We start from the raw sequence: 144,179 nt of genomic DNA, 5'->3' as shown, positions 1-144,179 counted from the left end.
GCTTTTCCCTGCTAGAAACTCGCTCATATTTTTGTTATTTTTGTTTCTGCCACAATGCCTAAGAAAAGGAGAGAAAGGACTGGCCTTGAGACACTCCAACATTTAAGTATCAGAGAGAAGAGGAAGATCCAGTTGGGGAGAATGAGAAGGAGAAACCGTTAGGGAGGAGAGAAAGCAAGAAAAGGGATGCCAAGTGGAAAATAGCAGTTGTTCTCAGGGTTGTTGAAAAGTTAAGCCAGATGTAGACTGAAAATTGACCATTTGCTTTAGCCACACAGGTAACTGGTGACTAACGCCCATCTCAGTTGGAATTAACCAAACCAGTAGCCAGAGTATCTTTCCTTCTCAGAAAGTGGGAGAATGGGAATAATTACATGTATTTTAGTACTTTGTCCCCCTCTCATCCATTGGTCTGGTCCATTTGTAGAACCCCTGAAACCATGTCTGTATTTCACCTCACCACTTAGCATGAAGGTTAGCCCTCAGTAGTTTTAGTGATGGTAACAGTTTGTTCCATCCTTTCAATTCAGTGGGTTTGTTTTCCTATTATATCAAATGACTGCTCAGACCAGTATTTAAGGTGCAGAAATTATCAGGTTCCATTTCAAGATGGTTGGGAAAAGTGTATAGTTGGTTGCGCAGTTGGGTTCGAGCCCCGATTCTAAAATAGTTGTGTGATTCAGCAAAGGTTCTTAGTTGTAAAACTATCTGGGCAGATGACTTAAGAAAATGTAATCTCTCCAAAGAGTCTTTATGGTTTCCTCACATCCATAGAAGTCTATGCCTTACTGTTCTCAACTCTTCACGCATTTTTTTTTAATCAACTTATTCTTCCCAAATGTCTGAAGGGGTGGGATATCACTCATGCTTTAGAGAATAGAATAGAAAACAAAAGCTAAGAGAGCCTAGGTGCTTTACTGTGTTTTAAAGTTGATAAGAAAGAGGGCAATTTAGTATTGCAAGCCATGAAGTCAAGTGACCTCTGTTTGAATGTGCAGCAGTGTGACCTTGGACAGTAACTTAGAAGTCCCGAGACTCTGTTACTTTAACTGCAAAATGGGGCAAAGGCCGATACTTGAATTATGAACTGTGGGGAACATTACTTGTGATAATCCAGGTAAAGGGTATTGATATTCCTCAGCATCTAGTATGTTCTCAACAAGTGCTAAGTGATAATAAAATGCACTTCCTTTACCTTTAGCAGTGGGCTTGCCACTGCATCTGAGGCATATACCAGTTGCCTGTCTGGTCTTTAAAACCCCATTTTTATTTTAGAATTCTAGGTACTGGAAGAGATGACAAACTATAACTGTTTTGTTTTTTTTTTTTTCTTCTTTTAGGAACAAATTAGTATAAAAGTAAGAGGAATTTTATCATTTCCTATCAATTTCCAATATCAAAATTGACAAATCAAGGCAGGCCAAATTTGAAAATGTGCAGAGAGGAAGATCACCACTAAATCACCTCATTTATTTTCTCTTTCAAAAACATATTTTTTAAAACAGCAGGATAAAAAAAGGAAAATTGTATTAGAAAAAGGGCTCTTACCCTACCACATTTCCTCAGTGATTGATTGTATTTTCTCCCAGAAATTGAAGAAAAGGAGAAGAGAACATGAGGGTTGATTGCATCAAAAGTGTGACACGAATAAAAGAATCAAGAAATCACATATGTCTGCACAGAAGTCAACTAATAAATCAAAAGCATGTTCTTAGCTAAGTCAGATGTTTCTTTGAAACAGCATATGGCGCAATTCCAATATACTCTATATTCAGCTACCTAACAGGCTGTCTCCTTGCTTTCAACTAGTGAAAAGTCTAGGAGAGCAAATGTTTATAAGACTGGGAAAACATTTTAACTTTATTTTATGCCATGATTAGCTATTACTGGCCTGATGATTACATTGTAAAACCTAAAATCATAAATGGAGAAAATAACCTGTTGGCAGGAGTGAACACTAATTGTTACAACGTCCTATATTAAATGTGTTCATAGTTTCTTTTTAGCAGTTATTTTGATGTAAAATTTAATAAGTTTTCTTTCATCACATATCAAGTCTGTATTTTTAAAAAAAGTGTAGATTTAAATTTCTGCATCATTTTTAGTTGAGGGGCATAAAATTAACATGTCATAATAATTTTAACCAAATCAAGTTCCTAGTCAGTAAAGAATAAAGATAGGTTTTAAAAATGCTTTGGTGACTGCATCTTACTAGAAAGGATAAGTAAATCCCAATATATTTGAAGAAAACTAGTTCACATGGATTTCTAAACTTTCAAATACTGAAAACTCTATATCTATGCAAAGATTACTGTGGGTGGATATAACTTTGTAGCAAGGGAGAAACTTGTTAGACTAAAATTAATTGACAAGGGTAGGAGGAATTTGTTTCAGTAGATCATTATTCTCTCTATTTTTCAGAATTATGCTTAATTGCCATTATACTGCAATGTCAATGTTAGTCAGTGTCAAATCTGAAAACTATAGTCCACCCCCATACATCTCTTAACCAAAAAATGCAACCACTTGTATTTATTGGGCACTGATATCAAGTGACTACAGAATTCCAAAGGAAATTATTTAGTGTTATATTTTATCAGATCTAAAAGGGAGGGGGGGAAGTAGGGTTTTGATACAAAAATTTTGGAATTGAATAGTCATAAAGGAGACACTGGTATAATTTTCTAATCAGTTCTTTTACTCTCCTTATCTATATACATCAGCAAGTAATTCTGAATGAAAACCAGTGTTTCATTTCCAATAACCACACTCAGCAGCCATTGTGGAGTTCATGAGAAGTAACGGTGGGCTCCTTCCTGCATGTGGAGATCCTTAAATGTACTGACAGGGCCTGAAGCTACTTTGCCAGGATTCTTTTTTTTTTTTTTTAATTTTTTAATGTTTATTTATTTTTGGCAGAGAGAGAGGGAGAGAGAGCATGAGCAGGGGAGGGGCAGAGAGAGAGGAAGACACAGAATCTGAAGGAGGCTTCAGGCTCTGAGCTGTCAGCACAGAGCCCAACACAGGGCTCAAACCCACCAACTGCGAGATCATGACCTGAGCCAAAGTCAGATGCTTAACCCACTGAGCCACCCTGGCACCACTCTACTTTGCCAGGATTCTGAAATCCTGGCAAGATTCTCTTGCTTATTTCTTCCTTGCATTACCTCTGTTCACAGCACATACTATTTCATAAGAGCATAGTGCTATCAGTGGCAGTAAAACAAATAATAGAAGTGCTATGCTAAGAATCCCAGTGTTCAGATGGTGATGGGACTGAGGATACATTGCAGAGGTAGAGTGAGTATTTTAGTTGTGTGATTTTTCTGTTTCTGGCCCCAAAATAAAATAATTGAAAGAAAATTAAAAAGGAAACGGTGTTAGTGAAGTGTTTCTTTTCTGTTTGACACTTGGCATACACTATCTCAACCAATTTACTGCTGGTCCAGGCCCAAGACCAATTCAGTTCATAGTTGAGAAATATTAATGGGCCTTGGGACAATAACTTGCTGACTCAACATCAGGCCATCCCTTTGTAAGGGATGCCCCTTGCTTATGCCCCAGTTGCAGTAAGTGGTGTTGTCAAGCCTTTGACCAAAAATGTGACCTTTCCCTGTCTCCTACTTACTTTCTACATGACTTGCTCTCCTGAACCCTGAATCTTGCCCAATTTTACCGAACCCCAGGCTCCTCCATGCCTTTGCATCCTTTCCTGTTTGCTTGCTTATTCAGACTTCTTATTGCCTGTTGCTGTTCCCCATTGATGATTATGTTCCACCTTCAGGATCAGCTGCTCTATACAGGGATCTTCCAGATACTAGTTGTCTGCCTGACAGCTTAGATTTCTGTATTTGCTGCAATTCTCTAACATACCTACACGTGGATTCAGAATTACCCCCTTTTCCAGTTTTGGGGTCCATCCCCGCTGGCTTTCTCTTTTCATTCGGGTTGCCTAGTTTTACTGTCTGATCGTCCCTGTGTGTTCTGGTTCTTTGATTATGGGAAATAGGTAGAAAGTTGTAGGCAGCCATGAGAAATCTTAACTTTGGAGTTGTTTCTGTTTGAAGCTCTCCTGGGTAGATTCTTCCGCCTTCTGTTCTTTCCGAATTGTATGGAGAAGAGATTTGTCAAGTCTTGATTAATATGAAGTAGTGTGTATGTCAGCTCATAGGTAGTGATGTTAGTACCTATTTTGAGTTTATCCACATGTCAGTAGCTATAATTGCAAGCTTCTTTCTTGTTAATTCCTGGAGTTGTTTCTCTTCTTCCCCTGCTGTGAAATTTTGTCCCTCTCTAAAACAGAACACATTTTTTCTTTCCTGATGCACAAAGCATACTCATTAATTTCTCACTTAGTGATGATTCATTAATCATGGGAGGGCATGTGAGCTGCAGTAAAAGCAACTCCTTTAATTTAATTTAATTTACAAACATTTATTGAGTGTTTAATGTGCAGAGCAAAGCGCTAAGCATGAGACCCAAAGAGACCCAGTTTGGGTGATATGTAAAGTACTTTTTCATTTTTTCAAAGTGTCTAATAAACTTTTCTGAATAAAATCTGATTAGTATAGACTTTATTATGGTTTTAAGTTTAGATTATAAGTTCTAACATAAAATATTTAGTAATAAACAAACATATTTGGATTATTTCCATAGAGAATGAATAATTTTCATTTAAGTAACTTATCTACAATTCATATTGTAGATCATACAATTCATGAAAACAGTGCCAAATCAAAAATTAAACCCTGCAAAATACCGCTGGTTATACTTTCTTTTTGTACTCTCTTCTCTTTCAGTTCCACTATGTAGGACTAATACAGGGTAGGAATCAGAGAAATGGTTATAGAAGGAATGATATATGAGCAAAACTAGGATAGAGTGTGAAAGAGTCATTTTAATTTAATAGTATCTTTAGGTCATAGAATCATGGAAAATTAGAACAAAGACCAAGGGATTAAGTTCATATCAATCATTGAGTAAGGAGTCTCACACCCAGGGGGAAAAGAAATAAGCCACAATGTGATTTCCCCAAGATTGTCCAACTAGTTGGAATTAGAAACCAGCTTTTGATCTAAGTCTGTAGTGTCAGCCATGACCTTTTGAATACTAAGAAACAGAAAACAATTCAGGATTTCATGGCATTAATAAGTGGGTAGACTGCAATTAATGCTTGATCTGTGAATACCAATAGTTTTAGTTTCATTGAACTATCTTTCTTTCTCCATCTCCAGAATCAGCTTCTCTCTTTGGTGGCCTGTTTTCTTTCAATGGAAACTACCCTCATTCATGCTGCTGATAAAGATGTTCATAAGTAGCCACAGAGCCATGTGTTCCTGGCTTACCAACTTCATGAAAAACTTGAAAATAAAGCAATTTCTTGTTGTTTGTATACTATGTTATCAGTTAGCCAAAAAGTTTAGGAGATCATGATTGGCCAGGCATGGCTTACATGTCCAATCTCTTTAACCAGGAAAGCCTATCTGCTACCAGAATAAGGGCAATGTGGGGAAATTGTTCTACATAGACAAAAACAATGGCTTTGTAGTCCACTACATTAGATAAAAAACCTAAAAGGAATTTTTAAAAGACTCATGTAATTAAAAGAAAATAGATACAGTTGAAACCTGATTGTCTAACTTTGGAATGTTGCAAAAAATGAGATATTGATTGGACATTGTTTGCTGTATTAGATCTTGTTAAACATTGAATAATTTTTATCAGCACAATGTATTCCTCCTTTTCCATAACTCTTCTTCCATGATGTAGAAATATCCACTAACAATTAGCAGGCCCAACTTTCACATTCTCTCTTCATTCCACTTATTGTCAACCGTAATACTCCAGGTAAATAGTAGAGAAAATTCTTATGAAAAAAGCTCGGGGGTCCTTATTGTTCATATTGATTGATTCTTTGGTAATGTTAATGTTAATAATATTAAAATGAATAGTAATTAGTTATTGAAGTCATAGATGATCTACTTAGAACTTTGCTCTATACATATAAAGTGCTGGTTTTTTGAATAAAATATTTTTGAAAGTGTATATTTCTGAATATAATTATTTTTGTGCCTATGCATTATCAAATTCAGTTATTGTAGTTCAATGTACTACATACTCATTGAACACTTATGGAGTTTTTTCTGAATGGGCTGGGAAATAAATCACTACATAAAAACATAAATACATGCACACATTCATAAGCAAATCTTACTTCCAGGCAAAAGGAGTTAACAACGCAACCACTTTGAATCTCTACTTTTAATCTTTTATCTATCTCTATGAGGTAGATGTTATTCCTATTTAAATGATTAATTAATTAGCCCAGTGTAATACTGAGAATGGAGGCTTTGTCAGATAGTATAGATTTGAGTCACAGTTCTGCTTCTTACTGATTTATTTAAGCTTGCTAAGTCTTAGTTTCCTTACCAGAAAAACAGTGATAACAATTGGATCTAAACCCATTCCTGGAAAATAATGAACACTGCTGGTTGCAAATGCCACCCTTTTTTCTTCTATCCATACTTTGTATATCTCAAGCTGGAGCATGCCACCACACACACACACACACACACACACACGCATGCACTCATGCATACATACATGTATGTACACCCAAGGGGATGTGACAATTTGTCATAAATGATAAGTAAAAGGATAAATAAGGCACACCATCCTCCAGCACCATTGTTATGCAAAAATGCCTGGGACAGGGGTGGGGGAGGGGGGAGTTAAAGAATTTAAATAGTAAATAATTTGCAATATTTTAAAAGTCAGAAGAAGCATAGGTAGGTAGGTTATGGCTTCCTATTTCCCAGTTCCTATTTTATCCAGTTCCTACCATTAAATTGGGTATTTGAACCAGATCTTAGACTCTCAATTTCTTGAGCTCCTCATTTCCAGTTACCATCACTCCTATTTTATCAGGGTCATCCCACTCCGCAGAAATTCTCTGAGTCTGGAAGAATTTCGAATTTCTCTACTTCTGAAAGTCTACTTATACTATCACATTCTCACCACTGTCTCTGTTTCCTAACTCACTCATGGAGAACTCTGTCTAGAAATCTCTTCTTTCGCCCTATTAGCCTCCCTTCTTTACCGCCTATGGTTTAGGCTTATTTTCTCTCAGAGTAGACACTGTCAATATCCCCAATTCTCTTCTCCTATTATCCGTTACTCTCTGTGCGCCGTGACCTTCAATCTCTCTCCGTCTCCCCAAACTCTATACTCCAACAGAACTAAAAGTACTGGAAGTTCCCTGAATGTGCCCTGCTGTTATGGGTTTTTGTTCCTTTGCTTGTGACACTCTCTACTTGAAATGCCTGTCATACAAAGATACATTTAATTTTAAAATCTTTCTGGGAAAAGTCTCTGTGAAAACTTTTATGGTCACCCCCCTAGATTAAATATATTACTCACTCGTTTGGTGCCCCACAGTGTTCTACATCCATTACAGCAAGGCACACATTATACTTATTTTTACTTATTTGATTTTTATATCCACCTCCACAGCTGCTTAATTTCTGTATGCTCAGCTTCAGTGTAGTGCCTAACATGTAGTCGGCAATTGATCAATATTTATTGGATGAATTTATTAAATGAATTAAGCAGGAGAAAGTACTGTCTCTCTGGAAAAAGTAAAATTTTAATTTTTCCAATCGTAAGGCACACACAACTTTCATGCCTTCTCTCTGCCTTTTTCTTTGGCTATTGGGAAGGGCAGGGTCAAGTATGAGAACAAAAGTTTTTAGCTATACTTACCCTCATTGTTGGTGTATTCGAAGTATTTATCTTCCTGTATCTTGAGTTTACATTATTAACTTCAGATTATGTGATTTTTAAAACTAAATTGTGTGTGTGTGTGTGTGTGTGTGTGTGTGTATAGAAAGAGGTAGATAAATTATTTCAACAGGCACTATTTCAAAAATAACAATACCTTCCTTGACACTTTTTGATACTTACAGGCATATCAGATTACCAAAGTTTTCTAACATGGTGCAAAATAACTAATATTACCATTACATCTGTAAGAAAGTTTTTACACAAAAGAAAGATCATTATAGCACCGAGAGAACACATTTTATCCTTTTTGAAATTTGTAATTAAAATCAGTGTACAGAAATGTGAGTATCTTGAATAATTATAATATTTAATTCTGTAAACTTTAATTTTCTTGACAGAAACATCATCTATGGCTCCTATAAATATCTAATTAAACATCTAGATCAAATAATAAATCAAATGTGCTAAACTCTGAAGTCTAAGTTCTGTGAACTAGATCACTGGGAAACTTGGGAAAAATTGAGATGTGCAAATTCATTACCATAAGGAAAAAGAATAAATAAAAAACATGTGCCAAACCAGTCACATAAGTCCTAACGTTTGATAAATTTGGTTTTCACACCAAAGACAGCTAGCTATTTATGTTAAATATTAGAATCTGTTTCAAAGTTTTATAAATAATAATGAAACAAGTCTATAACATTATCTATCATAATTTCAATATGTATCAATTGTAGTAGAATTTGCAGTATGTTAAACTAATAAAATGTATGGTGTGCGCATGTAATTTTTTGAAACTCTTAGAATGAGTGAATTCATGGTTTATTGTATATTTCATATTTATCACAAACCGCATAATTCAGTTACTGATATTGACATTATTAATATGTTTTGGATAATTAACAGTACTATGCTGGTAAATGTTTCATAACCAACTTTCTGGGGAAAAAAGTTCTGATTTTAAAGTTTGTCAATTCTCATGATGTAAATGCTTCCCCATCCTACCACAATGTGGGATTACCAAATGCAGAGTTAGGAAGGATGTGCACAATGGACTCTTGAGAGCTATATAAGCCAGCTCTAGCACACCACTGCCAGACTCTTATGCTTCTGTAGATTTCCAGGAGAAGCTTACTTACTGTTTTGATTTAGATACTTTTAACAAAATGATAAAAGGAGTCATTATATGTGAGGCAGATTGCTTTAACTGTATATACTGTCTTCTTTTCTCTCTGTGAATTTCCTCAAGCAATTATAGGCAATGGAGTTCAAGATTGTTTGTTTATTGCTAATGAGGCCTGAGGTTGTAATAATTTTATAAAAATAATGTTAAAATTTCCAAATGCAAGAATGCTTTACCGATCCATTCTGTTTCTTGACTGCTTAAGTATAGCTCTTAAATTGGGGCCCATATTCTGTTTTCCTTGATAGGTCTCAGAAAAGGAGGAAGTATCAGTCTCTGAGCATGTGCTGGTTTGAACCTACATCTGTAATTGACAAGGTGTAGTCAGTCACACATTAGCGCTTACTTTTCTTTCTTCAGCTTTTTGAAAATTTTCCAGATGTCATTATAGGCTTGTTCCTAAAGATCAAGTCCCTGAAGAGTTACACAAAGGCTTTGCTTAGATAGAATAAGACATTGCCTCATCTGTAAGTTGGAGACAACATAACATTGTGGAAACAACCTTGATTTTATGGCCAATATCTATGATATGTAAAATACCCCCTGCTTAAATAAATATTTTAGTTAATATATATAAAAATTGTGCAGAATCCCTCATTACTTAAGCTAAGTTTATTTGAATATTTAAAAATATTCAAATAGTTGCAGCTTCATCTTTTACACAGTATTTATTTATTTTTTTTTTCAACGTTTATTTATTTTTGGGACAGAGAGAGACAGAGCATGAACGGGGGAGGGGCAGAGAGAGAGGGAGACACAGAATCGGAAACAGGCTCCAGGCTCTGAGCCATCAGCCCAGAGCCCGACGCGGGGCTCGAACTCACGGACCGCGAGATCGTGACCTGGCTGAAGTCGGACGCTTAACCGACTGCGCCACCCAGGCGCCCCATACACAGTATTTAATTTAAGGTCTTCAGAAATTCTCAGAGTGCTTTGCAAGCAAAGGTATGACCATGAAAAATGTTTGAGTCAAATAAAAACTAGAGTCTTTCTGAGCCATTGAAGTTTAGATATTTTTATTGTATTGTTATGTGTTTTCTATAAGGGATTGTATTCCAGAACATTCTAGTCTCATAGGTCCTGAAAATAGTTCTACAATAATAAAGTTGTTATTTGGATTTCTTTAGACTTCTTTCCCAAAGTGAGACCAGAGAACAGAAGTCTCATGAGATTCTCTTTGAAAGAAAATAGTGGGGGAGGGGGGAAGGTTACACAATTAAGTATGGGCAGTGTTGTATACATTATGCCCAATGCCTCGTTTAAAAAGAAAATGCTCATAATAATATTAAGGACTCTGAGAAGTCCTATAGAAAAGAAAATTTGTTTTAAAGCATTTCCCAGTTATATTGACCATGGATCCTCTTTTTATATTATTCTATTAACATCCTTGAAACATACTTTTAAGAATATCTCCTTTATAAAACCTTTTTGAAAAAATATTGAATTTCCACTTTTTTACACCAATATTACACAATATGTAGCCAACTTAAAAAGTCAGGAACACATTTCTAAATTTTCCAAAGAATAGCAAATAACCAAAATTGACTGAAAATATATAGATATACTAAACAAAACAATGATCATGGAAGGAATTAATTATGTTGTTAAATTAGGGCCTTGCATGCGAAAATATGAAAGAATTTCATGGATGTTTTCAAACCTTCAAAGAACAGGTAATTCCTATGCAATTTAAATTGTTTCAGGCATAGAAAATAGAGCCATCCAATTCTTAAAAAAATAAACCCAAACTAGTATGATATTAACTCCAAAATCTGACAAAGATATCACAAAATAGAAAATGATGAATCATCTCACTTATGAATATTAGTGCAAAACGGTAAATAAAATCCAGCGCTATACTACAATATGCCATGACCAAGTAGGGTTTATTTCAAGAAGGCAAAAATGTTTAATAATATGAAATCTCTTGTACAATTGAGTACAGGTCAAAGAAGAAAAATATGTTAAAAAATAGGAAGGGAATGATACTACTGTAAGAAAAATTATACATATTTCTTAAACCGGTTGCTAGCATCATTCTTGGCAATGAAACACTTCAAGCATCTCCAGTAAACTCAGGAGTAAGGCAGATGTGCCTAGTTTCCCCATTATTATTTAGTATTTGTTAGAAATGCTACAGATAATTAAATTAGACAAAGGAGTGAAATAATGATTATATACATTGGAAAAGAAGGGGCAATATTAACATTATTTATAGATGATGTGGTTGCGTAATTGAAAAACCCAAGAGAATCGATAGGAAAAAGTACTATTAGAAAGAATAGAAGATTCAGGCGTGACTGGTCCTGAAATATGTAAAGCAACTTTGATAAACCCATAAGCAAAAATGTGGCTTAGGGGAAAGTATTCCTATTGTCATTACAAATAATAAAAATATCATTGCAAATAATAAGCCAAATACCTCAGAATAAATGTAACAAGAAATATGCAGTTCCTAAATGCAGAATGTGATTTGAATAAGTGGGTATGTGTGCCTTATTCTGGATGACAATATCTAGTGTTACAACTGTAACGCTATATTCCAATTAACATATATATTAATTGCAATTCTAATTAAAATCCTAACAAAATGATTCTGAAGATCACCTAGAATAATAACCCATGAGAGAAAAGGCAATATATTTTTGTATTTTTAAAATTTCTACCATAAACAATATGATGGAAAGTAACATTAGCCAAGTAGCAGAACATCTCTAAGATCTCACTGGCTTAATATAATAGAAATTTTATATCTCATTTAAGTCATAGTCCAGTGAGGTGAACCTTGCTGGATGTGCCTGTTTGTGATCATTCAGGGCTCCCAGGCTCCACCTTCACTGACGTCCTCTGAGTTCAGTCCATTAGTGTTGCTTCCTAATGTGTTTGCCCATAACCATGCATCATCCTCAGGCCAGATCTCAGACACATATTCTCACTTCACTGTGGAGCTAGGAAATGAAATCTAGCTGTGTATACTAGAAGAACATTTAGTGTATTTTGACAAAAAAGAGCAATCTAGCAACAATGTTATAATTTGAAACAACCAGATTCTAAATATATAATGTGCACCCTGTCTTAAAGAAAAATTAACAATAGAATTAACTAGGGTGTATCAGTGGTTTTTAAAACATAGAGAGGTTTTTCCCTGGTAGATCTAATTGTTTTTAGCCTAATGTGTGGAAACGTGCCTTAGCATCTGCACATAGTTGGGCTAATTGGAGGAGCAAAGTGGGTGGATTTTTCTAGTAGTTGCCAGTGCTTTATCCTGTTTAGGAAACAAAACGTCACTGAAAGTTTATGTGAGGTCGGTGCTTCCTCCTACATCTGGAACATAGAATGAACAAGGCACATGGAACTCAATCTGGTGAGTGTATGGTACTGAAGACATCTTGAGAGCATGGGTGTCTTTCAGCAATTACAGTCTATGAACACTGATTTTCTCTTGTATGAACTATGAGCTGGAGAAAGTGTAGGAGGATGTTCCTGAAACATGTAGGCTAACTGCAGCCACTCATAGTACTTTTCTGAGAATTGCAACGATGTATGTAAAATGACTGCTTTGCATAAAATTTATACTTTGTATAAAACATTATGTAAAATTTGGCAGATCTTTATTTCTCCTTAAATATATATTGAGTACATACAGTACCTAGATACTTCTCAAGGCACTGTGGAGGGTGCATTGCTGAAAATGGACACACTCGCTGCTTTCAAAGAGCTTCTGGTTGGAGGTGGATGGCAGGCAGGGACAGAAAATAAACATGTAAACAAGTAGATAAGATAATTTCAGACATTTATAAGTGTTATGAAGGACATTAAACGGGATGATGAGCTAGAGACCGCAAGGGGGTAGGGCTGATGATGTTGGCTAGACAGGCATGGTACATTTGAAGAGCAACACTTGACATGACCCTGCATGATGAGAGGGGCAAGTTATGCAAAGAACATTCAATACGTGTTTACTGAATGGATGCATTTGCTCGCTTACTTATTTTTTGATTCATCTTTAAATTCATTTTACACCCTAACGTCAAAAGTAAAATATGCTCAGCAGCTTAAATCGCTCTAAATCTATATACAAAGGATTTTCATGATCCAGTCAAGTTATATGTTTGGGCATCAGGCAGAATGATAACTCAATCTGTCAGCTTTTTAAATGAACTAGACATTTGAAAAAGTAGAATTTCGTCATAAATAGAGCACTTAAAATTAGCCACAGATGTAAGTGCTGTGGCTTCTACTTCTGGCCACTCCTCCCCAGTCTGTCTGCTTTAGCCGCCTCCCTGTTCTCTTCCTTTCCAACACTATTAGTGTTATCATCCTCGCTGACCTCATCCGTGTAACTCACCCCTCCATATTCACAATTAAACATCTCTACTTATTCTTCATCTATAAATTTGGACAACTCCTTCCTATTCACTCAAAGCACCAATATACGAATCAATTGCCATGATTTATGTGAAAATGTTATATTATCACAAAGCATTATTTTATCTTTCTCTAGGTTTGTAGAAAATTTTAATGCACTGGTGCCATAGTTTATTAAATAGGTATGCTGGCATTCATTCTTCACTGTTTCCATTGCTAGTTAATTCAGTGCATATCTAACATTAAACAAAGAGCATTTGCTAGCATTCCTTTAAAATGCAGTTTGTGAGGGAATACAAGTAATAATTCTCAGATTTTTGTCTCCTTAGCTGATTGTCATCACTTTGGCTGGCTGTGTCTTCCATGGAAATGTTTTAGAAATTTTTGATGATTATCATCCACCTCATTTAAATGACTTCTTGGAGTTCAAAATATCACAGAGCAAATAAAAACAAGCCCCCTGCTCAAAAAGAAGCTTATTTTTGTATTAAAAATTCTCTGATAGGAGAGAATAAGCTGATCAGAGTGCCCTGAAATATTGTTCCATTGATAGGTTACATAACTTGATTTCAGAGATAAAACATTCCACAAGTTGAATGATAAGAATCTTGGCTACCCTCTAAAGTCTTTGTAAAGATCTTCTTGGCTAGTGTTTAATATACTGTACAGTGCATTTCAACCAGGTAATATGAAGTTACTCTTGGTAGTCTTTTTGGCAGAGTGAATGGCAACTTTGTTAGGCAAAAGTGAACTCCCCAACTCCACTCTCAATTATACCAGAAATCACTGTGCTTTTCCACCAAAAGCTATTGTTAAGAACCATTGGGGAAAGATTCTACCACAGATAGAGAACTCTTACCCAAAATTAAGATTCATTTCAAACATTAATATGGGCTTTTTTTTTTTTTTAAACTAGGATTCCTTGTTTCCTAAAACATGAGACTGTACTCTTTTGCATTCTTTCCAAGTGGGTGTCAATTTTGGACGTGTAAGCATAAATTCAGGCCAATACCTGGATGTGCTGTTGGTAAAGTACCTGTGTGTCAACAGCCTTCTGGAATAGTGGTTCAGTTTCCCCAGAAGAAGCATTCTTTTTAGGGAGAAAATTTATGTTGATGATTTTCAAATTATTGGAACTCCTCAGGCAATTTTCCAGCTGGCCAACCATGATACACTGACTTCAGAAGTGCCAATTTTGGATTTTTGGCAATTGCTAGCATGACCTGGTCAACTTCAAGAGGCAGCTCAGGGAGAGATTTCAGCATCTACATTTTAATACAATTACCGCTTTGCTTCTGGATGAAATCCAGCACTTTATTTTTAATATATGAGGCTCAATATCTCTTTAAAATCACTTTCTCTTTATGTTCTATTTGTAAGAAACTGAAGAGGCTCTAACTTAGGAAAAATCTGAAACCAAGTGTTCTTTGATTTATGAATGCTAAAAATAATTTATCTGATTGTCTGACCTGTTTGTTTATTCTTGGAGGTTTGAATATTCTTTATTCAGGCTGTTACTTGTGGGCTTAGAATGTTAATATTCAATGTTTAGAATATAGAAGATGGGACTATATATTATTTCCATATATTTATTAAAAATTTGGAATAAAGTTTAAATGTCTACTAATTTTTTTAAAAATGCTAATTCATATTAAATGTTTCCAGTCATTGGGTGATCATTTTTTATTCTCAGTGGGGTTAATTTATTTACAGACTCAGAGTAATAATAATGATTATCTTTAAACTCTTGAGCAGTCTATAAATACTGTTACAAAGGAATGAGACTAAATGTTCCTGAAAAGGAAGAACTGTGTTTGTTTTATAGCCCTACAAGACACCACAGTGCCTCGCTTTTGAAACATATACATATACACACATATACAAACACATATCAGCACACACACAATGAAATATTCATAATGCATATCCAACCTCTGGGAATAGTGTTTATTATTAACAGTGACAGAATGTAGGTGGGCTTGAAATACTAAAAGTTGCTGGGGAATAGTTTACTGATGTCAAAGAAAAGAGAGACATGACCTATATAAGACAGTTTTTCATAGCTGCAAAATGGGTTTAATATATTCAAATTAAAATATATATATATATATTCAAATTATAAGATAATTATGAGTCTTAATCAAGCACAGCGCCTAGTACATAGTAAATATTTAACAAATGGTGACAGTCGTGAAATTCAATATGGGCTTTGGCATTGAATTGTCCTGGGTTTGAATTCTGGCTCTATCATTTACTAGCTGTGTGATGACTGGGCAAATTAATGAAGTGGACCTCATTTTCCATCTAGTGTTAGATGAATAAATGAAGTAAAGTATATAAAGTGTGGAGCCCAGTTGTCAATAAATGTTGCTTTTATGATTAATAAAACATCATCAGTTTGAGGATTCCCCAGTGGTAGGATTGGGTGGCACCAGCTGGTTCAGCACTTTTCAATTTGCCTCCCATGGTGCTTGATTATTGGATAGACACTTTCACTGCTTTATTTGTTTATGGGCATGTAAAATATATTGCTTTTCCACACGATTTTCATTTTGAGAAAGAGTTGTGTTGCTAAGAGAAGCTTGAAAAACATCCACTTGGTCCAAAGTCATTAATTTACAGATGCAGTAATTGAAACTCAGGAAAGTTAATAATAAAGTAGTTAGGACTGGACTTCAGGTCAGCAGAATCCCAGCTCCACGTTACATGATATTTCCACTCTTCCTTTCTGAATGGTATCTCAGTTTTCACTTTAGTTGATGACTTCAGGAATCGAGACAACAACATTGGCAATATTTTCTTGAACTATGCAGTAATCAGGGAGAAATTTCTTTAAAATTTCTTTTAAAAGAATTACTAAAACAGTAATGAAGGGAAATGGTATTACTAGGTGTCTTAGTCTGGGTTCTTCAGAGAAACAGAAACAATAGGAGATATATAGCTCGCTCTATCTATCTATCTATCTATCTATCTATCATCTATCTTTCTAGCATTTAGAGAGATTTATTATAGGAATTGACTCATGTTTTTATGGAGGCTAAGAAGTTTCAGAATCCACAGTTGGCAAGCTGGAATACCAGAGAACTGATGGTATAGTTCCAGCCCAAGTCTGGGGCCTAAGAACCAAGAGAGCCTGTATGTAAATTTCAGTCTGAGTTTGAGTCCAAAGGCAGAATAAGAGGTCTAGTTTGAAGGCCACCATGTACAGAGAGTAAATACTTTCTTGCTCAGCCTTTTATTATTTAGGCCTTCAGTGGATTGAATGAGGCCCACGCACATGGGGGAGGGCATTCTTCTTTATACAGTCTACTAACTTAAAAGTTAATCTCATACAGAAACATCCTTATAGATTTGCCCAGGATAATGTTTAAACTAATATCTGGATACCCCATGGCTCAGTGAAGGTGACACATAAAATTAACCATCACACTAAGTAAAATACATTTTTATCACGGATTCCAAGTATACATTTTTAATATGTACATATATTCTCTAATAACAATAGTTATTCTCATTAAATATACATTTTCCTTTATAAATGAAAGTTTTGTTTTTCATAAGTCTAAAACAAATTGTCTGCAGAGTCTAATATGTTTTTTCCCCATAATATAGCAGTTATATATCATTTTCTGAATCTTTTTTTCTCTGATAATTGCTTAAGTAACTTGTCTAGCAACTTGGTCAGAGGGTGGCCATTATTTTATTGTTTATAGAGTTCTTTGTATTGTTATATTAGTTCATGGTATTTGATAATAGTTCACCTAATTTTAAATATCGTTCCCCTAAGTCTTGAGTCTCCCTTAAGTCTTTGTTGGTATATACCAAGTATTCTGAAGTAAAGAAATCAAGGAATTCATATGGATTTATTTTGAATTCATAAGAAAAATAATACAATGGCACTTGTAAGAAATAAAATAATGGAAAAGATTTTCTGTGGTCATTCATACATAACAAAACAGAAAAGTGTGAATTAATCAGATTATTTGTTTGCATTATCCAACTTTCTTAAGATTATTATACTATCCCTTGGCAGAGCAAGGGAAAAAACCAGTAATTATCTTTCTCTATTCTGCAGTTTATGAAATTATATGAACTCTGTGAAATTATGAAAACAATTAGAAAGTATGTCATTCAATTTTACTTTGATGGTATTTGACGGCATATTCCATCCTATAGTTAATATATTCTGACACCTATTTATTAAGATGTATGTAAAATTTTCCCAAATATTGAAAGGTAGCATGTTAATAGATGTATTTCTATCTTAAAAATACCAGTTTTAGTAACTGTCTAAATATTGAAATTGTTATTCAATTAAAACTCCACTGAAGCCATGCTATACTTCTATTTGAGCAAATTATCATTAATTTCTACTTCACCAGTTCAGCATTGTTGTTTATTTGACTAGGACTTGGATGAAGTTCACAACAGTTTTGTGGAATCACAAAAATTGAATCCTGATGGAAACATTAAGCTAAATAATAGAACAAACTTGAAATGATCTGGAAACACTCTTCTATATGTAGTAATTTTGCTTAGAATGGTCACTAATAGGCTATCTTCCTCCATTTCCTTAAGGCTCTAGTACTGCTAAACACTGTCTCTTTCTTAAATACTCACCTTTTCTGGATCCTATGGCACCACATTCTCTCTGGCAATATTAAAACAGCACTGTCACTTCTCAGTAGGAATTCTCATAACCAAGCCTCAAGACTGTCTTACAGTGACTCGCCTCCACCAGTTTACCTCATTGATTATGGCTTTTGCATTTGATCACGTAGTAGTTGACTTCTAGACTGGTCTCAAAAACTTTGTCATGAACTGCCCCAGAAGCTATCTAGTAGGCTGGGCCCTTTCTGCCCTTGTGCCCTGGCTTGAAAGGGGCCAAGGTAATATATTTCTTCCTGTTTTATTCCTTCTTTGGGGTGCTCTGCCCCCTCCATTGGCTCTACTTCCTGTTTCATAAGCTTGACTAATGCACTTCTTATTTCCCTCCTTCATCATATCGCCATGGCTCACGGTTTCAGTTGCTTCTTTACAACTGAATCTATATCCGCTTTGGTCTGTCTTCTGAGCTTCCAAGCCACATTTAAAACTACTTGCCTGACTTGTTTTTTGGGGGTGTTCCACCCTCATCTTAAATTAATAGGTTTTACCTACTTCCCGTTCTTTTGTATCATTGCTAATGACAACAGTATTTTCTTCGTAATCTGTCTATAGTGTTCTCTTGTTCTGCATTAAAGCTGTTACTATGGGGTGCCTGAGGGACTCGGTCAGTTAAGCGTTCAACTCTTGATTTTGGCTCAGGTCATGATCTCACGGTACAGTCCATGAGATTGAGCCCTGTGCTAGGCCCTATGTTGGCAGTGTGGAGCCTGCTTGGGATTCTCTCTCCCTCCTTCTCTCTCTACCCCTCCCCCTCTCACTCTCTCTGTCTCAAAATAAATAAACTAAAAAAAAAAAAAAAGAATTTCTTAAAAAAAGCTATTACTAGATTGCTACTTTTATAATTTCTCTCAGATATGTGAGTTCCTTTTTTTGTAATTTAAATTTTAGTTAACATGTCAGGCAATATTGATTTCTGGAGTAAATTCAGTGATTCATCACTTACATACAACACCCAGTGCTCATCACAACAAATGCCCTCCTTAGTACCCATCTACCATCTAGCCCATCCCCCCCCCCCCCCCCCCCCCCCCCCGTCAACCATAACAAGATTTGTCAGTTCTTAACAGTCCTTGCTTATTTCACCTCATCCATTGACTTAATTCTAGCTCACCAAACAAACTTAATTCTAACTCATCACAACAAATATATATTATGTTTCTCTTCTTTTGTTGTTGTTTCTTTAAAGTTTACTTATTTATTTTGAGAGAGTGCACGCAAGAGGGAGCAGGGGAGGGGCAGAGAGAGACTGGGAGAGAGAGAATCCCAAGCAGGCTCTGCAGTGTCAGAAACTATCTGTGCTCCTTCTGACGAATTGTCAGAAGTCAATAGCAACCTAACTTTACCTCATAATGCCTATGGCATTGCCCTCTCTTCACCTCACAGTAGGCATTTTGTCATCCACATCATCACAAGTAAAGGGGTGAGTACTGTAGAATAAGATATTTTGAGAGAGAAAGACCACATTCACATTATTTTTATTATAGTATGTTGTTATAATTGTTCTATTTTTATTCATTATTAAAATTTTATGTGCCTAATTTATAAATTAAACTTTATCATAGGTACGTATGTATAAGAAAAACATAGTATGTATATGGTTCGGTACTATTCATGATTTCAGGCATCCACAGGGGTCTTCTACTGTATTCCTAAAGATAAAGAGGGACTACAGGCATACCTTGTTTTTTGCACGTTTATTGTGCTTCGCAGATACTGCGTTTCTTTATTTCTTTTTGTTTTAATTGAAGGTTTGTGGCAACCCTGCGTGGAGCACATCTATCGGCACTACTTTTCCTACATTTGACTGCCTCTTGTTTCTGTGTTACATTTTGGTAATTCTCACAATATTTCAAATTTTTCATCATTATTATATTTGTTATGGTGATCTTTGATCAGTGATTATGATTTGCTGAAGATTCAGATGATGGTTATCATTTTTAAGTAATGAAGAACATTTTAATTAAGGTGTGTACATTTTTTTAGATATAATACTATGGCACACTTTGTAGACAATGGTGTAGTGTAAACATAACTTTTATATGCACTGGAAAGCCAAAAAACTCATATGACTCACGTTATTGTGTTATTTATTGTCTGGAACCAAACCTGCAATATTTCTGAGGTGTTCCTGTCCTTCAGCTAGATTATTTCTCTTAAAACATTGCTGTATGCTTGCCACTGTATGGATCAAAACCACCCATGACTATCTCTGCCTAATATATTGGAGACCATACTCCTTACTCATCATTTAAAATCTCATATATTCTGGCCCCACCCCATCTTTTCCCACATATCACACACTATTCCCTCTTTCCAAATACAGTAATTCATTTGTAATGCCCCAGTATGCCTTACACATTTTCTTGACCTTTGCACACAGGATTTACTTCACTTAGAATGAAAACCTTCATCATCACCATTGATCTGAGTTTCAGTCATTCTTCAGTTCAACTCAAGTTCCACCTCTCTTTTTTTTTTAATCTCTAAAGACCTCCTTTCACTCATTTGACAAAATTACCAATGCATGATTTTAATATACATGGTCTTAGATGCAAATATTCTTTCCTCTCAAAAAACAATGTAAGTTTCTTGTGGGAAGTGTCTTAGGAGTTTTGTATTCCTATATGTATATATTAATTTGTATATAATGTGGGTTGATATAACAGGTAACCCTGCTGCTGTATTTTAGTTTCATATCAGTTTCATATTTTAGTTCCAGCTTTTATCCTAAAAACCATTATTTTTTTGGGGCGCCTGGGTGGCGCAGTCGGTCAAGCGTCCGACTTCAGCCAGGTCACGATCTCGCGGTCCGGGAGTTCGAGCCCCGCGTCAGGCCCTGGGCTGATGGCTCAGAGCCTGGAGCCTGTTTCCGATTCTGTGTCTCCCTCTCTCTCTGCCCCTCCCCCGTTCATGCTCTGTCTCTCTCTGTCCCAAAAATAAATAAACGTTGAAAATTAAAAAAAAACAAAACAAAAACAACCATTATTTTTTTAAAATTTTGACTTCTCTTTTCTGAAATACTGCACAATGGTTCAAGATTGGATGCTGCGGCTTCCAGGTAGGGAAGTGTCAACTGGTGAAATACCTGCCCTTCCTCAATTTTTTATTTTAAAAGTATGTATTAGGAGGTTTTATTATATTGTTTTACCAGTGCAGAAACATTGGACAGCGAAACTCAAAGTCACATGGATATTTAATACTGCATATTTTAACATTATCTTTATTAAATAGAATTAGTATTTTTGAAATGTTTTAATAAACAACATTTTATAAAATAACTTGAGGGGACTTCATTAACTGAGAGCTCAAAAAAGTCAGCTGCATTATGTATATAACAAAAAATGATGGTGTAATTTTTATTTCATTTTAGAAATGTAGTATTCAGAACAATTCTGTCAGGTTAAATACTTCTCCAGTTTCAGACACATTATTTTTAGAAACATTGGCAGAACATAATAGATTTAGAGGTGTGTGCACAGTATGTTGAGGGAAGTGAGAACCATAACTTTGAGAAATGACTGAAAGTACTGGGGGGTGGTATTTAGTTCAAAAAGATAAATACTTATAGAAATATGATACATATTTTGAAGGACAGTCTTATGGATGAAATGTCAACTTGTTTCCTGTGATTTCCAAGGGTAGAACCAGAAACACTGAGAGGTATAGAGGCATAGGTTAGCCCAGTATCAAGAAATCACATTCTATTAAAGGGTCTGCAAGATGAAACAACGTAATAATATATGGATACATCCATGTTGTGGGAATATTTAAAAATAAATGGCCATTTCTTTATCTTTACCCATGTTCCCTTGGCACTGAAATCATACTTCTTTTTTTGACAATTATCAGATTCTACCTTGTTTAATAGTGTAACCAAATATTAAAAGTTGTGTTTGTGTGTGTGTGTATGTGTTGTCTTGGAACTCATTCTTAGAATTATCCGGGGTTCCAGAGATCAAGAACTATGTAATCCTTACCAACTAGCCTTACCTTCATACACATCCTGGACAAACTAAGAATTTGGGAAAGCAGCCATGCTAAATGTTCGCCATTTCTAATTTATTGGATGGAGTTGAAGGATTGGCAGAGGTTACCTTCAGAGAGATTTATTCTTCAGTAGGGAAAGGGAGTATGATGTTTTACTCTTACTGAGGCCAGTAAGTACAACTTCAAGGTTTATTTGCATCTCTGAAGTTTAAGGAACAGGTGGTGTCTGATTGTTCACAAGAGAATTTTAAAGGCTGGAGACTGTAGGTAAAACATCTGATTGACAGTAGATGCAGAGAAAGAAGACTGTTGTGCAAGCAAACTGCACCTTCATAGTTGGGTAGAGTTTATGTGAGTTTTTCCTGAGAGTCAAGTAGACCCATGGGAGAGTAATCAGGGTAATCCTTGAAAAGGATTTCACCCATGAAGGTCCCAGCAGCAGCTGGTGGACAGGGGAGGGGTGGAGTCACCTGGAGGAGTACCAGACTACCAGAAGTCCTGGGGGTTGGGGTTCCAGGTTTAAATTGCTGGAGGGAGTAGAGTCATTGTCTGCATCATGGAGACTGCAATTGGAGATATCTGATGGGCTAATCTCTGAGAAACCCACTAAACCTGCCAAAGGAAAGAGTTAAATGAGCATACAAAACCCAGAGTACAGCAGTACTATATAGTGACCGTTCTGACCAGCCTTAGAAGCCTAGGGAGAGGGCGTCACTTCCCATTGTCCTTCCCCCTGGCATCTCATTTTGGAGGATCTGGATCCTGTGACTTGGGAGTGCAGTCAGTAAAGCATATGGCTAGGTAAAGACCTCTCCCTTTGCAAACTTTCTGACTTGTTTGGTAGCACTAATCTAGGTGAGGGAAAGAGCCAATTGCTGACAGCTCAGAATTTTGACTATTACCCTGGATTGGACATTTTAATTAGCAACATGAGACTGTTAATATGAAAAAATGATGACAGGACTATTAATTTTCTAAGACCAAAAGATGTAAGATTTGCTTCAAGTGTCATCAGTGGCAAGAAAAGAATTCGCCCACAGAGTTGTTCACTTATAATAAATAAATCTGGAATCCATGAATTTGTGAGGCATGTCTCCATGAAGAATTTCATGTAAGCTATACAACCTTCTGGGACAAAAAAATGACAATATTTCATAATCTAAGTGCTCCCTGCTGTATATTAGAGACCTCTTCCATTATTCCAAGCCAGAGATGTATGTTCGATGCAGGAAAGGACATGAGGAGACACTCTCACTTTGCAGGCCTCTCTCTGCTTTGTGTCTTGTGGTTGTTTAATCCTCTTGAAATGACTAGTAAAACTTGAAATGATGTAAACCCTCTGATGCATGTGCATTTCATTTCACAGTCAGCTCTTACGAGTTATTTCAAAACTTATTTAATAATTAGACTAAACTGACTTATTTATCTGAACTTGAATGAATAGATTATTAAATTGCCTACAATTTCATCCAGTTGTAAGCCAGAAAAGCCAACAGGGAAGCTGATGTGAACACACAGGTGGGGAAGAAGAAAGTTGCTTTCTACTTATGCCCTTCTAAGTCCAGAACATCCACTAAGCCATTTACAATATTTATTTGTTTGTGTGCCTTTTATTGTCTTTTAGACTGTAAGCTCTGTGATTGCAGCAGCCACATCTTCATTTTTATGTTCTCAATTTCTATCACATTAAATTGAATATGTAAAAGTTTCAAGTATTGCATAGGGATTAGAGTAAGTTCTTTCCAACCTTTATAATAGGCAATTCTATTAAATATTTAAAGTATTCAGTGTTTAAGTATTCACATTTGGGGCCTATAGTTAAAAACTGCAACTTAACAAACACCATTTTGTTAAATAAGCTTTTTCATAATGAAAGGCTTCCAAGGCCTAGAATTGACTTATTTCGAACAATACTCTTCTTTAACACAACATCAATGTAAGTCTTTTGGTAACTCCATGAAATTAATTACTGATAACCAAATTTGAATTGTGTAGGTAATTTATATGGAAACATCTTTATATTGGGAATAACTTGAATTCTGATAGAAATATAATTTATTTATTTGCCTTGTGATCCATGACAAGTGTTCATTTAGACTCATTTTGTGGCTCCCTGAATCACATTATCTTAATCTCAACCTACAAAGTGTGAGAAATAGTGGTTGCCTTGCTAACTTTCCAAATCATTGTGTGCAATAAATGCATTCAATGCATGTTTATCAAGTGTCTAATATGCATGAGAATGGCAACTCTTTGTCATCTCTGAAGATCAACTCCTATTTTTCTTGCTCCTTTCCTGCTTTCTGCTTCTCTGTTGACTTTATTTATAAAATAGACTTTATTAAAACATAATTTATGTACCCAAAATACACCCAATTTAAACATACAATTCGATATGTTTTTAACAAATGTATGCATAGCATATATACACTAGTGAAACAAACATCACAATCAAGATACTGAACATCTCTATCTCCTCAAAATGTTTCCTTGTAAATTTCCAGCCCCTGCTTCTACCTCAGGCAACCGCTGATTTTTGTCACTGGAGATGAGTTTTTCTGCCCTAGAACTTCATATAAATGGAATTATAAAGTGTGTACTCTTTTGTGTCTAGCTTTTTTGTTCAGTATAGTATTTTTGAGATTCACCTGAGGTGTTGTTTGTATCAGTAGTTTTTTAATGGCTAAGTAGTATTCCATTGTATGAATATACCACAGTTGTTTTCTTTTATTGATTTGCCTATTTGTGGACTTTTGGGTTGCATTGGTTTTTGGCAATTATGACTGAGAGTACTAATAACGTTCATGTGCAAATATTTTGTTTATATTTATGTTCATTTATTTTGTGTAATGCCTAGGCATGGAAGTTCTAGTTCTTATGATAAACATACATATAACCTTATAAAAAACTGCCAGTTATCCAAACGATTGTACCATTTGTATTCCCAACAGCAATATATGAGTGGGCCAGTGCTCCACATTCCTGCCAATACTTTGCGTCGTTGGTATTTTTATTTTTGCCATTCTAGTGGGAATGTATTGACACCTCATTTTGATCTTAAGTCATTTTCTTCATAGTTAAAATATTTAGTATCTTTTCATGTGCTTATTGGCCATTTATATATCATCTTTGGCGAAGTGTCTGTTAAAATCATTTACTCAATTTTTTTCTTTTAAACTGTGTTTGCTTTCCTATTTTTGAGTTGCAGGAATCATATATTTGGGATATAAGTCTTTTGTCAAATACATACATTTGGAATATATTCTCACAGTCTATGTCATGTGATTTTTTGTTTTATTGGTTATATTTGAAGAGCAAAATTTTTGATTTTGAAAAAATTCAGTATATCATTTTTTTTCTTTTATGGTTAGTACCTTGAGTATCCTTGCCTACTCCGAGGTTGCAAATAATTTTCCTTACATTTTCCTCTAGAGATTTTATAGATTAAGCCTTTACCTTTGTGTGTGTGTGTGTGTGTGTGTGTGTGTGTATGCGTGTTTATATGTGCATATGTATATACACATTCTCATGCATATATGTATGTATGTAGTGATTTATTAGATAGGATGTGATGCATAGCTGGAAACAGATGCCATGTAGGTCCCCTGTTTGCTATATTTTGAAGGATAAGTGAAATTCATTGTCACCATGAATTTTATCAATTTTCTTGGAGCATCTTGGTAGGTGAATACAGGTGTGTGTGTGTGTGTGTGTGTGTGTGTGTGTGTGCTTATGTTTATAAGAGATGTTAGCTAAAAGAACAGTGTGTCGTGTCTATTTCTCTGATGTGTTATGTTTCTGACTAATATAGGGCCACCCAAGGTTCAATTAGTTTTACAAACTGGAAGAAATGTCCCATAGACTGGAATCAGCATACTATGTATATACTATTTATTCAAATAGGCAATATATATAGCTCTATACATGTAGTTAAATATACAATATGTATACAGGAGACTGGGTGGCTCAGTTGGTTCAGCGTTTGACTCTTGGTTTTGACTCAGGTCATGATCTCATGGTTCATGGGTTCGAGCCCTGCCCTGGCACTGCACTGTCGGTGCAGGGCCTGCTTGGGATTCTCTCTCTCTCCTCTCTTCTCCTCCCCTGTAAGTTTCCTCTCTCTCTCCCTCTCAAAAAAAAAAAAACTTAAAAAAATAAAATAAAATATGTATAGTTATATTTTTGTTTTCAAAGAACATTCATTTGCATAAAATGTATCAATTTGCCTTCATAATCTTTGCAGAGAGATTATTTCAGGTAGGGACCATACTGCACTGATGAGGACACCAGTACACAATGAAGGTTTATACTTTGTTCATAGATTTGTGGAAGGGGAAGTTAAAATTTAAGGCTTTACCCCAATTTCAGTGCTTATTATACTTCAGGAGGCTGATGCCCATTGATAAAGAGGGAAGTACTTTTTTTATTTTAAAAGATACACAGCAGAGTATTCAGAAGTGGAAATCAGCTAATGGAGAGATTTAATAAGAGATAGGTATCACAGTAATAGAGTCAACAGGTAGAAGCATAAAGGGACTCTTATTTTTTTTTTTTAATTTTTTTTTTCAACGTTTATTTATTTTTGGGACAGAGAGAAACAGAGCATGAACGGGGGAGGGGCAGAGAGAGAGGGAGACACAGAATTGGAAACAGGCTCCAGGCTCTGAGCCATCAGCCCAGAGCCTGACGCGGGGCTCGAACTCACGGACCGCGAGATCGTGACCTGGCTGAAGTCGGACGCTTAACCGACTGCGCCACCCAGGCGCCCCAAAGGGACTCTTATTAATAACCAAAATATAGAGTATACATAGACAGTGGCAACATGTGACTTCTTGGACAAGTCATGTTAATGTTTGGTAAGAAAATGGTAGTATCCTTTGGTTGTTTTTTACTTATATGTAGATACCAGTTGGAATAAGTGGTAGGGAAGAAGTTTGCTTCTTGTTTTTCATTTAAATAGTTGTTAAAATAATGGCAGTTAATTTTTGTGGACTATCTACAAAATATTTTTGATTTTTTTTTGTATTTTAAAGAAATCTTCTAAGAATAATTGTTGGAATAATAATTCCAGAGTCATATATTTTAAAGATAGTTTTTAGAACACAAAAAATCACTGTGTAGTAATTGGGAATATTTCCAAAAGCAATATAAAAATACATTACTTTCCCATATATTTACAAGCACTAATATAGGAAAATATATTAAACCAAATCTTTGGGGACTTAAGTAATATTATGTGTCGTATACTCCATGTTGGAATAAGTGTTTACAGATTTTTCTGTAGTGGACTTTGATTTCTTTTCTTGCACATACTGAAGCTTGCTTGATTGTGAGTGTGTATGTTAAGTTGGAATTTGATTCACGCTTAACAGGGAGGTTTTATTTTTGATGGCCTTCCTTTTACCTCTTAGTGCACTAAATAACCCTCCACTTCTAGACTACGTCACTTTACAAAGCGTGCTAACCTCAGGGTTGACAAGAGTTTTTATTTCTTCTTTACCAACCACATATACCTTACATGTTGGCATTTTAATGAGGTAACATACTGCTATATTTTCAAGTGAGGGAAGGCAATTTCCTTTTGGGTGGGCGGTTTTCTTTTAAAGATCTGATTTAGTTTTTTAACTTGATTCAGTTTTGAAAAGAAATATGACTCAACCCTTTTCATTTTAAACACGAGGAATGATGACTGGAAAATTCAGTAGCAAATGCAATTATTTCTAGCTTTCAACAAGGAAGATCTTTACTTTTTGGACTATCTTATTCAAACAATAGTTGTAGTTCAGAGTTTTGGTTTTTTTTTTTTAATTCCTTTCTCTAAATTGAGAAGATACATATCATTCCCTTTGATATCTATTTTACTCCAAAATTTAAATTACTTAAGAATCATTAGATTTAAGTAGCGTCATATGCTGAGTTTTCTGTTGTTCAAAATGTTAGTGCTCTCTCAAAGATTATGAGCAAGAAAGTTTTTGGTACCACATTTTCACAGAGCAATTAGCCATTGATGATAATTTTAAAACTTGAGTGGTCTGTAATATAGCAATTATAATTTATTTTAATTTATTTTATTTATTTTGAGAGAGAGAGTACTCATGAGTGGGAGAGGAGCAGAGAGAGAGGAAGAGAGAGGGAGAGAGATAATCCCAAACAGTCCTCAAGCTTTCAGCATAGAACCTGAAGCAGGCCTCAATCTAATGAATTGTGAGATCATGACCTGAGCTGAAATCAACAGTTGAATGCTTAACCAGCAGAGCCATCCAGGTTCCCCTATAATAGAGCAATTATAGAAAACTGTCTAATAGAACACTTAATTATATAAAATTACTTGTAAAGAAAATGTATTACAGTATTATCTGGAAAATTTAAAGGGGCACCTGGGTAGCTCAGTTGGTAGCATCTGACTCTGGAGCGCCTCCCCCCCACCATCCCAGTTGGGTTCTGTACTGACAGGGCGGAGCCTGCTTGGTATTCTCTCTCTCTGCTCCTCCCACATTTGTTTGTGCGTGCTCTCTCTGTCTCTGAAAATAAACTTAAAAAAATGTAAATCACTTGCCTAGAAGATCCATGAGGCCAGGGACTCTGCTTGATCTATCTTTTGTTGTCAGTTCCTAAGCAGGGCCTAACATATGGTGGGAGCTCACTAAGTATTTTAAAATATGTTAAATATATCCCTAAGCATTTTGGTCTTTTTGATGTTATTATAAATGAATTCTTCTCTTAATTTCATTTTCAGGTTATTCATTGCTTATATACAGAAATATAATTGATTTTTGTATGTTGATCTTGTATGCTGATTTTCACTGTATCAATTAAAAAGTTTTCTCTTTATTCTTTTTTTTCATAGATCCTCTTTCCATAAGATAAAACTGTCATTCCATAGGATAAAAACAAGAAAAATGTTTTTAATCCATAAAAAGTAATTCAAAAATTATTTATTAATGATAATACATTTCCTCTTAACACAGTTAAAAATGCAGAGAAGTTTAAGGGAAAACATAAAAATCAGCACCCATGTTTAACTGTGAGTCTACATGTATGTCTGTGGGCGTATGTGTATTGACGTGTATTTAATCACAGAAAGAGAGATTTTGTTTTACTAGGTGGACATTCTTTCCTTTTTGTGTAAATAAAATAATAATTTTACATCACTAATTTTAATGACTGCCTGCTAATCTGTATACTATAATTTATGTAATACAGTATAATTTATTTAATTAGTAGTTAAAATTGTTTGAAATTTATAGTCATTAGAAATGAGTCTAATGTGAGCATTCTCCAGTGCATAACTTTAAGATAATCTTGCATGGTGTCTCTAGGAGAGAATTCCCAGGAATGTGACTGCTGGTCCCAAGAAATGCTTAACACAACCCAGGGTCCTGTAGAACGTTTATAATAATATCCTTTCCCATTAATATTACATGAAAATTTTAATTGCTGCACTCCTTAACTAATACTGTTTCTTCTTCATTTTTTAAATCATTTCAAATGTATCTTAATCATTTATAGTCTCCTCAGAGTTATCAAAGACACCCATCTACTCCATTCTCCTTAATTCAAAAGAGAAAGAAATGGAAAAACCAGACAGGTAATGATTTTCATAAAATTCAAGATGTTATCTTTAAACTACAAAACTCAGAATTTTAAGGGACATTCATGGTTCTTTTTCCACTTCAACTGTTAATGAGGAACTGTTTTCTACAGCAACCCTGACAGATAACTATCATCTCTTTAAGTGACTACCTCAACTGAAAGAAAACATGATTAACTTCAGGCAAATAATTAGATATTTTAAATTATTAAAACATTTTTTTCTTGTCTTGAGTGGAAAACCTATCCTTTTGAAGTTTCTACCAAACAGACCAGATTTGTTTCTGAGGCAATGCAGAAACATTTATTTTTTCCCCCACTGCTTCTTTCACATTAGAGGTCTTTATATGTGAGAAGACATTTGTCAGGTGTCTCATTAGTTACCTATTTCTGGATGGTTTCCGGTATAATGTTAAACATTATCACTGAAATGTGACTCAGTTTTTGTGGACTGCAGTTTGGTAAATCACCCCAAACTCCATTTTATTCATTTTGCTATGTGTTGTTGGTAGGTTTCAGAACTTGGATAGTTTCTATATGTAACCTGGATACATTTAAGTAAAATAAGTCAGGGTTTTAAAGAACCAAAACATTAAAAGATGAACCATTAAAATTTGGGGGGTAATCTATGTGCAGTTTGGGACAGAAAGCTGTTTTCCCCATCTGGTTTGGATTATGAGTAGCAAGTCCACAAAGTGAAGGTGCTCTCTCTCTGGGACAAACACTTCCAACTTGTATGCTGCCTTGCACATTAGGTGGTAAAATCTTAAATTTGTTATTTGTTATATTTTAAAATGGATATGCAGAAAATCAGGTAAAAGTAATTCTCCAAATCTCTATTCTTTTCTTGAAAATATTTCACATTACTTAGGGATATGAATGAGTTCACTTAAAGTTTTCATTGGTTTTAACTTTTGTAATTTCATTGGCTTTGGTATATGGTTTGTTAATAATGAATAATATTAAGTTTATGTTCTAGGGTGATAAGATGGATAAAGAATAAATATATGCCTCCATTTCTATAAGAGCACTTTAAAGATTTTTAGTTTTGGGTCTTCAAAAAAATATATGAACTGTCAACACAAAATACATAAATATTTATAAATGCTTAGATTCTTCTTTTAAACTGTAATACTAGATTTAACCAGGATTGGATGAATAGTAATTTGAACTATAATAGCCTGTGGCTTTTTGACCTGTGCCATATTGTAATTATTGCTTTTTGGCCAAGACTTCTCTACACCTTGTGGCCTCATTGAAACCTTTTTTCAGGGCTTGTTAAAGATAAAAAATAGCCAATAAATATAGCACAAGGCAAATGTGAATGTTGTCATCCAAACTGGAGGCACTACCACCCTTCTACTCATTGTTCATTTACCTTTAAGTGTCTGCAATGGGCAGGTGATACTCTTTCTTTTTCATATGTGAATGATGAATATATTTCATACTATTTCACATTTTGACACTGCTCCTCATTACAGTTTTTCTTTTCATATTATGCAGTTGATGGGAAGTCAATTTTTCTGTATATGATAGATTCCATCATTTGCTCTGTAATGTATCTCTTGGCAGTGAATATATTACAATAGCACATCCCAGTGGTTTGAACAGAAAGAACTCAAGTTCTAATCTAGACCCAGACTCTGTGTTTATCTGTTTCTCAAATGGACATGCTACTTGTGAAAAATAAATGTTCCTAAAAAGTTCTTGCTTCTTTTGTTCCCTGTCCCAAACCCTAATGAAACTGGAGAGCAATTGTTTTTCTTACTAGTATTTAAATGTGTACTATTTGTGATAAATTTTCAATTTAATAACAGGCATATAATATTAACATTTCACTATTCATTAATCTTACCAGACGGTGGTATGGATGGCAAACACCTGAATACTTTTTAAATATCATGAAGTATTTGGGCACAATTCCTTATTATTGGCCCTTTTGTTCCATGGCATGAAAAAGGCAAGAGGAACAATAGGCTTGCCATAAAAGTGAAGATAATGAGATGAACATTTGAGAATGAGCTTATATCTTGTTATTACAATAGATTGGACCAAAAATAACCAATTGCTTAGATAGTCTGAGCTTGGAGGATTCAGGCAAGACATGCTATTTCAGAATTACATGATCTTCTCAAATATTCATAGGGTGCTTGGTAACATACTGTTTTAAGGTGTGTCAGTTTATTGTAATCAACTTCTTAAGTCTAATGTAGATTAAGATTGTTTTATCTGCTAGAAAGTTTTATGTCAGTTTACTGAAAACAAATTAATCGGCTATTAATTGAGCATCTTCTGTTATTTTAAGATAAAAATCTTTGTTTTTTTTCTCATTAAAAAGTTTCTTGTTGGTTTTAAATTACTTTCTTAGATAAACATAATTATTTTAGCTTTCTTTCCTCATTCCCCTACTCAGCATGCATTACACTTCTATTAGAAGCATTCTTTTCCAGCTCCCATTCTTGAAACATACCAAGTAACAAAGGAAATGACACATAGATTGAAAAAAGAAAATAAGCAGCAGCTTCGTCTTCATGACATTAGAAATAGCTTCGTATCTGACTCTGTTTAAACTTTTTTTCTGAGATGACATGGTAACTTTCTCCCAGGTTTCTGTCACTTCTGCTTTGCCATCCAGTTCCCCGCCTTTGGATGCGAAATATTTACCAAAGAGTACTTTCCATGTCACCTGTCTTATCTACATTCTTTATCTTTGGGCTGATGAAATTGTTAGCAAGGCGAAGAAAGTTTTAAGTTGTTTTATGGTGACTGATAGAAATTCCAGTGGATGACTAAGAAGTTGAAATCTTCCATATTACTCTATTTTGGCTGTATTTTGTCATCTTGTCCCTGTAAATTTTCTGAAGTTTTTAGGGATGCACCATTCCATTGTATCTAGTTAGCCACAGGAAGTGATGCTACAATGGTATCCTTCTTTTTCTCCTTATATTTCTCCAATCTACTTCTAGCACAAGATTATTAATAAACATTAGAAATAATACCATCTTCAAAATATCATAGTACTCTGCTCCCCTATTCACTTCCTTGTTTTGTTTTATCTTGCTTAGTTTTATTTTTTTCTGGTCCTATCATTCCATTAGTAACTTTCAATTTTAAATCTTATATCTCTACGTATTAGGAAAATCAATGAAAAATGTCTATTACCTTTTCTTTACTAAGAATTATGATACCAGATAATCTTTAAACCCTAAGTATATTGAATTATGGTCAGTGTTTATAAATACTATTTTTGAATTCCTTATTTTTTATTTTGTATGAATTATTGGATACTTTCTAATGCATTTATTCTTTTCTACTTTTATTAGCTGTCCATCATAGCCTCGCTCTCTGTAATTATTTGGAAGTTATTTTCACCGTATCAGCTAACTTCTGCAGAAATGTGTTTTTGATATGACTCCATCCTGAGCAGGATCCCATTGTTTTTGTGTCATTGTTCTGTACACACTTGACGATTATAACTCTATGATTCCAGAGTCTTGACAAAGCCATTGACTTTTTCATTCCATTTCATATAGAATTTGCAGCAACTGACTGCTTTCCATTGTATGACTACTCACAGTCATTAAACAGATTTCTTTCAGTGTGCCACTAAATTTGCTTTGAAATCTTCTCCCCAATTTAGTTTAACCTTAAAGTATATTGTGTTACTTAAAAACATTTTCATTTCCTCTATAATCCTAATAAAATATGACTAATAGCCCTTACGTAAGTAATTTATATCATTGCACCTTGCTTTCTTCATGTATAAAATAAGGATTTGAAAAAATGGTTCCTACCACTAAAAGTACTTAACTTTTGGATCATATACAAAGGAGCCTTATTTGAGATTTGGCATGATTTATACATATTTCCATAATGGATTTACCGATTGTTTTTTAATAACAGCTTCATTGAGGTATACTTTACATACCACAAAATTCAGTCATTTTTAGTGTATTCACAAAGTTGGTTGACCCTTATCACTAATTTTAGAACATTTTATCACCCCAAAAAGAATCTCCATTCCCATTGGCAGTTGTTCTCCATTTTCCCTCCACTCCACTTCTCATAAGCACGAATATACTTTTTATGTCTATTGATTTGCTTATTCTGGACATTTCATATAAATTAATCTTGTAAAATGTGGTCTTTTATAATTGTCTTAATTCATTTAGGTTATGTTTCCAAAGTTCATGCATTGTGTACCATGTATCCGGATTTCATTCCTTTCAATGGTTGAATAGTATTCCACTGTAGGAGTATACCACACTTTGTTTATCCATTCATCTATGATTAGATATTAAGGTTATTTCCACTTTTCTGGCTATTATGAATATTACTGATCTGAACAATTATTTACACATTTTTGTGTGGATATATGTTTTCATTTCTCTTGGGTATATACCTAAGGATAGAATTATTGAGTGATATGATAACTCTACATTTAACATTTTGAGAAATTACCAATACCTTGTGGTTTTGATTTGTATTTCCCTAATAACTAATGACGTTGAAAATTTTTCATATACTTGTTAGACATATGTATACTTTCTTTGGAGAAATATCTGTTCAGCTCCTGAGCCCAGTTTTTAAATTGGATTATCTTTATTGTTAAGTTGTAGGAGTTCCTTATGTATTCTAGATGGAAGTTGCTTGTAGATATAATGATTGTAAATATTTTCTCCCATTATAAAGGTCTCCATTTCATTTTCTTATTGTGTCCTTTAAAGCACAATTTTAAAAATATTGATGGATTCCAGGTTATTCATATTTTCTTTTGTCTGTTATGCTTTTAGGATGATTTCTAAGAACGCATTGCGTAAGGTAACTTTACAAATATTTATGCCTATGATTTCTTCTAAGAATTTTATAGATTTAGCTTTTACATTTATTTCTGTGATCCATTTTGAGTTAATTTTTGTATATAGTATGAAATAAAGGTCGAACTTTGTTCTTTTTTTTTGCATATAGGTATCTAGTGTCCCAGAGCCATTTGTTGAAAAGTCTTTTCTAGTCTGACTGAATTGTTGACGCCCTTGTTTAAAATCAATTGGCCATAGATGTACGGATTTATTTCTAGACTCAGTCCTATTCTACTGATCTATATATCTATTCTGCTGCCAGTCAAAATTACCTTCATTACATTAGCTTTGAAATAAGTTTTAAAAGTTTGAAATAAGTTTTAAAAAGAAGTACAATTCTTCCAAATTTGTTCTTATTTTTCAAGATTATTTTGGTTAGTCCAGGTCCAATAATTGCTTTCAAATGTGGTATATATGCTTAAGGATCATTAGTTCTTTAAGAAGCATTCAGTTACTATCATTCTAAGTTGTGCCTTATGTTTTTTAAATTTGTATCTTCTGCAGTTATTGTCACCTTATTTCTAAGAGTACTAGAAACTCAAAAACTTTCCACATATGTGGGCAGAATGATTGTTAACTTGGCATCTCATAAAACACAATATTGGTTTTATATTGTTGAAGATCTCCATGCTTGATTTGAGTTTTGAGAATTGCCTGAGAGAGCCACCAAGCATATGTAGCTATTTTAGATCATCCATAATAATGACCTAGGCTTTTCCATGTGGTGGAAATAAAGGGTAAGAAGTGAAACCAACTGGTTGGATTCTACTCAGTGATGGCTTACTAATGATCTAGCCACAAACTTCCTGGTAAAACACTGTAAAAAATACCATCTCTCTCTTCCTGGCATGGAGAATTAATTTATTATGAATGTTAACTATTGTTTCATTTTTCTTTTTAAGTTATATGCATTATATTTAAAATTTTACTTAAAATTGATGTTCATATTTTCACTAGACCCATTAGACATACACTAGACCCACCACCTTACCTAGTTGATCTGTCTGCAGGTGCCCAAATTTGAGAAACACTATCCTGGAGACTAAATAGAACATTTAACAAATACTAAATATTTCAAACTTTCCAGGAGAAATTGTGTGCCTCAGAAATCATGTGATATTTTACAAGTACTGAAAGACTATTTTCTGCAATTCATGGAGATAGAATGATCAAGGCAATGATAAATATCCCAGGATAGCTCATATGTGGATTTATTTTGCCTTCATATCTGGTGGTGTGATTGCTGGTAGAGGACTTTTACTATCTTTAACAATACAGAATTGATTTTCTAAATGAAATGCATCACAGAAAAAGTGTCTAGTGAATAATTTTAATAACAATTTATGAAGCTATCGTGGGACAAGCAGTCCTCTAACACATATTTGCCCTTGAGATTCAGAAGAAATCATATCTCCAGTGCTCATAATAAGGAGCTAATTTAACTGAGTTCAAGTTAGCTGTGAACAAATGGATTAACAAGCACCTTATTAAAATTTTAATTTACATTTCATTTATCACATTTAATAGAATCAACTTTGTTGTTTCCAGGTGGGGAAAAGCATTAATTTCCAAGCACAACTTTAGGTACCATTATTTTCAAATGTTTTTATTGTTGGTTTTCATAGTTTCCATAATTACATACCTTGTGTAGCATGGAAATATAAGATGCATAGCATAAAATTTTGCTCTTAAAGAGCATTTAATTATTCAACAAATTAAAAGCATTTATGTTTGTATAGCTTATGAATTTTCTTGCCACCATAAGAATGTTTAATTAAGGTAATTTAAGATCTTTGCTTTTTTCAGGATATCATTTAGGTGGTTAGGTATTTCTGTATCTGGAGAAATATTCTGGATTCTCACTGATAATATTTTGACTTAGGTCTTTATTACTTACGCTGCTTATTTTTTCCTTTGTCTCTGAAGTATTTCTGCTCATTGCATATGACAATATTATAATTGTATTTGTTAACTAAGATTTATGCATTTACTGGAAGAAATTGCTATGTAATGAAAATTATATATGATAATATTTTCTGTAATACCAGTGAACAAGGGACTGATGAAAAAATGTTAACTTTAGCAAAGAAAAAGAAGCATTGAAGTCATTATGCATATTAAAACCCTTTTACTTGAAGTCTTACCCCTGAAACAAATCTGTTGATTACCTGAATAGGATTGAAAGGATATTCTTACCTTTTACTTTTTGATCTGTGTTTAAAATTGACATATAATTATAATGCTTGAACTCTACTGGTTCCTAGGAAATAATTGATGGCTTTGATCCATTTTTTAATGCCAATCTAAGGACTTGATATACTTGAAGGCACACTTTAATCACCTTATAGATTTCTGAATAAGAAAAAATAAGTACATATTGAAGGGCCTGTATTCTGTTTTCTGAATTAGTATCCTGTCAAGATATTTTTCAGATTATATTATCAAAATAGTAAAAAGTAACATTCCTTAAAGTGAGATAAGTGATCTAATTTTAATGACAGCTACTGTTAATGTCAGGCACCCAGATATAGTTTATAATGCTTAGTAATTACAGCAATCTTTTTTCTCTTTTACTAATTATTTCAAGAAAAAGAAGTAAAAGCTTTAAGAATGGGCACAAAAGGCAGCTATATTGGATCTTTTTTTGTAAAGCAAATAGCTTTCAAATCATTCCATTAGCTGTCATCAGAGTACAAAAAGAATTAATCAAAAATGACACCAATTTTAAGGGCCTGCCAAAATCTCATGAGAAAAACAATCCCATCATAGAAAGAGAGAAATTAAGAGTACTGTCCCTGGTTCTGGAAAAGGATTTCACTTTTTTTCCCTCTGTGCAACCACATGCGTATTATAGAGGATTCTATGTAAGATATATGTTTTAAATTCTTCTAGTGCATTTATTATAAAGAATTAATTTGTCTAATCAATACATTCCGATATATCTTGTTTTTATCTGAGTTATTCTTTTTTTCAAACAATTAGTATATTTATTAGCTTATTTCTCAATGTTGACTATTTTAGCATAGAATTAGAATTTTTAGGATCATGTATAAAAATTGTGTAGAATCACAACAGACAAAGCATATATTACTTGAAAACTAAAATAAGATAAAGTAGGGAAGGATGGAAAAGGTCTTTTGTTGAGTCTAAACAGAAATATCCTAGAATTTCTAACTTAATATCATATAGTTGTTTTTGAGTGCCTACTGAAATAATGACTTCATATTTTCTTTTTTTTTAATTTTTAATGTTTATTTTTGAGAGAGAGACAGACAGACAGACAGACAGAGTGTGAGTTGGGGAAGGGCAAAGAGAGAGAGAGAGAGAGAGAGGGAGACACAGAATCCAAAGCAGGCTCCAGGCTCCCAGCTGTCAGCACAGAGCCCGATGCAGGGCTTGAACTCACAAACTGCAGGATCATGACCTGAGCTGAGGTCAGACACTTAACCAACTGAGCCACCCAGGTGCCTCAACTTCATGTTTTCAGCTTACGTGATCTTGTTTGTTAAAATTTGATAATTCATAATCCTGAGATATGCATAAGGGTAAATACTAGTTCTATGCAAGAATTAACCAAAGCTCAGAGTTATAAGATTGCCCAGTTAAGTGGGGAAATCCATTTTAGAACCCAGGTCTCTAACTACTTCTTCAGTGCTCTTGCACTACTTTATAGCGTATAGCCTATTATGATATGTGCAAGCATCATGGGCTTTGAACTTTAGTAGGAAATGAGAAGCGAGAAACACATTAAAGCTAATTTCTTCCTTCCAATTGTTTGTTTGAGATACACCAGTGATCAAAAGAAAGTTCCTGTTTTTGTGAATTTAAAAAAAAAAATGTTTATTTTTTTGTTTATTTTGAGAGAGAATAGAGAGTGAGCAGGGGAGAGTCAGAGAGAGAGGAGAGAGAGAATCTCAAGCAGGTTCCATGCTGTTAGCTCAGAGCCTGATGCAGGGCTCAATCTCATGAACCCTGAGCCCGAATCAAGAGTTGGATGCCAAACCATCTGAGCTACCCAGGCTCCCCTGTGAAATTTATATTATAGTAGAAGAAGACAGAAAATAAATAATAAACATAATAAATGAATAAATGGAAGAGTGAATAATAAATAAATGAGTAAATAAATAAATATATGCATTTGTTAGACAATATTAAGTTCTACAAAACAAAGAGAATTAGGACATGGGGGATTGGGAGTGCTGGAGTGGAAGAATGGGAAGAGATTACCCTTATTGGAATTTCTTTCTTTTTCTTTTTCTTTCTTTCTTTTTTTTTTTAAGTTTATTTATTTAATTTTGAGGTGGGGGGAGAGAGAGAGGGAGAGAGGGAATCCCAGGCCAGCTCTTCACTATCAGGGCAGAACCTGAGAATGGCTCTATCTCATGAACCCCGTGAGATCATGACCTTAGTCAAAATCAAGAATGGGGTGCTCAACTGACTGAGCCACCCAGCACCCCTCTTTCTTCTTTTGTTTAGAAAAGTGCATCAATGTCTGCACGCCTTATTATCATAAATATAAATTATAACAACTTAAAGATAAATTATATAAATATAAATTTTACGTATGTACATATGGGTGTGTATACACACAAATTGACCCTCATTCAGAGATTCTGCATTTGTGAATTCACCAACTTGCTAAAATTTATTTGTAATCCCAAATCAATATTCATGTCACTTAATTGGTCACTTGCAGAAATGCATATATTCAGAGGAGCAAAAAATTGAGTTACTTGCTATACATGTTCCCAGTTGAGGTTACAAAACAACAATGTCCTTTCCATGGTATATTTAGTGCCACATTCTTCAAAACTTTGTTCTTTTTGCTGATCATTATTCTGTTTAAAATACCCCCCAAACATACTGATGAAATTTTATTTGTTATTCCTAAACACAAGAGGCTATGATATGCTTTGTAGGGAAAATAAGTGTGCTAGATTAGCTTCATTCATGAATGAGTAATAGTGTAGTGGGCTGTAAGTTCAATGTTAATGAAACAACAATATGTATTAAATAAAGTGTATTTAAACTTAAATACACATTAAACAAGGTTATGTATTGATAGCTTGAGAAAATGTGACCAGAGGTTGGCAGAAACCTAATCTTGTGTTTTCCCTGGTGACACTGACTTAGTATCTGCTAATTCAGAGTTTGCAGTGACTTTATGGAACATAATGACCGCAAATAACAAGAAGTAACTGTATAAGTTCATAAGGCATTTAATATATATTAAAATTACATCTTCAATTGCAAATATTTCTAAAATTTTCACCAACAGGCCTAATTATTCCCCACAGTTATATTTGCTAGATATATACTTTAAGTTTAGTATTATTGTACATGATATAAAACTTAGAAAGCACTTTCTTGGGGAATTACTGGGTGATTCTGTTTGGGATTTCTCAATCTGATGTTGTTTCATGAGAAATTGTTTTGGCTCTCCTTGGATATGTCTTAGTATCTAGGATCTTGCCACTTGATAACGTAGTTCATTTCAATATGCCTTTTATATTGTTATGCTCATTTTTATATTTTTCTTCCCAATTTTCTCTCCATGCTTTAGCGTAGGTATTTTCTATTAATGTAAATTCCAGTTTACTAATCTTCTCTTATGCTGTATCTAGCCTATTGTTAACTTATTTCCTGAGTTCATAATTTCAGTTTTAATATTTTACTTTTGTAGAATTTCCACTTATTTTTTTAATAGATACTAGTTCTTTATTTTAATGGATTTTGTAATGAGGTTTTGAATCTGCAAAATTAAACTCAGAATTGACTATGGGGTAGAAAGTTAAATTGCTCTGCCTAATGTAGGAGATGGCCTAGAAACAGAGAGGTAGAGAAATAAGAGAGCAACTTGAGGGCAAGAGTGTGCTCTGAGGAATATGGTAAAGGAGGGGAGTCTGTGCAGAAAGGGGACAGTGAGAAATGCTATGATATAACCATACACCCTTCCCTCACTGTCATGCACACACATGTACACACATGTACAACTCCCCCCGCCCTTCTCCAGCCCCCCCACACCCCATATACACACACTACTTACTTGGTACCTTCTAAGACTGCTGCTTATACATCCTCTTGTAAATTACTTTGGAGGAAATCAAGAAAAAAAAGCAAAACAGCTAAGTTTCACCTCTAAAGCAGTGAGATCAGAACAACTGAAGAACATGAAATACAGGTAAGATTAAGTCCAGCAGGGCCAGGAACTCAGAGCCAGGAATTTCCATGAAAACCTAATCTGCTAAGAATTCACATAAATTGTATATAAAGCTTTGGACTTCCTTCATAATATGGGATAAGGCTCACTAAGCTGTCAGAATTACAAGTAATTGAAGCAAAGGGTGGGTTTGTAGGAGTTTGTCCAGGAAGACTATAAGAATGAGAATTACTCCAAGGAGCCAAGGATGGATCCGTGAGAAACAAAACTATCTTGAGGGAAGACACTCATGATGGTCAGAGGGTAACAAGATAGGTGGTGTCTGAAAGTCAAAGCAGCAGACTGCGTTAGAAGGGGATAGTAAACACGTTTAGTTATCAAGTAAGATAAGACTGAATAAATAGTTTTTCTTTTGGTCACTTAAATGGCATATATCTTCAGCAAGAGCAATCTGAGTGAGTAGTTCTGGCACCAGAAGCCAGCAAGTCGTAGGCTGAAACATCATCTGTAAATAATCAATAAATGTGGCAAGCACTTACTCCTTTTCCAAGAAGCTTTGCGGTAAGGTAAGGAGGCAAAGAGAATGATAGGTAGAGGAGGACTGTGAAGTGCTCTTATAAAATGTGCTGATGAGAAAGGGCCACAAGAGAGGGAGAAATGAAATACACACCAGAATACTCCTTCTTAAGTGTGGGTGTCACAGTCTCTGGTTATCTAACGAAATCTTTTCATTTTGAAAAAATGCATAGCACATGTATTTACAAAAGTTTGCATGCTATTTGAGGGAATTACTGGTGTCCTAAAAAGCTAATTGTTTCTAGGTTCAAAGCCTTTGTACCAAAGAGAGAGGAAATGAATGATGGGCTAAGGTTCTTTAGAGAAAGAGAGGGGCCAGGATCCAGGACAAGGATGAGACATGCTATCTTGGGATTGAAGGAAGTGTTATCATAATTATTTCTCTTAAAACAGTAAGTGTTTTGGAGACAATGAAGAGAATAGCCTTTACCATATACAAATTGACTTTCTGAGTAGTTCAGCAAGACTCTAAATCTACTGCATAGGTGGAGGGATGAGGCATTGATCTGGACTTTCTTCCAATCAAAAAAGCATAGGGCTTAGAATTCCCCACACCTCTCATCTATCAGGTCACGTTTCCAGTCAGAGATAGTCAGCTGTCTCTCTGTGCTTTGAGACTAGTCTATATCTGCCTCCAGCATATCAGTGGGGATCACATTTGGTCTTTACAAGTTATTTATTTGTATCCTGGCCTTGTACAAATAAAGAAGCAGTGGATTAAATTTGCCACATTTTATTGTAATTATTTGCTTATATCTAGAAAATAGTTGACAGCAGAGATCCATGTCATTTTTTTTCAGCTGCTAACTGTGTACTAAATACATGAGTTAAATTATTATTATTTTTTAAGTTAATGTATTTTAAGAGAGACAAAGATAGTGTGAATGGGGGAGGGGCAGAGAGAGAGACAGGGACAGAGAATACAAAGAAGGCTCCACACTGTCAATGCAGAGCCAGATGCAGGTCTCAAACCCATGAAACCATGAGATCATGACCCGAGCCAAACCCTAGAGTTGGATGCTCAAACAACTGAGGCACCCAGACTCCCTGAGGGAAGTTATTTTTTAAGTTGCCATGTGGTGAACACAATGAGAAATCTGTCACATACGTAAATGATTTCTAGAAAACTCAACAAAACAGACTCTTAGTAACCATCGTCAGTTGAAACTTAATGCTTTCTCTTGAGTATTACCCCTGTGAAAATGTGAACAAGATTATAGACTGGTTAATACCCTGAAACTGAATCCACACTTTACTAGGTATGATTTGTAATAATTAATAAAAGTGCTAATAACAATAATTACCATCTTAAATGCTAACCATGTGTCAGGTGACACTTATGTATGTATAATATATATATTTCTCTGTACATTTCTATGTATATATCATCTCCCCCCCCACCCCTCTCACGTAGTAACTATGCAAGGCAGGCTTTGTCTTCTCTTTTTTATGGGATAGAAAACAGGTTGCAGGAGAGTGTGTAGCTTGTTTAAAGTTGAAAGTGGCAGAGCAGTAAAGGACGAAAACCCTGATCTTCTTTGCAGACTCTATTCCTGTAACTCCAACAAAACATGCTAAAGGATCAAAGTGCCTTTTCTGATTGGTGCCTGACTCAGAGAAAACTATTATCATTCTAGAGAAATATCTTTCCTATCAGTTTTATAATACATTCTTATAGAGTTAGAAGAGCCTGAGTCAGTGCACTGTTCGCCTTGATTCCCACAGACCCCCTTTCCTTTGGACATATGATGTACATTTTAATATGATTTTTGTCAAGTTGTCCTGTTAAGAGACCCACCCCAATTAAAATGTTATCCAAAAACTGTCATAGTTTCCCTTGACTATTTGACTCTGCCAAACCTGTGATGCATCTGAGATTGTATTCTACTCAGAAGCTAACAATTTAGCCAGTAGCAGTTTCATATAAGCTGGCAGAAGACATGAGACTCCTAAGTTAGAGACAAAGACCTTTATTACTCATGGCACAATGAACAGCAGGAGCACTGCTGTATATTTGTATCAGTTTTCCTTGTCCCCTAATTCCGTGGGTGCAATGGGCCCAGACAGATGATTGTACAAGCAGTATGTGTTACAGGAGACCCAGAGAGGAACTCTGAGTTTAGGGAAACTGATTCTTCATAATGGGCAGTCTAATGGACCCTACGCTCTGGAGGGAGACATATTTCTATCTTTCAAGCCTGTAAACAACACTGTCTTTTGCTCTAAAGGGGGACACACTATCTTTCAAGTCTGTGTGTTACACAAACATCTGAAAAAAATAGTCTGGAACAAAGGGTAGTTAGTGACTCAAAAAAAAGGGCAATTAATGCCTCACTTCACAAGACATGCAGAAATGTAGGAAACCCATTGAGAATTATCTTCCAACAGACTCTAAAAATTCATTTCTCTTTGCAAACATTGGACATTTTGCTGGAAGCTTTTTCCATTTTAATTACTCGGTATACTATGCCACTTAAGTCAGCATTCTTGGTTAGAAACACACATTTTGATCTTATTATGCTGTGGGTATGATTATCATGTGAATCATAAATGATGGTATGATATGATCACCACCTTAAAGTAGGAGAAACTCTTATTTCTCTTCAATTACATATAATTACCCTTGGAAAATTGTATTGAAAGACTAATTTTATATTGGTGTGTCACTTAATTACACATCAGTAATGACATGAAGAATTCAAAATGTTCTGTAAATTTCCTCCAAAAAAAGAAATTAATGAAGGAAAGGCATGTCTCACTCCAGTATTACCAGAATGAAGAGTTTGTGGATCATCAAGTTTCTTATGCATAAACTCAGGTTGCCTTGCTCAAACTGAGTAACAGAGCTTTGCAAAAGCTCCCAGTTTCTCACTTGGGAGGGTTGTGGGAGCCCTAAGGGTCTGTTGATCATCCTGTTTCAGGACCTTCTTAGATGAATTACAGGAAGCTCTTTTCTTCCTAGAAGGGAGCTCCAGGGATTCAGCTTGCTTTATTCCCTTCTTGGTTCCTGTGTGCTCATCCATTCAATTCCTTGACTTTTTTTTTCCCTCTCTCTCTCTCCCTTTCTTTGTTCCTCCCCTCCCTGCCCTCCCTCTCTTCCCCTCCCTCCCTTCCTCCCTCCCTTCCATTCTTTCTCTCTTAATTCAAGCCTAATTGCAGACTGTAAAGCAATCTCCCTCACTTTCCTTTTCCTAGCTACTTTGGAAAACAAGCACAGGGATGGTTTTCTATTGGAGGATTTTAATGATAATCACTATGAAGAAAGCAACTGAGATTAACTAAGTAATTCAAATAAGGAAATGACAAAATTGCAGATATCGGACCAAGTTCTTGGTGGGTAAGAATTCTTCAAAGGTTCCCCATTTCCTACAGGATAAAGTCCAAACACCTTAGCCATACAAGTCAGCCTATCATCTATCCTGACTTCTCTTTCTAACCTCGCATCACTTATCACTTGTGCTGTTGCATTTGCCACGCTGTTTCTGGTTGGGGTCTCCCCTGTATTTGTGCTTCTCCATTTTTATGAGATGGTTTTTCCTGTCGTGTTTACCTTACTTATTTTTATTCTTCTTTTAAGGCTCCATATTCATCATAAGTTTTCTGAATTGATCTCCAGGAAGTTTTCTCTGACTATAAGGGATGCACCTATAATATACCATGTATATCTTTATATTGTGATTAGCCCAATTAAAATTATTATAATGTATAAATATAAAATATATTCTTCAAATATACATATGTGTGTGTGTGTATATATATATATATATATATATATATATATATATGTGTGTGTGTGTGTGTGTGTGTATCCTGCTCCTAAGCTGTGGGTCAGTGAGGACAAGTATTTCCCCAGGACACATGGTAGGTATTCAATTATTGTCAAATAAACGAGTAAATACTTCTTTCCAGGATCATGTCTGCTGGCGCCAGTCTCACACTGTATATTCTTCTAATCCAAGCAATTCATTTGCCATCCCTCACTTCTTCTGTGCTTTCACTCATGCTCTTCCCTTGTCAGAATGGCAGTCTCTAACTCAAGCTCCACTTCCTCCATTAAGCCTTAGCTGACAAACTGCCCCCTCTACCACTGATTGAATGAAAGAATGCTCCAGATGAATCTACATAGATACTTCTTTTTTTTCTACATAGATACTTCTATTGTCACACTTAAAACATTTTTAGCACATTATTTTTTATGTCTTTGCCTCATAACTAAGTAGTAAGCCTTTGAGGATGAGAAGGTTTGGTAATTATTCTTGTCAGCCTAGAACCTATCATAAGGACTGCCCCTTGATCGTTTGTTGAATGAATACATTGATTATTCAATAAATGGTGACTCTTTACCTATAACATCTAACTTCCTAGCTGATTCAGTAATGAAAGATCATGGCTTGTGCTATCCACTTTTGTAATGCTGAGGGTAGCATTCATCAAAATCAATTTTTATCTTTGACTTCTCTTCTTAGCTAAAACTATAATAAAAAGCAGACTCTACATCTCTTTTATCTCAGATGGAACATTTGAATTTCTTTTTTTTTTTTTTTTTTAATTTTTTTTCAACGTTTTTATTTATTTTTGGGACAGAGAGAGACAGAGCATGAACGGGGGAGGGGCAGAGAGAGAGGGAGACACAGAATCGGAAACAGGCTCCAGGCTCTGAGCCATCAGCCCAGAGCCTGATGCGGGGCTCAAACTCACGGACCGCGAGATCGTGACCTGGCTGAAGTCGGACGCTTAACCGACTGCGCCACCCAGGCGCCCCAGGAACATTTGAATTTCTGAAGACCTCTTGAGTAGTTAACTCCTAATTATCCTGGCTTTTATCCAGCCAACAGATTATAATCTCTAGCTGTATATAGTTTTTTGTTTGTTTGTTTGTTTGTTTGAGAAGAGCATTTGAGGAAACTTTCCTAAACATTTGGCAAGAACAATTCATCCAAGAGTAACTACACAAACACTTTCTGAATGGCCACTCTTCCTGGCAAGACCTCTTAAATAGAAATCAAATAGAGAGATAAGATAGACTGGATAAAAGCAGAGTAGCAATTGCATTTGAGTCATTTCTCATGATATGCTTGGTTTTCTTACTGTTTAGGAATGCAATGGAAGAAAGCGTGGCATTATGTATTTGTTTAAAAGGCAAAAGCAAATAGTATGTTCTGGCTATGATTTAGGAAACAAAGAAAACAATATTCAGTTAACAGCCACTTTGACAAAATGTTTAGAAAACCACAAGTTGGAAGAGATACAATATGTAGTACTCATAAGTTAGACTTGTAGATCTGATGGCTATCTGCCTGTATATAGAATAATCATTCAATATAAACTTGTGTCTGCAAAACATAATTCTAGATATTATAGTGGGCAGAAAACTGAAGAAAGTATGCCCTCTGCATTTCAGAAACTATTATATTTTTAGGGGAGAAGGGTGGGAGGAGCTTTCTTTTCAGTTTTAAAGGGATTAATTTAGAGCTGAGACCAAGGCTTTTTTTTTAATAATATGACAGATTTCACACATGGATAAAGAATATCCAATCATAACTAAATGCATCAAGTAATTACTTGCTCTATAGTTAGTTCTGGCCACCAGACTTGCTTCATGTATGGGTCACAATGTAATGGTTGGGAAAGGCTGAACTGAGACAAATGGGCACCCAGAGGACTTACTCAAACCAATCTTATTTAAATAATTGTTCAACATTTGTTCACAAGAAATACTGAAGAAGATGCTAAAGAAATGCATCTGTGGAGAGAAATCTAGAGAAGTATTTAGCATTTCTTCTTCTTTTCTCCACCAAATCAGCTCTGGCTGAATTGTGTCCCCAACTCAGTCAACAAGTCAGATTTTTAAGGAGATTAGTGGCTACCATTTATTCCTTGAGCATGCTTCTCATTGGGGTAGGCTGCAGAGAAACCGTTTCCAATAACAGAAACTTAGCCAAGTATTATCTTGCAAACACATATGGTACTTTTGCTCAAATTCTTAGTAAATCACTTTTCCCCTTAATTGTGTATTTCCAAAAAATGTTTTATTTTCCCTTTTAAATCTTGAACAGGGGGCACCTGGGTAGCTGAGCTAAGTGTCCGACTCTTGATTTCTGTTCAGGTCATAATCTCAGGACATGTGAGATCAGCCCTGCATCAGGCTCCTCACAGCATGGAGTCTCTGTTTGTTACAAGTCTTGTTTTGTTGTGTTCCTGCTGTTGTATACTTGTGTTAGAGTGTGTAATTATCCACAGGAGTATATTTTAATAGAGTCTTATTTTGAAGATAAAAAGTGGCTGAAATTTTAATCTATTAAGCAAACATGTCAGTAGAGTGGAACACCGACATTGCTTAGTTACTCTTCACTTTTCGTCAGCAGCCAAGATTTTAGAACTAATAGAGGTCTTCGTGAAGCTTCACATATTGTCATGAAACAGGGATAGGTTTTGGGTAAATCTCTATCATTATAGCTATAGCTATATTCATATCTACATTGAGTTACTTTAGGAACATGGCCTGGGCTAAGTGTTTATAGGTTCATTCTATCTATCTATCATCTGTAATATCTCCATTTTACAGTTAATAAATTTAAACTCAGAAATAGTAAGTAGCATTTAGTGAGTAGAATAGCCAAAATTAAAGTGAATTCTCTTTCAATTAAAAACAATAACTCCTTTTTCCCTTCACCCATTAAAGCATATGCCACAAAATACTAATTGGTAAAAAAAAAATAATATGAATTTTAAAATTGCCATTTTTGAGGATATATCTCAGTGATTTGTTATAAAATTTGAAGGGAGATGAAACCCTCCTTTAAAACAATCTTGATACCACCCTCCTCTCTCGTCATACTTGACTCCATCATTTGAGGTACTAAGTGGCACCAAATAGCAGGGAGAGGGGAAAGGAATCCTACTGTCTCCAAAAGGCACATTATTATTATTTCATTTTTATTTTTTTAATTTACAACCAAGTTAGTTAGCATATTGTGCAACAATGATTTCAGGAGTAGATTCCTTAATGCCCCTTACCCATTTAGCCCATCCCCCCTCCCACAACGCCTCCAGTAACCCTCAGTTCTCCATATTTAAGAGTCCCTTATGTTTTGTCTCTCTCCCTGTTTTTATATTATTTTTGCTTCCCTTCCCTTGTGTTAATTTGTTCTGTGTTTTAAAGTCCTCATATGAGTGAAGTCCTGTGATATTTGTCTTTCTCTGACTAATTTTGCTTAGCATAATACCCTCTAGTTCCAACCACACAGTTGCAAATGGCAACATTTCATTCTTTTTGATTGCTGAGTAATACTGCATTGTGTGTGTGTGTGTATGTATTACATCTTCTTTATCCATTCATCCATCAATGGACATTTGGGCTTTTTCCATACTTAGGCTATTGTTGATAGTGCTGCTATAAACATTGGGGTGCATGTGCCCCTTCAAAACAGCATACCCGTATCCCTTGGATAAATACCTAGTAGTGCAATTTCTGAGTCATAGGGTAGTTCTATTTCCATCTTGTTTTCCAGAGTGGCTGCACCAGTTTGCATTCCCACCAGCAGCACAAAAGAGATCCTCTTTCTCTGCTTCCTCGCCAACAACTGTTGTTGCCTGAGTTGTTAATGTTAGCCATTCTGACAGGTGTGAGGTGGTATCTCATTGTGGTTTTGATTTGTATTCCCTGATGATGAGTGATGTTGGGCATTTTTTCATGTGTCGTTGGCCATCTGGATGTCTTCTTTGGAGAAGTGTCTACTCATGTCTTCTGCCCATTTCCTCACTGGATTATTTGTTTTTTGGATGTTGAGCTTGATAAGTTCTTTATAGATTTTGGTTACTAACCCTTTATCTGATATGTCATTTGTAAATATCTTCTCCCATTCTTTTGGTTGCCTTTTAGTTTTGCTGATTGTTTCTTTTGCTGGGAAGAAGCTTTTTATTTTGATGAGGTCCCAGTAGTTCATTTTTGCTTTTGTTTTCCTTCCCTCCAGAGACATGTTGAGTAAGAAGTTGCTGTGGCCAAGATCAAAGAGGTTTTTTGCCTGCTTTCTCCTCTAGGATTTTGATGGCTTCCTGTCTTACATTTAGGTTCCAAAAGGCACATTACTGAACTAAAAGGGATTAGTGAAGTAATGGGGAGAATCCTTCTTTAAATCTTCCATGGACATGATTGGTTACTTTCATTTTACAAATAAGATAATGTTAAGTGTCACTTAAGTTTCTGAAAGTCTAGATCAGGTAAGAGGCAAAAGAAAAAGAAAGAATTGTAGGGTATGTTTGCTGGTGTAACAACGGTATAAGGGGGGATCTGACCTGAGAGGTAAGTCTCTCTGTCTAAGAAATCTTCAGTGGGTCTTGAACTGGGGAAACATCAGAAGACATGAAGCCAAAGAATTATGCCTTGTCTTTGAGAGCTGTACCTAGGACTATCTGTCTTGTAATAAAGAAATACAGGACACTTGGAGACTAAGAATTTTCAAAATTAAATATAAGTTATCTGAAGCAAGTCGGATTATAAAATTGGATTATAACAGCCACTTCTAATGAAGACATATCTTCTCTGTAATTTCTTGGAGAATAGCCTCAGTCATCAGGTGGAGAGATGTAGCCATCAGTTCATAATTCATTCATTCTACAAATATGTAACGGGTTCCTATTTGACACCAGACACTATAGTTAAACTAGGAGATTCAGCAGTAATATGACATTTTTGACCACTGACCTCATGGATGTTCTCCTATGAGGCTAGGTTTGATTTCGTATTTTCTCTGCACTATTTGAAATTTCCATCCACCAGAACTCTTTTTAGTGTGTCTTTCCCCACCCCTGCCTTTGTCTTTACTCCTAAGTGTCTACTTTAGTTTGAACCTGTAGGAATCTCAGTACTTCCAAATCTTATTGATTTTAGATGTGAGGAAAACCATAACAATTACTGGACCAGGTGGCACAAGGCCACCATTTCCTCATGAAAAAAATTAAAAACACTCACACTCTGACATTCTTATGAGTGTGTACAAATAATCTAACTTTATAGATGGAAAAATGTAGCTGAGAAAATCAAAACGTGCAGCCAACAGTTCTCTGTGTGCATACAGATGGACTAATGGCCTACAGATTAAGGACTAATCTTTTTTAAATTTTTTTTAAAATGTTTATTCATTTTTGAGGGAGAGAGAGAGAGAGTGAGCAGGGGAGGGGCAGAGAGAGAGGGAGACACAGAATCTGAAGCAGGCTCCAGGCTCGGAGCTGTCAGTACAGAGCTTGACACGGAGCTCTAACCCAAGAACCTTGAGATCATCACCTGAACCGAAGTCGGACGCTTAACTGACTGAGCCACCCAGGCGCCCCTAAGGACTAATCTTTAAAAGAAAAATAATACTAAAAAGAGGTTAGAGTGGGAGAGAGCCAAAGCATAAGAGACTCCTAAAAACTGAGAACAGACTGAGGGTTGATGGGGGTGGGAGGGAGGGGGGGTGGGTGATGGGTATTGAGGAGGGCACCTTTTAGGATGAGCACTGGGTGTTGTATGGAAACCAATTTGACAATAAATTTAATATATTGAAAAAAATAAAATAAAGAAAAAGAAAAATAGTACTAAGGGCTAAATACTAGAGCGTGCATCTTATAATAGGTTTTAAAGAACATCAAGGTTGGAAACAGAGAAATCTGAACCAGGGTTACATCACTTTTGAATATAGGCTGGCAACAAAATGGTAGCCAGGCATTCCAGCAAACGTGGGGGGCTAGGATGAAATAACAAGTCAATAGAATGTGGAGAAACTAAGGAAGGTAACTAAGGAAGGTAAAAAGATGGTAAAATGTTAAGCTGAGGTCAGTCATAATAACTGGAATTTCTCTCTGAAAGACAAATGGCATAAATCAGGCTAACTACTGACCCTGAGTTTTTAGAGTTTTATTTGGTTTAAAATTGTGACCCAGGTCTTAGCTTTAGCGATTATACTCTAGCCTCTTAATATAGTGTTTAGCTTGGCTGCTTAACAAATACCATACGTAGGTGCTTAAATGACATTTTTTCTCATAGTTCTTAAGGCTGGGAAGTCCAAGACCAAGGTATGGGCCCATTCAATTCCTCCATGAGGGCTCCCTTCTTGGCATGCAAGTTGCTGCCATCTTCTGTGTTCTCATATGGCTGAGAGAGAGAGAGAGAGAGAGAGAGAGAGAGAGAGGAGTGCAAACTCTCGGGTATCTTTTTATAGGGCATTAATCCCATCATGAAGGCTCCCTCCTCATGACCTCATCTAATCCTAATTACCTCTCAAAGGCTCCATCTCCATATATAACAATGGGAGTTAGGGCTTCAACATATGAATTTGGTGGGAAGTGGGGCACAGTTCAATTCACAGCATTCTACCCCTGGTCCTCCAAAATTCATGTCCCTCTCACATACAAACTATTCATTCCATCCTAATATCCCCCCAAATCTTAACTTATTCCAGCATCAGCTCTAGAATCTAAAGTCCAGAGTCTCATCTAAATATAACCTAAATTAGATGTGAATGAGACTTCAGGTATGATTCACCTTGAGCCTAAATTCTTCTCCGACTGTGAGTCTGTAAAACCAGACTAGTTATGTGCCTTTACAATACAATGGTGAGACAGGCATAGGATAAACATTCTCATTCCAAAAGGGAGAATAGGAAAGAAGGAAAGGATGACCAGTGCTGAACAAGTCCCAAACCTAGCAAGGCAAGTTCTATCAGATCTTAAGGCTTGAGAATTATCCTCTTTGGTTTGATGCTCTGCCTTCTGGATCCACTGGGGTGAAGGTCCATAGCAACCAGTCAAATTAATTCACTCATCTGCCTCACTCCATGTCCATGTTCTTTGAAAATGTATAGCCCTCTCCAAGATGTTTGTGAATTTTTTAAGCTTAGGTTCTCACAGAGTCTGACTGTGACACTACCAGACTGTAAGAAACTGGCCCTTGCACATTGCATTCACGGGCATGTTGAACTGTACTGAAGGTTTTTGGAAGTATTTTAAGGAACTCGTGCAACAAATATAAAAACATGAAATTGAACACTAGTCATTCTATTCTTAAAGTATTCTTTAGCCATCCCGTTTCAGGTGGATTTCCACTGGCTGATTTCTGGCACTGTCACCACTTCCACATATCATCCCACTTGTTGGTCCTTCATCTTCTCTGTTCTCCCCCTTTCCTTTCAAGAAGAAAACAAAGCACTCTCCTTGTAACCTGCATTTGCCTTTCTTATCTTGTATACTGTCGACATCGTCTCCCATGCTTCCAGTTTTCACCCTCTGCTTCAGATAGCTCATCAAATTATTTTCTCAGAAACACTCCCTGCCTAGGAAGAATTATAGTGCCAACAGTTAAGATACGTATGATATTTTGATGAATTACATGTGATTCTTTTATATAATATGAAAAACTAGAGAAAAGCACAATGAAGAAAGATCATTTCTGATTCCACCATTTCCAGATAGATTATGACGTGTTAACAAACCTGCATGGTTCATTCTCTCTGTTTTTTTGTAGTTTATTTTACATATTTATATATGCAGATATAACAAAATGGAGTAATACTTGGCAAATTAACTGATCATTTGTTTTGCTCAGTTAATGTAGATGTTTTTCAATGCCATTAGATGTGTTTGTAATCACTATTTGACTATTTAGTATTTAACCATAAGAATATAGCATACTAATTGGTCCTCTACTATTGCACGTGCATATTTGTTTCTACATTTGTGCTAATATAGGCAGCACTTTGAAACACATTCTCAAATGTATGCCTTTGCTCTACATATAGCCACAATGATTTTTAAAGATAAATTCCTGGAAGGGAGATAGCTACATCAAAGGATATTTGTTGCTGCCTTGAATAGTGATGCTAAAGGCTTTTCAGGCAGCCCAGCTGGAGATAACCCACCTTATGTTTAATGGGGCCATGTCCTCTAAGCAGAACGGGGCTCCAGTGGGTCTCTTGCAGAGTGAATCGGAGTCAAGAGTTATTTATTGTGGTCAAACGAGGTTAAAACTTCAAAGTGAATCCTGTTTTTTGATGACCTAGGGACTGGGACAAGGCATTTTTTTCATGCATGTCTACCACTCACAATGTATATAAATTCCCATAGAGACATACACTGCTTCTCCCACCCCATGTCAAAATGCACACACTCATACACACATACATGGTGGTTCACGTTGGACACTACAATGATTACAGAAGATGCTGTTGTTACTTTTAAGCAGTTTGAAGAACTCTTTCAGTTTATTTATTTTTATTTGTTTAATGTTTGTTTGTTTATTTACTTATTTATTTATTTATTTATTTAAAGAGAGAGTGCAAGCAGAGGAGGAACAGAGGGAAAGGGAGAGAGAGAGTGAGAGATAGAGAGAGAGAGAGAGAGAGAGAGAGAGAGAGAGAGAGAATCTCTAGCAGGCTCCATGCTGTCAGCACAGAGCCCAAGACAAGGCTTGAACTCACAAACCATGAGATCATGACCTGAGCTGAAATCAAGAGTTGGACACTTAACCGACTGAGCCACCCAGGCATCCTAAGAACTCTTTTAACATTTAATTTTATTTTAAAATACCCTTTTTCTTTCTGAACATTTTTGAATTGTGCAAAAATCACCCTTTCTCCCAATGACAAATTTAAAAGTGAATTTACACGTCAAAACGTAGAGGTGTTTGTGTGAAGTGGTACTAGACAATTGTTATCAGTGCAGTATCTGTAAGTATCCTCTCAGATGAGTAAATATTCCCTGTTGTGTCAAGTGCCTTGTAGTTGCATTACATCCTCCCTCCCATTAAAGTACCACTTAGTACAATGGGGTGCAATTAAGCCAATAGAGCGTTGGTGATCTGAACGGTAGCTCACTTCCAAAGTGCTTCATTTACTCCTGTGTGTTAATAATGGATGGTTTCCCCCTGTTATGTTATCATGGGTTACTCAATAGTAAGAAAATATTTCAGGTCTAGACTAAGTAGTATAGAAATTATTATGTTTCATTAGCATATTTTTAATTCAACTTTTCTGCAAACAGAGCCTTCATTTGTCATAATCTTTTCTAAGGACTAATGTAACAATATTATCCTTATGTAGTAGATTCTAGTATTTTGGGGGGGAAAATGATTTCTGGATGTTGCCGTGAATGTATTTTATTCTTCTCTTGTGTTTTGTCTTTCAGCTTGAACCATAAATTCATACAGAAGCAGCTGTTTCTACCTTAAGTACAGCCCAAATATATTGTTGATGCTCAGACATATTAAATAATGATTATAACAATAAAAATTTAGTCCCATGGGAACATTATTAAATTTTCCTCTCTCTTAGATTGCATGTCACCCTCTTGGTAATATGTGATAGCTGGGTGATTTATGTGTTCTCAAAATTTTAAAATATTTCACTATCTGACTTTATAGCTTTTTTTTTTTTTTGCTAGGTTTTCAGTACTTTCTAACCTGAGAGATTTAATTTCTTCAATTTTTCTACCTAAAGATTGATATGAAATGCTTTTCAATATCTTAGCCATTTTCTAGTTATAATAAATGTTATGCCCCTCTTGGTTTATTAGGTCTATTTTTTCTCAATTATCTTGTCCTCAGTACAGAGTATTTATAAATTCCATCTTGTTGCTTTATTCTTGTAGCTAGCACTTTATCCTGCTTTATCCTTTTCCTTTAAATTTAAATTAATGCTATGTAGTCTTACTTTTAACTTTATTTTTAGGACCTTTAAATCAGTAAATTTTTGTTTACTTTTCTTGATCTTCTATCAACTGTCCTTTTTGCTTTGTAATAGAAACTGTACATAATGCTCCTTAAAGTTTTACCCTTAAGATAGAATTCAGAATACTTTAGTCATTTCTCAAACTTTTGTCTTTAATATAACCCTTCTCTGGACTGCCGGATTCCCTGATGCTTCTCCTTTATATTTACATATTTAGAACCTTCTTAAGTTTTGCAAGATGTAATCTGTGTTAAAAAACAACAGGCCCAAAATGGAGTTGCTTATGCTAAGTGCCATGTCACCAAACTAAGACTTAATTACAGTTTCAGATCTCCCAGAAATAAAATCTTGAAAAAAAATTTTTTTAACATTCATTTTTGAGAGGTGGAGAGAGACAGGGCATAAGTGAGGGAAGGGCAGAAAGAGGGAGACAGAATCTGAAGCAGGCTCAGGCTCTGAGCTGTCAGCACAGACCCTGATGCAGGGCTCGAACTCACAGACCATGAGATCATGACCTGAGCTGAAGTCGGATGCCTAACCAACTGAGCCACCCAGGCGCCACCAGAAATAAAATCTTTAACTAGTTAATCAAGAAATAGCCTGGTCATAGGCGCATGGGTGGCTCAGTCAGTTAGGCATTCAACTTGAGTCATGATCTCGAGGTTCCTTGAGTTCGAGCCCCGCATTGGATTCTGTTTCTCCATCTCTCTCTGCCCTGCCCCCTTAGCGCTCTCTCTCTCTCTCTCTCTCTCTCTCATGCATGCTCTCAAAAATAAATAAACTTAAAAAAAAATTAAAAAAAAATACCCTGTTCAGCACTAGTTAGGTAATCTGCCTGATAGACTCCGCCATCCCCTAAAGGAAAGTGACTCGGCAGTAATCAACCCACTTTTTTGCCTAATACAACTTCCTTGTTCCTGCTCCCTTCTGCCTATAAAAGTGGCTCATTTCATACAGCTCCTCAGAACTCCTTTCTATCTGTTAGATTGGACATGCCTGATTTGAACAATTTCTGCTTGAATAAATTCTTAAAATTTTTAATTTGCCTTTAGTTTATCTTTTAACACCTGATTCCCTCTATTTCCCTTTTTCTACACAGATCCCAACACGAACTTTTGTGGAGTAGATAGAATTAGTTTCCAGGATTTCTGGCTCAGAACATGTTAGGTGTTCACCTACACATATGCATTGCCTGTCCGCAGGGATCTTGAAAAGAACTTGAACCTCCAAGTGTGGGGCCTAAACAGTAGCACTTGGCATCACCTAGAAGCTTGACAAAAATACAGACTCTTATTACAGAACGAGACTGCATTTCACAAGATCCCCAGGGGGTGCCCACACACATTCAAGTTTGAGAAGCCCCTCTTGGGTTTTACTCAGATGTTCTTTTGGAGAGCTCACTGGAGAGTCAGAGGGATCCTTTCCTCATGGGGGGCTGAATTTGGACCATGTTGAATGGCTGGATTTTAATTTTTTTTTAATTTTCATTTATTTTTGAGACAGAAATAGAGTGTGAGCAGGTGAGGGGCAGAGAGAGCAGGAGACACAGAATCCAAAGCAGGCTCCAGGCTCTGAGCTGTCAGCACAGAGCCAGAGTCTGACGCAGGGCTCAAACTCATGAACTGCAAGATCATGACCTGGCCCGAGGTCAGACGCTCAGCTAACTGAGCCATCCAGGCACCCTGAATTGCTGTATATTAAAATCAATATATGGCTAAAGCTAAGGTTGAGGTCAAATATCATTATAGAATGCTGGGACACAACATTAAATTTGAAATTTTACCAAAATTTAAAAATATATTTATTAATATTAATTATGTACATTTCAAAGCTCATATTTCTATAATTTGACCTTATAACTCAGGAACAATGTTTTTTCAGTACTGTCAGTTTCTAGATTGCTCCTGCAGGTACTCTGCTACATGTTGGTATGATAAACAGATGCTTCCTTCTACTGATGCCCACTGGAGAAACAGATATGAATCTTAAAAAAACTTATGACCTAAACAAATTAAATATCTAAAAATATTAATAAAGTTTTTAAGGTCATTTACTTTAATGCTATGAATGCTAATGGAGAAATAATTCTAAAAAATTAGAATCATAATTTTATCTGCTTTGTACTTACTTATCTGTTATTCTACTTTATATTTAAATTTTCATAAACACTGTTGATTCAAAAAGTACGTAATATTCTTCTCAGGTTTATCTATTTAATTCTCTTAATATCTTTACTGGCTCTCTTTCTTTTTTTTTGAAGTTTCTTTATTTCTGAGAGAGAGTGAAAGAGAGAGAGAGAGAGAGTGCGCGCGAGCGAGCATGAGTGGGGGAGGAGCAGAGAGAGAGAGACACAGAATCCAAAGCAGGCTCCAGGCTCTGAGCTGTCAGCACAGAGCCTGATGCGGGGCTTGAACTCAAAAACTGCAAGATCATGACCTGAACCGAAGTCAGACACTTAGCCAACTGAGCCACCCAAGCACTCCTATACTTACTGGCTTCTTAACTACTCTTTTAACTTTTTGAAATAAAAAAAAAAAAACATGGTTTCACTTAAAATGAAGAGCTCATCAGTTATGTTCTAGCAACAAAACTACACAATTATATATCACTGATGAATTTTTACACATAAAAGGTAGATTTTCACCATGTAGGATATCTTTTTTTTTATATATCTTTATTTATTTTTGAGAGAGAGAGACAGAGTGCAAGCAGGGGAGGGACACACAGAGAGGGAGGCACAGAATCTGAAGCAGGCTCCAGGCTCTAAGCTGTCAGCACAGAGCCCAATGTGGGACTCGAACTCACAAGCTGTGAGATCATGACCTGAGCCGAAGTTGGATGCCCAACCGACTGAGCCACCCAGGCGCCCCATCATGTAGGATATCTTGAGTATTTTCCTATATATGATGAAATTAAATATTCAGATATTAACAAAAATATGATAAACATTCTTTGTAGTCTTCATGGTTTAGTTGCTGATTGAGTAATATGGTCACCTACTGTATTCACATTGTCATTGATCATACACAATTTCTGGGTTACCAGAAATTATATTGAAGTGTGCATTTAGCTCAAGATGAAACTGTGGAGTCAGTTTGGGCTGAATAATAGGCCCTAGCCAAACACCACCATTTCTCCTATTCGTTATAGAAACTACAGTTTTATATCGTGCCTAGTGGAGCATTTTGTCAGCAACACCAATGGTTGCCCACACACACACACACACCCTTCTTACCATATGCCTTAGGTTTTTAATGTATCCATGTTTATTCACCTTGATTGCAAAAACAGAGAATTGAAAATCTTTTCCTCAATAAAACTGTACATAACAAAAACTTTAAAAAAATTTCCTCTTCTCTCTTTTTTTAATATAAACTTTTCCAAATACACACATATTACCAGAATTAATTAATCCTTTATTTAGAATGAAAACCTTTGAGCCAGTTTACAAAACATTGAAGGTACTTGTTTGTTCAGATGTACTTTGCATGTTGGCTTTGGTCATTTTTTCAATTGCTAGTATACTGAATTTGAAGTTCTATAAATTGTGAAACTACATTCAATCTTGCATATAACTTATTAATCATTAAAAAGGACTATTTGATTTTTCTAAAATAAATTTACTCAATTTTTTTTCAAATTTTCGTGGACTGATTTTAAGTCCTACTTTTGAATTCTTGAAGTTGCGCATTTGAAAACAAATAAAATTTCTTATGTTCCTTGAAAGCTCTACTACTCCTCCTCTGAGGAGAATCTGTATTTGTCATTTTGATTGCCATTATGATAACTTTGATGGTCAGTTGGACCACTAGTGGGAGACAAGAAGCAACGATAGACTTCAAGTTCAATAGTTAATAATCATCCCATGCCAGCTAATTAACTTAATTTCCAAGGTAAAGTGTTACATAGATTTCTGTGACAAATGAACAAAGTGAGATTATGTGACTAAGCATTGATTTCACAGAGATTCAAGATAAATTATCATCTATCTATACAAATTGACAAGTATCTAAAGCAATCAAATTAATACACTACTGATAAAGAAGAATGTGGAAATACCAGATGCCTATCAGCTACAGTAGCCAACAGTATTGGCTGTCAAGTGACCTGAAAGGATGAAAATTGCATTCATTTTGTTATAAATAGAGATATTTGCATTGGATTGAAAATGAATTGGCAGGTTAAGACATTGCTAGTAGTGAGCATTGCAAAAGTGAAATGGGGAGCAAGAAGTAATACATGTTAAGCAATGGTAACATTAGATGTTCAAGAATAGCCCAGGCATCAACTAAAGTCAGAGTTTCTTATATCAAAGAGAAGTAGACAGAGGATATGGGTCATATTCCAGCCTTGTGCTGTATTGACTATGTATTGAGAATAGAATAATGAGTGTATTTATTTTACATTAGCAAGTGATCTTTGGCAGCATAGGGATGATGATAATACAAATCTATCAATTGGGGGTTACTCATAGAAATAAATGTAGAAGTCAATATGTGTACCAAAAAACAACGACCAGTGTGGGGCAGGGGTTTGGTGGTGGTAGTAAAATAGAATCAAGAAGGTAACATATTACCCAAGATATTATCAATAGCTTTCACAATTTATCCACTATATATATATTTTTAATTTTTATTATTTAAGCATAGTTAATAAACAATGTTACATTAGTTTCAGGTGTACAGCATAGTGATTTGACAATTCTATACATTACACCTTGCTCACCATAAGTGTGGTTACCATCTGTCATACAATGTCATTACAAAATTATTAACTATATTCCCTATGCTGTTTTTCATATCTGTGACATTTATTTTATAACTGGAAGTTTTACCACTTAATCCACTTGACCTTATAATTTTTTTTAATGTACATAAGGTGGCCAAATTGATATTGTTCCTTTTTAATCACAGTGGCATGAACTGTGTTCCAGTTTATACAGAGTTGATTTTGAATAGATGAGTTTTTGTTTGTTTAGAAAAATATGCTTTATATATTTAATTATTTAATTAAAACATATTATGTTTTTCCTAATACATAATTATAATTGTCCCTGGTACACACCTATGTAGTAGAACATAGCATTTACTGTCTTCTCAATAAACATTAATTATTTAATTGGGTCAGGGTCATAAATGCTGCTTCTGGTACTTTCATTCAGGACAGTTAAAAGGGGCCCGTAGATGGCCTCAGTGTCCTCACAAATCTTTGTATAGAAAAGGTCCAGAGACCCCTATCCTCTTAAGCAATGGGCTGTATCACTACATGGTAGGGTGACTACAAAATTTATTGTCCAAACGGAGACACTTTTGAAAGTGAAAAGGAGCGCTATTAATAATTACACCTGGACAACAGGCATAAACCACAACTGTCCTGGGCAAACCAGGATGTATGGTCATCCTATTACATGGAGACAGTACAATGATGTATGGACAGGATCTTTCAAACCTAGCATGTAACTTGGTTTAGGATTTTTTCTGAGCTGAAGTATCTTGTGTTGTCTGTGTAAGTTCTGTTTCCTCATAGCTAGGCTATTACAGGGCTTTGTAGGGAAACAGACTCTTTTTTTTCTCCCATTCAGGAAGAAACATAAGCCATCATCTATCTCAGATGCTGTTTAGATGCAAAAGATGATTTGAAGATGAGATGTAGTATAGTATTGGTAGTTATTTTCACTCCATATGCTAATGCTTTCTTGATATTAGTAAGAGTTTGTGAAGACTTCTAAGTATTTTTTCACCAAATTCATTTTTAATATGTTCTTAATATGATTTTAGTTATTATTTTATTAGTTTCTAATTTTATTGAATTATTATTATTTAAATATGTTAAAATTTATATTGTGGCCAAATTAAACATACAAAGGGAATGTATACTCTAAGAGATGGATCTATTGTTGTCTTCAAATGATGTATCTATTAAGTCAATTATTATTCAGTTCTTCTATGGCTTTTCTACATTTTGTTTATTAGATCTGTCAGATTCTGAAAGATATACTAAAATTTCATATTCTACTCAACACTTTATTGTATTTTCAATAGTTTTTTTATATCTTTAAACTACCATATTGTTGATATATAATATCAATTTATTGATGTGTGTGTATGTGTGTGTGTGTGTGTGTGTGTGTGTGTGTATTTAAGACCACTTATATACCTTCTCCATGAATTATGATTTCTATTATTTTACAATGTCACTGTTTATTCTTTTTGGTGCTTTTAACCTTATAATCTGTCTTATTATATATCCATTCTTGCTTTCTTTTTTTGCATTTGCCTGGTATTATTTTGTCCATTCTTTTCATTTTTACTTAGTTGCTGAAAATTATTTATGTGTATCAGCCTAGATAGAAAGAACTATATTTCAGTAACAAATCAATCCTGACATTTCTGAGACTTAAAAAAAGCAGTGTATTTTTTGGCTTTCACTACATCCAATAAAGTTTTTGTTTGTTTGTTTTTGTTTTTGTGTTTTTACTTTTTTTTACTTTCCAACTCAGTTGCTTTCCATCTGTGTTGATCTCCAGTCTGTGTTGATTTTGAGGAGTCAGTATTTACTGTGGAGGAGGAGAAGAAGCTGGTGCCCATGCTTCCTATCAAATTATTTGTCTCACAGCCCATTGGCTAAAACTAGTCATGTGATACACTGACCTGCAAGAGACCTGGGAATGTAGTCTTCATGCACCCAGGAAAGTTAGAAGAATCTAATAATGCTAAATACTTTTAATGTCTATGACAATGGGTTTTTTGTGAGTAATTTTTAAAAAAAGTTTAACTTAAAAAAGTTAAGTATCTCACGAAAGTTTATTTTGTTCTCATTTAGTAAAGTGAATGTTGTGCTTGATTTTATTATTCATTTTTGTTCCATTTTCCTTATTTCTTGTTGATCAAGTTGCTACTTTTCCTTCCTTTTGTTCCTTTTCCCTTTCGTTTCTTCACATTCTATAAATCTTTATTTTTTCTTTTCTCGGTTTTTATATATAATCAGAAACATATATTTCTGCTGATACCTAGAAAAAAGATACCAACTTGCTCTTCCACAAATTTGCATCTGCTGTATTAATTTGCCAAGGCCACTGTAACATAGTGCCACAAACTGGGTGACTTAAAAATAGTAATTTATTAATCCACAGTTCTGGAGGCTATAAACCTGAAATCAAGATGTCAGCTGAGTTGAGGTTGTGAGGGGGGAATCTATTCCATTCATTAGGTCTACTTTCTGGAGGTTTCTGGCAAACTTTGGCATTCCTTGACTTGTAGGTGCATCACTCAAATAGAGATTAGAAGTCTTCTTCATGTGGCCTTCTACCTGTATATGTGTCTGTGTCCGAATTTCCCCTTTTTATAAGGACATCAGTTAAATTGAATTAGAGGCCCACTCTGTATGACCTTATCCTAACTCCAACAGTAGTATTTCTGAAAAAAGTTGCATTGGAAGGGTTAGGACTTCACCATATGAAATTTGGGGAAAGGCATTCAATTCATAACACTTGGTTTCTAGATGTTTTATTTCCCTGTCTTTCCCTAACAACACCAGCAAACTAAGCTCTGTAGAAAACATTTGCTTTGTCTTCCTCCCTGACCACATATAATATCTTTGCCTGAGATAGATTAGCAGTTTTTATCATATATATTTTATCATGAAGAGTGCTTATTTAGTATTTGTATTGTACCTTTTCAATCTACCCTTATCCATTTAGATTTAATATTTGATATAAGATCTGTATAGACATAATCATGTCTATAATATACATACAATTATCAATGTCAAAGTTCTTTGCTCACTGCTGTCTTTATGCTTCATTGTCCTTCATATTGATGTCTCTAATTGAGTTCATTTTTTAACTGGTCAGATTTTCTTTTTCTGCCTGCATTTTCTTTATATGGAATTTTTAAGTGTATATTCTGAATTCTTGCATATCCTCAAATGTTTTACTTTTAACCCAAAACATGAATGAGATGTTGCTAAGTGTTACCTGTAGTCTTTTCTGTTGGAAGTTTCTGTAGCTGCTGTTCTACTGCCTGGTAGTCTCTAAAATGCTTAATAAAAAGCCTGGAATTGTTTATATACATAAATTGTTTATCTTTTTACTTATTTATTTATACTATATACAATTATATTTCTATTATATATATATGTATATATATATATATTGTAATCATATGATCTTGATTTTCTTCTTGGCAGCTCGTATCATTGTCTCTTTGTCCTTTGAGTTTGGGAATGTCGGCTTCTATATGCCTAGGAGGTTACCTGTTCTCCTTAATCCTACCTGGAAGTTAGTGAGCCAATCACTCTGAAGACTCAGGACATTCTTCATCTCAGGAAAATTGTCTTTAGACACTATTTTAAGCTTTTCATTATCTCTTCTTTTTTGTTGTTGTTGTTTTTTTGGGGGGAGGTTTTTTTCGTTATCTTTTCTCTCTCTCTCTCTCTCTGAATTCCTGTTGTTGTAATGTATTGGTTTGTTTTGTGTTGGTCTGGGATTGCCTAGGGCACTCACCTGGGCCCCTACAACTTGTGGTGAGCCCTGAGTCAATATTGTGCCTGGAATGCTTTTGTCCTTACTGTGATTTCAAGATGCACCTCAGTAACAAACACCAGGGAACTTTAAAAAAAATTATTACTTACAAGTTCTGGAGGATATATAGCACACTCAAGGGCCACACAGGAAGGTTTTGGGTAGAGAGAAAGAGTGTGTGGGCATTGAGGTTATACCTTTTGGATAGGTGGGGTGCCTAGGGATTTAAGGACTCACCTGATACTGGTGATTTTAAAATATGACAATGGGAATTAGGCCTGGGAAGGGAAACACAGGCTCACCCAAGCAGTCAGTTGTCCAGGTCACCCAGGGCTCTCTAAGAGGGGAACTTCACGGGAGAGAGGAGTCTGGCTTCTAGTATAATTGTGATGCTAGTAGCTCTGTCATACAGTTGGCAGTATGTTTATTTGAGATGGATGTCTTTGAAATGGATACCTCTGCAATCAAAAAGCTTAATGTCATGGTTCTAAAACCAGACAAAGACCCAACTAAAAAGGAGAACTATAGACCAATTTTCTTGATGAACATGGGTGCAAAAATTCTCAGCAAGATACTAGCCAACTGGATCCAACAATACATTAAAAGGATTGTTCACCACGAACAGGTGGGATTTATACCTGGGATGCAGGGCTGGTTAAGTATCTGCAAATCAATCACTGTGATACATCACATTAATAAAAGAAAGGACAAGAACCACATGATTCTCTCAATAGAGGCAGAGAAAGCATTTGACAAAATACAGCATCCTTTCTTGATAAAAACCCTCAAGAAAGTAGGGATAGAAGGATCATACCTCAAGATCATAAAAGCCATATATAAAAGACCCACCACTAATATCATCCTTAATTGGGAAAAACTGAGAGCTTTCCCCCTAAGGTAGGAACATGACAGGGATGTCCATTCTCACCACTATTCAGCATAGTATTGGAAGTCCTAGCCTCAGCAATCAGACAACACAAATAAATAAAAGACATCCAAATCGGCCAAAGAAGGAAGTCAAACTTTCACTCTTCATAGATGACATGATATTCTATATGGAAAATCTAAAAGACTCCACAAAAAAACTGCTAGAACTTATCCACAAATTCAACACAGTTACAGGATATAAAATCAATGCACAGAAATCAGCTGCATTTTTATACACCAATAATGAAACAGCAGAAAGAGAAATCAAGGAATAGATTCCACTTACAATTGCACCAAAACCCATAAAATATCTAGGATTAAACCTAACCAAAGAGGTGAAAAATCTATACACTGAAAACTGTAGAAAGCTTATGAAAGAAACTGAAGAAGACACAAAAAAATTGGAAAACATTCCATGCTCATGGATTAGAAAAACAAATATTGTTAAAATGTTGATACTATCCAAAACAATGTACATATTCAATGCAATCCCTATCAAAATAATACCAGAATTCTTCGCAGAATAAGGACAAACAATCCCAAAATTTGTATGGAACCAGAAAAGACCCTGAATAGCCAAAACAATCATGAAAAAGAAAACCAAAGCTAGAAACATCACAATTCCAGACATCAAGATGTATTACAAAGCTGCAAACATCAAGACCATATGGTACTGACACAAAAACAGATACTTAGAACAATGGAACAGAATAAAGAACCCAGAAATGGACCCACAAATGTATGGGCAACTAATCTTTGACAAAGCAGGAAAGAATAACCAATGGAATAAAGACAATCTTCAGCAAATAGTGTTGGAAAAATTGGACAGCAACATGCAGAAAAATGAACCTGGACCACTTTTCTTAAAATGGATGAAAGACCTAAGCATAAGATAGGAAGCCATCAAAATCCTAGAGGAGAAAGCAGGCAAAAACCTCTTTGACCTCCATCGCAGCAACTTCTTATTCAACATGTCTCCGGAGGCAAGGGAAACAAAAGCAAAAATGAACTATTGGGACCTCACCAAGATAAAAAGCTTCTGCACAGGAAAGGAAACAATCAGAAAAACTAAAAGGCAACCAACAGAATGGGAGAAGATATTTGCATATGATATATCAGATAAAGGGTTGGTATCCAAAATCTATAAAGAACTTATTAAACTTAATGCGCCAAAAAACAAATAATCCAGTGAAGAAACGGGCAAAAGACTTGAATAGACACTTCTCCAAAAGATATCCAGATGGCCAACTGACACATGAAAAAATGCTCAACATCACTCATCATCAGGGAAATACAAATCAAAACCACGATGAGATACCACCTGTCAGAATGGCTAACATTAACAACTCAGGCAACAACAGATGTTGGTGAGGATGCAGAGAAAGAGGATTTCTTTTGCACTGCTGGTGGGAATGCAAACTGGTGCAGCCACTCTGGAAAACAATATGGAGGTTCCTCAAAAAACTAAAAATAGAACTACCCTATGATTCAGCAATTGCACTACTACCTGTATCCAAGGGATACAGGTATGCTATTTTGAAGGGGCACAAACACCCCAATGTTTATAGTAGCGCTACTGACAATAGCCAAAGTATAGAAAAGAGCCCAAATGTCCACTGACAAGTGTATGGATAAAAAAGATGTGATATATACCTGGGATGCAGGCATGATATATATATATATATATATATATATATATATATATATATATAATAGATAGATATCATCTACACGTATGCAACTACACGTATGGAACCAGAGGGTATTATGCTAAGCAAAATTAGTCAGAGAAAGACAAATATCATATGACTTCACCCATATGTGGAATTTAAGATACAAAACAAATGAACATAAGGGAAGGGAAGCAAAGATAATATAAAAACAGGGAAGGGGACAAACATAAGAGATTCTTAAATACAGAGAACAAACTGAGGGTTGCTAGAGGGGTTTTTGGTGGGGGGGTGAGCTAAATGGGCAAGTGACATTAAGAAAGAAAATTGTTGGGATAAGCACTGGGTGTTATATGTAGGGAATGAATCACTGGATTCTACTCCTGAAATCATTATTGCACTATATGCTAACTTGGATGTAAATTTAAAATAAATTTAAATTTAAAATTATTATTTAAAATAAATAATAAATAAAAAAGCTTAATGTCAGTCACTTAAATTACAGGCTTCCTAGCTCTATCTTTCAAATCTCTTACCTTTTCCCTCATGATTTTTATTCTTTTATAATTTTTCTGAGCACTGGGAAGTTTATTACATGGAGAACTCATAAATGATTTTTTTCCAAGTAATCTATTGAATTAATTTAAGTGATTTTATTACTTTTACTCATATTTTCATTAAATCCGCCATCATTTCCATTTTACTGGATGTGTGTTCTGTTTGTTTTTTCTCTCTTCAGTTGCTGGCATCCCTTAGATGAATTGCTATTTTTATTTTTGGCTTACCAGTCCCCAAGTTGTATTAACCATGTTTCTAGCTTCTGTAAACTTGATGTTCTAACATCTGCCCTGCATGCATATGCCAGACATGCCTGCTCTGGACAACCCATTTATATGCCTGAGTCACTTTTCCTTGGCCTCCTGCCTCTCTTGTCACCCCTCCTACTTGGGAAGAGTCCCACTCCCAGCCATGCTTTTCCAATACAAACCAACAGTCCAGAATTTTGCTTCTTTGTTAGACTCTCTTACTTTGGAACACTATACGCTTGTCCTAACCGTCCCAAACCTAGATTCCTGGCAACCAGGGAGAGCCCCTATCCCCTAGAGCCCACTGAAATCATTCAAACTGGCCAATCTTAAGCTTGCTTGCCCTGCCTCACCCATTTTGTCCCAAGGAAACTCTAACAAAGATGCTTGTCCACAGTATGCCCTCTCTCTCTGCCTCCTGACTGTCCCCAGGGCTTCCCTGTATGGCCCCTCCTCTGGGGAACTCCACACCGTATGCTTTTTTTTCTTTTGGGAACTGTAAGTGATGAACTATCTTTAAATGGCAGTAATTGCCTACTCTGTTGGCCTTACTCTACCTCAGATTTGCTATAAATACATCTTTTTAAGAATAGGTCTAGGTGTTACAGTATACCACACCTGGTGGATATGTCTGTGTTTTTGGTAACATTAACCTGTCGCTCTGTCTCCTGCCAAGGCACCAGTTTCTTTCCCTGTCTCAGAGGAAAGGAAATGCCAGTATATCCATTCAGTTCTCAATCAACTCTTGTGGTCTGGGTTGCTTAGCACAAGGCCCCGTCACCTTGTTCTGGGGATCCACAGATCTCCAAGAGCCAAACTGTCTCCAGGATCTGTTACTCTCAGAATTGCATCCCAAATTTTAGCACTGTTTGTCCTGTGCTTGTCTAGGCCTCTGCAAAAAGAACTGCATCTGGAGCTCTCCATGTGCTCCATCAGGGCCCCTGAGGATTCCAGCAGCCCTTTTGCTTTGGCTGAGGGAGCTAACAGTATAGAATCGTGAGTGGAGAGATCGTCACATACTGGGTGCTATATTTGGACTCTGGAGCCACATTGCCGTTCAAATCCTAGCTGCGCTACTTATTAACTGTGTGACTTCAGTCATGTCACTTAGTCCCTTTCTGCCTCAGTTTTTCATTTGTAAAATACATATGATAATGATAAGAATAGTGCCTACTTCATGTTTGTGGTATGAGTTATTATATCTAAAGCACTATGTAGGCATCAGCTAATGCTATCGTTTTCTTTAATGTAGTCACACCTTTCCTAAAGAAGTAAAAGGAGTTAACAAAAAGAACGCTTTTTTTCTTTTTGCCTTATGACAATTTTTTATTCTAACAAGACTCTAAACATCTATTGAGCCGACCTAAGGAAATGGAAAAATCAGTATAACAAGTTTCAACCATCATAATCACTATATTCAAAAAGATTTGAAAGTAAGTGGCCGTGGATGGTTTGGAGATGTATACCTAAATCTCAAATTATTTATTTGCTTCTATTATGACAAATTAAATACATGCATTTTGAAGGCAGATCCATTGTTTTTATTTTTTATTTGAGAGAGAGAGAGAGAGAGAGAGAGAGTGCATCAGTGGGGGAGAGGCGCAGAAAGAGAGAGAGAGAGAGAGAGAGAGAGAGAAATCTTAAACTGGAGCTGGATGCAGGGCTCTGTCACATGACCTTGGGTTCATGACCTGAGCCAAAATCAAGAGTCAGACCCTCAACTGACTGCGCCACTCAGGCATGCCTAAGTATAGTAAAACCTTGGTTTGCCAACATAATTCATTTTGGAAACATGCTTGTAATCCAAAGCACTTGTATATCAAAGTGAATTTCCCTATAAGAAATAATGGAAAATCAAATGATTTGTTTCACAATCCAAAAATACTCTTATAAAAATGATTACAATACTGTAATATAATACAAAATAATAAAGAAAATACAAAATAGAAAGAAAAGTAAACAAATTAACCTGCACTTACCTTTGAAAACCTTCATGGCTGGTGTGAGTGGGACAAGAGAGAGGAGGGTTATGGTGCAGGATGATTTTCACTATCACTACCAGAATCACTGCTATCTTTTGGCTTAATGGAATCTTTTTCCTTTTGTGCAGCTTTAACAAGGAACCTATCCAATGATACTTGCTTTTGCCTCCTTTTGAGGATTTCACAGAAATGTGTCATTGCATTGTTATTAAATAGATTCATCGTTTGCACTGCTACAGCTTTATTTGGGTGGTGCTCGTCAAAATTTCTCACATTTTACACATCTCCCTAATCTCATTTGAGGTGAGGTATTCCTCTGCCTTTTTTCCCTCCTCCTCTGCATAAGAGTTGCAGATGTAGACTTCTTCTAAAAGCTTGCAATTTGGCCACTCGCATACCTTGTTCATACATCTTGATGATTTCCTTCTTAGCTTCCACTGTAATCATCTCCTTATACCATCTTTCTTTTCAACCTTTTTCTGCATGAAGGACATTGTATACACTTGCATGGATGTTCACTACAGTACAGTATTGATAAACTCTTGTCATCTACTGTATTTAATGTAACTGGCAATAAGGCAGCAGAGGAAAGGGTCTCTATCTGCAGGCAGCCTGACCTAGAATGAAGCAAAGCATTCCTGAGCTTACTCTTGTATGGAAAAGCAGAGGACTGTCCATGGGTGTTATGAAGTGACAAAAAATACACTAGTGTCAGTTGTGGGCACCTTCCAGTGCTCTGAAACATCACTGATTTCTGCCCAACACTGCAGCCTGAGACCAAGCATCGGAGGATGGGAGATGATCACCCACAATCTCTCAACAAGAGAGAGAAAGAGAGAGAGAGAGGAACTGTCGACTCAGTTGTGATCATGTGACATTTGGCATCACGTACTACTCGTATTGCAAGACATCACTCATTTGTCAAGTTAAAATTTATTAGAAATGTTTGCTCGTCTGCAGAACACTTGCAGAACAAGTTACTTGCAATCCAACGTTTTACTGTCTGTTTTTAGTTGAGCAAAAGGTATGCATAAACATTGCACAGAATAATAACAATAAAAAAAGAATGTAACAACTAATGAAACAATGTTGAGCCTCAACTAAGCTTTGGGGACCTAAGCTTTGGGGTCTTGGTGGAATATATGGATAACGTATGTTTAGAAAATAAGAAAAACCGGGGTTCCTGGGTGGCTCAGTATGTTAAGTGTCTGACTCTTGGTTTCAGCTCAGGTCCTGATCCCATGATTTGTGAGATCAAGGTTAGGCATCCAACTTGATTTTGGCTCAGGTCATAATCTCATGATTCATGAGATCAAGCCCTGAGTCAGGCTCCACACTGACAGAGCGGAAGCCTGCTTGGGATTGTCTCTCTCTCCTTTCTCTCTGCCCCTCCTGTCACTCCAATGCTCTCTCTCTCCCAAACTAAATAAACATTAAAAAAAAAAGAAAGAAAGAAAGAAAGAAAATAGGAAAGGCAAGAAAAAGAGGAATGTAAACAGTTACTTATCCCACTGTGTGGAAAGAACTATTGTTAGCATTTTTTTTTTTAATTTTTTTTTTTCAACGTTTATTTATTTTTGGGACAGAGAGAGACAGAGCATGAACGGGGGAGGGGCAGAGAGAGAGGGAGACACAGAATCGGAAACAGGCTCCAGGCTCTGAGCCATCAGCCCAGAGCCCGACGCGGGGCTCGAACTCACGGACCGCGAGATCGTGACCTGGCTGAAGTCGGACGCTTAACCGACTGCGCCACCCAGGCGCCCCTATTGTTAGCATTTTAATCAATTACCTTCTCTCAGTTTTTTCTATTTGTTTCATACATTTTATATGATGCATACAGAGTCTTTTGAAATAAATTATCTGCACCTAATATTGCACCAGGATCATATTTAATGTCATTAAATACTATTTGAAAATGTATTTTTAAATATATTATTTCTTTCCTAACAAACCATATTTAGCCATTTCCTCTTGATGCATACATATTGTTTTCAAATTTTCACTGTTTCAAATAACACTTAGATTTATGCCTTTACGTTTTTAACTTTCTTTTTCAAATTTTGTCTGCAAGTATGAGAAATCAACTTGAGTTTGCCTAAGGCCAAAGAGGGAGGGAGAGTGGTAGGAGAATTTATTGGAAGATTGTGGGATATCTAACTTTCACAAAATTAAAGTTAAAATAATGGCTATCATTTTTTAACCTGTCAAGTTGAAATTGCTTCTTTTCCTAAATTATAATATTTAACATTGGCAAGGGTGTGATGAAAGAGACAACCTCAGCCAGTGTTGGGGTGGGGGAGAGGTGCTAATAGAATAGGTTTTCTATAAAGCAAATTGGCAATTCTTTGAAGAGGTTTCAATGGTAATATTCTTTGACTAAGTAATTTTATGCTACTTATCCTCTCTGTGGAAGTAGGTAGATGGACTCAAATATTTCTGTATAACAAAATTACAGTGAATTTTGGGGGAGGGTTGTCCATCTAGCCCTCTCCATTCTTCTCTATTTTGTATTGCCCATCATTGTTATAGGGGAGTTTTCAACATCCTGAAAATGCCTGCATCACCTTGCCTCTCCTATGTAGTTTAGTTGCCCAAGGTGGGCGTGTAATGAAAACTGGCTCAGAGATTTCCTGAGGATTTGCAGTACTGAAAAGAGTGGTGACTGGCACTGTTGGCAGGAGAATTATTTTAGAGCAGGGGCGCCTGGGTGGCTCGGTCGGTTAAGCGTCCGACTTCGGCTCAGGTCACGATCGTGCGGTCCGTGAGTTTGAGCCCCGCGTCGGGCTCTGTGCTGACAGCTCAGGGCTTGGAGCCTGTTTCAGATTCTGTGTCTCCCTCTCTCTGTGCCCTTCCCCTGTTCATGTTCTGTCTCTCTCTGTCTCAAAAATAAATAAACGGTTTAAAAAAAATTAAAAAAAAAATAAAACCTAATTAAAAAAAAAAAGAATTATTTTAGAGCAACACTAATTAGAAAGGTCCATGGGATCATTCCATCAAGATCCCAAGGCCTACTTGGGTACCCATGGTCACCAAAGCACAGTTCAACATATTTTGATAGTTGTTTATATTTTCTTCCTTTTATTCTTCTGCACGACGTTTATGCATGTATTTTTGCTCATGTAAAATTAGGTTTGCCTTTAAAAATGTATATAATTTATATGAACAGAAGCAAACAAAAATTTGGGACTTAGGTTTATCCTAGGCATTCACAGCCTGTACTTTCAAATCCTTTTGAATATGGTGATTATGATGGTAGAAACTTGTTATCCTTATAGTTTCATTTCCTTAGGTCTGCTCAATAGACACACATAGAGGCCTGTTGGAGTCCTACATTGCCACAAGGCAAACAAAACAAAACAAAACAAAAAGTGTTCATTTTGTTAATTCCTTTTGCTTCATTAAGAAAGGTGAGTACGTTATAGAAAATAACAGCAATAGGGGGGCACCTGGGTCATTCAGTTGGTTAAGTGTCTTGACTCTTGATATCAGCCCAGGTCATGATCTAGTGACGGTAAGATCAAGCCCCAGGTGGAGCCCCATGTAGAGCCCCACATGGAGCCCAGCATAAAGCCTGCTTGGGATTCTCTGTCTCCCTTTTTCTCTGCCCCTCCCCCACAGCACATATGCTCTCTCTCAAAATAAATAAACATCAAGAACATTTAATCAATTAATTAACTTATTTATTTTTATTTATTTATTTTAATGTTTATTTAATTTTGAGAGAGACAGAGATAGAGAGACAGGGTGTGAGCAGGGGTGGAGCAGAGAGAGAATCTGAAGCAGGCTCCAGGCTCAGCACAGAGCCTGATGCGGGGTCAAACCCATGGACCCCGAGATCATGACCTGAGTTGAAGTTTGATGCTTAACCAACTGAGCCACCCAGGCAACCCAACATTAAAAACATTTTAAATAAAAAAAGAAAATAGCAACAATAGCTAACATTTACATAGTGCTTTAGATGTGATAACTCATGCAACAAACTTATGAAGTAGGTACTGTTCTTATCATTATCTATTTTACAAATGAGAAAACTGAGGCAGAGAGGGATTAAGTGGCATGACTAAAGTGACACAGTTAATAAGTAGCACAGCTAGGATTTGAACCTAGTCAATGTGGCTCCAGAGTCCAAAGTACTAATTTGTATGCCATCTGTTTTCTCACAATGAAATAAATTTACTTACGTATAGAAGTTTTATACTTTTTATATATCTAACATCTATTAAGCATGGCTTAATATATTAACTACTAAAGAGAAGATCAGCTAATGTGTTTGCTCTTTAAAAATATAAAATTAAGACTATTTTACAATAAAAATTCACAAGTTATCATTTGCTATGGAGTTTTATTTTCCAGGCTAAAGATAACTGTGAGGCAGTGTCATAGAGAAAAAGTCCAGATTCTTCTCAGCTATGTGATTTTTGACAAGTAACTTAAACATTAGAGTCAGACTTAATACCTGCAAGATAAATGTATCTGCTATGTTTGCTTTCATAAGTTATTGAAGATATCAGATGAGATGGTTCATGGAAAGGTTTGTAAATTGTGATATCATATAAAATGCTAAGTATGTATTATTATTAATATATTTTGTGCCATTAGGGAGGAAATTACATAGTCCCACTGATTCAAGAAAAAGTTTTTAAAATTAATTTTAGGATAAGCAATATCACTTCTATTAGGAGAGATGGAAAAATATGTCAGGACTAGGGAGGAAAAAGCTCAGGGGGTCGACACAAGTGTAGAAAATAAAAATGTGGTCCTTATTTATTTTGTTCATCAGGAACCATGCTTGAAAGTCAATAAATATGAAAGAAACAAAAATGTTGGAAGTTTCTTTTTGTATTTCAAACGTTCTACATCCTGTCTGTATTTTCAGGACCGCTTTGGAATCTATATGCTTAAATGATGACAGAGAATTTCACTTACAGCAGAATCATTTATGACTCATAAAGCCTTGCTCTGCTTAAGAATAAATTAAGAGAAAATACTTCTTTTGGCAGTTCTGAATATTTTAATAGAGTAAAAATATATGTTAATTACCTATTCTGTTTCATTATCTGTGGCCTATTTTAATTTTAAGCAAGTTTTTTTTTCCTCCTACTCCCAAATTTCCATCAATGGCATTTTTTGGGAATGTAAATTAATTGGATGTTTTTCACTTGTTTTCCTTTTTACTGTCTTGCAACATTGGACCCTCTTGATCATTACCTGTTTGAACTTCTATACTTCTTTGGATTCTGCTTCCTTCTGAAGTTCCTTCTGTTTTTCTTACTGGCCCTTCTACCTCACATGCCTTAAAAATTGAGGTGCTGCTTGGTTAAGTAATCATCCTTGTGCATACTTGCTCTGTGTGATCTCATAGACTATCACCAGTTCCACTCACATAGGATGTCCTAGAAGTCCATAGTTCTTGCTAAACTCTTCCATATTCCTCCCTGCCTTCTTCATATATCCCTCTGCGTATTACAAGGGCATCTTTAAAAAAAATTTTTTTTTAATGTTTATTTATTTTTTAGGGACAGAGTGCGAGCAGGGGAGGGGCAGAGAGAGAGGGAGACACAGAATCCGAACCAGTTTCCAGGCTCTAAGCCGTCAGCACAGAGCCCGACACAGGGCTCAAACCTACAAACCATGAGATCATGACCTGAGCCAAAGTCGGACCCTTAACTGTCTGAGCCACGCAGGTGCCCCTCCAAGGGCATCTTAAACTTAAAATGCGTCAGATGAAACTCATTACCAGCTTAGTACTGTTCTTCGGCTTTCTATATTTCTTAATGTTGATAATGGTACCACATAATCATGTAAATTCAAAAGCTTGTATTATCTCAGATGCTTCTCTATCCCTCATATACAATCTCCCACCCCATCCCAACCCGATTCTCCTTTTTTTTTTTTAACGTTTTATTTATTTTTGAGACAGGGAGAGACAGAGCATGAACAGGGGAGGGTCTGAGAGAGGGAGACACAGAATCTGAAACAGGCTCCAGGCTCTGAGCAGTCAGCACAGAGCCCGACGCAGGGCTTGAACTCACGGACCGCGAGATCATGACCTGAGCCAAAGTCGGACGCTTAACCGACTGAGCCACCCAGGAGTCCCCTTTTTTTTTTTTTTTTTTTTTTTAAAGTAGGCTCCACACCCAGCGTGGAGCCCAATGCAGGGCTTGAACTCTTGACCTTGAGATTAAGACCCAGACCTGACTGAGCCACTCGGGTGCCCCTCTCCTCCCCTATTAAATGTCTCAAAGTCTGTCTCTAGCTCTAGGCCAGTATGTTAATTTGGGTCCCCATCCCTCTGTCTCATCTTATGGGAACAAACAACTTCATAACTGGTCTTGGAGATTTGGGATTTTGTCTCTGCTACAATCTCCACCCACACTCTCAGTCGAGTAATTTCCCTAAAACAGTGTCATTCTACAGTTTCTTTACTCCAAAAACTTACAGTTATTTTCAGCTTGATTGTATTTCAGTATGCAATTAATACGAAGCTCTTTGTATAGATGATGCAGTTTTCAGGTCTGGAGCTGATGGCCAAGAAAGAACTCTCGAGATGTCTTGGGTGAAAAAAGATGATTTTATTTAAGCATGGGGACAGGACCCTGGGGGCAGCCACCAGGGTTGTGAGAAGTGACTGATTGGAGTTGAGGGTGGGGTGGGTAAAGGCAAAAGGGAGGTTTCCAAAAGGACTTTCATATGTTAAAGAGGATTCATAAGATACTGGAGGCCAAGATATTGTCAAGCCAAGGTGTTTTTGTTTGTTTGTTTGTTTTTCCCCTCTAGCAAAGTACTAACATTAAGGCACTAGGGACTTCCTGAAGGAATGGTAAACTCTGTATTTGCTGCAAGTATTTGTCAATGGGATGCAGCTTATAAAGAAATTTGATGTTATTTACATTTTCTTGTTGCCTTTGTTCCCTACATCACTATGGAGGGGAGGGTGACATTAAGGCTTTAGGAAACTGAGTCTATGGGTTTCTGGAGGTTAGGCTATTGATAAGATTGCCTTTTTCTTGTCATTTTCGAAGACATTTGTAAACTGATGGTGACTCATGTCCTGCATGACTGTGATCTCTACAAGTTAACCAGTGGTTTTTCCCTTTCCTTTGCTCTTGGGCAGCCAGCAGTGCCTGAGGAATGTCACAAGTATCCCACTCAAGGTTGGAGGGGCGGGGAGGTTTGTAGACTGTCAGCTTGCCTTATGCTCCCTCATCATAGATGTCCTTTTCCACCTTTACCTACTCTACTCTCCCTAACTTCAACTTCAACAATATATACCTACAGCAACACTGATTTACTTCTCCTTTCCTAAACTTGCCTGGTGCCTTTATATGCAGTCTTCCTCTGCCTGTGATTTATCTATCCCTATTCCCTGTCTAGTCAAGTCATACCTAGTCATAAAGGCCTAGGTCAAATGTCATTTTCTTGGTAATTTTCCTGAGCAGTCAGGTACTTGTCTCAAGTTTGCTGTTAGAACACTTTTAAAATAATATTAGTAGTGCTGCTTTTCTAATCTCCATTATTTACTTATAGGTTTTTTTTTCTCCTGCTCCGCTAACACGTTAGGTTTTTGAGGGTCTCAAAACCCTCTCCTCTTTTTTTACCTTGCCTCTTCCCTTTTATTCATTCCTGTTCACTAATAGATGTTCAGTAAGTGGTGGTTTGATATAAATAAAGGAAAGAGGAAAGAAATGTAAATTGTAAAAAAGACTATCCAATTGTGGGTAAGTATATTTGTGATATATGGTATAATTTCTCCCCGCAAAGAAAATAGCAATTCATCTTGCTCAACTTGGTGTTTTTTTTTCTTTTCTTGTTTGATAGAATTATATTAATTTTTTTCTGTGTATGAAAACTTTCATTAAAATTTCAACCTTAAAGGGAAGAATATAGAATAAATGTATCAAAACACTGGGAGTAGTATGTAATTTGGGCCTAGTTTGCAATAAAAATTCTTAATTAATCATATACTTCAGTGCCCAGTGAATGAGATATTATTGTTCTGATGGAAACTGTCCAGATGGTAAACTAGGTGAAGCATTGTTTTAAATGATTCAGGATGTGTTCTATTCATTAGCTAAAGGTTTGTTTTGTTTTGTTTTTGTTTCCTTTTGCTTAAAACTTTTAATCAAGCAGATGATCTACGTTTTTTATTGAAGGAAAAAACAGAAAGATCCAAATTTCTCTTGTCTGTTTTTTGTGTAGTCTGCAATGAACTCATAGGCATAATCTAAACATCCTGATGACATGCTAATTGCATTCTAAAAATAGTTTCCACAATTGAGAACTTTAGTTCTAAAGATCAAACAATATCCTGATGGGTGGTTTATTATTATTATTATTATTATTATTAATTATTGTTTATTTATTTTTGAGAGAGAGATAGAGCATGAGTGGAGTAGGTGCAGAGAGAGAGAGGGAGACACAGAATCCAAAGCAGGCTCCAGGCTCTGAGCTGTCAGCACAGAACCCAACGCGGAGCTCGAACTCATGAACCGCAGGATCATGACCTGAGTCAAAGTCAGATAGATGCTCAACAAACTGAGCCACCCAGGGTCCCCGATTTATTATTTTTTGAAAGCATTGTTGAAAATGAATTTTTTATTTTTCTGAACTGGCCCCATTTTATTCTTATTGAATTTTTGTTAGCAGGATTCATCCTGGTCCTTTTAATTTGCACTGCACAGCAGACATCACCTTCAGTGACCCTTGCTCGCCCACTCCAGCATAAAAGTTCAACAAATGCAAAATCTGAGAGATGACAGGCAACTGATAGATAATTTGCAGTTAGAGAAGTTTCTTAATTACAAACCTATTTCTAGGCAGTCATAGTGTTGAATAATGAGAATTTGACATCAAATGAACTAGACTCAAGAATCAACTTGCCACATTCTAGTGCACATTCTCTGAACCTCAGTTTTTTCATCTGTCAAATAGACATTACACAGTGTATTTAAATATGATGTTTTCAAAAGTAAAATTCTATGTAATTTGATATATTTTTATTTCCATTATGCAGTATTAGTAGTATAATACAGTAGTATTACCAAATTATAGATTGTTATCCCTAATGATTTCATATGTACACATTAACTGTTCTTCTAATGTATATTTTTAAAAAAAGAAATGTAGAATTTATAGACTTGAAGACATGTAGTCCAAAACTTATAGTAAAAATCCATTAATGAGTGACTCATTGGGGAAAACAATGAGCGAATGAGTTTATGCAGTATTTTACCTACTTAAATGCATATTCAATAGACACTTATTGAACACTTATCATTTTGCATAAAATATTCTGTACTGAATGAAGTGTAGAATATGAGATCTTCTGAACCAGGTGGGTTCTCATCTTCTGGAAGTGTGCAATTCCATAAATTACTCATCATTCATTGTTTGAATCATTAATTCAACACTTAACTTTTCTCATTCAGCATTTATCTGACATGTCCCCAAGGGCTTAAGTTCAATGGAATGGCCAATACTTTTATCTAAAATATGCTTTTTACTACAGTTAGGCAATTATAAAACAATAGTTGTGGAAATATGAGCATTAAGATAAAATGTAATAAATGCCCTTCTGGAAAATTTGCAGTAGAGACATTCTTTTTAGACAATTGGTAACAATTGTTTCTGAACTTTTTCTCTTTTGTCCCCCCACTCCACAGTATTAGGCAAAATTATGTACACGTTTCAAAAATATGTTTCTGTTGGGGTTTGAGACTGATAAAACTCACCCTTTCCTTTTGAATGAGTTATCAAACAATTGAAAAATAAGACCATAGAAACATGTAGAGGCAAATCAGTATGTCAGCTTTATTATGCAAAGGTCTTGAGAATATGGTTTAAATCTGCTGTCAGTTAGTTCATAACAGAAGTTCTTCTTAGCAGAACTTCTTAACACTTCGCCATTTGCACATAGTCATCCAGAACCTCTGCCCTCTCTGGTTCCTTTACCAGGCCCCTAGGGGTAAATTCTGCCATTGTAGACTTACCACAATGGAGAAGCAGATAGGAGAGCTTCATGAGGAAGGGCATAAACCTAGGAGGGACAGAATCAGGCAAGGTCTGTTCCTTCTAATTTCACTAATTAGTGAAGTAACCTCTTCTCTGTTAGAAACGAAGTAGAATATCTCCATCTTCTGCAACCACTTGAGGAAGAGGGGAAAATTGATGCCTTCCAATGCTATCTCACAGTATATCCGTTCACAGTCTTCATGTCCTTGAGGTAATGCATAGTGGATCTTTATTTTAAAAATTTTGATATATTTAAACATTCCTAATTTGGGGGTATCTAGAGTTGTGCTACATTGTTTTGGGTTCATGGTTCAAATAGAATCTGTCAAATTTTTATTTAAAAATTGTATAATTTTAAAGGTGGGAAAACTATAAAATATAACTAAATACTTTTATAGATATTATAAAAGTTTTTATAGTATTTTATAGTACAGTATTCTAGATAAGGACTTTAACTTGTATAACATTTAAGAGGCTTGGCTGAAGATATGCATAATGACTTCTCTCCTAAACTGAGTCTTACTAATCTTCAGAATCCTAGTGCCTAGTACAGTGGCTTGCACTCAACTCTGTTAAATGAATGAATGAATGAATGAATGAGGAGGCATAGTTCTAATACTGATTTTGTTACTAACCTAAATCTTTTGATTTTAAGTCCTGGTTCCTGTGCAATAACCCTGGTTTCCTGAGCAAGAAAGAAGAAAGCCATAATTTTCTCTGTAAATTTGAAAAAACAAAATAGAGAATTCAGACAGACATTTGCCAATTGAATCATAGCCTTCAAGATATATTATGATATGGTTAAAACATTAATTTAGCTAGCTATAGTTACTCATCAATGATAATTGAAATTTTGTTTTCCAAGTTTTACTGAATTATAATTTATCAATGGTGTCTTAAAAGTTTCATAAGGTCTTTTAAAATAAAACTATTATGCAGGGCGCCTGGGTGGCTCAGTCAGTTAAGGATCTGGCTTCAGCTCAGGTCATGATCTTGTGGTTCACGAATTTGAGGCCCACATCAGGCTCTGTGCTGACAGCTCAGAGTCTGGAGCCTGCTTCAGATTCTGTGTGTCCCTCTTTGCCCCTACCCTGCTCATGCTCTCTCTCTCTTAAAATAAATAAACATTAAAAAAATAAAATATTATGCAGACTTTTTTGGATGGTAAATTTCTTCACTAGAGATAAATACATGTGAATCAATAATTTCATTTGTATTAAATTTTGAATTTCCACTTTAGAAATAACTTGTTGGTTACTCATGGAGACCAATGGAAACTTGTATTCATAACCTTGGCTGTTTTCGTGAAGAACTGTGAAAAGTCTGAGATCTTACCCTAGTGGCAAGCAAAACAAGTGGCCTGACCATGTTCCTAGGATGCTGGCCGAAGACCCAACATTCCTCAATTAGAGGCAAAAAACTTTATTACTTACAGCTAGCAAGTAGCGCGAACCTATTTGTATGAGTTCTCCTTATCCCCAGGAGATAAGGGCCCAGCAATGGGCTGTTTTACAGGAGAGGGAACTTGGTTTTATAATGGACGGTACACATAACTATTCTTTGCTCTGGAGGAGACGCTGCCTCCAACAACTAGGACCAAAAGCACACTTGTACTTTACTCCAGAGAAAGATACTATCTTAGTCTTTCAAGGCTTTTTGCAACAGTCGGTGCCCTTAAGGAAGTGCAGAAACCTGACACCCACGGTGAGTGGTCTCTCATAGCTTTCTGTTGAATTTAGGCATACCTAAGTGCAATCTCTCAACTATTATTTGGGAACTTACGTTATAAAACTTAGTATTAGATATTGTGTGATACAGAGTGATGAGAAAGCTATGGTTCATGTCCTCAAAGAGTTAAAGCGTGTGCTCACACACACCTATGATAACACACAGTGATGTAAGTACTCTGTTACTTACAGAGGCAATTCACCTAGAACTTAAAAAGTTTGAACTTGATGACAGAGATGGTGAAATCACTGTAGCATAGTAGGTAAGGATTGAGGCTGAACTGCTTGAGTTTAAATTCAACTCCCACCAATTACCATCTTCTAAGTATGTAATACCCACCCTGCTCTTCAATTTCTTCATTGGTAAAATTTATATGAATACCTACCTCATAGGGCAGTTGGGGGGATTAAATGACTTACTATGGGAAAGAGTCTAGAACAGTTTCTGAAACATGCTGTTAAAAAATGTTAGCTCTGTAAAATCTAACTTCTATCACTTTTTATCATTGTGGCCTTAAAAAATTTACTTAACTTTCTCTCTGAGTCATGTTTTTCCTCACTTATGAAACAGGAGTGATATTTCATTTGTGGACTCTGAGTCATAAATTAAAAATGTAATGAATATTCTTAATCAAGACTTAAAACTGGTAGCTGTAATTAGTAAAGGGATATATACTACATATACTTGAAGGGATAGATTTGGCTTCTTTCTATCTTTTAAATTTCTTCTGATTCACAGCTGGTAGAATAATGCAGCAGGTGCAGGTAGGGGTGGGGAGGAAGCAACATGATACTAGAAGTTGAGAGCTGGTTCTATTCTTGATTTTGTCATTAATTAACTTATTCACAAAATATACTGATTGGCTCATGTTTGGCAATACATATGACAGGGTCCCTTGGTTTTAAAAACTCATAATAGTGGCTCAAGCCACTTATATTCTTTTATGTAGCCTGGAGGAAGCAAAGGTGATCACGAGGTCACATTTGACCTCAGCCATGGAAGATGAGTCAGGACAATGTGAACAAAGGTACAGAGACAAAAACCAAACAAACCAACAAAAAAACACCAAATGCAGTGTGTTCTGAGAGAACACTTAAAAAGTTCAGTGTAGCCCCCTTAGAGTCTGAGGGATAGGTTGGACTGATCGTGGAAGTCATTTGGAGAAGGATCTAAATGCATTTAAGAGGTTAGCCTTAATGCCACGGGCCTTGTGAAGCTCTTAATGATCTTGGCTGCTGCTGCTGCTGCAAAGCAAAGCAAAGCAAAACTGGGGCAAGAGCAGGACGCTTGGAGAAAAATCACATTCTCAGCTTGATGATCCTGGAGACAAAACGGACCCAAGCCTTTTGTATTATATTATTTTAGCAAGTAAAAGGAAGTACTCTGAACTTAATAAGCACTAGAAGGAATCATCCTAGCACACCAAGCCCCTTAATCACCCTTAGTGGTTGTGGACTAGAAGTACCTGAATAAAGCTCTTAAACATAAATGCTGACCATTGAGTTGGGAAAAGACAAGTACTTGACATTAAACTCGTACTCTATCCTTTCGTAGCTCAGTGGTGAGCATATAGGGTATGGCCAAGGATTAGAAGAGAACTGCTTTGATTTATGGGATATTTTACCCACCCACGCACACCCCACCACATCACGAGTACCTGCAGCGATTCTATTTTGCCATTTAATGTTAAAAGTATCGCTCTGTGGGAGCTTATTTCTTAACATATGGGACATTCTTTTTTCAAATGTTTACATGACTTTACAATGTTTAGCAGAGTTAGGTACTGAATTGCCAAATACGTAGATTTTATTGTAATGTTGTTACACCAGTCCCCAAACTCTAGCAAAAATATTCTCATTAACTGCTATTACCTTCATCAAACATATAACCTCTCGGCAGGGCTCTAGCTCCCTAGGCAAGCCCATTATCAGCCCCCGCACTTCAAGCAAGTGCATAAGCACCAGCTGTCAACGGTGCTTTCAATCCAGCTGTCAAACCAGGTGTGGTAGGCTCAGTGCTGTGCTCTGATGTTAATGATGGATTAATTAAGGCTGGGTGTGTGTGTGTGTGTGTGTGTGTGTGTGTGTGTGTGTGTGTGTGCGTGCAGTGGAATCTGGCGAGCAGTTTGTGTGCTGCTTTTGGCTGGGATTCTGTGGTAGTCTTCAGTGTATTCCTTGGGGGCTTCCTCTCTACTTGCCAACAGGTCTGTACACTCCGCTTCAAAAGCAAACAGTCAGCTTATTTGAATTAAAAACAAAGAATCCCGTGACTAATTCACCGAAGCTCATGATCTTGACAGAGAAGGAGCAGCGCTTATTTGACAGATCACAAAAGGAGATGGAGGTGCTCTTTTTTCTCCTTGCTTTTGCAGGGTAGACTAATCTGTAGGTACATTGCTTGTGCTGCATAAACCAGTGACATGTCATGATATTCTTAGCTCAAAAAATAATAGGATGTTGCGATATTTAAATGTTTCACATAAACATGTTTGGGTGTGTATTTTTGCAGGATGACTTTGTTGATAACACTGTTGACCTTTGAAATTGTCCCTCCCACCCCCACAGGATTTGCCTCTGTATTATTGGTTAGGTTTCTTCTCTCAAGGCAATCTATAGATTTTTAGCTACAGAGTTTTAAACTACTGCCCCATGTTACTCACTAGTAGTGTCTTATCTGTTAACACACTGTTTAGGACTTGGGGACCTGTTACTCAGGGACTCAAATGCTTTGGCCCTAGAGTTATATCCTCCATTGTATCTTGGATAAAAAATTCAGGCTTCCATTTTTTTGATGGAATAATAACAGTGTTAACAACAATAATAATTACAATTAATTGAGCACCTATTATGTGTTGGATTTTAAATACATTATGTACATAATCTCATAATCTCCTTATTGATCCATTGCACTGAAGAAGTTAGAGCAAGTAACTTGCCCAGAGTTGTATAGCTCATAATGAAGAATGCAATGCATTTGGAGAAGATCAATATTGAAGAAACATTAGGGATTTATTAGGAAGGAAAAGGAGAAGCCATAAGGAAACGAACTAAGGATGTGGAAAACCCAGAGCCTTACAGGAACAATGACTGTTAGGACACAATAGAACCTTGTGGCCGCAGCACACATATCTTGAGTAGGGAGTTGGGATACTGCAGGATTGAGACATGGCATGATAAGGAGTGTGAACTTGACTTTATTCTCCTTACAAAGAGGACTGGCGAAAAGACAATCATTTTAGTTCTTAGAAGATAATGGCAATAAGGAGGACGCATTAGAGTGCAATAATAAGAGAATACCATTAAGAAGTCATATCACTGAGGTATACTTTTTATTGGGTGCAGAAAGCAAAGCATCAAGTGAGCCATGTATAGTCATTCATTGCACCAGGATCTGTTTTAGGAAGCTGCTCGACTAGGAAAATGTCAGACATCTAGATATACAATATTATTGTTGCCTAATAATAATAATAATAATAATAATAGCTAGCATCTGAGTGACTAGTGCATGCCAGACACTACTTTAAGTTCTTTTTTTTTTAATGTTTATTTTTGAGACAGAAAGAGAGACAGAGTGCGAGTCGGGGGTGGGCAGAGAGAGAGGGAGACACAGAATCTGAAATAGGCTGCAGGCTCAGGCTCCAAGCTGTGAGCACAGAGCCAGAGGTGAGGCTCCAACTCACGAACCTCGAGATCATGATCTGAGATGAAGTAGGCATCTTAACCAACTGAGCCACCCAGGCACCCCCCCTATAGGTATTAATTCATTTAGTCTGCACCACAAGCCTATGGGGTATGCACAGGGAAGCGCTGGAACAGGTGATGACGTCATAGAGGGTGGTTTCCAGATTTGCTATTTTGACAACAGAATAAGGTAGTATTTTAGGGAGATGCTTTATTTCAGATTTTATTTATTAGTGACTGTAACATTTATAATGCAAATTTAGATTTTATATGTATCATTGTCAACAAGGAGTCATATTTTGTCTGGGAACTCTCTGAAGAAGTATAGTATTATATAGACTGCATTTTTAGGGAGCAGTTTAACATTTGAGGAATGACAATTAGATCATATTATATCTGGATATCAAGGAAATATTTTATACACTACCTTACAAGTTCTCACCAGAAAAATAAATTCTGAGTGGCTTGAATGTGCACTGTTGTCAAGTGGATTTAAAACAGAGTGAAGGGACCCTAAGCAAAGGGTAATGATAGCAATAATAATGATAAATGGCGATGCATTGGGTTAGGAACAGGGTGCACAGTTGGCTGCTTTTATTTAAGATGTCTTGGTAATGTTAAAGCTGCAAAAAGCATTAATAAATGAGAATGTAGTGCTGTAATCTGAAATCTTTTTGCAGATATCTTGGTCCTTGCTCAATGTAATTATATATTGCTATTATTATTTAATTAAAGATAAAAAATCACATCAATTAACCTATGTGGTATCTCAAGTATCGCAAATATCTCAAGAACTGTCACTGGTTGTCTGCTTATAGTTATATAAGCCAGGGCCATTTAACTGCCAAAGTGAACAAATTCTTAGTTTTCAAAATGAAGAAAGAAGAGAAATGCAAATGGCCTTTACTTTCAGCCAACGATATTAATTTTGTTGCAACATTTTTGCCATCGGAACTCTCCAGATGGAGGCCCAAACTATGCTAACCAGCTTGTGCATAGTTTAAAATAGTAATAGCAGATACATGGAAGTGAATTTAAAAGGAAAGATGTATTCATTTTTAGAAGAGAATGTTGACTATAAAATAATATTAATGTGTATATGCAAATTGTTTTAGCTATGACTTCATAATTTGTAATGGTATTCAGCTTGACAATGTTTACACTTGTTAATGACTCCCTTTATGAGTGATAATTGATCTACTTCATTATCATATTAAATCCTTGATCATATGCCATTAGGTTTGATGTAATAAATGATCTGTGTGATTTTTAGTGTAATGAACTAATTAGACTAATTAAAATCAATATGTGTGCCAATATTATACTTTGAATCCAAATGCTCTTTCTTACTCTCCTGGCTTAAAATCAGCAACTCAGTAAAAAGGATCTAATGCTGATTTATGAGCACTTGAGGAACATGAGGCAGAATAAATTGCTTGTGGTAGTGGAGACAGCATTAGTGAAGTATAAGATACTAAGTGCATTGTAAGGTCAGCAATAAGGGTGTACTTACACATGTAGTTATATGGCACCTTAAACCTCCTCTTAATATATCAGAACATCTCAGCAAAGTAATTTAGTTTAAATGCCAGTATAATTACTCTGCACTTGTTCATAAACAACATTGTAAAAATACAAGCATCCCAATCAGGTAATTAGTCTACAATCTAATGAAAATATACATATTTAGTTTGATATATGCTTTTCAACAATTGATTTATTTTCTGTTAGAGTGAAGGAAACACACTCTAAAGCAGAGGTTAAATAAAAATCAATGCGTAGCTCTACAACCTTAAATCATCTATTATTCATTCAGAAATCTGTAGAAATTATAAATGATAGCTTTAGAGAACCTATAGATAAATTCTTCAAAATTAAGCTTCTATGTTACTTCTTTGAGGAATTTTTTCCTGCTTCTCTAAACTGTAATATGTCCCTCACTTGAATGCTCACCCAAATGCTCCTTCTTTCTTCTTTTATTCTTTATTTACCAAAATTTTAACTTAGGATTAATTGATCAATGGTGATAGAATTTCTGGACTGTAAACTCCATAAGGGATAGGACCTTATCTCTGAATCTTCTTGAAGTAGGCCTAACACAGTGCCTTGCTCATGGAAAGCAATCTGTTTCTTTAATTTTCTTGTAAACATACGTAAGTTTATTTGCTACTTCTAAGTTTAGTAAGTTTTAGATTATTTTAATGGAAACTAAATATCGTACCCCATTAGTCAAAAGGTATCTGCAATTTTTTTTTTTTTTTAGATCAGGTAGCCAAATTGTCTCCTCAAAGCTGAGCACATGCCTTCCATGTTTGTTTGTTTGTTTGTTTGTTTATATGAGAGCTGATAGAAGGTGAAGATACATAAGGAAGCTGAACTGGAATGTGGAAGTCTGGGTTTATTCATTCTATGCCAGATCAATGGTTACTCACTTTGTTTCCTCTTACTTGATATCAGGGTTTACAGCTATTGCCAGTAAATGAAACCAGTGTGTAATATCTTTGGATACTCTTTTTAAAGACTTTCCTGCTAGGTTTGTTTTACTTATGTCTTCTGATGATCTAAATATAGGTAGGCATTTAATGTGAAAGTTTCACTTTGGGCATAGTCTTTAGTGATTTGACTGTGAGGCAACATAAAAGAGACTCTTAAGGGATTTTCTCCAGCTCATTCAGAACCTGTCTCTCCTATTTATTTTTTCTTCACATTTACCATGGCTTCCACTCATCTTTCTTTTATTTATTTATTTATTTATTTATTTATTCATTCATTCATTCATTCATTCATTCAAAAACAAACATATTGAGATGTTATGCACAGTACTATCTTGGTTCTCTGATAAAGAATATAGTGCTCCCAGTCCAAAGCCATTTCTTGTCTGGGAAGAAAAAGATATACATAAATAGTTCATATTTACATAAATTAATCTCAAATTATATGTAATAAATCTTTGAGAGTCTCAAATAAATTGCAAGTAAAATCCAAAGAGGGGCCAATGACTTCTGGCAGGGTAAATTGCGAAGGCTTTGTAAGGGAGGTAGCATTCAACCTGAACTTTGATGGCTAGGAAGAATTTTGTCAGGCTGGGATAGGAAGTGACCATGCTAGAGAGAATGAAAAGCATAACAACTTCTCTATTCTAAAATAAGATGAACTGTTATAATCCAGACTAACTAGATAGATGGTGGCAGCAGTCTAAATTAGCTCAAATATGAATTATAGATTATTCTTATTGCTTTTAAAGACTTGGAATAATTGTGAATTTCATGAATTGATATCCAGTAGAGATTCTAAGTAATTTTTTTTTAAATGACATATATGTGTAAGTAATATTATAAGGTTGTTGAGAACTTCGAACATAATGAGAATCTTATGGAACACTGATTTCAAGCTGTGGATCCTAATAATATTTTATCGTGTAAGAAAGGTGCAGTTCACTAGATTTCCTTGGTGGTGAAGGGTAGGGATAAATGGTATCGACAGATACGTTAAAGGGAGACTTGTAAGGAATGCTCTTAAATCTTAGACAAAATCTTAATATATAACACAGACAAGCATAGATCTCCTCTCATTGAAACTGGGACCAATCCATTCTCTTTTCTTGCTTCTCATTTCCAGAAACAGAGTCTAAAGGTTACTTACTCCTCTGCTCAACACAGGAGGAAAAAACTTGTACAGGTTGTACTATTTAATGTTACGGTATGTGGAATTAGCTCAGAGCACTGGTGACCACTCAAAAATGTTTATTATTGTTGTTGTTACCTTTACATGAAACCTTAGGAAAAGACTTTGAGTACTCAGTTGTGACATTGTTGGGTTTTGTGATTTTAAGGAAATAGCTTCAACTTTCAAAGTCTCAGCAGCATGTTTAAAATGGGGGTTTTGAATTAAGCAGTAGCCGAGGGTCTATTTTCTTCCTAGTTATATTGTTCTATGATTCCAATAATAGTATTTTAACTCTTATGGAGATATTCATATTTTTAAAAAAGGCATCATTTTGTAAGAGAATAATCCTCTAGTGGAATTAAAACAATGTGATATATTGAAACTGCATTCATGAAATAAAATAGAAATGATATTTGGGTATTTGGGGGGGGCAATAATGTTTTGGGTAGGGAGACTGCCATGTAAACAAGGTATGCCTAGAGTCTTTCTTCTTGCAGTCAGAACTAATGTCCTGACTGCATTCTGGGTTTCTTATGCTAATTAATACCCTCAGTTCCCTAAATTGTCTCTCTTGCTGTCTCTATGTGTCTATATGTTTCTCTCTCTCTGTATCTGTCTCTGCCCTACCCCTGTGTCTCAACAGATTCCTAGGCTGGAGAAGAGAGATTACACTCTTCATCTGACAATGCTTTTTAAATTTTTTCTAAGTAGGCATACCTTTCAATCTAAGTGTATTTATTCTGATAAAGAATTTCACTTCTTTGTACCATTAAGTCTTTAAGGAGCAGAAGCTATATTATTTCCGTTTAACTACTTAATGTCTATTTTTTTTCACAACTGTTTACTAAATATCCCTGGTTTGTTTTTCCAGGCTGTCCAGAGGTCTTTGACTTTTAATTGTGGTTGCTGAGAACAATAGATGGCTGGGTGTTTTGCTTCAGGGCCTGTCTGTGTCATTTGATTCCAATAAATGAAAATAGGCCTAATTAACAAAACAGCAGTAAGACTGTCACTATATGCTGATGGACTTTCGCCTCATTCCTTGTCATGTGGTGAGCCAGGGGCAGACTACATGTAGATGTTAAATCGGAAAGAGCACTGTACTTAGGTTGTGACCTTGGGTTGGTCCTAGCTCTAATTATAAGTTATGTGATCCAGAGGAGCTCACTGAAAAGTGAGGGTGATAGCATCTCCCATGCTGTGGCCTTGTAGGGATGACGTAAAATGCTATAAGCAAAAGCAATGCATAAACTCCAAAACACTGTAAAAACCTAAGACTGCATTATTCATTCTTACAGATAACAAATTTCATTTGCAGATTTAAACCTTGAACAAAATACATATTTTATATTGCTAGAATATGGAGGATGAAAGTTGAAAATTATAATCTGTGTACCAATGAGTATTGATACTAAGAATACGGCATTTTCTGTAAAAGAGTATTGAATAATGGAAAAGCAACCAAAATAGGGTTCCAGAAAAAAATATATTTTACCTTATTTCAGATTGAGGTTGGATGATATGACTTGAATTTGCTATATCTTTATGAGTTTAAAAATGTTCAAATTTCTAGTATCTAATGACTTCTATGTTCAAAGTAACATTTTATTAATTATTTCACACACACACACACACACACACACACACACACACACACATATATATAGAGAGAGGGAATATGATTAACTTTATTCAACATTCGAATAGAGATGGTAAAATTATACACTTTTATATATACCTACATATACTTTAATTTTGAATGGGCAAATGTTGTTTTTACTTTTTGTCCAACAAAAATATTCAAAAGGATTTTGGCCATACCTATGATTTCAATTTAATATATATCTCACTTTTCAGCATTGGAAGTTCTGTGGAAGTCAAGGAAAATTTTTAATCTATATTATGGATCTCCAACATGTTATTCTAAACTCAAAATGTAATCGGAAATGAGATATATTCTGGTTGAACATCTACACTGCATTTAGTAGCATCTTCATTTTAATATGTTACTTTCAAAGAGGCATTTTGAAAAAGGATTCAAACCACAAACGTTTTGTTTTTTTGTTAAATGTATGGTTTGTGCATTTTAGGAGCAGGTTTATTTTTGCTGAGTTTTTGTATTTATTTTAATTTATAACTATCTTTCTTCAACTCTTTTGTATGCTAATTAATCCTTTGTCAATTTTTGAGACAGACTGATTTTCAAATATATCAATAGTCCTGTCACTTTCAAGAGCTTTTCTTGATGGCCCCCACGTAGGACCTGACTGTTACCTTTTTGTGTCCACATGATACTTTATCCCACCTCTGTTCTAACAGTTATGAACATTTCCACACTTGTGTTCATGATTGTATCTCTATAGTAGATTCCAAGTTTCTTGAGGGCAAGGCTTCTCTCATTTTTCTCACTACTCCTGGTATCTCGATTTGGGATTGGACATGCGGTAGTTGCTCAGATAATATATATTTTTTGGAATGAAATAATGAAATAGGGAATCATATTTAAAATAATTCATTTATTGCGATTGAGAAACATTACCAGCTGAAGAAAGAATTCTAGCTTTCCAAAAACCTGTCTGAGAAATATCAAATTCTTCATGTGTGTTAGCAACAAAGTCTTTTCATGCATTGGCTCTAATATTAGTATCTATAATATAACAGGCCACCTGATCCTTTATATATAAAAGTCAGTGAATATGTGTATCGTATATTTCCCAGGATTATTGTAAGACTAAAAGAAGAATTTAGCTGAGAAAGTATTTTATAAACTGTAAAATGCTATAGAAATGTAGTACTTACCAGAAGAAATTAGTGGAAGTAATAACATTGAGCTATCATTGTCATCATTATTACTGGTTTGTGCTAGTGACACATTCAATGCTCAAATCAGCCTGGCTTCTCTTATCACCACGTGCAAAATCATATATATTCTCTGCTTCATGTTTGGAATAACTACTCATTCCCTTGCTTATACTGATCTCTGTAGTTTTAATGATGTTCGCATAAAATCCCTTTATGGAATTTGTTAAAACTGACTTCACAGGGTGTTGGTCATCTTTGTCGCTATTGTGTTAGACACCCAGAACCCACTTGCCCTTTTCCTGATAGTAGCAACCTAAACATTTGTTTCAGTGTTGTTGGAATTAGTAAGCTGTGCTGCACATACCTGGCTTGGGTGTGTGAACCAAAATAGACCCAAGTGAAGTTTAAATTCTTAGAAGAAATGATTTTAACCAATTCATCTTAGTGTCTTAGATTTGCCATTGTTCCTGCCACCTAGTTCCCTGAACTATTTGTATAATTTCTAAGTCAGTTCTTCAGCTTTTTACAAATCTTTTTAATATACTGGGAACCGTTTCATACCTTTCTGGTAAATCTCCTCTTGGTATATGTTAATTTTGTTTATACATGACACAAAACCCCTAACTAATACCAGGACCATGTATCTGTGAGTATTATGATTGTTTTTACCTAATTAGAGGGAATGGTTGTCATGAGTGTAATTTTTAACTCTTTTTGAATACTCAAAGCCTTTTTGCATTGTGGTTTCTTTTGTATGTATGTGTACTTACGTAATGCTGAATGAATAATTTATCAATAAATGATGTCTGATTGAAGTAGAAATAGCAGGAACATGAACTTTAACTTTTATGGCATATTTCCTGTGGCATTTAAATTATAATATCCACCTGCATTCACGCTGTTAAAGAGAATGACTCAAAGTAGCATAATTGAAAGGAAATTACTTTCACACTTCCACACTTTCAATGTTTAATAACAATCAGACACAAAATTGTTGTTTCCTAAAGTCAAAATAAATACTAGAGATTTATGATCCAGTCCTCTAAAGTTTGGAAATAACTTAAATTTCCAACTAATAACATCACTAGTTGTTTTTTTTTTTTTTTTTTTAGGCCACAAAATTAACATGATATTTAGGTCAGCATTCTGAAGCTGTCTTCTAATCAAAATGGTATCCAGTTGTGATTTCATTGCCTAATTAGGTTGTATTTTAGTTTCTGACATTTTTCATGGATAATGTTCTGTTATCCTTTTGGCGATTACCTATGTGTGTATGAGGATAAAGGGAAACATAATTTATCATCTCCTAAATTATGTTAATAAATTATGAACAGAAAAGATACCCGGAAACAAAGTAATAATTTAATCCCTCTGTAGGCATTCTGAAAACAAAGTGAAATTTTGCCTGAAAATCAGATAGGCACTATTTGGTGGCCTTTTAAAGTACCCGATTTGAGAGTGTTAAAAGGTTTTTTTTTCCTCTTTGAAAATGTGTGTTAAAACACGCCGCTCAGCTTCAGGAGAACTTAGTGAAAAAGTTCAGTGACTTTCTTGCCTGTGCCATTTTCATCCTTACATTGCATTATAGCCATATTGTGTTTATTTATGTTATGATTATTAGTATCATTATTTTAAATTTGTGTCTCACTGCTTGCCGACTTCCTCTTGATTGGTACAGTGTGACAACAGGTAATAGACACAATAGCAGTAAAACAGTCATCATCACTGCTGGGATGAGAAACCCCTCCTCTTTGCTTTTTTTAACCTTCCTCAGCTGGAAAGTTTTGACATCTGCTGGTTTGGGACATGGCTGAGCAGCTGTCAGCAGTGGGGTAGCTGCTCTCAGCAGCAGTTGGCGGGATGGCAGGGTGCCAGCTTGTACCATCTGTGCGCCTGACATTTCATTCTAATTAACAGTAGGGTTAATTGTTCTGGCAGGCTCAAATGTAGTGTCTAACATTACCCAAGGGAAACATGTACAAGTGCAGGAGTGGCAGGGAGCTGGGGACAGCATCGCTAACAAACCCATCGAGGGAGAGTGGTTAACAACTACCGATGATTTTACTAGCTGGCCACATGCAATAAGGTTGAGGTATTTTTTATTCTGATGAATTATGCCAAGCCTGTAATGATGTAGAAGGAATCAAGCTTAGAAAGGCTGAGACTGCTGCCTTAGGGCAATTGTGAGGGAACAATTTGCATGTTATTACTGCATATTCATACCTAATTGTGTTAGGCTTTGCTAATAGAGCAGAATGACAGTATGAAAAATCGAGCAACTGCTTTAGAGGCAACAAAGCCAATGTTTTTTTCTTCCTACACTATGAGTGCTGAATGATCATTTAGACATTTAGTTGCTCAATATGACAAGTCTACCATTTGTTAGCTTGACATATTATAATTTATAAAGCAGTATTCTAATTTTACTTTTAGTTTATTCTTCTCATTTTATACAATATTCATGATAGCAATTTGAATGGGGATATTCATAGCTATTGTGAGTAGTTGTGATTCAAATAAAACTATATTTTGTATGAAGCATTACCATTGTTTTATGATGTATTAATTTTAATGTTTAAATAGCTTTTTCATATGTTAATACAACATAAACCAAGAGTTGATGAGAAATCCTTATTATAGTGGTGCTCATTCACGTTGCTATAGTTAATGTCTCAACATTTCCATTTTATAAAGGCCTATTTTTAGTGGGGCTTGGACAAAGAAATTGTCAGGTGGTGCAGAGCCAAAAAGTCTGCTGTTTTAGAAAAGTGACTACGTACAGATTCACTGAACTTAGTATCTGATTCTATCTTCTAAGTAGATAATATTCTTAAGAAATCTCAAGCACAGTGGTACATTTTTTATGTTAGCCCACAATGCCTTTTCAAATCTTTTTATGGAAACTCAGAGAAGACAAAGAATTAGAAAATGTAGCTTTAGAAATCTACATTTAAGAACTGGTAAGATGTATCTTCATTCTAATGTTATTTCTTTCGGATTTGTAAGGCTATACTTGTATCCCCAAGTTGCCCCAATCTGATATTGGAATATCCATTCATTTCAAATTATAAGCCAGCTTTCATAGTGTATTGCCTGCTCTAAGAGTCCAGAAAAATTTTTAGATTAAATTAATGAACAGAGAAAAAAGTTTCACTAGCTTTCCTGGCTAATTTATAATATGATAAAAGTTTTAAATATATTTCTTGTAAGTTCTAATTTTTTAAAATTTCTTACATAACTAGTTCATAATTTATTCAAAACTTGTACTATATGGAATGTTCAAAGTAAGTCAAAACTTTGCCACATGTTAGTTTGCTTTGTGTATGTGTGTTTTTATTTTTCTTAAAACACATCTATTTTCCAAAGTGTACGTGGTTAGTTAAAAAATACATACTATAAAATCCGTCCTAACTTGTATTTAAATTTCAAACCATGGAATTATATAAATACTACATATTTGTAGCTTAATTATGTAGTAAAATATTAGAGGACTGTAATTCAAACAGTGTATGGTATGGCCCAGTTAATTTATGAGACCCTAAATTTCAGCTATTGGTTGGTGATTTTATGGCTTTGGACATAGAAATTTAGTCCCCCACATAAGATGTGTTCTATATTTGTACATTTGTGAGTTGGAGGGTAAGTAGAGACTTCTGTTAAATATATGAGTCATCTCTCAGCCAGGAATATCCTCTGTTACCCTCAGTGTGTTTTGGTCAAAGTTTTATACCTATTTTTTAAAAAGACTGAAGGTTAGTGCAGCATTTTGGAAACTTACTCTGATATGTCATCTAAATTTGAGCAATTACAGGACATTTCATTTGAAATCTAAGCCTAATAAGATTTCAAAGAATGTAAGTCTAACTGTTGTCCTAAAGGCATCATGTTGGATCAGACTGTTTTGGGGTTTTTTTTTTCCCGAACCTAACTTTTGAAAGGTAAAAAACAGGACGTTATCAAACAGAACAGCTCCTGCCCCCAAAACGAAGAGTTTGACTTGTATGAAACAGGGGTTCTACACTACAGCAAAGTGTATTTCAGGATCACAGAAATAGAAGGAACCTTGTAGTATTTTAGCATATTTCCTTTCCACCATTCTCACTTAAGCGGCTGGAGGCTCATTACCTTCCAAATTAGACTTGCACATCCTTAACTGTAAGGAAGTGAGATATTTAATATCTTTTTCTCTAAAAGCAAAAGGAAGATACTTAAGTCAGTACTTGAGTCAGATTTGTTTTTCATTCCATAAATTCATAAAGTGCAAACATAACACACATGGTTAAATTTTGAAAAGAAATCAACAATGTAATGCAGCTAATAATTTTTTTTAAAGTGTCTATTTATTTTTGAGAGAGAGAGAGCACAAGCAAGAAACAGAGCACAAGTGGAGGAGGTACAGAGAGAGAAGGAGACAGAATCTGTAGCAGGCTCCAGGCTCCAGCTGTCAGCACAGAGCCGACACGGGGCTCGAACCCACGAACTGTGAGATCATGACCTGAACCAAAGTCGGTCACTCAACTGACTGAGTCACCCAGGCACCCCAGAGAGGGAGACACAGGATCTGAAACAGGCTTCAGGCTCTGAGCTGTCAGCACAGAGCCCAAAGCAGGGCTCGAACCCTCAAACGAGACCATGACCTGAGCTGAAGTCAGATGCTTAACCGACTGAGCCACCCAGGCATGCCAACAGCTAATAATTTTTGAGGAGTATTATTTGTGAAGCAAAATCTTTACTTTGTGTATCTTTATCTCTGTTTTCAAATTAAATTTTCCAGCTGAAAATGCATGGAACTCTTTAACTGAAGAAAGAAAAGTGCCACCCTAGAACCAATAAATGTGCCTCATTTTGATTTTTGAACCACAGTCCCAATCAGGTCCCTTAAGTTTATTTCATTGTCACATTTATCATTATTATTGATGTCCAGAAAGCTTTTATTACTTGTTTTTGTTCTCTTTTTTTTTTTTTTTTCTGGTGACTACTCTATAACCAAAGGCTCGATGAATGTTGCCCCATCTCTCTAGGAAATAACAATGGAATAAAAGCAACATTTACCGAATGATGACCCTGTGCCAGAAGTGATTCTAAGATTTTGTGTTTCTTACTTCATTTAAGCCTTATAACAACACAATAAAGTAGGTACCTTTGCTTTCCCCATTTTTCGGAGGAGGAAACCAGCTTAGAGAGCAGTAGTGACTTGCCTATAATCAGGTAGTAAGAGAGGAGCTAGAATTGCATTGGGAACAAGTTTTCTTAATCACTGCTATAGACACACTATCCAAACAGATAAGTAAGACATAGAAAGAGGAAAATCCAAATACATGGGAAACATTTTTAAAAATGTATATAGTTTACCTAAAATGTTCAAAGCATGCTTTTGTTTATTATAGGGAATGGAAGTCCAGAAATTATTTGTTCATAAACTGGGAGAGGGTTATAATCCAAAGCTTTATACTTTATAGCACATCCAGATTTAGGAATTTCACAAAAGAGCTTACTAGGCGTCCTTTCAGTGGAGGACATTGTGTAATGGTACCTATGGGGATTATTTTCTTGTAAAGGGGTGTGATGATGAAATTTCTATTGACTAAGCTATTTTACAACTGTAGAAAAGTAATAGTGATGTAAATGATTTTTTTTATAGTAAGAAAAACAAATTTTATCCAGTTGAGAAACGATTGTTTCTTGCCCCACAAAATATAACTCCAAATGTTACATTTTATTGTCACACATTAGAAACATCACATTTTTTTCATTTTATATTCACAAGTTTTGTATCCATTTTTCGTTTTGTATTAGCAAGTTTTGTATCCATTAGCAAATTCAGTATTCTCACTTGCATATACACACACACACATTATTGTATATATATATAGCCTATATATACATATTATATATATATATATATGCATATACATATACTTTGGTAAGCATTATGAAGTTAAAACAAACAAAAAGACAGAAACTGAAGTGACTAAATTTTACTGAATGCCTATTATGAGTCCAGGAATTGCTAAATCCTTTGCATATATTAGCCATTTTATTTATTTATTTATTTATTTATTTATTTATTTATTTAGAGAAAGAGAAAGAGAGAGATTATGTGGGCAGAGAGAGGGAGAGACACAGAATTCCAAGTAGGCTCCGCACCATCAGTGCAGAGCCTGATGTGGGGCTCAAACCCACAAACTGTGAGATCATGACCTGAGGTGAAATCAAGAGTCAAACACTTACCGACTGTGCCACCCAGGCATCCCTCATATATTAGCCATTTTAATCCTCACCATAACTGTATATGGCAACTACCAATTTCCCCACTTGAAATGATGAGGTGAAGATGGCAATGGGTATATAAATGAGTTGGATATCCTGAGCTCCAACTGGTAAAAAAGGGAACCAGTCTGTCTGACTCCACAACCCTTCTTTCTATATTCAGAACACTATATAAAAGATAAGCAAAACCACACAAATTAATGATTCATATATTATTACTATCTAAACCAGGGTAGAAATGCTCTTTTAAAGTGAAATATAAGTGACTGACAAGATGGCTGATATGTTCATTGATAAGGGCCCTTGATAATGACAGTGCTCTTGCAAAGGAATCGCTAGGAAGCAACTTGGATCTTCTGGAAACCAAACTCCATTCTATCATCATTGTCTTGAACACTTTCTCATTTCCATAACGAGTATCTTCTTTGTCTTCAGTAATTTTGCAGCTAAATTTATCTGGGATTAACTCCTATAAATTCTGTCTAAAAAATTGGTAGGACAGCCTCTGATAGGCAAAAGTAAGCTGAAATTTTATTAATTGATTTGTCAATTATTAAATATTAAAATGTTAAAAAAATAATTTTAAAAATTGAATTTTATTAGGAAATACATTATCATAGATATGTAACATAGAAGAAAGGGTGGGTTATGTTTTGACAGATCTGTGTTGGAATTCTGGTTCTAATACTTGTGGCCTGTGTGAATATGGACACATTATTTAAAGATATGACCTTAATTGCTCTATCCAAAAAATTGGAATGAGAGATAAATAGGGTAAAAAAACACCCACAAATATAAATAGGGCATTCAAAAAATGGCAGTTATATGTGTCAGTTTGGAGTGATGCATGGCCTTAAGAAAAAGCATTGTTGTATGATTATTTCCTTTTCTCTTAATATTTTAAGAGTTAAGCAAAATGTCTTTGAACAAAGATATAGGTTTATATATATATATATACACATACACACACACACGTATAATCGTTCTTATTGGTATATTAGTCAAACATTTCTGTTTCTTTGAGAAACTATGCTTAAGTTTGTAGCTTCTGTATGTAGACATTTAAGCCTATATAATTCTACAAGAAGACTTTTATATGTACTTAAAAAATATACTATGTACTTCTTAGTTCTCAAATATTTTTCTGAATTTTAGCAATTTTTTTTCTGCCAAGTTAATTTAAAAGATAGTATCTTATACTCACTGAATGTGTTTTCTATTGTAAGTATTTTAGTTCCAGGAAAAAAATGTTATTGAGAATTTATGATTACTTTTATGCATGTATTAGTTATGTTTACTGTTTTTATTTAAAGTTTATGTAGTTTTGAGAGAGACTGAGACAACGTAAATGGGGGAAGGGCAGAGAGAGAGGGATAGAGAGAATCCCAAGCAGGTTCTGTGCTGCCGGCACAGAGCCTGACATGGGTCCTGAACTCACGAAACCTCGAGATCATGACCTGAGCTGAAACCAAGAGTCAGATGCTTAACCAACTGAGCCACCCAGGTGCCCCATATATTAGTTATGTTTGTAATGATACTTTTAGTTGGTAATAAACATACATACAGGTAAGTCTTATTGTGAGTGCATATTTTACTAGTGATTTTCATTTTTATTATAACTGAATGTTTTTTTGTTTTTCATAGCTTCACTTAAACTTTCAAAAGATTTTGACTACCTAATGACATTTCACAAAACAGGAAATTCTTGCCATCAAACAGTGCATTAATTCATATTTGGTACATGGAAAGGCAAATTTAAGCATATGTGAATTGTGCCTATGGTGTGGAAGCGTGGAAGGAAATGTATTTCACAAGACTCATAACATCCTAAAATGTAATTTGTTAACTTTAAGTACCCTCTACTGTGTAAGCAAACAAAGAGATTATCAGAGTAAGTTCCATCTGTACCAATTAAACGTTAATTATTATATATAAAACATATATATGTATAAAACATATATATGTATGTATACACATATGTGTATACATACATATATATGTATATAAATATGTATAAAACATATATATATGTATGTATATATACATTTTAGAGAGTAAAATATATATATTTTAGTGAGACAGAGAGTGGGAATGCACGATTAGGGGAGAGGGGCAGAGAGAGAGGGAGAGAGAGAATCTTAAGCAGGCTAAGCACAGAACCCCACATGGGCTCAATCCCATGATTCTGGGATCATGACCTGAGCCGAAATCAAGAGTTGGATGTTCAACTGACTGAACCACCCAAGCACTCTTCAAAGATATTTCTTACAATACCAAAACAGGATTAACTTCAGTGACACTATGCGTGAAGTTATTTATGTGGCACATTATTAATATCTTTGATTAGCTTTTTAAGGTATTCAACAAACAACATTTTTGTTGCTGTGGTTATCAACCTAAAGTAATCCCCAGGTCTGCATGCCTGATCAACCTGAAGGAACAGTGAAGAGACAGACATAATTGCAAAATTCGTCATTTTTGAGCCCCAACAGGCTAAAGCATGGAGATTACAGGCCTTCCAAGTCTCTCTTGCTCCCTTGACAGGATCCCAGGAGATTCACAATGGGATTGGTGGATATAAAAATTGCCCTGGTGGATATAAACATTACCTCCTGGTGGATACAAAAATTACCCTGATGTTGCTCTTGGCTTTGTAACCTGGTCACTCTAATCTGCATTCTTGTCCCAGTCACTTACACTGTGGTGTCTGACTGCAACAGAGCCCTCAGGGTTGACCTCCCTGTCACTGTCCTGCATAGTTCCTCCTGCAGTTCATAGTTTTCCTGCTTCAGTTAGCTCTTCTGCCCCTCCTCCTCCCCCTCTTCCTCTTCCTGCTTCTTTCTTGTCCTCCTTTCTCTTCCACTTGCCCCTCATCCTCTCCCTTTCTCTCCTTCTCCTGTTCTCCTCTACTTCCTCCTCCTTCTTCTTCTTTTCTCTCACCCCTCCCTCTTCTCTGCTGTCCTGCCTCCTACCCATTTTCTCTTTCTCCTCCTCTGTTCCCTCTTCCTTCTCTCCCTCTTAATCTCCTTCCTTACCCTTCCTGCTTTCCCACCCCTATCCCTGATTTCTTCATTCTTCTCTTTCTTCTCCTCACTTTCATTCTTCTTTTTGAAAATTCGTCTTTAATGGGTGAAGGAGAAAGGATATAACAACAGGAAGTCATAGCAACTGTAAAAAGAAATATATTGAAAAAGAGAGTAATTTCATATTTTTTGAGGTATAAGTACAGTGGCATAAGTGTTTATAATGCAGTTCCTTTCTGCAAAGACCTGTGGCCAAAATTAAGTTGAGATCAGTCACACAGTTTCCAGAACTTTCTCATGAGAGCCACAGAATATGAAAGATAATATGCACTGAATGAGTAACTTTGATCAGAAGTTGGTTTCCAGCAGCTCAAGGATTGGATTCCCACAGCTCAAGATTTTAAAGCTCATAAGTAGGAACCAGGGAGTGCTCAGTCTGGTCTGGTTTGAGGTCATGAGTTTGATGATGAAGTTTGAACTTCTCCCAGGTGCTGATCATGTTACTGGTAGGACCAGGCCCCAAGGTTCCAACAGTCTTCACGATGATCTCTAGATTTTCTGGTTGTCTGAAGCTCATTCTCTTTGTTTTCTGTGGGAAGGACTCGTGAGAACAATATCCCACAAATCCTTGTATTTCACAACAGCATGTCTGAGGTTTTCCTGCTTAAAGATGGGTTTGGCTTGAATATAACATCTGTAGATCCTATTTTATTTTCTTCAGTATTTAAAATGTGTTACTCCATTTACTTCTAGCTAAAAGTGTTACTTTTGAAAAGTCTAATAACAGTCTGATTTCCTTTCCTCTTAAGAGGTGATCTTTTTGCTGGGAAACACACAAAAAAAATCTTGAAGTCTCAGTTTTATGAGAATATCTCTTGGTGTTGGGCTTTTTAGGACAATTTCCAGATGAGTAGTTTCAGGTCTTTCATTTCTGGGAATTTTTCTTGAGTTACGGTTTTCAGCATTTTTTTTTTATTATTCTATTGCTGTAGATTTTCTCTTTGGGGACCATTATATGTCTATTGAATTTTCATAACTTATCTTCCGTATTTACAGTTATAGCTCAAATCCTTATCTTTGTTTCTTTTGCTTTTGAATATTTTTCTCCTTTCCATCTTTTACTTTTCTGAAGGCATCATTTAGCATGCTTATTTGCTATTTTATTTTATTATTTCATCTTATTTCATTTTTTTAATCTCTGAGATAATATTTTCTTTTACTTTCAGCTCTGGCCTAAGTGCTGTCACCCATATTTTTACATCTTCCTATTTTACAAGCATCTTATTTCTGAGGTTTTCTAGCTAATTATGTATGTTTATAGTTTCTACATTTGTAATTTTTAAGCTTACTTTGAAATATTAAATTGTAGTTTTTATTTCCTTTGTAGGCACGACTTGCTGGCTTTTGGTTTTTTTAGGAGCATTATAATTATTTTATAATTTACAAATGAAAATTGAGAATATACATAATGCCTTTATCTTGTTCATGTTTTAAATAAAATGAATGTGCCTTTAGAAAGGGGAGTTGGGGGCATGATCTCTTTCCTAGCTCATAGCTCTAGAGAATCCTTTTCACAAAGTGATGAAAATATATTTTATTTTCTGGGAGTTTTGCATCATTCCACTTTGCTTAAAGTAAGGCCATGTATCTTCTTACAGACCTTCCTCTTCTATATTTCCTTGCCGTACATTGAAATTTTTAGTGCTTACTATGTTATAAACATGAGTAAAATGTGGTTTTATTTATTCCTCTTATTGGTCTGTGTTTTGAACTAAGTATAAAATCCATACATTTCTGCATAAATGTGCTCTAGCAAAATTTGTGATATCACCAAAAAAGATGATTTTACCTTCGTGCTTTTAAGTTAAATTCACAGTAGCATTTATAATAATTTTATATGTTTAAACTACAACATAATGAACTTCTAACATCTGTAATATTATTCCATGAATTGGTTGAAAAAAATCAAGTCAATGTTGGAAGTAACCTATATTTTTTTCGAAGCAATTAGTAACACCTATACAAACAAACATTAAACTTTAATGCTGGGCCCAACATATCACCAGCTATTGCTTACCTTTTCAGCTGTGCATTAGAAATCTTGCATTTGAAAATGAGTGAATTTAATTGAAAAGAACTATTATTTGATCTAAATGAAAAGTCATGCTTCACAAGGAAGTATGAAAATGTACTTCTTGTGGTTTCTTTGTTAAACTGTAGTCTTCAGCATGGTTTTCTTAAAATAGTTTTCCATTTAAAACAAGATGCTAACGGTTTTTTGGTCATTTTTTGTATTTTGGTTTTCATGTAGTCATGATAACCTTAGGACTCTATAGTGAATAATATGTATCCACAAACATTTCGTGAAAATTATACATACCTAGTCAACCTTTGAGACACATAAATTCTGTACTTAACTTTTCATTCAGCATAAGCATTTATATTTTTTATTTCATTGTCAAAAGGGTTTATTTACAAAAAATAAAAAGTTATATATTTCTACCATCCAATAAATGACAGCATTATTGACATTGGTGCATTCCACCTACTGTTTACAGTACAGCTACTCTGCTTGCCTCTATATCTATGAGCACATTCCATGATTTCCCTTAGTATCCAAAGACCACATCAATTGGCAGTTTTGCACAAATTTCAGGCCAAGGCATGGTCCACCAACTGATGGACATGGCGGTGTGATATATCTTATAGGCCAAAACCTGAGACAAGGCAAAGTCAGCCGATATGTAAATGACTTGCAAAAGCACCCGGCGTCAAATACTTCTCTCTTTATCCCTGGAGCCTGGAAAGAGCCTTCAGCTACTCTTCTCAGAACACATTTATCAGTAAATACCCTGCATGTTTTCTTAGAATGGGTATTATTAGTTACATTGTATCTGGAAGGATCTGGCAAAGCTAATGTAACTAAATTCATCGCACAACGCATCTCACACAACACCGGACAGACCATGGAAGTTTCTGGAAGTACAAGAGATATTTTCTTTAATTTAATGCAGCTATTGGAAATCATTGAAAAACATGAAATGAACAAACAAGATAGTTTCTAAACCAGAACAAACACCAGGACAATAGATGTTAGTCATTCCTGACCAAACTGGCATGTGTGGTCACCACATCATATATTGAGTTCCTCTATATGCATGGCTTTGTTTCTGGGCTTCCCATTCCCTTCTGGACTATTGCCTGAGCAGATAGCCTGAACAGAAGTTGCTACTGTGTCTGCTCAGTCCAGGAGCCCAACTGCCATGGGCTTCTGTCCTGATTCCTGTTAGGACTCTGGTTTATAGGCATGTCTATCTTGGTTTTGATCCTGCATGAATTTTTGGCTTTCTCTTTTTATATTTTATAAATCACTATTATATATCTGGGCCATAATGTGAGTATCAAAGTATATTTATTTGCCATCTTTAGTAGAACTCTTAAAGATTTATTTCAGTGAAAATCCTTATTTTTTTTATATTCCGTAATATCAAAAATGACAAAGAATAAAATACCTCTTTTATATTTTAAGGAATATAGGAACAGACATAGGAGACTGATTACTGAAGACTGAATAGTAGACAAAGGGCTTTGGTCTTTATTCCATGGGCCAATAGGAAGGAAAAAAGTTTTTATTTAAGAGGATATCATGATCAGATTTGTGCTTCAATGAGATAAATATGCTGGAAAAGGAAGTCGAGAGACCATTTAGAAAGCTACCATTCTAAGAGAGGTAAAGAGAGTTGTGTTTGTGGAAATAAAGAAGACAGAATAGCAAAATATTGTGGAGTTAAAATGAAAAAGTGAATGAGAGGCCCCATCGAGGGACCATTAAAAAAAAAAGAAAGAAAGAAAAGAATAGATCGATTTTGAGCCTCCAGGATGTGAAGGCAATGGTGTCAACAAGACAAATCAGTAGCATACAAATAAGTATAGTTAGAGGACGAGATGATAGGTTCAGTGTTGAAAATGTTTAGTTTGTGGTATTGGCAGGATGTACAGGCGATTGCCATTAGGCTGTTGAAAATGTGGCTGCATATTTGTTTTTTCAAATGAACACTTGCAGAAGCAATCCAAAGCTTCCATTGAAATCTAAGAGTAAATTACATTAGCATCACTGTTGGGAAACCCAATCAGAATGTAATTTACAAAATATGTATTTTGCAGTCCCCTCTGCATTCCTCTTTAAATTCTAATATAAGGGGCTTACTGTATATTCAATAAGTATTTGGGCAAGCTGGATAATTTAGTCAGGACTCAGCGACTGTACCACCACAGCTTAGTTCCATTGCCAATCCTGGGTGCCATTTAAATCCAGGACCAACCACTATACCTGGAATGTGGTAGATCCTCATGGATGAGGAAGAAAGAATCAATGGGTCATTGAGCACATTTTTGATTTTTTAAAACTTTGGAAGTCATTTGTGTTTCCTCTTTTGGTATAGTGTTAGAAGAGAATTTGATGGGAATACATGATGAAATCTGAAAAAAAATTACATTGCTTAAATTTAACTAGAATATCCTTGGTTGGGCAGATTGAAACACAGAAGGCATTTAAGGTTAGTTCACAGATTTATGAAACTACAGTGTTTTTTCACTTCCTTATTTACATAACTACATGAAATATAAAAGAATGAGTGGTATAAATTATATAGTCTTTAGCAAAATATGAAGCCGTAATAATTATTATTAGAATAAAACATTTCCTCAAAATAATTGTCAATGTCATTCATGTCCATCTGTATAGGTAATTATTTACTTGCCAGTGACAACTGAAAAAAAAATTCAATATGTTTTTTTAAGACTATATGATTTATATACATTTCTGCCTGATCACTGGAAGAAGTCAGAAGAGACTGTAGTTAATCCTTTATATTCCTTGGGTCTCTAGTCCGTCTTGCTTTGCAGTTATTAGAGTCCATTTTTAATGCTTGAGTATGGCATCAAAAAGCTGGTAGTAAATCTCATGATCTCCTAAAAAGCAGTTGTAGGTCAAGAGATAGAAATGGTAGCAATTTATAAGGTCTGATGCTATACCAAATACTATCTAGAATTGGGCGAGCATTATGGGTTGAATCGTGTCTTCCCTCCCCACACATACTGGTCCTAACCCCCAGTAGCTCAGAATGTGGCCTTATTTGGAAAGAGGGTCATTGCAGATGTAATTAGTTAAAACGAGGCTATACTGGAGTAGGGAGGGCTCCTAATCCGTATGACTGGTGTCCTTATAAAAAGAGGGTGATGTGAAGGCAGAGACACACAGGGAGAATGCCATATGACAATAAAGGCAGAGATTGCAGCTGAAAGCCAAGGAATGCCAAAGATTGCTGGCAAACCACCAGAAGCTAGCATGTGGCAAGTTAAGTTTCCCTTCCAGGTTTCAGAGAGAGAGCGCATGCATGGCTTTGCTGACACCTTGATCTTGGACTTTTAGCCTCCAGGACTGGGAAACAATAGATGTCTGTTGTTTTAAGGCACCTAGTTTATGGTGCTTCATTACAGAAGCCGTAGGAAACTAATAGAGTAAAATACGTCGTGGGGTATAGCATGCCATTGTTTTTAGTGCCTGGAATATCTTTATTACCTTTTCATGGAAGTGACAGCTGGATATGGGTGGCCACAAACTTGTGCTTTCAGAATTTCCTGTATTTTGGGAAACTATGACCCAAATACCAGGTTAGTATTCTAACAATGTCCCTTGACATTTATTTCTAGATATTTCTTGCCAATTCTATCTTCTATTTGTTTTTAAAGGGTGCAGCCACTGTTAAGAACTACATACCAAGTTTTGTTGCTATGAATCATTTAATGCCATTGGAGACTAGGCCTAAGGAGATGGTATGTCAAATTCACTGAGGGTTTAAGCAGCTTCGCAATAGTGTTTGAAAGGAGTGTTTGGGTGGAGTCTTCTGGGATAATGAGAATCCATCATATATTATGAAAAATAACATATTTATTACTTTTCATACTCATTAGTTATTATGTAAAATCTTATGACATGAAAAATATGGTCATTAATACTTCCCTTGCTTGAATTTCGAGATATATTAATTAATTTTGATTTCCTTGGGCTATACAAGTTCAAGTAATTATTTTGGGGTAAATTTTTTTTTGTATGATATTCTTACAGACAATCCCAATACCCACTGAACATTTCTTTTACATTTATTTTTCTAAAAATACATGGACATGAACCTTAATCTGAACAGATTTCCTGTTGGAGAGTCACATTAAAAACTCATCAATAACCAACAACTAGTTAGTAAATAATAAATGTCATTTATTCTTTTGCTATCTTTTAATACCTGTTCCAATATCTTTTACATAAGAGATTTCTATTTCCCTATGACTCTATTTTCCTGTCCATTGCTAGCTTTAGAAGAAAAATAACTGTATTGCAAGATTTTCTGTAACTAAACTGGAAATTTCATATATCCTTGTTCCATTGAAAACATGTTCTCGCCTACAATTATCTCTAGCTAGATATTTGATGCTGTCACACAGATGATAAATATTGAGCTAGTTTCTTCAGTTCCTCTATCTTGGTAGATAGACAATTGTAAAGAATTTGGAAACGCCTAAGTTGTAGAAACTATGATGTCATGTACTGTTAAGACCATTGATCTCTCCTCTCTATGTAAATAAGAAAAATAAATGCATTGAATAATGGTTCCTTTCTGTGTGTGTGTGTGTGTGTGTGTGTGAGTGTATGTGTGAATAACTGATGTGTATAGCTTCTCACTCACGCAAAAGTACTGAATGAAATACCCTTTTTTTAAAGAAAGGAAAGTACCAGTGATTTTGATACATTTTGAAGGTCAGTAATGTTCAGCATAGAGCAATAGGCGGAGAACAATAGCTCCTTAGAGAGTGGAAAACATGGTACTCTCATTATCCATAATCTCAGCTGGTCACCATAGTAACAGCATTTTATTTTCCAAGATGTAAGCCTTTATAGTTCTGTAGAATCCACTTCCTAGGCCTCCAGACACATCAGCGGCATCTAGTGGCTGAGACCTCGGCTGAAATGTTTGCGCTTTACCGCCTGCTATATTATGTTGGAAAACTGATGGCATGCACATGTGGCTAACTATGCTGATATTTTTCAATCGCCATGATGGGTGACTACAGTTTTTCAGTGAAATATTTGTGGATTGCCTACAAAAAAGGTGAAAATGTAAGCAAAAGGAAATTATTTTACTAATACTTCTATGGTAAAGAATTTTGCGGGGGAATTGGAGAGCGTAGAGGCATGTGTATTCTCCATCCAAATACTATCCTGAGATAAGGAAATGATTGCTCAGGTAATTTATAGGACTACTTTCTGGAACCCCTAGATTTGCTAAATATTCAAAGAGTTTATTAATGAATTCTGAGGATAATTCAGTCATGTTTACCCACTTTCATTTTCTGATCACATATCTGTCCTTTACTTTGTGATTTTTAGAAACTTATGTAATAGTGGTTATTATCTTGGGTCTCTATTCCATCTTGATATATAAAATATAGTTCAGAATCAACAAACCTAACTTGGATAGTGAGTAGGGAAATTCAGACATTTTATCTATGTTCAGGGAGATAGTATGGGGCACATAAAAAGCCTGCACACTGGGTTGAGACTCAGGTGTAGTCCTGCTTCTACCTGATCCTTGATGATAATGATTCTTGAGCAAAAACTACAGCTGTGGTTCTCAACCTTGGCTGCATATGAGAAGACAATGTCAGTACCCAGACTCCATCCTGGACCAATTAAAACAGAATCTCCAGGAGAAGAGCCTGAGAATGACCTGAAAAAAAAAAAAATCTGAGTAACCACACCTCAAAATCTCCTGAGGAGTTCTGAAACAATATAGCATTACTGGTCTAACGTGTGACATTGACCTAGTTGTGTGAGACACAGACCATCACCATCACTTAGGAACTTGTTAGGAATTAATACACATTTAAGTTTGATAAGTAATGAAAGCCCATAGAGACTCTAATATTCAGAAAGTCTGAGGTGAGCCTGGAAAACTGTGTTTTTTAAAACTTAGATGTTTCTGTGTATGTTTAGCTTCGTGTTGTAACTGAGGCTATTACCTGGAAGTTTCCAGGAAGGTTAAATAAAGACACTTAGGTAGACTGCAATGCACTGTATAAATGTTACTCATTTATTCATAAGTTAACCAGTATTTACTGAGTACCTATCATGTTCCAAGTGCTGTAACAGGGATACACAGAAGAGCTGATGTGGTTGATGTGCAGGGCTGAAATCAGTCTTGGAAGTAGGTACTTCTCAGTTCAGAAATGCTTTTCTGAAATTATTCATTTGCTTATCTTAGACATATCACAGAAATCTTAACATAAAAGAACCCAAAAGAAGTGTTTTTTAATTCATCAAATGAGAATTAAATACTTATTATGTACCCACATCTGTGTTCATCGTAGTGAAATTATTTACTTATTTTTCTACAATTTTTTTAATGTTTTATTTATTTCTGTAAGAGAGAGATTGCCAGGTGGGTAGTGGCAGCGAGAGAGAGGGAGACAGAGGATCTGGCGCCTGCTGTTTGCTGACACCAGACAGCCTGATGTGAGGCTTGAACTCGTGAACTGTTAGATGATGACCTGAGCCAAAGTCCGATGCTTAACCAACTAAGGCACCCAGGCACCCCTGTCTTAGTGAAATAATTTTTTAAAGGAATACAGCACATTTCCTGTCTTTAAGAAATATACATTTTAGATGGATTGTTACAGTACATTAAAAAAGTAACCAAAGGATAATATCAGAATAAAATTATATAGAACTAATTATACATGTTTCAGTGATATACAGTTTCGAGGAAAGTGATCAGTTTGGTTTTTTTGTTTTTTTTGTTTTGTTTTGTTTTTTGATATGGAGAATTGTGTGCGGGAGATTTATTGAGAAGCTCTCTTGGGAACAACATCTGTGAGAGAATGAGAAAAGCAGGACTGAGCAGAGAGAGTTACCATAATGAGATGCATTTGTATGAGATAACTCATCTCACTCCACAGGGAACTTTAACTTTGAGACAGTCTTTCAATAATGTGGCTTCCGATTGAGGCCATGAGGCCAAGGTTTTGTTCCCCTACATCAGCCAGTACTGGATGTAAGCTGCCTCCAGGAAGAGGGTGTAAACTTGGGTGAAGCAACCCCCTTTGGCCGAGGGCAATTCTCAGGGGAGGTCTCAACTTTGAGGCACCAGCAGCCAATACTCAAGGCAGCTAACAGAGTGAATTCTTCATATCTGAAGGGTGGAATCTGAACAGTATGAATCACTTTTATTCCAAAAGCACTGGTCTGTCTAAAAACACTAAGCATTTCTCTCAATCTAACTTTCAGACCATCTCTTACCAGATCCATTCTACATTTTAAGACTTACCTTTTGGCAATCTCTAAATAAAATCTTTTGCCCTAGCAAATTTGGCAAACTAAAATCTTCCTGGAACATGTTTCAGGCCCTCTCATGCTATGCTTTTGTTCTCTTCTGACCGCTTGCCTGAAATTTCCTGGACTGTTTTTCTTTCTCTTTCTTGGCCGACTCATTAGTTTAACAATTGTTTTAAGTATCATTTTGCTTATGAAAACATCTAAGATGGGCTTCTCAAACTTGAATGTGCATATACATCACAAGATCTGGGCATCTGCTAAAATTCAGATTCTGATTCAGTAGGTCTGGTGTGGTGTCTGAGAATCTGCATTTCTAACAAAGTAACCATGCTGGTAGTCATTGAAGAAATCTGCCTTGTCTATACTTTGGTAAGACTTTTATCTATATCATCTTATTGCATATAACGTATCCTTTTGTAGAGTGTCTTTATTTTGTACCAATATAAATTAATTTACATTTTAGCAATTGCATCTGATATTATGTATATCTCATAGCACTTAGCGTAGTGCTAGTGTTTATTACGCACTCTATATATCTGTTGATTGATTTTGAAAGAAAGGACTAACAGGTAGTTAATGATTTTTCAAGGTGAGCATGTGAGTTTTCAGGGTTTTACAATGTTACATTTGCTGAATGAGAACTACTACCAATGACCTTTTCAGAATACTGGTAAAGCTATCCTGGTTCTGCTCCCGCCCCCACCCTGAGCTGACCATCTCATCAAGTCTGGAAAAAATTTGCCATGTCTTTACGAATGCTCAAGGACACAGAAAATTTTTAAAAAACTAAAGACTCAGATGTTCTCAATTTCCCATATTGTAAACCTAGCTTCTCTATTTCCTCTAGCTTCCAAGAAATAGTGAAATAATACATCCAGTGATACCTGTCAATGGTCTTTTTCCTGTCTTTGGTGAGAAGCAAACACATCATGTCTACAGGACACCAACCAAAGAATAGTTTGAAGCCTATTTCCAGGTAATATTTTGCATTAACACTTGATTGCTAGTTATAACCAAATAGCGATTCTAATTTTTTATTCTTATTAATTCCATTTCTCCACTTAAATCCCTATTTGCCATCTATATACTCTCATTATTTTATTGCTTGACTCTTGGTAAAAATGAACACTAGGAACGATAGCTCTTTCCTTGACTGATTTTAAATAAATTAATCAGAATGGGTACTTGCATAATCTGGAAATCATATGCGTTGGGAATAAGCCTGTTGGAACTTCTCATTAGGCAATTGTAAGTCATAAGTTTGCTGCTGAACCTGTGTCTGTTAAGGATGTAATGCTTCACAACTGACTGACTGGGGCCATTGTCTAGGTGGAGGTTTTACTTTTGTGATTGTTATAATTTTATATATATTGGTATAAAATTATTGGTATTCAAACTATGAAAGAATTCTAAAGATGTTTCTCAGTGTGCTTCAAATTCTTTGGGAAGCCAGGAGACTTAATACTAAATATTTGATGAGGTACAATAATTTGAAAGAACTCTAATAAGCCCTTTTAGTCAAAGACTACATAATTGTGATGAGTATTTCTTGTTACTGGTTGACAGCATATGTATACTCATAAATTGGTTATTTTGTTGGAAACTTGAGCAGCAAGCATAGCTGTGCATATTGATGTTATTATACAAATCAAATATGTTTAAAGAGACTGGGTTAACAGAGTCTCAATATTAAAAGGCTATGGTTGACTCTTTCTCTTGGTCTTAATTTCTGTGTCTCTTTATAATTGATTAATGTTCATTGGTAGACTAAGTATGAATAATTTATGATTCACATAGCTGCTGGCTTATTAATTGTTTAATTTCAGAGAAAGTAACTATATATTAAGGAAACTCAAATTGTCACTCTGAGTAGCCAAGTGAATTTATACAGTTTGTTACTGCATAGTCTAGAAATAGTGTATCAGACATACAGTCTGTATTTTCTACAGTGCTTAAAAAGAAGAATACTAATGAAATGTTGGAGAGATTTTTAAAAGTAAAAAGGAGCAAATGGCCTGATGTGTCTGAGGACTGCATGCTCTGAGTATTATTTCTCCTTTTTTTTTTTTTACATTTTCTTCTGCTTCAATGATTCTATGTAATATGCCATAGAATCATTGTAAGATTCTATATTATATTCAAAAATGAAGTTAATTGAATGATGCTTATTCTTTACAAGAAAACAGAATTAAATATTGAAAAGAAAGTTGTAATTAACTTTAGATATATTACAATTTCTTTGGAGTTTGAGCAAATGATTTTGATTCTGAGAAATTAAAGGACATGATAAATTTGCCTTCTTTAGCAACATGCATGGAAAAAACATTGCTGTCTCAAAAAATACACATTATTTTCATAATGGTAATAATTTCATTTGTCTCTACATTTATGCTGAAAACCAAAGGCTAGTATAAATTGCATTTAAACTGAATGTTAATGGCCTTTTCTTGTTTGGTAGAATATTTTCAAATATATCTAAAAGATGAAAATTTTAATCAGCATCAGTGATCTTAAATGAAGTTGAAGAATATAAATTTGAAACTTCTACTTTCCTGAAATACAACTTTTAATATTCAAGGACAGGGTTTTGAGAAATGGTCAATAAGATTGATTTTGTCTGTCTTTAAAATACTTTGTGTGACAAAAGTAAGCTTCACATTAGGAAGTGTGGACAATGATTTTCCTAAAAGTGAAATTTGTTTGGATCTGGGAGGAGAAGAAACAGAATAATTTTAATGACTTCTCCTATTCCTCATCTCTTTCATGCATTTAGTGCAAATCATTCCAGAGCTCTGGATGAGCTTCTGTAGAGATCATAGTGCAAAGCTGTGGAAAGGAGCCTGAACTTAATGTTGGCACTATGGTAAACATTTCCACTTTCATGTATCCCTTTAGAGAATTGGGAAGAAAGAGGAACACAAAATGCTATGTGATCTCATAAAATGAAAGAGAAAAGAACAAAATAATATGTATATATTGAGAAAGGAGGGATGAACGGCATTTTAGTTATCTTGATTACATGTGAACAAGTCTCACTTTTCCTGGTAGACTGAGCTCCTTAAGGGCATGATGGCCTATGTATAATTCAGCTTTGTATAATATATTTTTTTCATGAATAAAATATGGTTATGGGCTGACAACCGCTTAGATCTCTACAATGTCATATCTAAATCATTTCTACTTCACCTAATGTTAGACTCACTTCCTCTTTCTTTACTCTCTTATATTACTGAATATCCTCAACCTCATGCATGCTCATCCCCTATACACATTAATTTAAAAATTAAGGCATTCTTATTACTCTTTGCTTAAGGCTAAACTTTGCATTGGTGCAATTGATTGCTTTCTCCAGAGCATTGCTCTATCATTTATTTTCTCTCTTACTTTGAGGACTTTTCCCTTTCTTATGGCTACTTCTCAGCTTAATAATAAGCTCACAGTCCAGCCACAATAAAACAATCAAGTGAAAAACTTAATATATTGGCCTACTTTGAGCAGGTGTCTTAGCTTCAGCTATTACTATATCTGTTCTCTTCCTGGATCATGTAAGCTTTTTAAGAAAGTCTTTACTCTGTCTCCATTTCCTTTCTTCACATTTGTTTCTCAATACATTGCAAATTGATTTTACTCTCATTGATGCTCTAATAAAGATCACCCTTGACTTCTAGATTCTCAAATCCAATGGTTACTTTTTTAGCTCCATCTTCCGGGATCTCTTTGCTAAATGTGGCATTTTGATTCTTTCATTTTTAGAATTTCTTTTTAAATTATAAATGAGGCTCAAACAAATTTTTCTTCTTCTATTTTTTTTTTTTTTTTGGTCAAGTGGGTATTTTATTTAGTTGCTCTAGATTTCTCCTTTGTGAGTTGTCTGCACATACCTTTTGTTCATTTTCTTATTATTTTGCAGTATATTTAGAATATATTTCAGATACTAATTTATTATTATTGATATGAATTGCAGATACCTTCTTCCAGGTCAATATAGGGTTTTTCCTCAAAGAACTGGTCACAGATTTTAACTTCTCCATTTCTTTTCTTTTCATTTCATCGTTTATGTCTTATATTTTTATTTCTTTCACTTTCTTTGACTTACCTTTTTTTTTAACTGAGGTAAAATTGTATGTAACATTGTAATAGTTTCAGGTGCAAAACAGAATAATTTTATATTTGTATACATTGCAGAGCAATTGCCACAATAAGTCGTTACCATCTGTCACCGTATAATTGACCCCTTTCTCACATTTTGTCCACCCTCAACTCCTTCCTCTCTAACAGCCACTAAGTGAATATAAGTGAAATCATACAGTATTTGTCTTTCTCTGTCTGACTTATTTCACTTAGCATAATACCCTCAAGGTCCATTCATGTCACAAATGGCAAGATTTTCTTCTTTTTCATGGCTAAGTAGCATTTGAGGAACCTCCATACTATTTTCCATAGTAACTGCACCAATTTACATTTCCATTAACAGTGTATGAAGGTCCCTTTTTCTCTGGATCATCTCTAGCACTTGTTATTTCTTGTCTTTTTGATAATGGACAATCTAACAGGTGTGAGGTGATGTATCATTGGGTCTTTGATTTGCATTTCCCTAATAATTAGTGATGTTGATAATCCTATCATGTACCTGTTGGTCATCTGTATGTCTTCTTTGGAAAAATGTCTATTTAGATCTTCTGCCCATTTTTAATCAGATGATAATGATTATTATTATTACAACTATTGACTTGAGATCTTTGTATATTTTGGACACTAACCCCTTCAGATACATGATATGTAAATATTTTCTTTCATTCAGTAGGTTGCCTTCTTGTTTTGTCGATGGTTTCCTCTGTTGTGCAGATGTTTTTTAGTGATGTAGTCCCACACTTGTTTATTTTTGCTTTTGTTCCCTTTGCTTTTGGAGTTAGAGTTAAAAATTCAATGCTTTCATTCATTATTACTTTTATATGCTTCTTTCCATTTTCTTTATTCTTTTATGATGAAACTTATATTAAAGAAATGTTGGAACTCATAATTTTATTCTTTAGGCCTTTCAGCTTCACTATTCTCTCTTTTTAAAATTTCTTTGTTATCTTTGTTCATTCCAGGTAATTTTCACATATTTATTTTCCAGGTAACTAATTTCACTTTAGCTGCTTCTAACTGGCTGCTGAACCAATTGACCATCATATTTTTTAAATTAAAATAACTGCATGTTTCAGTGTTTGAAAAACAGAACAATTCTATTTCATTCCTTCTAAAATACATTTATTGTTTTATATGAAATCATAAAATGTTTACTCTTCATGCTTTAATTACTTTAAGGTTTTTCATTTTATGCAATCTCTATCATACTGTTTAATTTTCTGCAGTTCTTAAGAGTTTAATCCTACCGTCCATTGCATCCGCTAATTATTTTTCATTAATTTGTGTTTCCTATTGTGTTTTGTTAGTTTATCTTGCTTACCTTCAATGAGACTGTGTGTGTGTGTGTGTGTGTGTGTGTGTGTGTGTGTGGTTATCCTGAGCGTGTATATTCTATGATATGGGCTGGTTTTGTTTCTGTCATATGTCCCAGAGATATCAGAAGCCTGTGTTGGAACTCCCATGCCATGCTATTCACATGAATTTAATACCAAGATCCTTTAAATTGCAAGTTTGTGATTAGAATCATTAGAATTAGGTTTCTTTGTTATACTCCTGTGTTACTAGGTAATTTCTTGTCTAGGTTACTTCTTCAGTTAAGATGTGGTATGCTAGGAACCCAGACTTAATATATTCCAACTCCATATCTGTCAAGATCCTGAGTTTTGTTTCCTTTCACCATGTGGTCACTATATCTAAATGCCAAACTTATTATACTGACAAGGCCACTGCCCCTGTAACATGGCATAGACAGACTAGGAAACCATGTACTAAATGGCCTTTTTTTTTCTAGCCAAACATGTTGACATTTTTATTGTTCATCTTTTGAATGTCTTTTTTTGATAAGTAGAAAACTTGAAGTAAAATTGACATATATTATATTAATTTTAGGTGTACAGCATAATTATGTAATATTTGTATATATTGTGAAATGATCACCATAATGAGTCTACTCAACATTCATCAACATTGTGTAGTAGTAAAAAAATTCTTTTCTTGTCATGAGAACTTCAAAGATCTATTCTCTTATCAGTTTTTACTTATGTAGTGCACTATTATTAACCATAGTCTCTGTGCTATATATTACATCCTCATGACTTACTTACTTTATTTTACATGACTGTAAGTTTGTTTGTGCCTTTTGACTCCTTTAGCCTGTGTTTTGCCCAACCCTACACTCTCCATCTCTAGTAACCACCAATCTGTTCTCTGTATCCAAGAGCTTGTTTATTTTGTTTCGTGTTGTTTTGCTCTTTAGATTCTGCTCACCTGTAAGTGAGATCATCCTCTATTTGTCTTTCTCTGTCTGACTTATATCACTAATGAAATGTGATAATGTCCTCGAGTCCATCCATATTGTTGAAAACGGCAGTAAATGAGCTCTTTTTTATGGAACAATTTTACCTAGAAGTATGACTCTTTACTTCCATAGTATCATGGAAAAGGTGATTACCATTTGTAATCTCTCACTGATGATTTAGCCACCCAAAGGAGCATGTTACTGTAATGTGCTTCACGTCCAGTTAGTTAGAGGAGGTAAAAACGCAGATGTAGAAGGCATGGGAAAAACTGCTGAAGAACACCAACCTGACAAAAATTCTTCAAACTTTTTTACTTGAAAAATTTCTTGATATTTTGCCTTTCAGCCGCATATTTCTCTGACAGGTGGCATTACATTTATAGATGGATAGATGAGCAGGCTGAATCACGGTCCCCAAAGTTTCAAGTCCTAATACCTGGAAAGTGTAAATGCTGTCTTATTTGGAAGAGATCTTGAGATGCAAAGGTTATCCTGGAATACTGGCTGAGTCCCAAGTGCCTTGCTAAGAGAGAGGCAGAGGGAGATTTGACACAGACAGAGAAGCTGATGTGAAGATGGAACAGAGAGAGGTTTGGAGATGCTGGACCTGAAGATTGAAGTGATGCAGCCACAAGCCAAGAAAAGTTGGTAGGCACTGGAAGCTCCAAATCCAAAATTGGTATCACTGGTCTAAAATCAAGGTGTCACCAAGGCCATGCTCCCTCTGGACGTTCTAGGGTTAGAGTCTCTTCTTTGCTTCTTCCTCCAGCTTTCAGAACTATTGGGATAATAAATGTCTTTTTTTAAAGACACCAAGTTTGTGGTAATTTGTTCTGGCAGCTGCAAAAAACAAAACAAAACAAAAAAACAAAACAAAAAAAAACAATGCATGGATTAACATGTTTTCCTTTCTTCAAAGTTAGAAGTGGAGTAGAGATCAAACCATCATTTCATACCTGATATATTTAGGTGCAGCCATATAATTGAAAGCATCTGCAGGATAAGGCAGTCAACCCCCCACGATTGGTAAGGGTATAGACTCTGCATTTGGGCTATCTGGCTTTGAATTTCACCTCCTAGAAGTTTTGTCATTTTGGGTAGGCTATTGAACTCCTTCTGTCTAACTGTACTCATATATACAATGGGGATAATGACAGGTACATTCATGCAATTCAATAATAGTTGCAGTAACACCTCTTGTAGGTGTTACAAGGATTAAAGTTGAAATAATTCATATAAGCTGAGCGATGGTAGGTACAGGGTAAATGTTAGCTAATAGTATTTAGTCCCAACATGCAGATGTGGTTTTCTCAGATTGCATTCAGTCAACCATATTCCTTCATTTGCATTCAGTTCGTTAATCGTTTGTTAAAAGGAATATCTCTCAGCATTTAAATATTATGTACTGTGGTGTTTAGAGTCACTTTTTCCTAAACTTGAATTCTTCAAGTAATGATAACGAATAACAATTACATATATGACATCACGTCACAATTTGTCTAAATTAATAATCATTAATTGAACCATTTTGATATAAGAACACTGTATTTCTTTATATAGAGATAAATTCAGATAAAAATCTGTGATGGGATAACTTGTAAGGAAAATCTCTAAAATATTTAATTTTCTTACTAATATTCTCTAATATGTTGAATGTATAACATAACATTGCAGGAAGCAAAATAAATGCTAAATAAATCTTCCAAAAAATAACTTTCTTGAGGGAGCTCTATAATATGGAGCAAGAGAACAGCTTTTCCATTTTTAGGGAGGTCTATGATTCTAAGATAATCTTTAAGAATGTTACAAGAAATGATGAAAGTATCAGCTGAGAAGAAAAATTTTTTTTCTCATTTATGTTTAACTGGCACATTGTAATAAGAAATTTGGGAGTTTTTTAAAATCTTTCTAAATTAAAGCATAATTAAGATGTAGTGTTATATTAGTTTCAGGTGTAGAATATAATGGCTTAACAATTCTATACATTATTCAGTGCTCATCATGTTAAATGTATTCTTAATCCTTTTTATCGGTTTCACCCATATCTTTCTCCACCTCCCCTCTGGCAACCACCAGTTTGTTGTCTGTTATTTAAGTCTGTTTTTTGTTTGTTTGTCTCTTTTGTCTTTGTTCATTCAGTTTCTTAAATTTCACACATGAATGAGAAGTTTTAAAGCTTTATCATGATGGTATTTTCTAGTCACAAAGGCTATTCTACAGAAGCTAGCAACATTAACTGAGAGGCACCTAGTGTAGTCCTGTTCTATGAGTTATACAGCAGACAAACCATTCTTGCTGGACCATTGGACTTATGTAAAGGCATCTTGAGAGATAAATTTAGAGTAGTTTCTGGCATGTTGAAAAAGTGTTGCAGTGATAGTTAAATATACAGTCATTTGAGTCTGCTGGTCTTGCTTAGGAATCCTTTCTGCTACTTACGGGCTGTATGACTTTAGGCAAATTATTTATATTCTCCTATAATGTGGAGATAATATTAGTGTTACCTGCTGGAGTTGTTATAAGGATTAAAGAAATGTATCTATGTGCAGTAATAAGCATAATGCATAGCATTTGGTAAACAGGCAGTGGGGAGTCAGTAAATGACTTTGAAGCAGGGAAGAACAGGACCAGAAGTGCACCTTAGACAGATACACTTGGCTGCAATGTTTTTGGCTGGCAGTAGGTGGGAAAGGATTGGAGGAAGGAATTTATGACCTGACACAGTGCTTTCCAGGAAAGCTTCATTGCACAAAACTAAATATACCTGTAGGGTGTACTATAATGGGTACCACTGAGGGCATTCTTAATAAATGTTTGGTAAAGATGAGTTCATTCTCCCAGCTATGTACAAGGGTCTATTAAAATATAATAAAGCAATAGAAGTTATTTAAATATAGAGTAAAAAAACAAACAGAAAACAGTTACAAAAAATTCAAGAGTTTTGTTTATCAGGATAACAACATCTGAGCATAAAGTAAATAATTCTGCTCAAAGTAAGGCAAAGGTATCTTTATTTTTCTTACATGTTGGCAGATATCTGAACATTTCATAGGCCTTTCTCCTTTTGGTTACTTGCCACTGAATTCTCAATTTATTCTTTCTGCCCATTGTACAGTATCTGAGTTTTATAGCCAAGATGAATGAAGGCACATTTTTTAAGATACATTCTAAGAAAAATATATGAATCAGTTTGGCAAACATTTAAAAAATTGATTTCCACAGTTAAATATTAGCTTACTAATGCACTTTACATTTTTCAAACACTCATTGATTGCAACAAAAATATTGTTTGTTTTATAAACTCTATCTCCAAAAGTTTTCAATTATCATACTGTAAACAAGGATTTGATGAAGACGCAAAATAAACCTGAGCTTTCATCTTTCTCTTCCACAACTTGAGGAGTAGAGAATGGTGACAGGGTTTGATCCAGCCTGGGTGCTGGCTAGAATCCAAATGGTATCCAGAGAGAAGCAGTGCTAGCCATATACAGACTTGTGCTGTCTGTACCGGGCAGCTCCCCACACAGCTCTCTGCCTCCCTCTGGCCATGTGGTACAGCTCTTCCATTCCTTTTAGGTCAGAATTTCTCAGTTGTTTTTTGCTGCCGCGTTGCACATTATGTTTGTGCTTCAAGGCCAGGTTGAAATTATATACTTTTCTTTCAGCTGAATTTAGAGAAAAAATATGTAAATTAGTTGGGCTAACATTTAAAGACATTTATTTCCACATTTAGGTATTGTTCTTACGTGATTTCTGCCCTGTATTTTCCTTCCCACAAACAATACAAATTAATTTTATAATGAGATGGAAAGGTCAATATGTCTCTTTTTGCAGAGGTTTGCTATGCTTTTGAAGTCAAAAAAAATTCAACAGTGTGCAAACTATTTTACTATACCACATTAGTTTTGTACTTTAAAGAAAAATGAGCTAACAGTACAAAACTCTTTTACTATATCACAATCCTTTCATTTTTTTCCCTTTTTTCTTATGATGTCTATGAAGAAGATGAGTATCCAATGAACTGTTATTTCACCAAAACCCATCAGTTGGAGCACTGGATAGCATAGCGGAGTCATGCTATAATGCAGAGGTTCTGAAATCGAGCTTTAGAGACCTCTTCAGATTGTCGTGGAGAAAGGGGAGAATCTAAATCCACTGCAAAAGAGTTCTACAATTCTTTAAAAGTTTTGAAAGATTAAATATACAATTTGGAGGTCATTGATTTAGTAGACTGTATACCTAGGGGGAGAAATAGACTAGAGTGTAGACATAGCTTGTTTTACAATGCCAAAAAAGTGTGAATTCCTAAAATTAGTGAAGTATTTTTTTTTCAAATTGAATACTATCTTACTAACATGTGTCATTTCCAGGAAATCTTTAATAATCTTTTTTTTTTCTAAATTAAAGAATAGATTATTTCTTAAAAACTTTTTATGGCTTTTCAAGAAGTTAAGTTTTGTAAATCGGTGAACTTCTACTAATGTTGAACCATTTTCCAAGTTTTGAATTGATTTCCTCATTGAGATGCTATTTTTAGATCATCTTCAGTATTTTTAAATCCTTATTTGGATGTACTGCTATCTTATTGGATGATTATGCTTCATCAAACTGTTTTTCAAAAAATCTTCCTAAAATTGGCTAATAATATGTGATTAGGAACAATTTTAATACGGAAGCAAATCTGTAACTGTCTGTAAAACCCAGTTTTAGTCATTTGATGAGACTCTTCTAAGGGTTCTGAAAATCGCATCAATGTTTTTAAAGACCATTATAGAATTTTTAGCATCACAGCATAAAATCCGTATATGAGAAGTTAATAGGCTTCCCTTACATTACTTTCTGCTGCCATGGGCATCTTCTGTCACTCTTCTCATCAATATTCTCCTAACATGAGGCGCAAGAAGGTGAGTGACCCGGAGGGAAAGAGGCGACCTGGTGAGCTCTTGAGTCCTTGGAGCACCTGTTATCCATGGATTTCAAAGCACTTAATCCCGTTTGATGGTCCTGTGAGTTAAGAAGTGCTTTACGACTTGGCTGTGAGCTTGTCATGGGTCTCCAGTACATTATTGGAAAATAGAACCCCTGGGCTATTTTCCTGACTCCTGGGTCAATGTTCACGTCAAGAGATGACACTTGAGCCTTGGCTGACAGGGGGATTGGGTGCTGATGGTTAACACTACTAGTAATTGATCTTCTTGCTTTTTGTTTATTCATATGTACAAACCTGAAAAATTAAATATCCCCACACTGCATGATCCCAGTATTTGGAGAATTATGATCTTCTTCCATAGAAATATGAATAATTTAAAGAACATGTGATTGTGCCATGAACAATTGAAGTCAAAGACAAGAATGGAATAACTAAAAAAAGCCTTGTGATAAAATACAATTTGGAGGAACTATGTTAAAGCATAAACCAGTTATGTGATATTTATAGACTTTGACTTTGTAAAGCAACTTTGCATTTGACTGTGTTTATTAGTGAATGGGAATTTATTTCCCTATATTGAATGAGCATTTCTTGGCAGGCAAACTGTGCACAAGCTACAATGAGCTTCAATGAAGTGCTTTCACATTCCCTTCCCACTGAGTTGAAAGCCTTCTTATATTCTCTCAAGTGTGTTTCTTTTCTCATGGAGGATGGCTTTGTTGAAAATTGCTTCCTCTTCTCTTGATTATTGAATCAGATATTATATTCAGTTCTTCAATACTTTATAGAATGTTGGTGAAAAATGAAATATAATGAGTATGATTCTTCCCTGTATTTTGAACACTATGTAGATTCAGCTGTAAAGAATTTAGCGGGGCAAAGCCAGTATTAGAGGAGAGATATTTAACTGACTTTTCTCTTTCTCTGTAATGGCTCCCGTCACATTCCTGCCTCCACCATTATGATACTCTTCATTTCCAGCATTTTCTTTATGTCTCAATAGCCAGAGTCAGCCCTCAGTATACCCATTTTGAGTATACCCATTTACTTCAACCCAGACGACTCATGTGGCCAAAGGTAGTTTGCTGTTATCTCCCAAACAGACCAATGTCCTATATTCTATATTTTTAAGTTTTCTTCCTTCTTCACTCACCATTAATATTAACCTGACCTTAGAATGTTGTTCATCTGCTAAGAACAATTAGAATGAAATTAAAACACCAAAGATGAATATGGTGTTTTCCACACTTCAATTCAAACTGTCAAAGGATTGGAAAAGTCCTGAACTTATATTTAACTTTGCCTCTTCATAGTTATCCTGCATATCATAAAAATATGAAGTAAACCTTATCACAGTTATACTCTAATATTTGTGCCATTTTGTGTAGGCATACTGTAATAATTTTATTTCATCCTTTCTCAAGCAGTTGAGTGTAGTTATTAGATTATAAACTCTGGAGCTAAATCCTTCTGTATCTTTCAAGTCCTACCTGCCTGAGGTTTCTTATTTATAACATGAAGATAAGGTTGGTGTATTAAATAAGTTTATAAATATGGTGCTTGGTACGTAGTACATGGCATGTCAGAGTGTTCTTCTATTGTTACTCATTCATTATGAAAGATTTATTGAGCTTTTACTATGCACCTTAGTGGTGACCTTGTAATGCTAAAAAATATTGAAGGACAAATATTAACTCAATGATCACTTAAATAAATAGAATTTCAAATTTTGATAAAAATCTCAATTAAAATACAGGACAGTAGGAAACACAGTTGCTGGAAAATAAGATTGAAAGACAAGTGAATCTGGTTTATTTTGGAGGGAACAGTAAGTCTCCAATGAAGACTAAATATTTGAATGGCAATCTAAAGCATTATAAGAATTCATCGATTTAGTGGGAAGAGTGTTCTAGAAAGAGAACTTGTCAAAATTAGAGAAGGGGTCATTGATACTAAAGTATCTGAGAGAATGGGAAGTAAATGGGTATAATAGCAACAGAAGAAAAGTGCCTATTTAAACAAGGAAAAAATAAGAAACTAGGACAAATGCAGGCAACTTCTTAGGTTTGATGGCAGGGAGTTTTCTTCTCATTGTATCAATTTACTCGGTGTAGTAGAGTGTGAAGCTCTCTGCTGAGAATGAGGTTTCCGTGATAGGACTGGTGGTTTGAGGATATGCAGAAGGTCTGAAATCTTTATGTGGAAAACAGGAAAGTGGCTTGACCAATGAATATGGCACAATTACTGGGAAGTGTTGAGTGTTCATTTAAGATTGGTGGTTTATTAATTTATATAAAGGATTCCACATTCCCTGTTGTATGTTTTTCTGTAGCAGAACTCAGATGCCTGAGGTTAGACCAAAGAAAGGTCTCCAGTTCTTAAGAAAAGGACCACCCAAATTGGAGGTCTTTTAAATAGATAAAATGCAGAGACAGAGGAATAGAGGATTTAGGTGTTATAAAGGCAATGGTTAGAATCATGTTCCACAAGATTTTAACTTAGTGTAGAGAGAGGTTTTGTCATAAGGAGATTATTTATAAGGCAATACTAAAGGAACCAACACATTGAAGTTTTTCAGTTGTAAAGAGTGTTAGGGTTGTAGTTAGTGTAATTAAATAATAATCTAAAAACTAAAACAAAAACTTGTAATGTGAGAGAGGAGAATCATTTTTTAAAGTTTATTTATTTATTTTGAGGGGAGAAGGGGCAGAGAGAGAGGGAGACAGAGAATCCCAAGCAGGACCCATGCTGTCAGCACAGAGCCTGGTATGAGGTTTGATCTCCAGAACCATGAGACCATCACCTGAGCCAAAATCAAGAGTTCGATGCTAACTGACTGAGGCACCCAGGTGCCCTGAGAGAGAAGAATTCTTAAAATACCAATATTAAGATTGGAAGAGTTTTAGTAGTGATAGTTTCTAGTGTCTGTCCAGGAAAGTGGATGACCAAAGAGAAAGCCCTTGATGATGATTTGAAGGAACTGAGAGGCCAGGATTTGGGAAGAGTTGTCCATGTGGCTTTTAGCAGAAATTGTCATGAGTAGAGAAACTTTGAGTTAAGTGCCAAGATTTCAACAAATGGGAGGGCTGGGTGGTGGGAGTGGGGGTGTGGAGGGGTGCTGGGATCTTAACAAATGTGATTATGAGAGTAATATAGTGGATTGGAATGAGCTTCAAAAAAAGCAGAGTTTTTTTTTTTTTATAAAAGCATAAGGGAATGATTGTCTAGAGATATGTATATGAACAGTTCATAAAGGAAAAAGCAATTTTTTAACTCTTGCTTTATAGCGAAAGTATGGTTTTCATGATTTTCTCATAATTGGTCATTAAAATACATTTTTTTGATTTTCACATAATTAAAGGTGGAATGTCAGTTTTGGCTTAGGGCCCAAAATGTCCTTTTAAAACTTGCTTGCTTTTGGAAACTTCAGTATTATTTAAAGAGCTTTGTTTTTATTTATAAACATAACCATAAACACACACACACACACACACACACACACACACACACACATTCTTTCTGAAGGTAGAAACACCACTATAGAAGTTATCAAATGATACCAGATATTGGATGGTATACTGATAGACTGTATGCATTTGAAGATTAAAAAATATGTTAGGGTAAAATATGTTTACCAGAAATTTTTTTAAAAAACAGAGAAAACATTATGATGAACTAAGTGTGTGTTAAAATGTTGCATACAACTTTATCCATGCTCATACATTAGAAAGGTGGTTTAATCACCCATAAGAAATTACTAGCTTCTCTGTTCGTGAAGCATGACATTTCAATTGCACAGCCAATAAAAGAATTACATGAAGAGACTGAAATGATTTACTGTATGGAAAGCATCAAGACCAAGGTTACCATGGTGAACTACCTTTCTGCACACTCAAGGTCAAGTGAGAGTGACCCATCAATGGGCAACCTTCAGTTGAAACCTAATATGGAATTGCTCTTACAATTGTTAGTTGGTTTCCTTCTTAAATAATAAAGATGACTGTAATAGGCCTGTTACCATTATTTACCTATGCTAAATTTAAATTTGTAATTTAAAAAGTGGCATTATTGTTAAGAAATTGGTAGAAGAACACTGGCATTTCTCAGAATCTCATAAATTGCAGCTGTGCACTCTGATCATTTCCTGAAAATGCGGATAGGTTAGGAAGTGTTTACACATTTTTAATGTAAGTTGAAAAAGATTCCAGTTGTATTGTAGCTTTTAATGTTTAACCAGAATCATCTTTATTGTAAATCCTATCTTTATTCCATTGGGAGGGAGAGAGAGAGTATAAATAGTATATACATATTATAAAATATTGTTATGTATAATTAATACCTTAAAATATGTCCAAAATTCTGGGAAGTTCTTATATTGCTTTTTTTCAGATATGTTTTGTTGATGCATAAAAAGAGGACTGTACTAATAAATGTCTTTTGAATTACACATGGTGTAAGAAAATGAAAGCCTTTGGGTTATGAATCTTGGATTTAAAGAGGCAATCATCAAATATTTAAGATGAAAATGCAGTAACACATGCTTGCTGTCATGTGTAAGTTTGGTGAATGTTATGACAAGGTTTTTAAAACATTCATAGTTGGAGTATTTTTATGAAAATATTCATTAATTCAAACAGACATTCATATCTGGCAACCTGCATTTTAATTGTGATTTCTGGCTGCATGAGAAAATCGGGAAAGCCATGAAAGAATGGGTGAAATATATAGCAATCATGTTTAAATTATACATTATAAGGCATACATATCTGTACGTTGTCATATTATGCATTAAATTTAATGCATAAATCAGATTGTTATAATTCTGATGTCGCCAAAAGGCACAAAATATGACAAACAGGAGTAGGCATGTAGATATTATCATATTCAATAATTCAATGAGCATTTGTTTTATGTAAATTAACTTTCTGTTAATAAAGATTATCCTCATTTATTACACCACTTCCATATGATAATTTAAAAAATGTCCTTTTTTCTCTAGAAAATCATTACAAAATGCGAATAATGCATTTGTTTAATATCTATATAAACAAGATCTTACCATCAGATTAGTTCTGGAAATGAAAGCATTATTGATTTCTGTAATAATTTTTATAATATGGCTACACTGCAAAACTGAAGCTGCTAATCTCATTTTTTTTTGTGGAGAACTCTATGCATTTAAAGCAGTGTTTAAACTTTTTGTAAGTAAATAATCTTAGTTTCTTTAGAATGTGTTAATGTAAAGTTTGTAGAAAATATACTTTTGGAAGTAAACAGAAAGTACTGTGAAGAACTTAGCAAACAAGTTGAATTCCTCCTCTCAGTACTATATTCTAATGCCAATTAAAATAATAATGAAACCTAATCCAATTAACTCTTGCTGTTCTATATGTTACTCTTTTAAAACTAGTGGGAGTCCCATTGAGAAGAAAGGATTTAATAAACTCCCAAATGGCTGAATTAAAATGATAAATAAGTTATAAAATACCACTTTAAATGACAGCAAATGATAATATCCACAAAATCCACTGCACATACATCTTTTGCAAGAAAAACGTGATGCAGCATTTTCTAAGGAGAGGTATATTTCTTCTCACTTGTTACATCATGATATTTTAACGGTTTATTCAAGTCATATTATATGCATGGCACTTTATCATCTGAGGCATGCTACAGTTTCTGATTGAGCCCTGTAGGTATTCATTTCAGAAAGTGAACATGTATTATTTTAATTTAATTTAATTATTCTATTCTATTCTATTTTATTTTATTCTAATTTTGAGAGAGAGTGAGTACGTGGATGCATACACACATGAGTGGGGGAGGGACAGAGGGAGAGAAAGAGAGAGAGGGGGCATAAGAAAGAGAGAGAGAGAATCCCAAGCAAGCTCTGTGCTCAGCATGGAACCTGACATGAGGCTCAATCCCATGACTGGGAGATCATGACCCAAGCAGAAATCAAGAGTCATAGGCTTAAATAAATAGGCGCCCTTATTTTAGATGCTTAAAGTTTTACAACATTGTCATCAGTGGGTATGCTTATAAACTTTCCAAACTAGTTTGAACAAACTAGAATTTCTCCTTGAAAGAAGGCTGATAAAGGTAATTTATGGAAAAGTGAGGGAAATTTCACTTTAAATTTTAAGTAGAAAACTTAAGAATCAAAGTAAAGAGCACTTAATGTACACTAATTAGACATATTTTCTCTATATTAGCAATGGAAATTCAATAAAATTGATGGGGTGAACCACGTGAAATTTTCCAATATTTGAACAGTTTTCATGCACAAGAATGGTTGTTTCATATAGTTCAATGTAAGATAATTTGCATATGTGCTCATTATTGCATAAAATACTTCACTGTATACATGACAGCTTTATATAATATATTGTTAATCAATTATTTGTGCAAGAAACCAGTTCTTAGAGACTTCACACTGTACTGGAAAGAGGACTGAACTAAGAATTTATATTCTGGCCAGGCCTCTACCATTTAATCACTGAGCCATGTTAGGCCACCATGTAATTTCTCTGAGTTTTGCTTTCCTTATTTGTATTATGGAGATGTCACAGTTTGGAGTGCTTCAGATCACAAGTAACAGAAACATAGCCAACATGGCTCCAACAGAAGAGGCTGCTTATCTTAGATAACAAGAAATCTGGAAAAGTTCCATGGGTGCTTCAGAAGTCCAATAATGTCATTAGCAGCCCAAGTCTCTTTGTCCTTCCTCTATGTTGCTTCTCTGGGATGGTTACAATATCATGACTTCTTTACACAACAGTGTGTAAAGGACACATGTCTATAATTTGACCTTTTCTAATAGCAAAGAAAACCTTCCCTAGAAGACTCCACTAACATCATCTGAAATCTTATTGTATCACATGCCCATGCCTAAATCAATCACAGGCAAGGGGGAAAAATATCATCATCTCTGCCTTGGGTTAATTAAAGGACCTCTTCCCCAAGTTGATGGATGCAAAGACAGTGTGCAACCTGATGAAATGAGGCCCTGATAGTCAGGGAAAAGGAGGAGGAGGCTTAGGTGGGCATCACCCATAGTCTGTGCTACACTAATTCATACAATAGTGCAGTGATACCACATGAAAATTTGGAAAATAAAGATGTTGAATTTCAATGCTTTTCTACAATATGTGACAGAGACCTGACCAAATTTGGTACATAAAAGTGAAATCATACAGAAACAATTCATGTGTAAGCATGTGCACTAAAAGTGGGCTTAAAATATGGTTCTCAGTTGTGGTAAATAAAGAGTTGTACAACTCGTATATTAATGGCATGGGAACATTTAAAGTCATGGGTAATAGAAGAAGAGTGAGATTTTAAAAACATTTAGCTAATTTGCAATCAAGCAAATTAGCAAATTTTCTGTAATTTTAAGAATGTTTAGGGGCGCCTGGGTGGCGCAGTCGGTTGAGCGTCCGACTTCAGCCAGGTCACGATCTCGCGGTCCGGGAGTTCGAGCCCCTCGTCAGGCTCTGGGCTGATGGCTCAGAGCCTGGAGCCTGTTTCCTATTCTGTGTCTCCCTCTCTCTCTGCCCCTCCCCCGTTCATGCTCTGTCTCTCTCTGTCCCAAAAATAAATAAAAAACGTTGAAAAAAAAATTAAAAAAAAAAAAAGAATGTTTAAAAAACATCCTTGGATAAAGCTTGAGTTGACTAAATGCCTAATCTTAAATTTAAAACTTATTGGATTTACTGATTTTTGCTTTAAGAAGCTAACCTCTATAGAAGTTCAAACATGCAGTTAGGAAAACTGCAACTGTCCTGAAGACAGTATAATAAGAATACAGCAACTGGACCTTCAATATTAATTTCCAACAGATTTCAGAGATAAGAGACTGCCATCAACTCTGGGAAAATGTTTTCTGGATTATATAAAATATTTGACACATAAATAGAAATATATAAAATATTTAGTAGTGACGTAATTAATATTTTAGGTTGTGCCAGTGAAAATGAAAAGCATGAGGAACAAAAATACCAAAGGTGCATCAGTATTGAGATTAAACTTATAGTATAATATAAACTTACTTTAAAAATGGAATGACTTTATTTTTTTTTTCAACGTTTATTTTTATTTTTGGGACAGAGAGAGACAGAGCATGAATGGGGGAGGGGCAGAGAGAGAGGGAGACACAGAATCGGAAACAGGCTCCAGGCTCCGAGCCATCAGCCCAGAGCCTGACGCGGGGCTCGAACTCCCGGACCGCGAGATCGTGACCTGGCTGAAGTCGGACGCTTAACCGACTGCGCCACCCAGGCGCCCCGGAATGACTTTATTTTTAAGAGGCTATTTCTTATAAAACTGGCACCTATTTCCGGGGTTGATACCTGAAATACAGATGGTAAAGGAATACAATAAGTTAAACAGCAGGATTAGTTGGTCGTTAACTCCTTTTTTTTTCATGTTTTTAACGTTTATTTATTTTTGAGAGACAGGGTGCAAGCAGGGGAAGGGCAGAGGAAGAGAGGGGGTCACAGAATCCAAAGCAGGCTCCAGGCTCTGAGCTGTCCTGACACAGGGCTTGAACCCACGAACTGTGAGATCATGACCCGAGCCAAAGCTGGACACTTAACCAAGTGAGCCATCCAGGCACCCCTAGTCATTAACTTCTTTTTTAAATGCAGTAACCAAAAGAGAAGGCCAATGGTCATACAGAATATAATTGAAGTTACTTTGAGGAGGCAAATTCCTCTGTTAGACATCATTGTTGAACTTCAGTAGGGATTGAGTTGGTGAGAATTTTTTTTTGTATGAGTGTTCAGATTTTAGAGGCATGTGATATAATTTCTTATATCGAAATCCTTTTTTTTGGTAAATAATGTACTGAAAACTTTTAATTTTATTCTTTTTTAAAAATGAACTATAAACCTGAGAACAAACTGAGGGTTGATGGGGTGTGGGAGGGAGGGGAGGGTGGATTATGGGTTTGAGGAGGGCACCTTTTGGGATGAGCACTGGGTGTTGTATGGAAACCAATTTGACAATAAATTTCATATATTGAAAAAAATAATTAGGCCTTAAAACCCTAATTAAATGCCTAAATTGCAAAGAAAAAAAATAAAAATGAACTATAATTGTTCATCTTAAAAGAGAGCAGAATGTGTAAACGTCTAATTGACATAATCCACTATTTGTTTGACTCTTGTATTACATTTATAAATAAAAATTAAAGATATAAATATGTGCGCTATTGTTTTATGCATTCATTCGACAAACGTATTGGGTACACGCTATGAGTGAATCATTTGACAAGGTGTGTGGGCAATACAAAGCGAAACAAAGATGATAAATGAAATAAAAGAGATTTTTAACAAGTACCCATACAAGGTGGTATGGGATAAATGCTGTGTGGAATGGAATAAAAAATCCTAATACCATGCCATGGGTAGATCTCACCAGTGATTAACATTCAAGAGTCTATAGTGGAGTGAGTAAAATTGAATATAGTGTTGTTTCCATGTTGGTGTAAAAATTATAAACTGTTCCTAATTTTAATCTGAAATTATATCCTTCCTACATTTTTGAAGTTAAATGTCCTATCTTTAATGAAATGGTGATTTTGAAAATATTCTTAACTGACAAAATTGAATATTGGATATGCCAGGCTCCGAATTTAGTTTAATAACTTAATTGCTTCATGGAAATTGTATCTTAGAACAACTGATATAGACCAAGAACTATAGGACCGAACTCAGGAAATTCAGTTTGAAAGAAATAATGAATCTTCCTTGTGCAAGAGGAATGAGGAAATTTTCTATTTCTATATTCTGCCTACTTTTTTTACATACTCAGTCCAGGGAATAGATTATTCTCCCATGCAGTGCAGACACAAGGGATGCTTCTATGCACGTTTTGGGGGGAGAATGGGATGAGTGTGAAAAGAGAGTTGGCAATGAAGTGGTTGGATTGAAAAATGATCTCTTCATGCAAACTAAATAGAAAGAGCCGATACAACACTAGTTGACTGTGTATTCTCAACCTACTGGGAGTTAAAATTTCATAAAAAAGTCTTTCTCTCTCAGTATACAATCAGCTGCAATTTTATTGAATGGAGTATATGTTGAAAATCAAGATAATATTTTATTTTATCTGGCAACATGCTTAGCCAGAATGCTGGTTATGCCATGAAGCGTAGGTATAGCAAGTCCATTCTTTAAAAACTTCACTTGATTTATTAGTTGAGATAGCAAACATAAAATAACACATGAAATTGCTGCATACTGCTTGAGAATATTTGGCCGTCTTAATTGATTAATTTGTTTTGTGTATATTTTTAATCTTAAGGGGAAATTTTTTTTGGTGTTATTTAGATATTTCGATTCTGAAAATGTCTTCTTGTAGGTATAAATGAAAACAATATCAGACTGGAGAGAAGAATCCATCATCATCATCATCATCATCATCATCATCAAATTATTTATAAATAAATAATTAACATCATCATTAATAGCTATCAATATGATGACAACTGTGTTTTGCAAACAAAGAAGTAGATATTAACCAGCTTGATTTATGTCACATAGATAGAACATGAGTACTGACTAGCTGAGTGGCTTTAGAAAAAATAAATCATAGCCTAAATCTTTTATATAAAAAATTATGGTCTGTATTAGGAAATCTCTAAGAAACATTTTGAGGTTACAAAGGTCTAATTTTTGCTTCAAAGGGTTTTTTTTTCTAATTTTCCTTGAAGATATGACCTTTTGCTCATAATGCAACAAAGTTAATTAAACTCACACATTGTACATGCTAATTTGAAGCTCCAATTGTAATTTATTGCATCTGAAATAGAAGGAACACAACTGGTTAATGAGTTTGATCAAATTTCTGAATTGTTTACAGAACAGAGTCTAGGGAAATAAGCTTTCACAGCCTGTAGGGTAGTACATGTATAAAACTAATACTTTAAAATAAGTTATAACAAAAATATTAAATACCATTGTATATGTAGTTGAAAGATTCGAACTCTGCTTTGATTTTGTTGTAGAAAGAAGAAAAGTAAATGTCCCCTTCAGATTATAAAAATCAGTGAATGGAGGGTGACAGTACAAAGTAAAGAAATGATTTTTAACTTGCAAGGTGTGCCCAGTTTCTCTGCTATGTTGCTAAATGAAGCCACTGTGGCAAATTGTTCTATTATTTGGCAAAATTGTTAAGGGGCTTCATTATTCATGTATCAGAGAGTGTTCTACCAGCAGGAGAAACTGAAATCACTCCTCAAAATAATGTAAAGCATTACCAATGATTTGGGCAAAGGAATCTGAGTGGATGATAATGTGTGTAGTAGGACTATATCCTTCTTCCTTAAAGTGGATATGGTCTATATTGTCTCTTTAAAACCATGGTCTGTTTTAGAAGTGTGTGTGCATGTGTGCGCGTGTGCATGTCTGTATGCACATGCCCAATAAATGTAAGGTAAGGATATTGAAAGGTAGAATAAGGCAAGGAGAGAAGAAAGGAAGTATACTTGAGCTAATTTTCTCATTTTTAAGAAGTCAATAGATGCAAAAAATCATTCAAAGGTTATTTCTTGAAAAAAGTTTAACTTTATAAGGTCAAAATTTTTGATAAATATATTTTGTTATGTAACCATAATCCCCACAATTATTTAGGCCTAGATCTCTATTAATTAGATTACATGTTCACCACATAGTCTCTTTTTACTATGATTTATCTAGAGTTTGAAATTTTTGATTTATCTTTTTGTTGAAAAATGTTTATGATTCATATGATCCACCAGCTTTTTTTATTATTATTCATACATGCTCTATTCACTGGGCTCTGGTTATTTCCTATTTGAGAATATCCATTGCCTTCAGACTTAAAGGACAACTTAGTAAGGCATAAAATTCTTTGTTCACACTTTCTCTCAGAAGTGTGGATGTCCTCAGATGTTGTAGACATTGCTCTTCTACTTATGGCACTCCCTGAATGCTGCTGTGGAGACGTCTGGCACCCAATTTATCTTTCTCTCTTGTGAATGACTTCCTCTTACTGTATGTATGCCTACATGAGTCTTTATTCTTGAAGTTCAATGACTTCAAGAAGATAGAGCATGGTGAGATTATTCTGTATCAATTTTTCCTGGACTAGGTTCACTCCGCAGTGCAGATTCGATTTTTCTTTATTTCGGGAAAATGTATTCTGGCATATTATTAAATGTATATTTTAAATTGTATATGTTTTCTTATTCAGAGACACCCAGAATGCGCATTGGGTTTAATTTTTCTGGTTTCTATGTATGTAATCTTTTTTATAATTGCATTTTTCTTTTTTCTTCTTTTTTTAATTTTTTTTTAACATTTATTTATTATTGAGACAGAGCATGAGCAGGGGAGGGGTAGAGAGAGGGGAAGACACAGAATCTGAAGCAGGCTCCAGACCCTGAGCTGTCAGCACAGAGCCTAATGTGGGGCTCAAACTCACAAACTGCAATATCATGACCTGAGCTGAAGTCGGTCGCCTAACCAAGTGAGCCACCCAGGTGCCCCTAAAATTGCATTTTTCAATGAAGAATGCTTACTGGAAAATATATTTCTGTTAATATTAGGTCAGTCTTTCCAACTACATGCTAGACCATGTAACTTGCTTCCTCATTAGCTTCCAGTGTCTTCCCATCATCCTTGGGATAAATCTGAAATTCTTAACACAAGCTCACCAGCTCCTTGCCTGGCCTCATCTTGCAATCTTTTCCCCAAGAAAATTATGCAAGTCCCATTACTTGTGGATACTCAAGTATGCTATGTTTCTTTTTATTTACATTATTTACATCTGTATATCAGATACCTTGCCCTCCCCTGTTTCATTTTTAATAATTTTTTTGGAGAAAATTTTAAAAGTACAGTAAATTCAAAAAAAAACATGATAAACATCTTTGTATACTTCACACAAAATTAGCTATTAACATTTCATCATAATATTCTCAAATATTACTTTAATAAATGAAATAAAACATTACAGATAAAGATGATGCTCCATTTTTCCAGTCACAGGCCAGTCTGATCTGTCTCCCTGCTCCTTCCTTCCTTATTTACACGCATCCTTGATATTAATTTGGTGTGTATCCTTCCAATGCTTCAAATGTGTGTGTGTGTGTGTGTGTGTGTGTGTGTGTGTGTGTGTGTGTGTAGCTCAGTCAGGTAAGCATCCAACTCTTGGTTTTGGTTCATGTCATGACCTCACGATTCATGAGATCAAGCCCTGCAGGCACAGAGCATGCTTGGGATTCTCTCTCTCCGTCTGTCTCTACCCCTCCCCAACTGCACTGTCTCTGTCTCTCTCAAAATAAATAAATAAACTTTAAAAATTATGCAAATGATATCTAATATGTAAAACTCTGCAACTTGCTTTATTAAATCAAGCTATGTTTTTTGTTTTTTGAAAATTATGGATAATATGCTATTTCTTTTTAAATTTTATTTATTTATTGTCTTAAACCTTCTTTTTAAAATCTGGGAAAGTATATTTATGCCTAAAAATGCTTAATATCATTTTAGTAAGATAACTTACTGAACCAATACAGGATTCTATTAAAATAAACAAATTGCTCTTTTAAAAGACTTCATCCCTAAAAAAGTACTTTAAGAAAAATAAAATATATATAAGGTTGTTACCTGTGCATTGTTTCTTAAAAATCTAATGTGAAATAAAGTTTATTTTTCACGCAAAAGGATATTTAAAATCATGTAAAGAAGATTGAAATCAAACTCCAGAAGTTAGAGGAGCAATGGTTAATTTAATATATAAATTCACTTGCAATAATATCTTACAGCTTTTTTTTTTTTTTTTGGTCTTATTCGTGTTCCAATGAAGATCCATCTGGGTGTATGTGTGAAGAAACAGAAATTACTTATACAATGGCAGAGACCTACTTGTACGCTATGCACACGCATACTGAGTTTGTACATTATTTCGGCAGTGGGAAAAGAGTCAGCTCAAGTCATATCTAATTAAAAATGAAACTCCCTAAAGAAATATGCTTAGTATTAAATTCTAGTTTTTCATAAGTGTAATGAAAATTAAATAACTAAATTAGTATATACACTCTGGAGTTCATCTATCCATCAAAATAATTGTTTTCCTTCCTCTTTATTACTTTAGTAATCAGTCTTTTAGTAAGTAACTGACCTACTGTATCAGTGAGGCATACACTTGAAGGGTTTTATTTTCCTACAGTAAACTGATACAGTTTTATGCTAATTCAGTGCCCTTCACCTAGTCAAGCCAATTAATATATTACGGTTGAGGGAAACTTTGGCAGATTCCAGGACTAGTATAAGTTGTCATGTCCACAAGCCAGTAACACGAATCCCTTCAACCACTGTAGTGGCCTTACTTCCCTCTATCCTCATGGTAAGAACTCTACTACCAGAATCATACTTTCTCTTTGTTTGCTGTGCTGTATCTTGATATATCAGTCATCCGTTTGGTCAATGGGGAGGTTGGGGTACCATGTTTATACTTTTGTAGTTCCTATCCATAGGTGTAGTCTCTTTTATTCAATGGTATAGACCAGAGTTTCTCAGTCTCAGCAGTATTGACATTTTTGACTGGATAATACTTTGTTGTGGATATGGAAAGGAGGGGACTGTCCTGTGCATTGTAGGATGTTTAGCAGTCTCTTGCTCTCAGTAGAGTCTCATTAGATGCTAGTAGCACTTCCTCATTCTCAATCATGGTCAATAAAAATGACTACAGATATTACCAAATGACACTAGGGAGGTGGGTGGGCAACCCTGGCCCCACTTGAGAATCATTGTTCTAGACAGTAAGTACTACCATCTTATACTATCTCTAACTTAGTCTTATATGTTTGGGAAAATTTTATATTTGGAATACATTTAAATTTCCTCTTCGGAGCCATGTTGGCTCCTATTGTCTTGGGCTAAATTTATAGATACATTATATAAATGTATATTATATAAATGTACATTATATAAGATAATATATTATTTTATATAATATTTTATTTGAAATAAAAGCATTTATTTTTCTACTCTTGAATCCCACTTTTTAAAAAATTTTTAATCTTTTTTGCATGTATTTATTTTTGAGAGACAGAGAGAGACAGCGTGAGCAGGGGAGTGGCAGAGAGAGAGGGAGACACAGAATTCAAAGCAGGCTCCAGGCTCCGAGCTGTCAGCACAGAGCCCAATGCGGGGCTCTAACCCATGAACCATGAGATCATGACCTGAGCTGAAGTCAGACACTTAACCGACTCAGCCACCCAGGTGCCCCTTCAATCCCACTTTTGAAATGTAACTTTAAACTCTTGTAGTTGTTTCTTTTGGTATTTCTCTTAATATTTCCCAAATCAGAAGAGGGGTGCTGCATGGAACAGAACTAGAAATATATGGCTTTGAATTATTGGAAATAATTGAGCAGTGAGAACACAAATATTAGAACTGGAAAGGTGGCATCTTTGTTATGCCGGGGAATGATACTCAGTAAAACTGTTGCCTATGATATATTGGAAGGCAGATAGACAATGGACTATGTAAGATCTAGGAAATATTGATAATGTTGGAGTGTTTTCTTGGTATTTTTATATAGAGAAGGTGAATATAGGGAAGTGTTTGCAAAGTTCACTACATGTAGCTTGCAATGTAAGTTGATTAAGAGTTGGACAGTTCAGGATCTCAAATGTCAAAAACAAACAAACAAACAAACAAACAAACAAACACATACCCCAGCCAACTGATTTCTTTTACTAACTAAAAGAAGTGTTTTGCTTAGCCAGTAATGTTGCCAACATAGCTTAAAGGTCATATGAGAGGGACTGACTCTTACTCAAGCCTTTGTTTCACAAGAGAGGACAATGGGTAGAACTTAGAGACCAGTAAATAAAAGATCTATTATCAGATTTATAAACTATGTCTTCAAAGAATACGGTTTGTGTTTACTCCAATATAGAATTGACCAGAAGCAGAGTGACTGAATTCCCACTAAGTTTTCAAGGCAAATAGACTACTAGAGAAACCAGAAGTGTGATTTCTAAAAGCATGATCAGATGACTTCAAAAACAACCTCCAGACCCCCAAATTCCACAAGTAGAAAGAGTGCTATGAAAGCAGTACAGCCCCACTGCAGTTCCGGCTACAGTTGGTTACTTGCTGTTCAATAGAGCAATTGAGGGAGTTTTTCCACTGACAGGGAGTGGTGCTTTTGGGATTCCTGTTGGCAAGATTTGAACATGCCACAGATACCCTATTTTTCCATTTTCTGAGTGGGAGATTTAATCTATGTAATCTTGTTTCTGCTATATAATGGATATGTAGTGTGGTGACTTTTTTATTTCTGGACCACTGGCTCATGAGAAGCCTATTGCATGGCTATGCTGAGTGCATTCATAGGATTGAATTTAGGAGTTGCTTCTCTGGAGAAAGGGGTTTGCTCACATAGTGAATATCCAAAAGAGAAAATCAGCATATTTCAAATGATCTCTCTAGGAGCTCTGGAGTGGCTCAGTAGCTGACTTTGGCTCAGGTCATGATCTCACAGCTCCTGAGTTTGAATACTGCGTTGGGCTCTGTGCTGCTGACAGGGCAGAGCATGGAGCCTGGAGCCTGCTTGGGATTCTGCATCTCCCTCTCTCTGTGTCCCTCCCCCATTCACTCTCTCTCTCTCTCTTTCTCTCTCTCTCTCAAAAATAAATAAACATTAAAAAAATACAAATTGTCTCTCTAACATGCCTTTCCCACACTCCCAAAATGCTGACTTCCTTATATTTTAACTGACACCCCTCCCACATATGAATTATGTGAAATAATTCATAAAGAAAAGTGCAAATCAAAGAAACCTGAAGCTGAAGTCTTATTTCTTGTGTATTGGTTAATCTGTCATCCTCTCCATTTCCAGATTAAATATCCATGATTCTCTGCCTTTCTCGACACACAGGATGCTGACCAATATCAACTGCATACATAGACTCCCTTGCATTCTGGCTTCTGGTTGGGATGGGAAGTGCTGGCATGAGGACAGGACAGGCAATGAGTAAGGTGGGGATGTGTTTCACACTCCCTCCATGTCTGATTGTGATTCCTACAGTGACCAGATCCTACAATGGCCACAGCTGCTCTCCAGAGGCTGTGCTTTCACATCTTCTAGTTCCTTCCAAGCTTCTGAAGCATCATTTTTTCCTCTTGCCCTTTATGTCTAGGCTAGAAATGATCGTCCACCATTACTGGTTCCTGGGTGCCCAGCATCCTAATTGTCTCCTTAACACTTCTCTCACAAGTGTAAATAGTCCCTTCCATAAATTATATCTAATTAAACCCTTTATTTTGTGTCTGGAGCTTGTCTCCATTTCTTTTCTGTAATCTATTTGCATTTATTTCTTTTTCTATCTTTATTATTGGGGTTTTGGGGGTTGTGTAAATAAACACAATTATCAATTCTAGAAACCTGTTAAAAGAATCCCTGATAGTAAAATAACAATTTTGTGACAACTGTAAGTTTGAAATTTACAATGGATTTATTTTTCCTTTTACCCTAAAATAGGTGCATCTATGTTTTTACACTGACTCCGGTTTTAAGACGGCTGACAATTGTTATTTTCTCAAGGAGCTTCAAATTGTTGCTGCTAAATAAGCTTCCTTATTCCTTCATAACTATCTCATTAAATTGGCACTCTAATTGATCATACTCCTGTCACCAGAAAGAATTTTAGCTCTGTCCACTATCAACCACTAGCACACCTCCTTATGTCTAAAATTTTACTTCTACCTGTGGATAGCTCCCACTAATAGGGATTTCTTATGGTAGGGAACTTATAGTGGATTTTTCTTCATTTGTGAATATTGAGCAATTCTATATTTAATTAATGACTATGAATATATAGGATGGAAGCCCCCATTTTTGTCAATTTTAGACTCTCTTAGGTTAGGATAACTATATCTTTTGTCTTTGCTTTCTCTAGCGTTTGACAGATTGTTTCATTGATACCTCCAGAAAGGTATGTTGGGTAAAACAGAGATCAGAGATAACACACACACACACACACACACACACACACACACACGACAAAATACAAGGAAATAATAACTTTTCAAAATTTTCTGAAACAGTTCTCCTTCCATTATGTGTGTCTTGTATTATAGCTATTCTATTTCAGCTTTCTTCCTGATTTCCTTTTACTGTGCTCAAAGATAGCTTCCAAACTTCCTTTATATGGTTAATGGTCGGGGCAAATTGACCTCTACTTGATCATTTCCAAGATAGAGAGGATGATTTTGAGTAATTTGGACTTTTCAAAATGTTTTTTTGAAGAGTGTGAAAGACTTGAAGACAAACTATTTGTAGTTTGAGTGGTAGTTGGCAATTTTTCTCCACTTTACCAAATCTTCCATTTTCTTTCATTCCAAACATTACTGAAAACATTTAAATTCCCTTGAGTTTAATGAGAATTGATGGCTTAAATTTGTTTTCACTCAACTAAATGGACAACCTCTAGACCACCCTTTTTGATGTTTCTTCTCTAATGAATATACCTGGTCTGTTTTGTTCTCTGTATTACCAGGTCACTGTATTCTCTTTCATTGTTAATTTGGATTATTAGAGTCTTTTGAATCTTTTTGATTACTAAAAACTCTGACATATTGTTTTCCTTTATTTTCAAATGCAGACAGATGAACAAGAACAGTTTTTCATAATGGTGGTATTAGAAATATATAGACGTAAAACTAAGTGAATAAAGAAAATAATAACCTAAGTTAATAACTGAAATTTAAGGAAAGAGTTTGAGGAAACAATGTACTCAAAAATACATAATCAAGACAAGGAGAGATGTGATTCCTAAAGACATTTGGGCTACTGTTACTAGAAAAAGAAAAATTAGATATTGAATAGACACAATAAAGCAATGTCTTATTTTTGAATAGTGCTGGCATGTGATTGCTACTGTATATATGCCTAATGAATAAAAATAATAAAGATAAATATAAAGGGCCTGATTTCAAAGAGTTTCATTTGTTGCTTGAGATTTACCATGGAAAATTTGCTGGTTAAATGGAGGTGGGGTATTTTAATACAGGATTAGTTAAGTAAGCACTTGTCCTTTTTTTATATGAAATATGTTGTTATGAGAATGATTTAATTTTGTGATTATACTTGCCATCTCATATGAATTTGTGTTGCACAGATTAATACTGCCTAAATTAAAACATCCAATTAAAAATGAAGAATATAGTAATTATATATAAAATTATGTGTATATACTAATGAGAGACATATTACTGTTATTTATAGTGTCTGCATAAGTTACCTCCGTAAGATGCACAATGTGTAAATAAATGGGTACTTATCTGAAAGTCAAATACAAGATCTGTTGTAACTCTGGGAAGTAGAGAATGTTCTTTTTTTTTTTTTAAGTTTCTTTATTTATTTTGAGAGAAAGTGAGAGAGAAAGCGAGTGGGGAAGGTGCTGAGAGAGGGGGAGAGACAGAATCCCAAGCAGGCTCTACACTGTTTGTGTAGAGCCTGATGTGAGGCTCAATATCACAAACCATGAGATCATAATCTGAGCTAAAGTCAAGAGTTGGACACTTAACCAGGTGCCCCAGAGAATGTTCTTTGATCCTTATCTCTGTTGGATAACAGAAATGAAGTTGGAAGCACAGGCAAAGAAACTCTAAAAGTGACTTCCAAATATTCTAGTAGAACTCCTATGATTCTGATTGTTATTCATTTACTCTATTTTTTCATAGCTTTTATTAATTTGTTGTCATGAAATTATTGATAATGTGTAAGACTAAGTCAAAGTATTTATGATATTTTAATTATATTTCTACACAGATAAAGTTGTTTAACCCATGTGTCACTTAAGCCATCCTCATGACCAGTCATTCACACAGAACCCAGTCCTGGCTCATGATTAGATTGTATTTCTAGAGCTGCACCACTGTGGTACTTCCCAACTTGTATTTTGACACTAGTAGCAAAGTAGTGATTAAGGGGAAATTGGATCTAGTAAGTATAGGAACACATATATACTCTTTGATTGTGTGAGAATTTCCTGAATTATTCCAAAATGTCACCATGGTTCAGAATTGGCACATAGTCAAATGAAAACATTCTGTGTACTCATTTTACATGTATAACATGTTAAATACTATAATCCTTATTCTATTTTAGGTTCATAGTCTAAAATGAACATTAGAAAGAACAGGTTGCACAAAACATAAATGAATTGCATGTGTGTGTTGAAAGAACTAGATTTGGAAAAGATGTTGAGGCATCACACTGTTCATCCATCTGTATTAAACAAATTTTTCAGATGTATAACTTTACTGTTTTTAAGGATGTCATTTATAACTTCTCCCCTCTAATGAAATTCTTGCTATCACTAATGTGCTTCTAAGCCCTCTTATTTTTCTCTGAAAATCTTCTCTAAGTAAACTTTCCCATTCCAGTTCTATCATTTGTATCCTTATATAATTCTTATCATTCCCATCATTCTTACAATCTTGGCTCCACTTTTTCAGGCAAGTTTACTGCTTACTAGATTGAGTCATGACTAGTCCTTTCTGACTAGTCTGGTCTAAAGGTCATTATTACAACATTGCACCTTTACTCTTGCTATCCTTTCCAAATGCTGCAGCCCAATTGTATTTTTCTCTAAACTTCTATAACCTAGGTATCCTTCAAGGACTAAGTTACTCTTCATTTCTTCCTGGAGTCCTTCTGCACTATTCTGCCTGAGGTCACTCTCTTAGCTCTGCAGGTAGTGTTCCACAAGGTTACGACTTGATTCTCTTTCATCTTGTATTATGACCTTGTTGCGTATACATTAGAAAATAATGCAAACTTGTTGAGAATGGGCAATTTAAGGTACTTCTATATTGCTTTCTCCATAACCTAAATATCATTTGAAATAAGGAAATTTGAGGTCTAATCAAAATATAGAAATGGAACATTAACAGAATTACTATATTATAGGATGTGAGGGTGATCTGGCCGCAAGATCTGTCACCCCATTGATCACCAGCTTTGATTTGGCTGATCTGGCTGGCTAGGTGCATGTCCCTTTCCTCCCACATGGCTCCATGTGTGTCCCTCCAAAAACTGCACACTTGTGCTCTGTTGAAGAGGACGACCTTCCCTTTTAAAGGAGAACCATTCTTTGGCCAAGGGTATACAAGTAGCTACACTCCCCTGTTAGAACCTCCAAACAAACTCTCCAGGTCCATTTGTAGGAGAACAAGGGGTAGTCAAGCTTTCAAGACTCCAGACACATCCAAATGAGGTGCGGCTTGTGGCAGTCTGCCTTACTTAAAAAAATTATTATAGAACATAGGATTTGGAAGAGAATTTAGAGATTTGGGGGGCTTCCTTTGTTTCCCTAAAACTCACCAAATATTATACCTAGAGGAACTATACATTAGTCCTAAAAGTAAAATATAAGCATTCTTACTTTTAGACATAATATTTTCCCTGAATGACATCAACTTTGTATTCAGGCAAGCTAAATTATATAACATAGAAAACAGAAGTTTTCTTTGTCCTTATTTCTTAAATGTAGAATTTGGAGCATAGACTAATCTCTATACCATCAAAAATCTTCCTTTCTTTAAGGACTCAGTATGAGTCCTCTTAGCTTCCCAGAGGGTCATGAGAGATTTAAAAATAGACCAATCTGGAAAACTGAGAGGCCTTACAACTTTCAGAAATGAAGGCAATGAGGAGTCGTTAAAGGCTTTTGAATATAGCAGTAACAGGATGTATCTGATGTTTAGGAAAATTATTACAGCTAGAGTATCAGAAGTTAACTTTGCGGCATAAAGTCTTCCAAGTAAGAAGAGGTTGGTACCTAAACTAGAAAATAAAAAGAAGCGGTGGGTCTAAGAGATATTATTAAAGAAAAAACAAGAGAATTTTGTGACTAATTTCACTTAGGGGAAAACATAGCAATAGAAGATAAATTAAACGAATCCATAATTCTACTACTCTGAGGTTTTTAATCTAATTTGGGGAACGACTATATGATGTCATTGGGAGAAACAGAGGGCAGTTTAATCTTGAGTCACCAAGGCAAAGGAAATTATTTATTTTTCATTTTAAGTATATAGTTTACTGAAAGAGTATATATTATACTGAATATGCCTTTTTCCCCCCAAAGAATGCAAATGCATGCCCATCAATTGGGAAAATAACATATGGGTTAGTCAGAAGAACACTAAGCGTATTCACATTTTCTCTGCAATCCAGCTGTTTAAACATTGTATTCAGAAAAAGTTATTGTGACATGCTGACTAAAAAGATTAAAAACTGTGCCTAGCCTGTTTTATGTGGTATGCTCTAACTTTTCATAGTCAGAAAATAAACTTTCTGATAAATAGTAAAGTTCTCTGCAAGAAAAGAATCATTTTAAAAGATACATATTTTACATAGCAACTTCTTACTAGATATGTCTCCTGAGGTAAGGGAAACAAAAGCAAAAATAAACGATTGGGACTTCATCAAAATAAATAGCTTCTGCTAGCAAAGGAAACAATCAATGAAACTAAAAGACAACCTATAAAATTGGAGAAGATACTTGCAAATTATATATCAGATAAAACTTAGTATCCCAAATAAAGAACTTATAAAACTCAACCCCCAAAAAACACATAATCCAATTAAAAAATAGACAGAAGTCATGAATAGACATTTTTCCAAAGACATCTAGATGGCCAACAGACACATGAAAAGACGCTCAACGTCACTTATCATCAGGGAAATACAAATCAAAACTACAATGATACATTACCTCACTCTGGTCAGAATGGCTAAAATCAACAATACAAGGAACAACAGGTGTTGGTGAAGATGTGGAGAAAGGGGAACCTTCCTGCACTGTTGGTGGAAATGCAAACTGTCGCAGTCACTCTGGAAAACAGTATGGAGGTTCCTCAAAAAGTTAAAAATAGAACTACCTTATGATTCAGCAACTGCACTACTAAGTATTTACCCAAAGAAAACAAAAATACTAATTCAAAAGGATACATGCACACCAATGTTTCAGGCAACATTATCTATAGCAAGACTATGGAAACAAACTAAGTATTCATCAATTGATGAAATGAATGGATAAAGAAGATGGAGTGTAAGAATATTTCTTAGCCATAAGACAAAATGAAATCTTGCCATTTGCAATGGTGTGGATAGAGGTGGAGAGTATCATGCTAAGTGAAATAAGTCAGTCAGAGAAAGACAAATATCATATGATTTCATGCAAATGTGGAATTTAAGAAACCAAACAAATGAGCAAAAGGAAAAGAGAGAGAGAGAGAGAAACCAAAAAATAGATGCTTGATTATAGAGAACAAACTGATGGTTACCAGAGGGGAGGTGGTTGGGGAGTTGGTTAAATAGGTGATGGGGATTAGGGAGTGCAGTTGCTGCGATGAGCACTGGATATTGTATGGAAGTGTTGAATCACTATGTTGTACACCTGAATATAATGTAACACTG

Source organism: Lynx canadensis, chromosome F2 (assembly GCF_007474595.2).
Source record: "Lynx canadensis isolate LIC74 chromosome F2, mLynCan4.pri.v2, whole genome shotgun sequence".
Lineage (NCBI taxonomy): Eukaryota > Metazoa > Chordata > Mammalia > Carnivora > Felidae > Lynx > Lynx canadensis.
Note: the sequence above shows the minus strand (reverse complement) of the source record.